The 141,888-nt window shown below is 44.4% G+C and overlaps 3 protein-coding genes and 4 long non-coding RNA genes across 13 annotated transcripts; 3 read left to right on the top strand and 4 right to left on the bottom strand.

Moving 5' to 3' along the window:
* Nucleotides 1-5,119: 5,119 nt before the first annotated feature.
* CRABP1 (cellular retinoic acid binding protein 1) lies at nucleotides 5,120-13,511 on the bottom strand. Of its 2 annotated transcripts, none has more exons than XM_031956778.1 (5): nucleotides 13,396-13,511; nucleotides 12,359-12,470; nucleotides 11,928-12,106; nucleotides 9,314-9,427; nucleotides 5,120-5,428 (listed from the first exon to the last, which is right to left on the bottom strand). In XM_031956778.1, exons 2-5 carry the CDS (start codon nucleotides 12,426-12,428, stop codon nucleotides 5,378-5,380), a joined length of 414 nt encoding a protein of 137 aa, XP_031812638.1. In that variant the 5' UTR covers nucleotides 12,429-12,470; nucleotides 13,396-13,511; the 3' UTR covers nucleotides 5,120-5,377. The 2 variants fall into 2 exon arrangements, with proteins under 2 accessions (XP_031812638.1, XP_031812639.1); XM_031956779.1 differs by lacking the exon at nucleotides 13,396-13,511 and adding an exon at nucleotides 12,717-12,781.
* A 38,927-nt stretch (nucleotides 13,512-52,438) lies between these two features.
* Nucleotides 52,439-57,889, bottom strand: LOC116421976. Its single transcript, XR_004232574.1, has 4 exons — nucleotides 57,704-57,889; nucleotides 55,854-56,353; nucleotides 54,085-54,172; nucleotides 52,439-53,137 (listed from the first exon to the last, which is right to left on the bottom strand). It is a non-coding gene; the product is annotated as an uncharacterized LOC116421976 (long non-coding RNA).
* Nucleotides 57,890-57,921: 32 nt separating this feature from the next.
* WDR61 (WD repeat domain 61) lies at nucleotides 57,922-82,902 on the top strand. Of its 3 annotated transcripts, none has more exons than XM_031956776.1 (13): nucleotides 57,922-58,010; nucleotides 58,455-58,620; nucleotides 58,826-58,874; nucleotides 59,696-59,718; nucleotides 60,254-60,359; nucleotides 62,593-62,765; nucleotides 66,981-67,129; nucleotides 68,554-68,647; nucleotides 69,016-69,109; nucleotides 75,619-75,711; nucleotides 76,327-76,405; nucleotides 80,596-80,701; nucleotides 81,834-82,902. In XM_031956776.1, exons 5-12 carry the CDS (start codon nucleotides 60,313-60,315, stop codon nucleotides 80,683-80,685), a joined length of 819 nt encoding a protein of 272 aa, XP_031812636.1. In that variant the 5' UTR covers nucleotides 57,922-58,010; nucleotides 58,455-58,620; nucleotides 58,826-58,874; nucleotides 59,696-59,718; nucleotides 60,254-60,312; the 3' UTR covers nucleotides 80,686-80,701; nucleotides 81,834-82,902. The 3 variants fall into 3 exon arrangements, with proteins under 3 accessions (XP_031812636.1, XP_031812634.1, XP_031812635.1); XM_031956774.1 differs by having other exon boundaries at nucleotides 59,691-59,718; XM_031956775.1 differs by lacking the exon at nucleotides 57,922-58,010 and adding an exon at nucleotides 58,033-58,051 and having other exon boundaries at nucleotides 59,691-59,718.
* Nucleotides 76,662-80,424, bottom strand: LOC116421975. Its single transcript, XR_004232573.1, has 3 exons — nucleotides 80,336-80,424; nucleotides 79,214-79,475; nucleotides 76,662-77,798 (listed from the first exon to the last, which is right to left on the bottom strand). It is a non-coding gene; the product is annotated as an uncharacterized LOC116421975 (long non-coding RNA).
* A 1,367-nt stretch (nucleotides 82,903-84,269) lies between the features above and the next one.
* DNAJA4 (DnaJ heat shock protein family (Hsp40) member A4) lies at nucleotides 84,270-98,150 on the bottom strand. Of its 3 annotated transcripts, XM_031956773.1 has the most exons (8): nucleotides 97,931-98,150; nucleotides 97,025-97,163; nucleotides 92,556-92,736; nucleotides 90,520-90,624; nucleotides 89,597-89,824; nucleotides 87,983-88,213; nucleotides 84,651-84,751; nucleotides 84,280-84,562 (listed from the first exon to the last, which is right to left on the bottom strand). In XM_031956773.1, exons 1-8 carry the CDS (start codon nucleotides 98,002-98,004, stop codon nucleotides 84,347-84,349), a joined length of 1,275 nt encoding a protein of 424 aa, XP_031812633.1. In that variant the 5' UTR covers nucleotides 98,005-98,150; the 3' UTR covers nucleotides 84,280-84,346. The 3 variants fall into 3 exon arrangements, with proteins under 3 accessions (XP_023350701.1, XP_031812633.1, XP_023350661.1); XM_023494893.2 differs by lacking the exons at nucleotides 97,025-97,163; nucleotides 97,931-98,150 and adding an exon at nucleotides 92,909-93,509; XM_023494933.2 differs by lacking the exons at nucleotides 92,556-92,736; nucleotides 97,931-98,150 and having other exon boundaries at nucleotides 84,270-84,562; nucleotides 97,025-97,144.
* Nucleotides 98,151-98,220: 70 nt separating this feature from the next.
* LOC116421974 lies at nucleotides 98,221-111,618 on the top strand. Of its 2 annotated transcripts, none has more exons than XR_004232570.1 (3): nucleotides 98,221-98,868; nucleotides 110,690-111,223; nucleotides 111,492-111,618. It is a non-coding gene; the product is annotated as an uncharacterized LOC116421974 (long non-coding RNA). The 2 variants fall into 2 exon arrangements; XR_004232571.1 differs by having other exon boundaries at nucleotides 110,690-111,298.
* Nucleotides 98,899-101,112, top strand: LOC100926075. Its single transcript, XR_004232572.1, has 3 exons — nucleotides 98,899-99,091; nucleotides 99,358-99,437; nucleotides 99,557-101,112. It is a non-coding gene; the product is annotated as an uncharacterized LOC100926075 (long non-coding RNA).
* Nucleotides 111,619-141,888: the final 30,270 nt, after the last annotated feature.

Genomic DNA, 141,888 nt, shown 5'->3' with positions numbered 1-141,888 from the left:
GACCCTGGGGAAGTCACTTAACCCCAAGTGCCTCAGCAAAAAAAAAAAAAACAAAAAAAACATTTGCGAAATCTTGCTCCTCACAACAACCCTGCCAGGTTCTTATAATTCCCATTTTACAGATGAAGAAGCTAAGACCCAGTGGGGTTCAGTGATTTGCCCAAGATCCCAGAGGGGGTAAATGGCATAAGCAGCCTTTGAAGCTAGTGCCTCTGACTCTCCATGTAGTCTTTTTTTTTTTGCTGAGGCAATTGAGGTTAAATAACTTGCCCAAGATCACACAACCAGGAACCATGTAGCAATTCTAACATTCCTCTGTGCCTCTTCCAGTCACCAAATAAAGAAGAGGACTTTGATATATTTTTCAGAAAACCATCAGTGGTCTGAATTCAAGCTACAGAGGGTTCCCAATCACCATGGTTGAGTGATTCATTTTATAACTCTGTGAGATCAACCAACATTTATTATGTACCTACTGTGTACCAGACACTAGCCTTAGATGGGGAAAGTGTCAGGTTCACTGTGGGGGCCATTCTCTGCGGCACCTGCCCTAACCCAATTCAGAAAGCTAAACTTGGGCTTCACTTAAGGTTACTCAGTCCAACTCCCTTAGGCCACCAGGAGAAGAATACACACACGTACACATGCACACACAAGCACATATGTATACGTGTGTGTGCATGTACACACACATATGAGCCGCTAGCGGAAGCACTTTAGTTTCCCCTGGGGACTTGAAGGCCTTGCCCCGGGTTCCAAGAATATGGTGGCCCAGCAACACACCTGAGCCTTGCGTGCAGCCTCAGGAAAGTGAGCGGTAAAAATAGCGGCAACAATCCCCACGAGTATATGGCGCATTAGTGTTTGCAAAGTGGTTTTCTTCCCCATGACCCTCAGAGGAAGTTATCGCTGAGCATTGTGAGCTTCATTTACAGAGAAAGCAATTAAATGACTGGCCCAAAATCATCCCAGAGAGTAACGGGAGAGCAGGATCCCAACGTGGTTGTGCCATCTTGCTTCAGGCTGGATCTGTCTCAGTTTATTGGGATGATGGTAGCCATGGGGATGGATCTAAAAATAGACATACCTCAGGGTAAATGGGGAGGCAGTTTCCTTAAGGAGCTGATTAATGTATAGAATTTAGCCAGAAACAGTGAGAGAGGTAAATATGGCAGCCTTTTCCTCTCTTGGCCTCCAGTGACAGAGGTTTGCCTTTTGAAGGCCCTCTCCAATTCTCCCAGGCCAGCTTCCAAGGTCCCTTCTAGCTTTGTCCCAGCTCTGACACGCCTCGTCCGCCAGTCCCTTCCACTTCTGCTCTCCTGGGTTCTAAAGGCCTTCCCAGCTTTAACGTCCTGTGACTTGATAGTCCAGGAGGAGACAAGGAAATTCTGCTTTCAGATGCTTTGCTTTAAGCCTGCAGGATCAGTGCAAAACATCACAAATTACAGTCACAAGGACTTTGTAAATCTTGAAAAATTATATAAAACCCGTGAAAATCTCCTCTGGGAATATTTCACAGGAGAGAAGAGGAGAGAGGGAACTCATCGGGCTGTCCAATTACTAAGCATTCATTAAGCACCTACTGTATGCTAGACAGTGCTGTAGGGAGGCAGAAAGTGCAGCCTCATAACTGAGAGACTTATTAAAGGGGAGTGTACAAGAGCCACACTCATCCCAAAGAAAGCAATCAATCAGAGGGGCCCCAGCACAGAAGTCTAAGTGAAACCATTTCAGAAGATATCTCTGGGCTTAAAAGATGTATTTGTCCTGTGTGAGGGAGGATTCAGATAGAGCTGCCAGCCTGGAAAAGCCTTCTGTGAACTGGGGCAAAGTGAAGTGAGCAGAACCAGAACATAGTCACAGCAACATTGTAATGCTGCAGACTGAACTTTAATAATTCTTGGTTTTTTGGGCTGTGGTTTCTTTTGAAAAATAGCTAATGTGGAAATGTTTCATATGATCACATATGTATAACCTATATCAATATGTTTGTCTTCTCGGGAAGGGGGGAAGAGGAAGGATGGAGAGAGTTTGGAACTCAACATTTTAAGAAGGAAATGTTTAAAAATTGTTTGCATATAATTGAGAAAAATAAAACAAAAATTAATTGTAAAAATGGCCCAGCAATAAGCCCTTCAGAACATGGCACCTTCCTAATTTTCTCGTAATTTTTACAATTTAAAACCTTCCATAAAAATCTATGATCTGGCTATATCTCCCTCCTTGCTATAAAGGGGAAAGCTTCAGACTCCCTACCTTTGTCCTGATCCCCACCATGGCTGAAATATTGTCTCTGTCTCTATCTTTTTCTCTGTCCCTGTTTCTTTTTGTCTATTTCTATGTTTCTGTGTGTGTCTGTCTGTGTTTTTGTCTCTGTCTCTGTTTATCTGTCTGTTTTTCTCTGTCTCTCTTTCTCCATGTGTTTCTGTTTTTGTCTCTTTTTCTATCTCTATTTCTCTGTCTGTCTTGTTTTTGTCTCTGTCTCTCTGTCTGTATCTGTTTTTGTCTGTCTCTTTTTCTATCTGTGTCTCTGTCTCTCTCCATTTCTCTGTCTGTTTTTGTCTCTGTCTCTGTTTATCTGTCTTTCTATATCTTTTTGTCTCTGTCTCTCTTTCTCTGTATCTGTTTTTGTCTTTTTCTATCTCTATTTCTCTATGTTTTTGTCTGTCTCTGTTTTTGTCTCTATCTCTGTCTCTCTGTGTCCGTTTTTGTCTCTATCTCTGTGTCTGTTTTTCTGTCTCTTTTTCTATCTGTCTCTGTGTCTCTTTTTCTGTCTCTCTGTGTCTGTTTCTGTTTCTGTCTGTCTTTCTGTTTTGTTGTGTCTGTCTTTGTCTCTATCTCTCCCTCTTACCTCTTAGCTCTCCCGCTTTCCCTCAGGCCCCAGCCCAGGCCCGCCTTTCACAGCTATCCTCTCCCGGTCCCTTCCCTGCCTTTTCCTCTATCTCCACTGTCTAAGTTCTGTCTGTATAGTTGCTTGCATGGGATCGTGGCTTCAGCAGCCACATGGAGATGTACCTGAGCAGATTCTCACCCAGGACTTCCCGGCTGCAGGCCCAGTGATTCAGGCTCTCCTGAGTGCCAGCCTTTCCCTGCTTCACAAGAGTGATGAGTGTAGAGCTTTGCAAGCCTTAACGTGCCATAAGAAATGTTTTTGTCATTATGACCTAATCTGCTAATTGGTTATTGACATTTTAATGGTCTCTGCAAAGCAGTCATGTAAGGGAAGGACTCATCGTCCCAATGCTTTTCTTCCTAGAAATTGTATTTGATCAGCAGCAGTTTCTGTGGAAGACAACGGTTCAGTTCCAGGGAGTATTCTGGGAAGAGTCATTTGATCTCAGCGATCTCTGGGGAACAGATATGGGTTGAGGAGGAAGGTGGACAGAGCTAATAGTAAAATAGTATCCAAGGTCTGCAAATATATTAGCTCATTAAATCTCATAATCATCACAAGAAGTAGATGCCATTATTCCCATTTTACAGGTGAGGAAAGTGAGGTTCATTGGGGACCACAGATACTAAAGGACAATTTCTAGCAATGGATTTGGGAAAAGGGGAGGCTCCTGTTTATACCTATTTTTTTTGCCCCAACTGGAACCCGATAGGAACCAGGAAGGAGACCCCCCCGCCAATAAAGTACATTCAGATGCCCAGTAAGGCATCTTATAGCACACACATTAGAGCTCCTCTCTGGTCTTTACTTTCCCAACAGACCCTTGGACTGGCCGGATACAGCAGGTGTCAGACACCAGGGGCTGCAAGCAGCCAGCAGTGCTCCAGAGTGAGGCTAAAACTAGATTAAAATACACTTTAGAAATATTTAGTAAACTCAGTAAAAATACAATAAAATACAGGTAACCTCACATCTTGGAACCAAGTCAGCATGTGCCTGCAGGGATCCTTATGCACAGATCGGGGGTCCCCGTTTCTATTTAGGATTCAGTATGATCCACAAAAAGTTAGTCACCTTCTGCAGGAAGTCCTCCCTGATTTCCCTGCCTGCTAATGCCCCATACCCTTCCTTTGGACTTAGTTATAGATCCAAGACCATTAAATTACTCCCATTTTACAGATAAAGAAACTGAGGTGCAGAGATTGAGGTTATTTCCTCCCACCCTGCAGCTTCGCATACACGCTGCTTACAGAGCTCCTGCGTCCCCGTACCTGGGTGCATGTTAATTAGGGCTGAGGGCACGGACCACATTTGTCACATCTGCCCTTCCAGCACCGTGCCTGGTACAGTGTTTGCTAAGTGCTGAGTGACTGACCAGTGCCCATCCCCTGGAACATCAGTCCCTTCCAAGCAGGAGCCCTTCTTGCATCCTCTGTGCCCCCTCGTTACCAGCAGGTACTTTGGGTGACGGATTTAGGGCCACCCCAAGGTGGGGGAGCTCCCCGAGGGGCACCGTGCCTGGTACATAAGTGCTGGGTGACTGACCAGCACCCATCCCTTCCGAGCAAGAGCTCTTCTTGCATCCTCTGCACCCCCTCATTACCAGCAGGTACTTTGGGTGACGGATTTAGGGCCACCCCAAGGCGGGGGAGCTCCCCGAGGGGCACCGTGCCTGGTACATAAGTGCTGGGTGACTGACCAGAGCCCGTCCCTTCCGAGCCCTTCTTGCATCCTCTGCACCCCCTCGTTACCAGCAGGTACTTTGGGTGACGGATTTAGGGCCACCCCAAGGCGGGGGAGCTCCCCGAGGGGCACCGTGCCTGGTACATAAGTGCTGGGTGACTGACCAGCACCCATCCCTTCTGAGCAAGAGCCCTTCTTGCATCCTCTGCACCCCCTCGTTACCAGCAGGTACTTTGGGTGACGGATTTAGGGCCACCCAGAGGCGGGGGAGCTCCCCGAGGGGCACCGTGCCTGGTACATAAGTGCTGGGTGACTGACCAGAGCCCGTCCCTTCCGAGCCCTTCTTGCATCCTCTGCACCCCCTCGTTACCAGCAGGTATTTTGGGAGACGGATTTAGGGCCACCCTGATGTGGGAAAGCTCCCTGAGGGGCACCGTGCCCCCCGCCCTCCTTGCCCATGTGTGGAACGAATGAGTAAATGAACAAAGAATCAGCGGCCGGAGACCGAGAGGCTCTGCCAGGAAATAAGAAGGAAACTTGAAATGCGCCCAACAAATTTAATGAGTTCAAACCATACAAGCTCCAAGATACAAAATGGCAGACACAAGGAGAGCACATCTCAGGAGGGAGGACGGGAAACACAACGGGGACACACCTAACGGGCTTCTCCCCACATCGGGGTCGCTCGAGGCTGCTTCGGGAAGCCGGGTCCTGGGCCCCCAAGGAGCCAGCCCCTCACAAACATGGGTTCACATGCCTTCTACCCCCCTCCCCACCCCCAGGACCGAGCGGCTCGGCCTCCTACTCCCGGACATAAATTCTCGTGCACACGACGTCGTCGGCCCCAAAAGTCTGCAGGGGGAAGAAGGAGAAGCGGGAGTCAGCGCAGAAGGGGGGATTCTGGTAAATGACGCCATCCCTGCCCCTGGGGAAGTCCGTCTGCCCGGCTTCTCACGCAAAGGGCAGAGACAGAGGCCTTGGGCAGCGGGGTGAGGGCGGGGGCAGAGACGGAGAAAGGGCTCCTCTGTTCCCTGGGAAGCCCCCCCGCTTTACCCCCCCGAGAGGGAGAATCTGGCCCCTGGCTCTTGTGACGGGGTCCCTTCTGTTCTACTTCTGCTCTCTGTGCTGGCTGATCCATCCCCCAGCCTGGGTCTCGTGGGCTCAGAACCATGGCTGGGAGAAGACAGAGGGGCCAAAGGAGGCGGCTCCCAGGGTCCAGCTAAGTCCCTGCTTCCTCAGTCATGGCTGTGAAAAAGCCCAATTTTCCTTCTCACTCTGAAAACCCCGAGGGCCCAAACCTAACCTTGCCTTTGCATTCAGGAGACAGCAGCAGCTGGGGGGTCACCGAGCCCTCACTCGCCATCCCTCTGACCTTGGGACAGCCCTTCCAGCTCCCTGATCCTGGGCCCGGCCTCCCCCTCTGGGTCTCAGCTTTCCCACACCCTACAGAGGACGGCAAGGGTCCAGGGCTGCCTCCTAGCATCTCTTCCACCTTAAAACATCTGTAAGGGGCAAAGCCCGGGACAACCCAGGGGATTATAAACTAGAAATCATGATTTATGCTCACGGGAAAATGCCTTTACAACAGGAGAGCGAGCAAGAGGTGAGTGGGCCCCGGACATAAAACTAACTGAAGGGGTCTAGACAGGGGAGCATGGAAACGTGCAGTGTCCGAGAATCACTCTGCAGACTCCTCCTCCTTTGCCACCTTGAGCCTCATTCCCCCAACTCCCCCCTACCTTCTCTCCTTAGGAAGTAAACTCCTTGAGGGCCTGTCGTGCTTATGTATCTACGAGGTCCCAATTAGTATAAATATGAATTGTTGATGGAATACATATTTCCATTGGGCTGAAAGCAATTTTCCTATTTCAGATAATTATAACTTTAGCAGCATGAATCTGAATACACGTGGGATTCATTATGTGCATCCATTTGGGTCTAGAATTCATTTCCCCAGGACAGAGCACAGAGCCTGACATATAGTGAGCAGAATAAATACCCTGGCTGTTTGTATCAATGTTCCAATTCATCCATCTCCTACCTGTCTCCTACCTACCACACCGGCCCTCAGCCCCAAGACTAGAATTTCAGGCCCCATCTCTCATTCCTAACCTGACAGACCGTTATTTAATTCTAGGCCTCAGTTTCCCCATCTATAGAAGGGGATGTGTGCTGGACTACTTGACTCTGAAGTCCCTTTCCAGTTTAAATCTATAATCTTAAAATATTTAATCTGTTCCCAAAGACAACTCTCATTTACAGTTGGTCTCCTTCACCCATCCTGCAGCTGACACATGGAAAAGAACACACAGGGGAAGGGGGAAATGCCCTTGGAGTCTTTAGAGTCATTTTTAAAAACAGAGCTCCAACCCACCAATTAATAACCACCCTCCCCTAAGGCCATTATCTGCCGACCATGGTTAAATGGGCTGGCCTACCCTCATTCTAACAAAAAACGCTTGTTCAAAACGTGAATGAGGGAAGGATGGGAAGATGACTCCCAGCCCAGCGGGCCATCCCAACCCGGCACTTCCAGTCTCAGGCCCAAGGGCCCGATGGCGTAGACAGCCAGCATGTCACAGAAGAGTCAGGGTGACTCTGCCTGGAGGGGGCATTCTGAGTCCCATTTTCCAGGAGGCCGAAAGCAAGAGGGTCAGCTGAGTGACATCGACGAGTGACCATCCAGCAGAAATGGGGAGCTTATTCACTCCCACTGGGAGCAGCTCCTTGGCAATTCAGAAGCGCCTCCGTAATAAGGCGCCAATGGGACAGTCTGTCCCTTACGGATCCTATTGTTGGGTCAGGCAGAACGCACCCTAATTCCTCCTCCTCTGGGGACCCCCCATCTCTAGCTCTGAGATGGTTCCGGGTCTGACACTTATGGCCCCTGCCTAGGTCAGGATCGATGAGGGAACCCACTGGAGAACAGGGAAATGAGTCATAAATGGTCTCGTTCCAGATTCCACTGTCCCCAAGCTATCAATACAGGAACCCCACCCAAACTTCCAAGGCATTACAAGCTTCGGATGATTCTGCACTTGCTGCCTCCACTGTGAACGAGCTGTTCTGTAGAACCGCTCGATGAACCAACATTTTATTCAGTGCCAGACATTGTGCTAACAGGGGACTTTTTTTTTTATGTCTGTATCCTTGGGAGATAGCACAGTGTGTGGTAAACAGCAGGCACTTAATAAATGCCTATCCTAGGGAAATGAATTCTATCGGGCTTGGAATTATGAGCACTGCATTCAATCCCAGTTCCCCAATTAGCAGGTGGTCCACGAGCAGGTCATCTCCTATTTATTCTCCTCTGCAAGATGGAAAGGGACTTACGGGGCCCTCACTGGCTCCTTACAGGGCTCAAGGAGATGTGTAATTGGTATTCATCTTGTACAGCAAAAATGGAAGCGAAGCCAGAAGCTGCTTCCCCGGGAGCATCATTTACCCTCCTACTGGCAAGGTGACCTCTAGCTGTTCCTGCCAAGAGACGGCTACAAACGTGACAAGTCACTGGTTAACCGAAGAACAAACGGAGCCGGGGAAAACCGGTTCCAATAAACTCCAAGTCCCATCACCAGCCCAGCCTCCCGGTCAGGCTCTTACGCTATGCTCTGAGAGGGCAGTCAGGGCTCTTTCACCCCAGGCTCAGCTCTTGGGGAGGTACCGACTGGCGGGGCTAATGCAATGAATGCTAGCCGTAGGGTACAGAGACCTGGATTTTCTGGGGACCCTGGGCGGATCACCTCCCTTCCAATCTCTGTTCCCTCTTCTGCCAAATGGAGATAGCACTGGAGTACCACCCCCCCCCCCCGGTGATGGGGTGAGCAAAGTGCTTTCTATAATTTTAATGAGCTACAGAATTAAAGGTGGCTGTTATTAACTGCAGAATGGACTGCAGTTCTCTCCCCATTTCCCATCTGCTGAACGTCCACTGCATTCTCTACAAGTGATGAGGTTTATCAGGATACAGTGAGTTCACTTCTCATGAGACAGCTTCTGACAACCCTATCTTATCCTTGGGAGGTGGGGGGAGATGTGTGGAAGCAGGGAATGAGAGAGAAAGCAGAAGGGATGAGATGAAGAAAGGGACAAAGAAAGGAGGAAGAGAGAGACTAAGAGAAAGAGGGCAGGAGGGGGAGAGAGGAAGATGGAAAGGGAAGGAGGAGAGCGAGGAAAGAGAGGGAGAAAGAAAGGAAGGAAGGGAGAGAGAGAAGGAAAAGGAAGGAGATAGAGAGGGCAGGAGAGGGAGAGAGGAAGATAGAAAGAGGAGGAGAGCGAGGAAAGAGAGCAGGAGAGAGAAAGAAGGAAAGAGGAGGGGAGAGAGAGAGAAGGAAAAGGAGGGAGTGAGAGACTAAGAGAAAGAAGGCAGAAGAGGGAGAGGAAGATGGAAAGGAAGGGAGGAGAGCAAGGAAAGAGAGGGAGAAAGAAGGAAAAAAGAAGGGAGAGGGGAGAGAGAGAAGGAAAAGGAGGGAGAGAAAGAGGGAAAGAGAAAAAAAAGGAGAAAGAGAAAGGAAAAAGAGGGAAGGAGAGGGAGAGATATAGAAACTGGGGGAGAGAAAAAGAGAAAGGGGGACAAATAGGTGATATGACAAGAGAAATAGGTCAGACAAAGACAGAAGTGAATAAGACAGGGGCAACCGGATGAGTGGAAGCAGCAGGAGCAGGGGGATGAAGTCAGTTTAGGTCCCACCACAATGAAAGTGGCCGGGAAACGTCCGCTTCTAAGAAGAGCCTTACCAAAATCAGCTCGTCATTGGCCAGCTCCCGGGTCCAGTATGTCTTCGGGCCATCGCCCTCCACCAGAGTTTGTGTGCAGTAGATTTTATTTTCATTCTCCCAAGTGGGCAAACTCTGCAGTCAGAAAACATTAGCACCATCAATTCTACTTAGCAGCGCAGGGCCAACAATGAGGGCTCCGGAGAGCGATGGCTGCTGGGGGGCACAAGCACACAATCAATAACAAGGGGGGCCAGAAAGGCACCTTGACAGAAGGGTACAAAACCAAAATGAAGGCTGGTTAAGTGGCTTGTGGCAGTACAAACACGCTTAGAGCAGAGGGAGATGGATGGTCCACAGTCCTCAGGCACAATTTACGTCTTGAAATACAAATTAAGAAAATGCAATTTTTCTTCTTAAAATACACGAAGACAGCCCTCTTTAAGGCATGTAGAGGCTTAATTAATGCCAGTGCACATAAGAATCAAAAACTGCTCAAGCCAGAAGAAACTCAAGAGTGTTTTATGAGCCAATGACCCAAGAGCCACCACCCTCCAAGCCGTAAGAACCATCCTTTAACTGTATGGGGGATCTCTTTTTTGACACCTAAAATATTTTACTTTGCTGAAAACTCATTTTTACTATTTACTCTTTTTTTTTTACTAGTAGTATTTACTCTGCACTCATTCTGGGCTAAGCAAAGCCTTCTCTGGGAAACCTGGGCATCCGAGAGTCTTGGAAAAGCCCAGGGATCCCTTCCTGGGTACCAGAGATGGCCCGAGGAGAAATATCGGGCTCCTTGCTGGGAGCGTAAGAAGGAAGAATGGTCCTGGCAAGGATGGCCGGGGGAGATGATTTCTCTTGTGCTGCAGGAGGACGATGAGGTGCAAAGGATGACCCCCTCTGTTTTGCTTCCCCAGCGTTGTATTATTATTCTACAAAGCAGGGGAACAGCTGGGCTTTGGGGATGGAGTGAAGGGGGGGATATGGGAGAGCAGTAATGAATGGACACATAATCTCTTTATAACTAACACATGGGAAACATTCATTAGGCAGCATCAGGGGTGGGAGGGGGGTTGGAATAAATAAAGGCCCGCTCTCCAGACTGTGTGCCCTGGGAAACTTTTATATCAAATCTGGCCTCCCCACCTACAGATTCCTCAACAATGTGTCCAAATTAAGTCTCTTTTTGCTCTTATTAGGCAGATTCTCCATCCAATTTGGGGGCTTTTGTTCTAACTTGACGAGACTACTCTCTATGTGAACAGTGATTTAACTAGGACTTCAGACTCCTAACCGATGGCACTTACAGCCTGTAACATGTTTTTAAAGGTGGAAAGCAAACATTTAAAACTGAGTAAGGTTGTTTAGCTGCATCCCATGGCTTTGGACGCCAAGGAACAACTCAGTCGGAGGGTAAATAAATAACTTCGCACTCCGGAGAAGTTTGTTTCTTATTTTCTTTTAAAACAGCACTATAAAGTCCTTTTCTTTTTTAAAGGGGAAGGGGGAGTCTGTTCTATCAACCTTCAAATAATGGGGAGTTGGCCCAATTGCTTTTCCATCTGCCCTAGGAGGCTTTCATTAAGCAGGAGCAGAGCTCCCTTCCCCTTACAGGAGGAGGCAGGGCCAAATTCAATTTCGCCTTTACAAAGACAGAAATGAAGGTGGCCGAGGATTTTTTATTTCCCGTATTTGTGGTTTAGTCTAAAGCTGCTTTAGAACCAGTGGGGAAGAAAGACGAGATATTTAAACACATCCCCCTCTTTGATTCTTTCTTTTTCAAGGATGAGCAGCCAGGCTTTTTCAGACTCCTAGTTTTTTGGCATTTAGAATGCATAATATCAGGCATTTTTTTTTTTTTTTTTTTTTTTTTTTTGCATCGAGGGAAATTTACCCCGTGGTCCACCCCTCGCTGACTGTAACTAGATCCAAAAGCATTCCTCCAACACATTCCTAGCCAAATAGGAGGTGGGGAGGGAAAGGGTGAACCATCATTTACACCTGCGAACAAGAACAACATAATAAAGCTGTTTAAGAATAGTCACTTGGGAGCCTGGGTGGAGAAAGACATTGAAAAGTTGAACTTCGGTGGGAAAAAAACTATTCCGCCACAAGACCCCAATATTTCACGGAAGAAGTTGGTTGGAAGTAAAAAGAGGCAGTTCTCCCTCTGGCTTCAGGGACACCTCCCCTCCCAGTCTGGGCTTGGGCGTAGAAAGCAGAGGACACGGGACCCTTTTATAGGTGACAAAAAAGGCCTTTAAAAAGCTCATCCGGCCAGCGAGGAAGGACCGAGACCGGCTGAAAGTCGGGTCCGAAGCGTTTGCCTCCCCCTCCCCAAACCCAAAGCCTGAAGATTACAGAGCGAGGGTTAGGTGGGCTGGCTCAAGCTGCGGGGGACGTCTTGGCTCGGGGAGCCTCGGCTGGCTAAAGGGGAGGGAAGGGAGTGACTCGCGGCTCCAGGCACCCAGGACCGAGGCTGGGGCAGAGCCGGGCGACGAGCGCGGATCCGGGGAGTGGGCTCCGCCACTTACGCTGTGTCTCATCCCCCAGCCCCTTTCCCGCACTGAAAGTGGATGACCTGGCTCCGGGGTCCGGCGCCCTTGGTCCCCACCCACCGGGGTCTCCTTACCCGGCACTTGCGCCCATCCACCGTCTCCTCATCGAAGCCCTCCCCGACCTTGAAGTTAATCTCGGTGGTGCGCACGGTGGTGGCGGTCTTGATGTAGAACTGGTCCCCGTCCTGGCGGATCTCCACGTGCGGCTTGGAGGCCGCGGCCACGGCCACCTTCCTCAGCATGGCGTTCACACCTGGCCCCGGGGAGGGAAAGGAGGGGGCTGAGCTCGGGTCGGTGCGGGCAGGGATAAGGGGGGTTAGGGAGAACGGGGCGGGGGTCTCGTACGGGGGCCCGGTCCGCCTCCCCAGAGCGCCCGGCCCCGGAGGGAAGGGACGGTCCGGGCTACAGACGGTGGCCGGGCGCTGCAGACGCGCCTCGCCCCAGCCCCCAGGCTCCGGCTCGCGGGGAAGGGGCTGCCACCCTCCAGCCCGGCCGGCCGTCTTACCCAGCGCCTTGAGGAGCTCGTCGAAATTCTCGCTGCTCCGCATCTTCCAGGTGCCAGCGAAGTTGGGCATGGCGTCGGGCTGGGCGAGAGGCCGGTGCACGGGGCGGGGGAACTGCGGGATCAGAGCCGAGCGCTCGCTGTGAGCCGACTGCGGGACTGCGCCCAGCACCCGCCGGCCCCGAAGTCACTAGCGGAGAGCCCCCACCCCACCCCCCGCCCCGCCCGCCCCTGCCCCCGCCCCCTGCTCCCTCGGGATCCGGCTGCGGGCCGCACGGCCGCCCCGCCCCCTGCACGCGGGGCGTGGAGAAAGATGGTCCGAGGTCTCTAGCTCTCTGGACGACCCTTAACCTCTTGGTACCTCAGTTTCCTGACGTGCAAGACAAGGGAGTTGAATTTGATGCCCTTTAAGATCTCTAAGTCTAGGATGCTCTGATGAGTCCCCCCTCCCGCTCGGCTCACAAACAAGGGGAGGGGACCCCTGCGGGTCGTTCCTCTCCCGAGCTGTAATTGGGCGCGGGGTGGGGAGCAGAAGCGGCCAGAACACCCCTTCCTCCCTCCCCAGCCATAGACGCTGGCTGGACTACTGCAATCGTCTCTGGTGCAGTAAAGTGCCCTCCACGGGGGGGAATCCTGCGTGTACGTGACCACTTTCTTCCACTCGGGGTTGCGAGAGTCCGCAGCAGGCGGGGGACTTTTGGAGATAATTGTAGATAATTGACCAGTGCCCGCAGCGCTGCCAAGTCCCCGTCCCCGAGTAACCAGAGCCCCGGTGACCCGGGAATGGCCCCCTCGTGGAAGACAGCAAGAGATGAAGGAAAGGGGTCCCCCCAAAAGAGGAGCGGGGGGTTATTGATAATGCAGGAAGAATGCCCCGACTCGCTCCCCCGGCCCACAAACCCGCCCCACCCATCGAAAGACAGCGGAGCCCGGAGCCCGACCCCTCCGGCGGGGAGCCGCCGGCCAGCGCTGGCGTCCAGCCCGCCTTCAGCCTCCCGGGGCAAAGGGCTCTTGGCTCGCGGACCCGCGTGGGTGCTCACCGGGGTCTCGGGTGAAACGGGGCCGCTTGCGCCCTGCGCTGCTGTGCGAGGCGCTCGGGCTGCTGCCGCGGCTGCTACTGTCCAGGGCGGGAGAGACGCGCCCCAGAGGCCGCGCACGCACTTCCGCAGCCCCAGATTCTTCCCCAGGGGCGGGCTCAGGGGGCGGCCTCTCTCCCTTGCACCCGGGCCTTGCCAGGGTGGCGCCGGCACCCACTCGGAGCCCAGCAGAGCCCGCCCTGTCTGGTCCTTCTGTCCCTGGAGCGCGGGCACGGAGGCAACGTCTCCTGCCAGTCTGCTTGCTCCGAGAGCTGCTCGGGAGGGTGAGATCTCCCCCATGGCTTCTCCCCCGGCCCCAGTGCACCGGGTTTCACCCGCTAAGCTCCGGCCACAATTTTCTCCTGCAATAACCCCGCCGCTGCAAACCTCACCAGTGCAAAGTTAGAGCATGAGCCAGGAACATTACTGGATTAGAACGCAAAAACGTTTGCATTTTCCTTTTTTTGCAAGTCGCTGTGCAAAGTCTTTGGGTGAATTTGGGCAGATGCAATTCGCTCCATTTCCCCTCCCTGCCGGCCTGCCCTAAATCTGCGTCCAAACCTTCCCTCACCCACACGAGTGGGAATGCAAACCAGTGTCTTCCTCCAAGGGAGTCTGCATTCATTGCTTAAAATCGTGCAAAGATGTCTCCTTGAGGTTAACATTTAAGGTTCAGAATTCGTTTCGGCAAATATCTAGCAAGCCCTTAGCAGGTGCAAGCCTCAGGGCTGGGCGCTAGGGATACAAAGAAAATAAAAGAAATAGATCCGGCTCTCGGGTCAACAGTTTACGGAGGTGCCGGAGAGGAGGCAATGAGCATTTATTAACACCTACTAAGTGCTAAGCTTATTTATCCTCCTATTATTTTACAATCCCGAGGGTTAAGTACTGCTTTATGCCCCGTTTTACAGATGAGAAAACTGAGGTAATTTGCCCAGGGTAACACAACTAGAGGCTCTCGGTTAGTGACTCCAAGGGCCGGCAAGTGCCGGGCTCACTCCCGGATCGGGCTCACTCCCGGATCGGGCTCACTCCCGGATCGGGCTCACTCCCGGATCGGGCTCACTCCCGGATCGGGCTCACTCCCGGATCGGGCTCACTCCCGGATCCGGCTCACAGCTTTGGTAGCGCTGAGCTCAGTTCTGGGCTCCAGCCCTGATGTTGCACCCACTGGTTGCCTCGGTACCTCTGGGGGCACGGCCGGGGAGGGAGGGAGGATGGGGGATGTACAATAAGTGTGTTACAGAGTAGATAATGAAGAGAGGGAGGGAGAAATCCAGATGCTGTAGGAAAATAGTGGGGAGAAAAGAAAAAAAAATAGTCCGGGCCCAGGGTGCTCCCTGAAGAAAGATTCTGACAGATGTAGGGAGGGCTGCTCTGCTCAGGGAAGGGAAGGAGGGCAGCAGGAAATGGAAACTCATTCCGAAGTGGCCGCTTCGATCCGGCTGCGATGTTCGCTTCTTGAAGGAGGGAGAAAAGGAAGGAAGGCTGGAGAGGAGGATGGAGTCAGTTTGTTGGGGACTCGGCCAGACTAAGGGTTTTTTATTCCGGCCTAAAAGCAATAGGGAGCCGCCTTTTCTGAGCAGACTTTTAAGATGGAGAGTAAACCTGCCAGTCTTGTGTACTCTGTCCTGTCGAAGGAGAGCTGGCTTTTTAAAGCTTTGTCCCAGAGTCCAGAATGAGGAGCAATGAGGGATAAAAGAGAAGGAGTTTTTGGTTCAATATTACATGACTTCCTGAGTGTCTGTTAGCCAGAAGCCGGATGGAAGCTCTCCGCTAATAGAAGTTTTCATATAAATGCTGGAAGAAGGGCCATGGGAGTACTGGTCCTCTGCCTAAAGAGCAGGATCAGGGAGAGGGAGGCAGGGAAGACGCTGCTACCCTAGTATAAGTGAGAGGTGTGAAGACTCTCCACTGATGAAGAATGTGTCTTTTGCCCCAAGTCTTAGTCTGGGAGAGAAGGTCTCTGTGAATTTGAATTTTTAAAAACAAGTATTTTAGGGACCGTCTTTCAATATGTAAGGGGCTTGACTAATCTTATTTTATTTTATGCATTTAAAAGGCATCCTGAGAAGGGCCGCCCCAGACTTCTGGAGAAATCCACAGCCCCAAAGGAGGTTAAGAACCCCTGAGCTAGAGAAGTTTCCCTGGTGAAATGAGGTCACCCAATAACGGCCAGTGGCAGGATGTGGTCCGGGATCTTCCACTGCCCCGCCTCCCCCTCCCCCTCCAGTCCCATGTACCTGGCTGGCTCCCACCTGTTTTCATTGCATGGCAAGGCTTTGTCCTGAGTTAGAAGGACTTGGGCCCTCTGTGTGACCAGGAAGCTTTGGGAGTGGAGTTACGGAGTAATCAGTGGGGGCATTTTTTTTTTATTGCTAGGACAGACACAAGACAGCCTGGAATCTCTTGCCTAATGGCTGCCACTCAAATGTGGCCTGGGAAGCCTTAAAGTGAAAATCTGCAAATCGCTGCTATCAGTTAAGTAAAGAAATACTGAAGTATTTTCCTTGGGTCTGTAAATGGGATGATCTTTTAAAATAAAATCTTCACACTCACACACACACACACAATCACACACAATCACACTCACACACACTCACAATCACACACTCACAATCACACACTCACAATCACACACACACAATCACACACTCACAATCACACACTCACAATCACACACTCACAATCACACACTCACAATCACACACACACACACACACACACCTTTTGCTGCTTTTATCACTGATGCCTTCTCATAGTATAGTTAGAACCCTGGGATCTTCTCATTTATACTAGCCGAGTGCGGCCGGCGACTGCCAAGCAGACAAAGCTTGGAGAATGCACCTAGCAAGAGGCTGATTTTATGTCTGGTTCTAGGAAACCCAAAGTGACTCTGATGAGTTTCTCTGATTATTAAAAAAAAAAAAAAAAAAAGCAGAAATTAGGACTTATCCTCAATATGAAGGGGGAGGAAGGGGGAGGAGGGTCAGTGCCTTGGGAGAGAACGGACTAGGGTATTTAACAGTATCAAGAAATCTGAATGCTTGAAAACAAAGAATCCCAGAATCAGAGCCAGAGACTCTGGGTTGGAAGAGAGCCTTTCGTGACCCATTTTACAAATGGTAAACTGAGGCTCAGACAGGCTGAGGGCATATATATATATCCAAGTCTTCTCACTCTAGAAACAAGTTTTTCTACAGTACAATGTGGCAGCTAGAGATCCTGAGGAAAGAATTTCAGCATGTTAGGACTTTCTAAAAGAATGAAGAAAAAAGAACACTTCAGCAAAATTAGGCAACATGTAATCTGAGCCTAATAGGTAATGTCTGATATGCATTATTCTTTTCTTTCCTCCCTCCCGGCCTTCCTTCCTTCCTTCCTCCCTCCCTTCCCTTCCTCCCTCCCTCCCTTCCTCTTTCCCTTCTTCCTTCCTACCTCACTCCCTCCCTTCCTCCCTCCCTTCCCTCCTTCCTTCCTCCTTTCCTCCCTCCCTCCCTCCCTCCCTTCCTTCCTTCCTTCCTTCCTCTTTCCCTTGGGAGGTGAAATCCCATGGCTTAAAGGCAGTGACTGCCAGGGCAGAACGTTGGCTGGATGGTTATTTAGAGGTCCCCCAGCACAGGTGAGGTGCTGTGGACTAGGGTCAGAGGGTCACCATGTATGTACCTCTTTGCCACATGGGGGTGGGAGGCATAGCTCCATAGAAGGGCACTAGATTTGAAGTCGGAGCTTTCAGTCCAGGCCCTGGTGACTGAGTCTCTGAGACTCAATTGCCTCATCTGAAAATTAAAGGCATCGGCCCTTTCCACTCCGAATACCTTTCTGGGTCTTTCTAAGAGGTTGTTGGGTTGGGTGAGCTCCAAGGTCTCATCCGGCTCAAAAACACCATGTACTTTAAGCCATTGTCCCCAGAGTGGCCAGCTGGGCCCAGCCCTAGGCCAGGAGGGATATAGCCAGCCATCAGGCCCAGTGCTCAGAGGCTCCTGCTGCTCCTGGCCCACAAAGAACCGTCAGGCCAGTGAGCCAGGGCTCCTGCCTAGGTCTCCGTCTCCCGGCCCCCTTTGTCTGCCAGCCGTCCAGAACTGCCTCCGTGGCGTTGTCAGGCACTGGCCATTGATTCTCGCCCAGAGTGCTGACCCTCATTGTGAGGGTTCCACTGGTTTTCTGCTTCGCTCTGCAGTTTTGCCCAGAGACGCCCATCAGCGCTCTCTTCTGACATCAGCATTCATGCAGAGAATAATGAGGGGGTCAGAGTTCAGACCCCCCAAGTCTTGGGAACTGCGAGGAACCACCCAGCTATGGACCCTCAGCTGCGCCGGACTTGGAGACCCTCCGTCTAAGAGTTTCTGCACCACACACTTTGTTTGGAGGATGATGCTCCTCTGTCACGTCAAAGAATGACAAGTCAAAATCTGTCTCAGAATTCGCTCATTGAGAAATTGTGAGATGACAAGAAAGCAGGTCTGCATTCAGGGATGATCTGAAGTAAATTTGCATTTTATTCTTCACAAGAGCATCTACATGAATTAGAAAATAAATATATATGCAATAATTTAGTATATATGTACATATACACACGTGTTTATGTAATACATATGAGCACCCCACACATACATGTAGGTATGCACAGGTGCACATAGGTACGTGTACATATACACACATGTACATGCACATATGCAGATGGACACATGTATGTACATAGGTAGATATTATGTATGGATACGTGTGTATATACATGCATGTAGGCCTATATTTGCACACATGTTATATCTACATATTTTATATATAGACACATATACATACACACATAAGTATTTCCTATATCTGTCAAATGGGGCTACTCTCCTAGGATTAGGAGTTAAAATGAGAAAATGTATGTAAAGCATTGGCCAACTTTAAATCCCTATATAAATGTCAACTCTTATTAATGTGGGTAAAGTGTTTTGTTAGACTTCAAAGCTCTGTGTAAATGCCAGTGATTATTATTATCTATACTCAAAGCTTACCTGGAGCTATTTGCCAGCCTGAACGCCACTTCCGAAGCCTGGGCCCCTGGGCCAGACCCAGGCCAAACTTTGCAGGGCTGCGGAGCTTCTCAGGGAGGAATCTGGGAAGTTTGAGCTCTGGCTTCCTTACGGTGCAGCAGCTCTCACAGAATCCCAGATCTCCAGCCACGAGACTAGATAAAGGATCCCCCCTTCTTCCCCTTTCACCTGGGAAAATGACACCTATAAGGTGTCCCAGAGTTACAGAGGTAAGTGATAAGGTCACGATACAAACCCATTGCCCAAACCTGGTGCCCCTTCATTCCTCTCAGAATACTTCTTAGGGGACAACTTAATCTCATGCATCCCTTGCAGACCGTTATGGATTATCCGACCCCATCTGCCTCTTTTTCCTCAGATTGCCATTTTTAAAAATAATAGCCTTCTATTTTCAAAACATCTGCACAGATGATTCTCAACATTCACCCTTGCAAAACCTTGTGTTCCAAATTTTCTCCCCCACCTTCCCTCCATCCCTTCCCCTCTAGATGGCAAGTGATCCAATATATATGAAAATGTGCAATTCTTCCATACATATTTCCACAATTATCATGAATAGATTTTTATTTTTCAAAATACATGCAAAGAAATTTTCAGCATTCACTCTTGCAAAACCTTGTGTTCTAAATTTTTTCCCTCCTTTCCCCCATCCCTTTTCCTAAATGGCAAGTAATGCAATATTCTTCTTTCTATATATTTCCATATTTATCAGGCTGCACAAGAAAAATCAGATCAAAAAGAAAAAAAATGAGAAAGAAAAAAGCAAGTAAACAACAAAAAATTAAAATACCATTGTGTGACCCACTTTCAGTATCAGCAGTCCACTTTCTGAATGCAGACGGTTCTTTCCGTCCCAAGTCTATTGGACAGATTTCCATTTTTGGACTTAGTGGGTCAGTCTTGGGCTCTGTTCCCTTCAGGCATGATACCATCCTGGATTTGTTGTTATTGATTTTAAAACACTTTGATGAATTTATTTAAGTGTAACTGGGTTCCTTTATAACCCCACATATTTTATTTTGTGCCTTAAAAGCCTTTTTCTGAGAAAGGGGCCATGGGACTCTGCCCCATGATTAGAAGTTCTTACTCAATGGACTTTCTGGTTCATCTCATCTGCTCTAATTAGTTCTTTTGAGGAGGTTCATTAATGTCTTTGCCAAGAAAACCCCAAATGGGGCCATGGAGAGTCAGACATGATTGAGATGACTGAATAGCCACTTCTGGGCTGTCAGCATCTGAACTCAGGGCCTTTGATTTGAGAAACCACATTATCCCTAATGGACCACGAGAGCCTGTGGGGCGCCGTGAGAACTTTTCTGTCAGCTCAGCCCAACTTTAGCCAGTGTACAATCCCCTTTTCCATCACCAAGATCAATTCATTACATCTTTACCTGACAGATCTGGCCCCTGCCCGAAAATAGTTAATGTTTTTTAGTAATCCTGGTCTGGTACGGAGTCTGTAAAGTCTGATGGATCCAACAGCGCCATTACTGGGTCTGTTCCAAGGAAATCACAAAGGAGGGAAAGGCCCCGAAAATATTTGTGGCGGCCCTTTTTGGGATGGCAAAGGATTGGAAAATGAGCAGATGCCCCTCCACTGGGGAAGTCAAGGTATATGAAGGTAATGGCATGATTTTAGAAAAGCTGGAAAGATTTACATGAGCAGATGCTAAGGGAAACAAGCAGAACCAGGAATACATTGCACACAGTAACAGCAAGATTGTGCCATGAGCAACCGGGGCAGCCTTGGCTCTTCTCAGCGGTTCAGTGATCCAAGGAAGTCCCAGCAAACTTTGGATGAAAAATGCCTTCTGCTTCCAGCAGAAAAAAAAAAAAAAAGACTGATGGAGATCATGTAAAGTCAAATTTTTTTTTCAATTTCTTTCCTGTAGGATTTTGTGCATAGATCTGTTCATGTCACATTTCTGCCCAAAACCTTTCTGTGGCTCCCCTCTCCCCTCTTAGCCTGGCATTCAGGGCCCTCTTAGCCTAGCATTCAAAGCTCATCATGCTCTGATATAATTGGATTTTCTAGCCTGGGGAGTGTTCTTTCCCCTTGCCTTGCCCTGTACTCCAGCCTGGATGGCTTTCTTTTTGTCCTCCAAACTCACACTGGACTTTTCTGTCTCCATGCCTTTGCCAGCCCTTGTGGTCTGGCGGGCAGGGCTGTATCTCTGAAGTCCAAGGACTTGGGTTTGAATCTTGGCACCAATAGTGACTTTAGGGAACTCACTCTTCCCTCCATCCCCAGCCTCAGTTTGCTTATCTGTGAAATGAAAGAACTGGTCTTGATGGATTCTGAAGTATTTCTGAGGTGGCTCAGCAAAGAGAGCAATGGGCCTGAAGTTCCCCAAGTTCAAATGCCATCCCTTTCACCCACTGACTGTGTGATCCTGGGCAAGTGATTTGACTTCTATCTACCTCAATATTTTCAATTGTAAATGGAAATAATAACAGCACCTCCCTCCCAGGGCTATGAGGATTAAACAAAATAGTAGCTATGAAGCGCTTTGGCACAAGACCATGTTAGCCACTGTTGCGCTTATTGCTCCTTCCTTCCAGTTTTGGATCTGTGAACTCTTTATCACTTGAATTCTTTCTAATCCTTTAAATCCTTTAAATATTAAAATTTCAAAGATGACTTCCTTCATGCAGTCTGGCCCTCCTCATGTCAGGAGCCCAAGCAGTTCACCAGGCTTCCTTTTGTACTTTTTCTCTTGGGTTATTGTGTATCCCGTGTGTGTGAGTGTGTGTGTCTACACACCTTCTCAGCTTTATTCCTCTTGCTCTTTATGTACATGGTCCAGTGCTATGGCCCCAGAGTTTGGGATTTATTTCCCTTTGCCAAAGGACAAACCAGGCTTTCACTCACACAGTGGCTAAAGGTCCAGGGAATCTCAGGGGTGAGGGATTGTGGCAGGAACTGGAATAGTCTCCCAACATTTAATTGTTTCTGACTGTTTTCAGGAAAAAGACAAAGAGAGAAAAACAGAAACAGATATACACACACAGAGACAGAGAGAGAGAGAGAGAGACACACACACACAGAGAGAGACAGAGACAGAGAGAGAGAGACACACAGAGAGAGACACAGAGAGAGAGAGAGATCCAACAGAGGAATAAATAGGCATAAATGTGTCTCTTTCGTTATTAAGCACCTACTGTGCTCCCGGCTCTGTGTTAAGCTTCTGGGACACAAACACAAAACAGTCCCCCCATAGATACACGGGGACATGGGTTTATAAGACGGCTGCACCAATCGAACATTCATTGATCATAAATCCTAATTTTGAGACCCCCCACTCAGTTATTTGACCCCCTTTGGGGTCGTGACCCCTGGTTTAAGAAGCCTGGCTATCGACCCTGGACCATCGGAGCAGGGAAGGAATTGGAGGGTCATTAAGACAGTCCCTCAGTGTGAGTGAGATCACTTACTTGTCTCTCTGATAAAAGGATGAAAGAAAACTGCAGTCTTGGCAGCCTCCTCGGCCCCTTCCCACTTCCTACCAGACCCGGCAGGCCATCCACCTGTCAGGCCCAGGCCGAGCACAAAGGCCTCAGCCTTTCTTCCTCATCGATCCCCCAGCGAGCCCCGGATGCCGCCCGGCGGCCCCTGAAGGTTCTCCAAATGAGAAGCCCTGGGAGCCTCCCACCGCCCCCATCAATCAGCCCTAATGCCTTCCCTGGCGGGCGCAGCACCTGACACGCAGGCCTCGCACATAAACAGCAACGATGCTTTAACATTGCTCTCATTATAAGCCTCATAACTGTCAACACAAACAACCAGCAAGACAAGGAACATGTCGGCGTCTGACGGTGAGTCCTGGCCCTTTGGGGCAGCAGAACGGCCGTAGGCCTCAAGGACCCTGGCACCTCGCTGCCTTTGGGGTCCTCCCCCCTGCGTCCGGGGGTTCTGCGCTCTTATCAGATCGGGCCCACAGGCTTTATTAATCGTGGTCATGGAGCTGACCTGGCTTGTTTCGGCTCCCCTCCCTCTGCTCTGCCTCACTCAGGAGAAGCTGTGCCGGATTTCTTGGTGTTCTCCAAAAGTAGCATTTAAAAAAGAAATACCCCCTCTCTTGCCCCCCAGTACAACAATATTCCATTGTACTGAGGAGACAACTCATCCATCAAATGGGGCACATCAGAAGTTTCCACATTGTCACCCCATATATATTTGAATTTGTTAAATGAATGAATTAATCTTCTGAAGTGAAATGTGAATATCTATCTTTCCTTTCTCGTTCTTCCTTTCCTTTCCCTTTTTTCTCCCTCTCTTCTTTCCTTCCTTCCTTCCTTCCTTCCCTTCCCTTCCTTCTCTTTCCTTTCTTTCTTTCCTTTCTTCCTTTCTCCCTAACTTTTTTCCTTCCTTCCTTCCCCCCTCTCCGTTCTTTCTCTCTTTCTTTCTTTTTCTCTTTCTTTCTTTTTTTCTTTATTTCTACCTTTCTTTTTTTTCCTTCCTTCCTTTCTTCCATTTTTCCACTCCAGCCTCTCTCCCTCCTCTTTCGGGTTAATGATCCAATGGACATGGAAGCACCAGCTCTCCAAATCCCTCCTTAATAAAGATTGACCGATAAGGAACGTGTGGTTACTATAGAAGCCAATCTATTCCTCCTGAAGGAGGAATGAATGAGTCTGTCTTCTCCTTGGGGGATTGGTGGGACAGCTGACACTTTCCCCCAAATTTCTGGGGAAATCCATTCATATACAAATGAGAGAGAAGGGCTCCTCCTCCACCTCCTCCTCCCACCACCCAGGATGTGCCCCCATCACTCCCCAATTTTTCTCTTTTCTGAGAGCTCCAAATTATCGATTAAATGAGTGAAAATGTGTCAGCCAAGCCCTGGGAACTCGGAGGCCCTGTGTTGCTGGGTGGCATCCATTTTTCATCCCGGTTGATTCTCTTGAGCTGAGTGACATCAGCTTGGAAGGGGCGGCAGAGGAAGGGAGGGGGCCTAGCCGGACCTTCGGGGCCAGGGATGGGGGGGACGGGTCTGTGCGTGTTTTTCCAGACAAGCTGCTCCCACTCACTCAGAAATGATGGCGCAGACCTCCGGCTCAGGCCTGAGCTCTTCAGGTTGATGGGGACAATTCTTGTAAGCTCGTTAAGAGTGATGGCGTCGTTATTCTCCTCCATAAAATAATATCGGCGCTGGGAGAATCCGGACGCCGGCCTCCTGGCATTCCCATGCCGCCTCCTTTACTGCTCGCTTCCCGATTATTTATTGGGCTTCATTGCTCCCCAAGGGGCGCGGGCCGTGAATCAGGACGGGCCCTCGCTCTCGCTATAAGCACATGTGCTTATAAAATAAAGATGATTCATGGCCTCTGTTGTTGTGGTGCCCTCATCCTCGGCCTCCCATCCCTGCCGGCCCCATAAAACACCCCCTTCCTCCTCCACTGAATCCTGGCAGCACGCTCCTGCCCAGCCTGGGCCCGGGGCTGATATACGGCGCCCGCGGCTCCAAGTTTGCTGAGGATTGTATGTTTCACAGCCACCCTGTCGGAGTAACCCTGGGAACATTCCCATTTTACAGGTGAGAACGTGGTTCCGAGAGCGAGGCCATGTCCCGGAGGTCAGAGGAGCACCAGTATGACCTGTGCCGCGAGCATCTCATCCATATAAACTTTCCCATCTTTCTCCATTTCCCCCTGGCCGGTAATTTGGATTAGGTGGCGGATGCGCTTGCCTGGGGCCCCGTCCTGGGAAGGGAGAGGACTCCGGGTCTGGGGCCTGCCAGGTCTGGGTCCAAGTTCCGACTCAGACGGTTACCAGCTGGGCGGTTCTGGCCATTTCCTCCCATTAAAAAGGAGGATGATGGAAGCACACACCCTGTGGGTTGTTGTGAGGACCAAGTGAGAGAGTGCGTTTGTTCTAAATAATTCTGAGTTTTATCAGGATTGAAGGTCGGAGCCGGGATTCACAATCGGGTCCCCAGAGCCCTGTCACCACCTCTTGCTTCGGCGCTGGGTCCCACACTGACGCCTGCACTGGCGATTGTCTGAATTTGGGGGGTGGTCGGGTTTTCCCCAGTCACTCCTCAGGACCCCCTGTGCTTTGTCTTCAGACCCGAGCCGGCCCCCTCCTGGGTGGGCAGCCTTTTGTCCTCCGCTGTAACGGGCTGGCCGCATTCCTACTGAACCTAGCAAGGGCACTCCACGTGGCGGTCCTCAAAGGGGTGGGGGTCCCGGCACACCTGGCGCTCCCCTCCATTGTTCAGTCACCGCCTTTGGAGGGCCTCTGAGGTCCGTTAAAGGGGGGCAGCTGGGCAGAAAGGCTGGGAAAGGGGTCGGCAGCTGCTGCTGCTCCCACCGGAGGGCACAGGCTCTGACTCCGACATTGCCTGTTGCCAGGCTATAAAAAGCGAGAGGAGACAGGCTTCTACGCCAGATTGTCTCACTGTCCTCGATGGAAACTTTGGGGGTTCGGGGAAGCACCTTCCCCGTCTCCTCCCGTAGGTATCTAGGGATTGCTTTGTGGCCGGTGGCCAGCCAGCGCCGGCCCAACCTTCCTGACTGTGACAAGCTGACACCTAAGATAAAATCACAACGACCCCCAGTTTTAGGGACTGTGGAGAGGCTGAAAGGGAGCTGGATTGGTTGCTTCAATTCCTGTGAGTGGAATTGTTGCCTAGTGGGTAGAGTTGTAAACACTGGCAGGCCAGCCACGGGCAAAGAAGGAAGCTCTTGGGGTCCCTCAGTGGCTCCCTAAAGGGTGCTCTGGCACCGAAGGTGATGGCTGATGAAGCTTCTTTAGCCAAGGGGTTCCCCCTAAAAAGGAAACCCATTATCTCTTCCCATCAGTTTCCTTATGTGGTAAAGAACACTACTTGTTTTCCATGTCATACAGGATATTACCAAGATAAAATAAAAGAATGGATATGAAAGAGCTTTGGAAGGCATCAAGAACTGCTTCCTTATGGAGCATTTCTTAGCTGGAAATGTGATTCAGTTTTTGGAATGATGTTTATTCAGTGAGAGACGGAGCACAGAGAACTGGCTTCTGAGCTGGGTTGATCTGGGTTCAAGTCCTATCTTGGACACATAACAGCTGCACAATTCTGGGAAAGTCATTTTATTTTGTGCCCCCCCCCCCGAATTATAAGTTGAAAAACTGCTGCTGATCTGCATTGGGAGATGGAGTTTTCTCATGAGTGTTCCCTTCAACAAGAAAATTATAGGTGCAGACCAAAAACAAACAAACAAAGCAATAACTTAAAAAACCTACCAAAAAAAGAAATGAGTGTACAATAAGAGCCCCCACCTGATATGTTTCTCTACTGCTGGGCACACCAGAGACATGTAAATCTGATCCCAAAGCATTTGATTAAAACATAAAACAACAAGGAAGGAAATCAAATAATAAACCATCTTTTGCACCCACACACAAAGGGGTATAAATCTCCCACACCTTCAGGAGAGGAACAATCCAATTTCCCTTCAGTCTAACAGCCACAGAGTCACTCTGCAGCCCGCCCTCCAAGTAGAGCGCATGAAGCCGTCCGTGTCTTGGTCTCTTTCCTGGTGGCCACTTGGGGAAGGCCGGAGAAAGGCTGGTGGCTCTCACTTCTGCTCCATGGTCATTGTCAGGGTTCAGATGGGATGTCAAAGGCTGAGCACGCCGTGCCTTCCGCTCCCCTTGGGGTTGTCTTTCCCTCTACTTCAGCCCCAGGTTTGCTCCCCTTCACAAATGCCACTGGCTCTCGCAGCCTTCCTCACTGACCTCCTTGTCCGCCATGTTGGTGGACAATCTCTTCACTAATCAGAGGCTTCTCCTGGTCACTCTGCTGTTGGCTTCCACGTGTTCTCTTGACTCCAAGCTTTGAGGGGAGTGGGTCACCCTTTCCATTACAACCCTTTCCATTACGACCCTTTCCTTCTCCTGTTTCCCCTGACTAGGGACATTGCCCTTTTCTCAGTCTTTCATGTTCCAAACTTGGGCATTGTCTTTGACTCTCCCATTTCCCTTATCTCTTATACACAATCAGCTGCTCTGTCTTGACCTTTGATGGCTCCAGAAGCGCTTTCCCTTCTCCCCATCCCAGCACAGGTGCCTGTTCCCACCTGCCGGGACTGTAACTACTTTTCATCACAGCTCTGACAGAGTAAACTTCCTTGTGCGTGTATCCAATCATGTCCTCTGCTTAAAACCCTGCCTTGGATTCCTCTATCCGATGAGAACATTTTAGACTTCCTAGTCTGATATTAGGGACCTTCTGGGATCCTTCTGGGCAGCCAGGTGTACAGTGGATAGAGCACTAGCCCTGAGTTCAAATCCAGCCTCAGACACTTACTAGCTGGGTGACTCTGGGCAAGTCACCTAATCCTGTCTGCCTCAGTTTCCTCATCTATAAAATGAGCTGGAGAAGGAAATGGCCAACTGCTCCAGGATCTCTGCCAAGAAAACCCCAAATGGGGTCATGAAGAGGCAGATGTTCCTGAAACGACTGAACAACCATGAAAGACCTTCACAATTTGATTCTATTTTCTCCTTTCAACTTTACCTCATGTTATTTTCCTTTTAGGCTCTAGAAAACTGGGTTTATTCTTTGTTCTTTCATCTCCATCCCTTCCCCACTGGAACCTGGGGACTGGTACCCAAGCCCAGGTTTGGATAGGTGAGTTTTTGCCTAATGGCCTCCATGTCTCTTCCTTGAGGAAATTGCTACTGAATGCCCAAGTGTATCTCCTCTTCCTGCCCCCAACCTCTTACATTAGAATGAGGGCAGAAGTTATAACCTTGCTTGTACCTGGATCCCCCAGCATAGTCCTACGTGCATTTATTGTTTAATGATTTTTCAGTTTTTTTCAACTCTTCTTGACCCCCTTTGGCATTTTCTTGGCAGATATCCTGGAGGGGTTTACCATTTCCTTCTCCATCTCATTTTCCAAATGAGGAAACTGAGGTACACAGAGTGACGTGACTTGCTCAGGGACACACAGCTAAAAAGTGTCCAAGGCCAGACTTGAACTCACAAAAGAGGAGCTTTCCTGATTCCAGATCTCCTGCTCTATCCACGAACAACCATGTTCGTGGACCACAAACCAATATGTTTAGCACATATTAAAATTAAACATTTAACAAAAACCCTCTTCTGTCTCTCTCTCTCCCTTTCCACTTTATTTAGCCCAGCCTCTGTAGCCATCACCCTTAGGAGAAATCATTGTGAAGAAGGGATCCACCTCCCTCATCACCACCAGCAATGGCAGCTGATCAGCTGCCACCCAGAGAAGCAAGTTCTTGCCGACAAAATCCTTGGTATTGTAGAATGCTTCAACATCAGAAACTGATGATCATAGATTTTGTCAGTGGAAATGACATTAATAAAAGGGGCTGGTTATTTGCTTTACAACAGACCATGAACCTCTCTGCCTGACTCAGAGATGAAATTTTCCACATGAAACGTGGGCTCCTTGAGAGCTGGGATGCCTATATCCACAGTGTTGTGTATGTAGTAATGAATGTATAATACAAACCCCCATCTATTCCTTATTCCTAGAATGCCCTTCCACTTCCCAACTTCCTGCCCTTATTAAATTCATACCCATTCTTTAAAATCCAACCCAAATGTTCCCTTCTGCACGAAGCCTTCCCTGCTTACCTTATTGGTCCCAGTTCTTTTCACCTGATGCTTTGGTTTGAACCTCTTACATCATCGTTCATTGGATACAGGTCGATCTCTAGGAGTTATAGCCCCCAACCAATCTGTAACCTGCATTTGTGCAGGAATTCTGGCATCTATGTTTCCTCCAGTAGATATTAACAAATATTTGTTCAATTAATCAAAACCTCAACATCAAGATTATATAATGATCAGTTCTGATGGATGTGGCTCTTTCCAACAATGAAATGATTGAGACCAATTCCAATAACCTTGTAATGAAGAAAGCCATCTGCACCCAGAGAGAACTGAGCAAACTGAGTGTGGATCACAACATGACATTCTCACTCTTTTTGTTGCTGTTTGCTTACATTTTATTTTCATTCTCATTTTTTCCTTTTTGATTTGATTTTTCTTGTGCAGCAAGATAATTATATAAATATGTTTGCATATATTGGATTTAACATATTTTAACATACATTGGATTACTTGCCATCTAGGGGAAAGGGTGGGGGGAAGGAGGGGAAATTTTAGAACACAGGATTTTGCAAGGATCAATGTTGAAAAATTATCCAGGCGTATGTCTTGTAAATAAAAAGCTTTAATAAAAAATAAATTAAAAAAAAAACCCAAAACCTCAAGAAGTTGGACCTTGAAGGGCATTGAACTTCTCATTTTACAAGTGAAAAAGCTTAGGTTCAGCGAGGGGATGAGACTAATGGTAAGCCCGGGATGGAGCTGGTAACAGAGTCTGTACCCCTACCTGCCCATATACTGGCAGCATCCGGGCCCACTGGGCCTGCTTTATGTAGGGAAGGACAGTAGGCTGATTTTTCTCAAGCTGCAGGGATTAGAGGTGACTGTGAAAGGCAAGGGATTGGGAAGGGGGAGGTGGAAAGGCCAGAGGGCCTAAGGGCCTCAGTGTATGTTGGGCAAGGGGGAGAGAAGGGGATGGTACATCTGGACTGTGGTCCCAATCAATTGGGCTTGAGGAAGAGTCTGCCTGTGGGAGTGGAGCAGGAGGAGGTTTGCCTTCAAAAGCAACTGAAGGGGCAGCTTGGACGGCAGCCTTTGTTTCCCCCACGAGTGAGCTAGCCTTTGTTAGAGGCAGGGAGCGGGGCCTTTGTCTGTATTCTGAGGAGCCTCCAGTTCAGTTGGATTTTGGAGGGGAGGGGGAGCAGCAATGGAAGGTGACCCTTGGAAGATGGGCCTTAGGACGGGGGAGGTATCTCTCCAAAAGTTAAGCATTTTGGCTCCCAGAAAAGCTGGAGGTGGCTGGAATTGGGCTCGGGGGCTGGAAAAGATAAGGGTCACGTAAAGTTGATGGTGATGGAGATGGTGGGAAATTGCCTGTGTTCTGTGATGGGAGGCCCCAGGAAGCCTTTCCTGCCCCTCGCTGCCCTAAGTACCCCCAAAAGCCGACTTTAGATCCCTACTTTCTGTATCTCCCCCAATTTTGTGAGCTTGGCTGATTCTCACCTTCTCCAAGTGTCAGAATGTGGTATAGATGGTCTAGTCTAGCTCCTTCATTTACCAGATCAAGAAACCAAGGTCTGGCCTGCCTCAGTGAATGGGTACAGAGCGGGGATTGAAGTCCACTGAGTGGAACAAAATCCAGGGCAGTTTCTGTTGTCCTAAGGACAGCAAAGAGCGTGACTTGGCCAACCTGGCACACTGAGGCAGTGGCGAAGCTGGGCTGTCAGTGGAATTGAGTCCCTCACTCCCCACTCCAGGACTCCATCCCCACTTCATGACGCTGCCATCTTTCCAAAAATACCTTGAACCCAGTCAACATTCCTCTTGAACTGGAACAGAACCATTTTCTGAGCAGTGATGAGGCTTTATTCCCAGAATTTCTGAGTTGAAAGGGCTCTCTGAGATTACTTATTTTCCTCCTATTTCCTTCCTGCCCTGACTGTCTATTAAGCTACTCTCTGAATCCCGAGGGTCCCCTAGTGCAGCCCCCCCGAAGCCCACTCACCTTCTCTGTTCCATTTGCCCTGGGTCTGTGTTTCTGAGATTTCCCCATCAAAACCTGTTCTTATCCCGCTGTCTCCTTTTGAAAAGAGCTGATAGATTCACCCTCCAGCACTAATGATTAACCATAATGTGCTACCCATCTCAGGGGTATAGGATTATAGATTTTCAGTGCTAAGAGGAACCTCAGAGGTCAGCGGGTCATGGATCCAGGGCTGGGAGAAACCTCAGAGGCCATCCCTCCATTTGGCAGATGAGAACCCTGCGGTCCAGAGTCTCACAGGTAATAAGTGTCAGAGGCAAGATTTGAATCCAATTCTCTAGACTCCAGAGCCAGGGTGAATTTTACTGTGCCATCCATCCAAGAGAGGAATCTCTTTTAGAATATCGGAATGATGGTCATCCACCCACTGCTTAGAGGAGCTTACTGTGTCCAGAGAGAACCCATTCCACAGATTTATAGAGCTATGGCTCTCATCCTGATCCTAAAGTTTTTCCACTGTCACTCCAAAGACCTCCATTTACTGCCTCTGGGCTCTCCCTTCCCAGACTGTTGGACCATAAGTTTAGAGCTTGAAGGACCTTTTGAGATTATTTGGTTCTATCCCTCATTTTATTTTCATTTTTTAAAAATTTAACACCAAATAAAATGAGCACTTTTTTATGCAATGTAGAACAACAACAATAAGAAAAAGAGGCTATACAAGAAACTTAAGGTCTCTATTGTGTACAGCTTGCCTTTCTTTCCAAATATATGATAAATTCAATAATTTGGCTTCCAGGTGGCCACTGGATAGAGCCCCAGCCCAAGTCAGGAAAACTTTTCCTGAGTTCAAGGCCAGCCTCAGACGGCTGTGTGCCCCTGGGTAAGTCACTCACATCATTTTCCCTTAGTTTCCTCATCTGTAAAATGAACAGAAAAGAAAATGTCAAAACCCCCCACTATCTTTTCCAAGAAAATCCCAAATGGAGTCCCTGAGGGTTGGATGTACTGTGACCATTCCACAACAATAGAAATTCAATGTGCAATTTTTGGAGCTGTTCTGACTATCTGTGATTCCTTCTGATCTTCCTTTTGGGCATTTAAATGAATGTTTCAGAGACTTTCTTTTCTTTTTTTTCTGTTTTTGTCACCCTCACTTTCTTTAAAAAGAAAATCAAGTGACTCTCTTCATTAATGAGATGATTCAGAACAGTTCCAATGATCTTGTGATGAAGAGAGACATCTGCACCCAGAGAGAGAATTGTGGGAACTGAGGATGGACTACAACATAGCATTCTCACTCTTTTTGGTGTTGTTTGCTTGCATTTTATTTTCTTATTTTTTCCAATTTGATTTGATTTTTCTTGTGCAGCAAAGTAATTGTATAACTATGCATACATATGTTGGATTTAACATATATTTCTATCATGTTTAACAGGGTTTAACAGGGTGGGGAGAAGGTGGGGAAAAATTAGAACACGAGGTTTTGCAAGGGTTAATGTCAAGGAATTATCCATGCATATGTTATGAAAATAAAAAGCTTTAATAAAAAAATTTTTAAAAAAAGAAAGAAAAGAAAATCAAAACCCTGGTAACAAATATGCATAGTCGAGCAAAACGAATTCCCACATTGGCCATGTCTAAAACCATCTGCCTCGGTCTGCAGCTTGAGTCCATCTGCTCTGCGTCAGAGGTTGGGTAATGGGCTTCCTTATTGGTCCTCTGGAATCATACCAATCCCTACCTCATTTTACTGAGAAGGAAACTGAGGACTCTGGAGGCTTGGGCCTCAGAAACAGGGAGTAGTGAGTTAGTCAATAAACATTTGGAAATGAGAAAAGGGAAGAAGGTTCTCATCAATCCGTCCTCCGGTCAAGGGGACAGAAGACATTGGTGACTCCAAGGCTGAGGAGATCTTGCAGATGGATGGTGTTCCTGACAAAGTAGGACATCAAAATCCCATGTTCTTAACCCTGAGATTTACCATCACTGCTCTTCCGCACCCTAATCGTCGGCTTCATGAGTTATGACCACAAGGAAGCATATTGAGGGGCTTTCATGGCCAACCTTTGGGTGGAAAGCCCTTACTTGGATTGGTGGCTATACGACGGACTCAGCCTTGGATCTGAACTCAGAGACCTCCCCTCAATGGCTCTTTCCCTGCCTTTCTATCTATCCCACCTCTGTCTTTTCTACTATTGGTGCTCTCTCTTCCCAAGTCCCCAATATGGACCATCCCTCTGGGTCTGTTTTGCCCAAGTCATGATTGGTGAGTGAATGAGCAAAACTCCCATAGCCATAGTATCTAGCCTGTCCCCGACCATATCCAATTGCCTCCCCCCATCTTGCCAGTTGTCTTTCTATCACAATTTTCTCCCTCTGTTCCACCTCTCCCTGCTCACTCCCGTTGCCCACCCTTGCTACTGGAAAGGGCAACAATAGATGAGTAACCAATATTCGAGATACTCTACATCCATACACCTGAAACTATAGCTGACAAGCCCCGTCTAGTGTATTTGCTTTTACACTATTTATGCAGAAGATACAATTAACTCAAAGCAAAGACATTTACTGAAAAGACAAAATAAATAAGAACAATAGCAGCCCAGGATCCCCCTCATAAATTGGGGAGTGGGGAGGAAACTCTGCCATAAATACATATGCATCAATGGGAAGAGTAGATAACCCATATACTTTACAAGCATGAAGGCACCCATGTGATAAAAATATATGGCCTAAAAACACGAGAATAGGGAAAATTTATGTCTCTTGGAGGGCCGTTGATATCCTTGCACTGATCAATCTGAGCTTGGTCTCAGTCTCTGCAGAATACTGTTTTATTACTTGGTTGTAGTCATTAATTCCCCTGACTTCAATCCTAGCAGACATCCTGGCCAAAAGTACTGCTTCTTTTTCAGGAAGAATGGGATCCCACACGCTAGGACCAGTGGGAATCTTGGTTCCAGGGTCTGCTGTCTCTTCGTCAGGCAAGAATTCATCTAGGAGTCTACCAACTGCACATATGATTAATAAGTATCTATTACACTGACTTGGATCTATAAAGAATACTTCTTTTTGTTCAATTGAAATAAAAAGTTTGAATCCTGCTTCAAATACTTATTGTATGACCCTGGACTCTGTGACTCTGGTCATTTCATTTCTGTATCCTTCAGTTTTCTTAACTGGGGTAGCACCTACCACACAGGATTGTGAAGATCAAATGTAAAGTGTTTTGCAAACTCTAAAGTGATACATAAATATTAATTATTATAGGTTATGTCATCTAGCCCCTTCATTTACAGAAAAAGAATAGACTTAAGTGATCTGTTCACTGTCCCAGGTAGTGTGTAACAATTGTAGGATTTGTACATTGGTGTTTTCATTCCAGTTTTCACATACACAAAATTGTTCCTTTTTTGGTAACCTACTCTACGTCTTAATTGCTTAAATAAATCAAATTGTTCCTTTTTCTGCGACCTACTCTATACCTTAATTGCTTAAGTAAAACATGGCTGGAGATGGGTAGAATCCACGTCTCTGCCCTTCAGATGATACTACTTGGTGTCTGAATATCAGGTTTACTTCTAAAGTTCCTTTGATTATCCAGAACCAGAACTAGAGATGAAGCAATCAGGACTTTTTCTCCATGGCACTGAAATTTCTGGGGGGTACTAACTACTTTCAGTCTTTCAGTAATAGAAATAGCTGAGCTCAACACAGAGGTTATTGTTTGTTTGGGTTTTTAAGGGAGGGTGTTTGTTTATACCTATGATTTTAATTTTAATTTAAAGTTCCCAGCTTCTTAAAACTGTGGTTTGAGATCCCATATGGAATCTTTTAACTGAATGTAGGGGGTCACAAAATTATGATTTAGTATCCATAAATGTCTGATTTGCATACCTCTTTTAAATGTTTATATATCCAAGATTATGTGAAAATTTGTTGGGTGAGAAGGGGTCAAGGGGTAGAAAAAGTTTAAAGAAGCTCTGGTCTAGTTAACTCCCTCTACCAATGTAGATTGGTTACTCATGGGTTGATTAGAGTCTTAGGAAGTCACCTAGGACTTTGACAGGTTGAGATATAAACTCCCAACCAGCATACGAAGGGGGGAGGGTGTGTGACGTGAATCCCAGCTGTCCCAGTTCTAAGCCCAGCCCTCCATCCATCATACACAGTACTTCTCAGCATCACTTAGCAAAAAATGATCGGTTAAAATAGAATGCAACCATACAGCAGCTTCCTCTGTCTCTCCCCCTCCAGGGAAATGAAGTGAAGTCCCATTTATGTTTCTTGCTTGGGGCTAAAAAAAATGGCTGATTATGATTTTGTTGCTAAAGAATGTATGAGAGTAAGGGGGAGAAAGTCCTAAAGTAAAGATGTTCCCCATTTAAAAAACAATTGTCTCATCTGCAAAACGATCATAATAGGGATGCTCTCTGCTTTGCAGAGCTGTTAGAGGGAAAATGTTTTTAAAACCTTGCAGCCTTCTAGAAATGTGAGATTGTTTCAAATCCTGGGCAAATAAATCCAAGTTCTTCATGCCTTAGGTTCCTCAAAAAGGAGTGACTGTTCTAGCAGGTCTCTGAAATTCCTTCAATTTCTGAAAAGAAGCCCCCGTGATCGTTGAGAAAAGTGATGTCAATGAGCCACACTTTCCAGTACATGATTGGTCTGAGTGCAGGCAGGGAGGACCTGCAGCCTCTGCCTCTTTTCTAAGGGGAAGGATTGGCAAAGAATGAACAAAGGACCCCCAGGTCTCTCTTTGTTAAATGTGCATTTGGGGAAATTCTGGTTATGGATCCTTTCCAGAGAGGAAAGTTTTGATAGTCCAAGGGAGGAGGACAGCCTCTTGTTTGATTCTTATGTCTTCCATAACCCAGCACCCGCCCTGTTATTAAAGTTTTTAGTTTCTCCTTTAGAGGCCGCCTTTGGCTTTATTCCCAGTTGTTACTCCTCAAATCATAGGATTTAGAGCTGGGAGGGGAATGGAGAGATCAGATGTTCCAATAAAGAAACTGATACTCCATAGGATTTAAGTGGCTTATCCAAGGTCACACAGTCAATTAGTAGTAAAATCAGAACTGTTCTTTCTGGTGCCTGTCTTCCATTCAGAGCCAGAACTAGGGTGAAGCCAGCAGGGCTGTGTACCAGGGAGCTGCCGTAGGATAGGGCAAGATGATCAGTATTACTGCTTTTTTTTTTTTTTTACTTTTACTTTTACTCTAAGAGGCTGCTCTTTCTTCCACCCCCTTTTCCAGAGTCCTCTCCCATGGCATCCTTCTTCTGAGGAGGCTCGGACTTAGGCAGGGCCTCTGGATGTGACTGAACTATCCGCCAGACTGTTCTTTGTCTACACCTGGGCTGACCCCACTACCACCACCATTTCCTCTGCCTTTGCATTGTCTTTTGTGTTGTCGTCTCTGACTGTTTTTGCTCCCAAATGAAAGGATTCCTATTTATGGTTCATATAATGAGAACCAGAAGCAAAGATCATGGATCTCATACTTAACAGACCTCAGAAATCTGAAGTATGGTGTCAGAAGACTGGACTTTGACAGAGGACCTAGGATCAAATTCCAGCTAAGCTCACGCTTGTGGCCCTGGGTCTCCTCTATAAGAGGAGGGGGTTAGGCTGCTGTTGTTTGGTCATTAAATCATCCCCAACTCTTCATGACTCTATATGGGTTTTTTTTTTTTTGCAAAGATGCTGAAGTGGTTTGCTATTTCCCTCTCCAGCTCATTTTACAGATGAGGTAACTGAAGCAAACAGGGTTAAGTGACTTGTCCAGGGACACACAGCTGGTAAGGGTCTCAGGCTGGATCTGAACTCAAAGCTTCCTGATTTCAGAACTAGGACTTTAGTCAATGAGTCACCAGAGTTTAGATTGTTTGTCCTCCAAAGTCTCTGAATCCATGATCAATCTAACCTTAACTCTTTGTTCCTTTGAGAAGGAGTACAGGGGAAAGAACCTGAGATTGGGTTCAAATCTTACCCTTGATGTCCCCTACCTGGGTGATGCTGGGCAAATCATTTAACTTTTCTGAGCTTTAGTTTCCTCCTCTGTCTAATGAAAAGGTTGGAATCAATGGCTTTTAGGGTTCCTTTCAGCTAGATTAAGACTTCAGGATCTTATCTTACATCTGGCAAAGACCTTAGCTTTGTCGTGCGGGAGGCTGTCCCCCTCGGAGCCCCTGGCTCAGCTTTCTGGAGGGTCTCAGTCAGGAAAGAAGGCTAAATAAACAGCGAGTGTAGACATAAACAAATTCTAGTGGGCCCTTCCTGAATTGATGTACATCAGCCACTTTATTAGGTTGTTGTTAAGATGGTTCAGATTAAGACCCACCTTTTATTTGGTGGTTCAGTCTTGGACCCCATTAACCTGGAGGCAAGTCAGCTCTGCTTCCCCAATGCCTTCCGACCTCCCCCATCATTGTCCCCTCCAGCGGTCCTAGCCTTCCTGGAGTTGTTTTATTTACCTGAATTCCCTAAGGCAGAGCTCTTCTTGCAGATGGACCTAATTAATCTTCCCAAAAGTGCCCCAAAGACAAAAGCGAATAATATATGTGCAGATGGGGCCAGGGTACTCCATCATCCATCCAAATAAGTGACCAGTAATGTGACTAGAACTATTCCCTTGTGCCTATTGATTGGCCACTGGGAAGTTGCAAAGGTCTCCCTGGAAACAATAAAATTGTATTTCCGAAGGTGGCACCGGAAACAAAAGAAAAAAGCCAAAGCAAAAGCATCACTAAGAGTGAGCACTCGGCAAAAGAATCCAATAAATTATTTCTGACGTGAATAAATTATACATCTGGAAGGCAAATTGCAGCAGTAAATTTAGCTGCCAAATTAATTTACAGTGGACCCACAGAGTGAGGATAAGTGAAATGTGAAACAAATGGATTTAGTGCAAATCCCAATGTGTCCTCTCTGAAACCCTTCAAAGGCTGTGGCTTTCTCCAATTCTGAGAGAACAGAATGGTTCCTTCCAAAATCAGAGGCTCCCATTTCTCTTGGGCTCAGAGATGACTTCACTGGTACCCAAGTAGAAGTATCATTAAAGAGTTTGGTCTTATGCCTCGAAAACAATGTTTTGTTCTTTTCCTTTTTTATAGGAAGGCTCTGGAGAACTATCAAATGTGTTTTTAAGGTTAAAACACATGAACTCAATCACTGACAGCCTTTATGTGTCAACTCTGTTCGAGATTTGACGGTGGTTGGTCAACTCCCTTACCAAGAGATTTGGAAGAGGGAGGGGCATTGTGCAAATCCAAAACACATATAAAAAAATCAGTCTGGGGAAATACTCAATGATTTGTCTTGGACTGAGATGGAGGAGAAGGAGAAGGAAGAAGAGGAGGAGGACCTTAAATGGAAGGAGGAAGAAGAGGAGCAGGAAAGGGAGGAGAAAAAGGAGGAGGGGTAGAGAAGGAGAAGGAAGGAGAAGAGGAGGAAGAAGAGAAGGAAAAAGAAGAGAAGAATGTGGGGTAAATGGGGTGGAGGGGAAGGAGGAAGAGAAAGAAGGGGAGGAAAAAGAGAAGGTTGTATTATGTAGAATTTACATTCTATTTATTAGCTTATTAGACCCTGGCTTAGATTCAACATTATGCTGGCTCTCTATATAAGGAAATAGAGGCTCATTTTGCTCAGAACCAGGTTTCTCTGTCACTTCCCAAACATCTTCAGCCCTTTTTTTGCTTTGTTTCCCCATTATTATGTCAGCTTCTTAAGGACAGGGACTGCTTGCTGGTATTTCATCCTAGAAGCCTAGGATATAATACAGTGCCTGCATACAGTAAGTATTTAATAAATTCTTTATCTATTTTTCTGTCTATGACTGTATTACTAGAGGCTGGTAGGTGACTCAATGGATAGAGCATTGAACCTGGAGTCAGGAAGATCTGAGTTTGACTCCAGCCTCAGACACTTACTAGCTGTGTGACCTTGAATGGGTCACTTTACCCTGTTTACCTTCGGCCCTCAGTATCTTGGATGTAGCTGAATAAGAATACAGAGCTAGTAGGCTTTTGCAAAAGACTTTAAAACTTGCTAAGCTCTTTGGCAGAATTACTTTATTTGATCCTCAGTATTGAACCCTGTATTTTCATCTCCATTTTACAGATAAGGAAACTGAGGCTTAGAGAGAGTCAGAGCTCCCCATGGTCCCTCAGTTGGTGAGCCTCAGAGGCAGGATCCACAGCTCGGTTACCTCCTACTTTAAGGAGTAGGCTTTCCTCCTTTTCTCCATTCTGCTCCAGCCTATGTCTTAGATGTCATTCCATGTCCAGCACCCAACTCTGGATCCCAGTCGCAGTTGGAATTTGGCACATCATGCAAAATGAGCAAGTGAGGGGTAAAGGCAGAGGGCTGGGATTTGGACTCGAATTCAAATCCTGCTTCTGCCACTTGCCAGCTGGGTGACCATGTTCAGAATTTTTGACTGGGTGACTCTCTCTTGCCTCTCAGCCCCCCATTGTCCTATAACCAATGATGAAGTTAGACTCGTTTCCCTTGAGAGACTTTCCAGTTCTAAAAACTATAATCCTGTTATGCTGCATGTATGAATTCAAGTTACTTAATAGAACTGAGTCTCTGTTTACTCATCTATAAACTGAGATTAATAAGATGGGAACTGTGAACAGAGGCAGGAGCTCACTGTACACAGCAACAAGATTATACCATGATCAATTCTGATGGATGGGGCTCTCATCAACAATGAGGTGATTCAGGCCAGTGCCATAGTCTTGTGGTAGAGAGAGCCATCTACACCCAGAGAGGACTGTGAGGACTGAGTGTGGACCACAACATAGTGTATTCATTGTTTTGTTGTTAGTTTGCATTTTGTTTTCTTTCTCATTTTTTCTTTCTCTGCCCCCCTTTTTTAATCTGGTTTTTCTTGTGCAGCATGATAATTGTGGAAATGTGTATAGAAGAATTGCCCATGTTTAACCTACATTGGATTCCTTGCTGATTAGGGGAAGGGAAAGAGAGAAAGGGAGGGAGAAGTGGAATACAAAGTTTTGCAAGGGTGAATGTTAAAAACATGTTTTGAAAAGTTTTGAAAAAAAATAAAAAAATAAAATGGGAACTATTGTTGTTGTTGTTGGTCCTTCTTCATTTCCTCCTCTTCTTCCTTCTCCTCCTTTTCCCCTTCATCTTTTTTCTTCTTGTTCTTGTTCTCTTTCTCCTCCTCTTCCTTCTCCTCCTCTAGAGTCATTAAAAAGGCAGCAAGATGGCCTGGAATCAGAAAGCCTCTTCTCTTCAGACACTAGCTGGGTGGCCCTGGACTAATCCCTTAACCCTGTGTGCCTCAGTTTCCTCATCTGTAAAATGAGCTGCAGAAGTTAATGGCAAACAACTTCACTCTCTGCCAAGAAAACCCCAAATGGACCCACGAAGAGTCAGACATGACTGGAAAAAACTGAACAACAAAAGACTCATCAATGATAAAAGAAATTTAAAGAAGTACAAATTAAGGTATTTAAAAACTTTAAAAATCAGCCAGATGGCCCAGTGGACAGAGCACTGGGCCTAGAGTCAGGAAGACTTCTTCCTGATCCTTACTGACTAGGTGATCCTAATCGGTTATCAGTTACCCTCTGCCTGCCTCAGTTATATCAATTGTAAACTGGGGATAATTGCACAGGTTCATGTGCAATCCCCTTTTTTATAATATCATGTTATGGAAATGCTTGTTTAATTTCATTAACTAAAAAAATAACAAGTATCCATCTCCCAAAGTTGTTATGAGGACTGTGTGAGATCATTTTTCCAAAGCACTTAACCAGTGTCTGGCACACAGTAGGTGCTCAGTAAATGCTTGTTTCCTTTCTTCCTCCCTCCTTTTTTTCTTCCTGCCTGAGCTATCTGACTGCCTGATGCTATCCGAGTCCTTAGCTCACGCTCTCATTTCCAATCCAGTTGGCACACTTGCTATTTCTATTACACGACGGTCCATTTCAGTCACATAAGCTTTTTTTGAGTGATTAGCTCCCTGATTTCATTTCCTGTCTTTGTGCAAGCTGTCTCCTCTGCCTGGAATGTTCTCTTTCCTTATTTCCATCTCCCCAAACCACTCACTCCTTTCAGAGCTTTGAAAGGGCTTCCTTGATTACGGTGTCAAAGATTGCCTTTGGTTAATTTTGTTTCCTCGTCTCTGCACATATTGCTTTCCTCCTGTAGAATGAAAACTCCTCAATAGTTAGAGTCTTTGCAGACTCAGGACCTAACATAGGGCCTGGCACACAATTCACTAATAAACTCTTTTGGATTAAATTATCTTTATTTGGATTGACTTTAACTGAATTAAGGAGGGAAGAGATCAGTAGGGGTGGACTAGAAAAGGAGGAGGAGAGACTTCTTTCTTCATGAAGGAGGAGACACTTGAGCTGAAGAGAAGGAATAAACGTCTCTTCAGGAAGGAATAAATCTGAAATAAGTCTGGCAGCAAGAGGAAGCCGGCTTTAGGAAGTGAAGGAACATAAGACAGGGAAGGATAATTGGGGTCAGATTAAAGATGGCCTTGGATAGCAGTTTGAGTAGTTTAGACTTTATGCTGTAAATAAAGGGAAGTCATCGGCCATAGAATAGTGATGGTGGAGGGGTCAGGATGCTTGGGTTCAGGCAGAGTTGGGAATAAAGATTGTGGGGTTCTTGCCAGCAGGGAGAGAATACATTTTTTAAAAAACTAAACATCAAAGAAAACTCTCCAGAAAGAGAATGGTTATCCTTAGGGAACTCCACTGAACTGAGGCTAAACCATATGGATCCTGGAAACCCCATAGGCTGCTGAGCAGCTTTAGTACCATGTTCCCTTGGATTTACCCCCAATCTTTCCACTCTCTCCCCTCCTCTAGTCCTATGCCCTGGCCAATGGTGCATTCATATGGCCTCTTGTTTCACTTACTGTATTAGAGAACAGGGTAAGGGAAGGAATCCATCTAAAGTCTTATCAGTTCTTGTAGAAACCCATAATCTTCCTCTTCTTCTAGGGGGTGGAGAATAATGGCAGAATGATAGAGAATAAAGATGGGCTTTGTGTATCACAAGACAGCAGAACCTCGTCTTCTTTCCCATAATATTTCATCCTTCTTTAAATCCGAGGTTCTGAGCTTGGATTCTGAGCTGATGTTCTGAGTGGCTTATTTATTTTTAAGAGTTGGATAACTTTCAGTATAATTGCCTTCCTTTGTAATCCCATCTATTATATTTCATATGTTTATAAACGTTGTCTGGGAACGAATCCACAGTTTTCACCAGCTTCCCCCAAGAGTCCAGGACACACAAAAGATGATGATTCTGAGACAGGTTCTGCTGGCTGATCTTGTGCCAATCAACTGTGACCTTCGAGGAGGATCACAGGCTGGGGGCAAACACTTGCATCGGATTCACTGAAGGTGCCTGATTTATCATTCCTAAAATTCTAATGAAAATATGTCCACCCATTTATTGTTGTTCAGTCATCTTGGTCGGGTTCACCCTTTGTGACCCCATTTGGGTTTTTCTTGGCAAAGAGAGTGGAGTGGTTTGCCATTTCCTTTTCCAGCTCATTTTACAGAAGAGGAATCTGAGGGAAATAGGACTAAGTGACTTGGCCAGAGTCACCCAGCTAGTAAGTGTCTGAGACTAGATTTGAACGCAGGTGTGTATTCATGTATACTTATCTTTTGATAACTACATTTCAATATAATTGGGTTTTTTATAATCCTATGTAGCTTAATTTATGCATTTAAAAATTAGGGGAAAGTGTATATAAGATTGCTAAGGAAATATGGATAAGAATCCTGGTAAAAACACAAAGTATTGCCCCCTCTGGTGTTAAGAACTATATATAACATTTGAGAGGGATGAGTTTTAATGGAGCATACATACCTGGGACTTTCTTCCTCTTTCTTTTCTTTTCCTCCCTCCTTCCTTTCTTCTGTTTCTCTTTCCTTCCTCTCTCCCTCCCTCCCTCCCTCCCTCCCTCTCTCCCCTCTCTCCCTCCTTCCTTCCCTCTTTTCTCCTCCTCCTTTCTCTCTCTCTCTCTCCCTTCCTTCCTTCCTTCCTTCCTTCCTTCCTTCCTTCCTTCCTTCCTTCCTTCCTTCCTTCCTTCCTTCCTTCCTTCCTTCCTTCCTTCCTTCCTTCCTTCCTTTAAAGTACCTGGAATATTTTTTTGAAACTGTCTCCCTATTTCAATCAGGCTGTATGTGCCACAGTCACTTATGGATCTCATCCATGGCTGGAACCAATTCTACCCAACCAGCAGGCTGATAGTTAACTTTTCAGTGTGGATGTCTACAATCACTGCACATCAGGGCTTGGTTTATTGTTTTGTTGATTGCCCAGATTTCAGAAACTGAAGTAATACAACAGATTAAACTTAAAAATGTGTATGTGTGCATTTCTTCACTGATCCAAGCATGTTTGAGTAAAGGCTAAGAATTCTTAAAGCAGGGAAAGATGGGAAATTAGGACATACTATCAGTCTATAGGATTGCTTCTGGAGAGCAATTTGGAACTATTCCCTAAGTGCTACAAAATTGTGCCTACCCTTTAATCCAGAAGCATCTCTGCTGAGTCTCTATCTCAGAGAGCATAAAAGAGGGAAATGGACCCACATGTGCAAAAATGTTTGTAGCAGCCCTTTTTGTAGTGGCAAGGGACTGGAAATTGAGTGGATGTCTATCTGTGGGAGAATGGCTGAGTAAGTTATGGCATATGAATGTTATAGAATATTATTGTTCTATAAAAATATGATAAGCAGATTGATTTCAGTAAAGTCAGGGAAAATTTACAAGAACTGATGCTGAGTAAAATGAGCAGAGCCAAAAGAACACTACACAGCAACAACATGAGTTGTTGGCACTGTAAAAGTGTTTTTCTTCATGCTGATTTTTTGGGTTTTGCTTCTTATGAGCATTATGAGACAAAGTGATCAAGTATTCCAGTAAATTTTGTGTATTATCTTTGAGATACTGACTTCACTGTGCCTTTATTTGTTCATCAAGGAGAACGTAGGTATTGCAATTTCCTTATACTTTCCAGTTTAATTTATAATCAGACAATTATTAACATGGCTAATTTTCCTAGCATCATATCAAACACTTTGGATACAGAGATTTCACATTGAGATCACCATCAATTAATGTTTGGAGATAATCTAGCAGTCATTACTTCATTTGAGCCTCACAATACTCCCAGTCCAGTGTCACAATTGATCCACCTGGAGCTTGAAGACTGCCTTGCTCTATTTCCTTTCACCCTTCCTTGAGCTCCCCTGAAGCTTACCATATTGGTGTTGATCTTGGTGTAATAACCCAATGGGCTTAGCCCAGTACAGCTTAGAACTCTCCATGGACCAATCTCAGCCATCTTGGAAACAGATTACAGGTGTTCCCCCATGCCAGGAGTCCCTAGCTCTTACTGATGACTAAGGTCAGGGTGATGTTCATGTGCCATCTGACTTGCACCAGATTGGGGGAACTGTGACGTGAGAGTACAAATCACAGTGGATGCACTATCATGAAGAAGAAAAGTTCATTTTCTAAAGCTCAGAAGGAAGTGAGACTGTCCAACAATGGTAATAAAGATACAACAAAAAGGGATTTTTTAAAATTTGAAAATAAGAGAATAATCCAAGAAAATATGAGGGCTACTCACTGTGGATTGGATAATGCAACTACTCAGTTCTTATTTTGTTTCTATTTTCTTATTTCTCATTTCTCAAATGAAGGAGAGAACATAGAACTAATGATTTTTTATCTTGATCCCACTTTCTCTGCCAATAGGAATGATCTTTACATTAGGGAGAATAGACCACAAATGATTACTAGTTAATTGAAAGCCTATAGAAATATTAAGCAAGCACCTAGTAGTCCTTCACTAACTCTGTAGGGACTGAAATTTGCTATTTCAGTTTGCAATGAATCAACAATGAAAGATGGGTAGAATGAGTGAGGAGCAGTTGGAATAGAGGTTGGAAAATGTTTTGATTTTTTAAATAGGACACAAAGTCTTAAAATTTTATGTTTATTATTATTTATTATAAAAATTTGTTTATGTACATTTTTGTTTACTAAAATTTGTTTAAATTATTATGTTTATTAATATCACAATAATTGGTAATATTCAATTCCTGGCAAATTTTTAGACCATATTATTAAAAGGATAATTACTGAACTTCTAGAAATGAATCCAGAGTCACAAAAGCCTACATAGCTTCATCAAGAACTGAAAATTCCAGATTTACCTTGTTTCTTTCTTTTTTTTTTTTCTTAGTCTGTCAATATACTATTAGATCAGGAGAATGCCATAGACATAGTCAGGCTGAATTTCAAGCAAGGCATTTGCCGAGTCTGTTAAGCCACTATTGAGTACTATAAGCCAGGATGTTCAGTGGTCAAGGGGTAAGTGGATTCAGAACTAGTTCAATGGTCATTAAGGGATCTTGTGGGAGGTCTCTAGTTAAGTGCCCCAGAGATCTATACTTGGTTTTGTGCTGTTTAAGATTTTCATCAATGGCTTAATAAAAGGTATATAAATCATGTCCATCAGATGGAGAAACTGTGTCTGTGACATAATTCAAAATCTAGACCTTCCTATCGATGAACATTCTTCCTATTGGATCACCATCTCTTCAGGAATTCTCAGTCGACCTCTGGATCCCTAAAGCCCATAAACAGATGTTAGCTTGGCCAGTCCAACTGAGGCTATGTGAGTGGAGAGTTCTTGCAATCCTTATCACTTGTTCTATTTCCCAAGGAATGCCCTGTATCCCATAACCCTCTGTGCTGCATTGGTATCGTGTGTGTGTGGTGTGTGTTGTTATATGAGTTTTAGTTGTGAGTGTGTTGTTATATACTGTTTTAGATTTCAGTTTAGTCTATTTTGGGGAGGAGTGATAAGCAAAATAAAATTCCATTCATTCATTCGTGTGTGCATGCATAAATCCAGTCTTTAATAACCACCTATTTTGTGTTCAATTCCATTTTAGAGATAGCGGAGGAAAAAAATAAATGATTCCTGGTTCCAGAGAAAGACCAGTTGACTTGAAGTGAGAAGGTCTGTGTTCAAATCTCTGCTCTGCCACATACTCCCTGTATGACAAAGGCCAAGTCACTTTGTTGCCTCGGTTTCCTGATTTGTAAAATGGAGGTATTGGACTAGCTGACCTCCATGGCCCCTTCCAACTAAAAATCTATGGTACTGTGATCTTAAGGAGGCTGGGAAGACAGGGCACACCCAAGAGTGGGATTTGATAACAAAATGTGGAGGGAAGATGAAAAACTAATGGATTATAATTGGATAAAGAGATTTCAGATCTCCTGAACATGAAGGTGATATATTAATGGGCTATGGGAAAATCTATGAACTTTTGTTGACTAACTGGAAAATCATCTTTGATCACCCTGTTAATGAATCCCTCAGGACACCATAAAGGTTACTCCTGTTTTAGATAGAAGAGTTTTAGAGACAGATATGACCTTGTGGACTTTGAAAGTCAGGGTGATGAGCCACTAGAAGCTCAGGAGCTAGATGCTGGTTGGGTTTTATGGAAAGCCTAGAGAGTGAGTAATCCAGTCTTCAGTGACCCATTTGATTAATCATAATCAAAGGGAGCCAAGAGTGAATTACAGATACTCATTTTTGAAAACAAACTTGCTGGTGTGAATGCTATACAGTAAGCCTACTCATCTCAGGATCGAGGTTTTAGAAGGCAGAGGGGAAATGCTATATTGCTGTTCTTAATTTATCTTTGACATAAAAACTAAGTGATATCAGTTAGTTAAATGGAATTGAGATGATCCTCACTAGCAGTTTTGAATGGCAAGAGCTAACAGCAGGAGAAAATCACCCCTGACTCCTCCGGGGTACTTCTAGAACTCTGAAGGGCACATGGAGCCTTGGACTGAGATCTGAGACTTATCTGTTGAACGGGTGGTTGGGATAAAGGTCTTTGGAGCCTATAAAAGCTCTAAGACAAACAAAAATGCAAAAGAATCCTCTGTCCTGGGTGGTCCCTTTCAGCTTTCTATGATCCAGGGTCCCTTGATGGTGGAGTGAGGGTTGAAGAAGCAGACAGTGCAAAGAATCACGTAATTTTGAGACAGTCTTTTCCACCATCTATCTGCGAAACTGGCATTGTGAACATTATCATCTCCATTTAACAGATGGAGAAAGTGAGGCTCAGAGAAGCGCTTTATCAAGATCATACTGCGAGTGAATGTCTGGGCTGTTTAAAATGTGAGATCTCTGCTTTACAGCCAATAAATCACATCCTGAGGGAAGGACTGAAATACAGCCACGGTGATGTTCCCAAACTAAATGAAACCAGAAGACAAAGGGAAAGGATGGTTTATAGGTTCTCCCTGCAGAAATAGATGAAGAGGCTGATGGAGTTAATTTCATCCTGTGCCCAAAGGATGGGAGAAGCATTATTTCATGGGATACGTGGTTATTTGCTCCTGCAGCGCTCAATGATGAGCATGAGCAAAACATCCCAATAAAGATAATTGCAGTTTATGTGCTAACATCTGTTGCAGAGAATGGAGCGAATTTAGGGAGAAGGAGAGGGGAGGAGAGGAGAAAAAAGGCCAGAAAAGGAGGAAGGAGGGGAGATGCATTCAGACAGATCAGCAGAACAAGGGAAATGGGACTTCTGCAATTCTTCCCTTGGTTTCCTAGGGTGTTGTCCAGGAAACTGTCCTCTGCTTATCCCACTACTTAGTTCCTGTTCCTTCCCCCTGCCATGCAGAACCACAGGTTCAAACCCGGTCCCTTGTAGCCATCACAGCCATAAGGGCAAGCCTATTCCTCTAAGCGCTCATTGGAATCATGTTAATAATAATAATAACAGAAATGACAATAGCTAGCATTAATAGAATGATCAAATATAGTGATAATATGTGATATAGTGATATTGCCAAGTGCACCACGTATATTATCTCCTCTTGATCTTCATAACAACCATATGGTTTGTTGTAGCGGTCATGGCAGTTGCTATTCTTGAGCTCTTTCAGTTGAGTCTTCGTGACCCCCTTTGGGATTTTCTTGGTAAAGATACTAGAGTGGTTTACCATTTCCTTCTTTAGCTCATTTTACAGATGAAAAAACTGAGGTAGCAGGGTTAAGTCCAATTCTTCCTGACCCCATTTGGGATTTTTTTTTTGCCATTTTCTTCTTCAGTTCATTTTACAGGTAATATAATGAGACTGAGAGGTTAAATGACTTTCTATAAGGCAACAGGGTTAAGTCCAACTCTTCATGACCCCATTTGGGATTTTCTTGGCAAAGATAATGAAGTGGTTTGCCATTTCCTTATTTAGCCATTTTACAGATGAGGAAATTGAGGCAACAGGATTAATATAAAGAGATTCTATACTTTTAAAAATATTCAACTCTTTTTTTAGACAAGGGGTTCTTCTTTGTATCATGGACCAATTTGTTGGTCTGGTGAAGCCCATGGACCCCTCCCAGAATAATATTTTATGTAGCTAAAATAAGTACATAGTTACCATAAAGCAAATTAATTTTAGTGAAAGAAAGATGTGAGGGGTTTTTGTCTTCCAACTTAAGAACCCTGCCATAGACTGCCTTTTGGCTTCAGAGGGAAAGATAACCAAGGCTCAAATGCAAACCTTTGCAAAAACAAAACAAAACAAAACCCTCTCCTTGTTAGAGGAAATAAATTGTCCTATGTTCTCTCCAATCCAGAAGCCAGAAGAACAATCTTTCCTCAGGTTCTTAACAATTCCATGAAGTCTCTGTGCCTACAAGAGAGGTGGAATTGATGAGAACTTGGGGGAAGGACAATAAATAGATAAAAATGGACCAGATTTGCCAACATTTCTACAACCATTTATTTTCCTCATGTGGACCCACCACAGTAGACCTCAACACCTCTGCCCTTAATGTGCTCTATATGTAAATAGAAATCAGATTTAGGAATAAGACATGCGAGAAAAGCAGTGGGACTGCTCTAAATACACTCTATAGGAATCTCTGCTGGATTTTATTTTGTTTCCCAATATATCACATGGAGAAAAAGATATAAGGAACCCAATAAAACCATCTTGGTGATTTTCAGTGTCCAAAAATAACAAATCACTCTGTAAGCAACTTGATGATGAGTCTCCCCACAACCTTAGCTAGGCTGATGCTTAGAAAACTTAAAGCTTTTCCAGTTTGGGAGGGGCTGCAAGAGTTTATGTTCTTTGGGCATACTCTTTGGGAAACCAGGGTCACCTCTAAGCCAAGATGGAGCATCCAAACAGGGCATAAATATAAAAGCAGCATAAAGGAACCCCAAAGATATTTCAGAAGGCAGTAAATGGGTGGAGCAGACCAATCAGAAGAGGGAAAGGTTAATCTCCTGAAGTCTTCATGGAAGAAATGGGACTTGAAGTCAGGTGAAGATGGATTCATTGGTATTCTAAACAGTCAAGCTTTATTGGGAGAGGATTGTGTCAGGTTAGTTAAGGGAGGTTGGAGAGTGGGATGGGATACTGCTGACAAGGAGGAGGGAAGTTTCAAACCTGTTTCCAAAACTGATCTTGGCTTTATTAACTTTGCACTTAAGAAAAAGTCAGGTTTCTTTCTCTGTTAATTGATTACCTAGCTAATAAATCAATATTGATAAAATGTATTTGTTGTTGTTGAGCTGTGTCCGACTCTTTTTGATCCCACTTGGCATTTTCCTGGCAATGATACTGCAGCTGTTTGCCATTTCCATCTCCAGCTCATTTTATAGATCAGAAAAGTGAGTCAAATGGAGTTTACTACCTTGCCCAGGGTCACACAGCTAGGAAAGGTTTGAGCTGGATTTGGCATCTGGTCTCCCTCATGCCAGGCCTGGCACTTTATCCACTGCACCACCTAGCTTTCCCAATAAAATATCTATTCTTAGCTTTAAAATGGGGGAACGGTTGGGCAAGAAAAAGATTTCCTTAGTGATATTAGATATATCCCTCTTTTCTCATTGGGCCTTGGTGTCTTCCTTTATAAAAATGAAAGGATTTAATAGTGTACTTAGAAAACCTAATAAATTAGGAAGAAACTGGAGAAAATTACTTCAGTAAAGAACAAAATAGAACCATAGAAATTATCATTATATAGTACTATAAAATCAATAAATGTTAGAAGGAAAAATTCCATTCAGTATAACTAAAAATAATAAAATAACTGGGAATTAACCTTAACAAGACACACTCAGGTGTTATATAGTTATAAGTATAAAACAAAAATAAAAGAAGCTTTAAGTCATTGGAGAGATTTGTTGTTCATGGCTAGGTGGCATCAATATAATATGTTAATATATTACCTAAAATAACTTGGGAGATATCAACTAAACTACTAAATAGTTATTATATAGAACTAAATAAGATTAGAGCTTGATAAGATTTGCTTGAAGGAACAAAGAACAAAGGCTCTAGAATCTCTAGGAAATTAATTTTAAAAAGCAGGATTAAGGGGCAGTTAAGTGGCGCAGTAGATAGAGCACCAACCCTGAAGAAAGGAGGACCTGAGTTCAAATCTGACCTCAGATACATAAACATTTCCTAGCTGTGTGACCCTGAGCAAGTCACTTAGCCCCAGTTGCCTCAGGAAAAAAAAAAAAGGGAGGTATGGCATTATTGGATTACAAACTATATTTTAACATGATACCACTTAAAAAATAAACAAGAAGGTTGATAAAAGAGACTAGGATGGCAAGTCCCCAAAGTAATTAAATAAAATAGGCCAATATTTGTTAAACTCAAGAGCCTAGACTTCTTGATAAGGACCCTCTATTTCTCAAGAACTGGAAAAGGCAAAGGCAATTTGACAGAAATCAGATTTAGCCCAAATGTGTATATCATATGGCACAAGATACTGAAGATGAATATGTAACCTACACATAAGAAAATCCCTTATCAGTAAAAAAAAAATAATTAAAGAATAGAAGGAATTGCCTTTAATGACTGACTGGGGGAAAGTACAACTATACAGTGTCAATAAAATCATTCAAAAGTCAAACAATAGATGGTAAAACTTGTGAAATACAAAAGTGGAAAACTTTGATGATATAAAATTAAAGTTTTTGCTCAAACAAAATCAATGTACCTAAAATAAGAATAGAAACTGTCAAACAGGAGCACCTATGAGGGGAGTTTGAAAATCAAGATATATAGGAAATAGGCACAAATATATGATGAAGATTTATTATGGAACAGATAAATGATCAAAAGATTTCAAAAGAAGAATTGGAAATTATCCACCACCATAATAAAGTTTACTCCAAATCATTAGTCATAAGGTACACATTATTGTGAATTTTATTTACATACCCATCAAATCAAAGGTAATAAAAGATAGAAAAAGTAGATATTAGAAAAGCCATGGGAAGGTACAAGTGTTAACACATTGGTGGAGATATGTATCTCTCTCTCTGTGTCTGTCTCTCTCTCTTTCTCTCTTTGTATCATACTATTAATTTCAATGTTTAATCCTGATCTTGGAGAACTGAGATGGGAGGTAAGGATTATGTCTTTTAGATGGGAGGTAAGAATTCTAAAGAATAGGGTATGTGCTATTAAACTCAGTAATTGGTTTGTTTAGATGCATGTGTGTGTGTGTGTGTGTGTGTGTGTGTGTGTGTGTGTGTGCGAGAGAGAGAGAGAGAGAGAGAGAGAGAGAGAGAGAGAGAGAGAGAGAGAGAGAGAGAGAGAGAGAGAGAGAATGAATAGTTTACTTGGGATTAATAAAAAATTATTTTGGCCTAAAAACTAAACTCAATAATAAAACTTTTAAAAATTCTATTAAAAATAAAACTAGAGGATTAATCTAAGTAAGCCCAAGGTCCCTTTCTACTGCTAATATTCTATGTTCTTTGTTCGAATACTCTAGGTCTCTTCCAGCTTTAACATCCTATGATTCCTTTTGTTCCCTTTTGAAAGGGACCTTATCCAATTCATGCCTTACCTTCACACCAAGTGTGATCTCAGCATTCTATATACAATTACACAGACATCTGTTCTTTGTGCTCACTGGGACCTCCAGGTCCTTAGAGATAGTAACAGTTGGGTATGAAGAAGAAAGCAAATGAGAGTTATCAACATGACTGGTATAAGGAATTAGTGGTGGTAACACCTGTTTGATTTTCTCTCCCAACCTCTCTCCCAAAACAAAACAAAACCCTAAAACAAATTCTTTGATGGGCAGTAATGAACTTCTCTATCCTTTATCTGGTCCTCAGGCTAGAGTCTTGTCTTCTCGCAGACGCTCACTCTCTTGCAGCTCCCTTTCCTTGCTAGATCTTCAGAAGATCTGGGGTTTAGTTCAAATTTGGTTATGAACTTGCTCTGTGATTCTTACTCTGTGACTCTGAAGTCAGGAGGATCTGAATTCAGATTCTGTCTCCATCACCTAGTAGCTGTGTGACCCTGGGCAAATCACTTAACCCTGTGTGCCTCAATTTCCTCATCTGTAAAATAAGCTGGAGAAGAAAGTGGCCAATCCCTCCAGTATCTTTGTTAAGAAAACCCCAATGGGGTCACGAAGAATTAGACACAACTGAAGAAGTTATGAGGTGCATATCACTATATCTACACAAACATTAAAAAGTCATTTGACTATATGAGGATCAACACTGGTTGATTGAAATCAGATGTTAAAACAGATCTTTGATATCACCTGGACCACCTGCCCCTTGTCAGGAGAAAAGGAAGGGATTATCCAACTTCACACCCAATCCCAAGAGCCCAATATGGACCTTTAGAAAGCCAGGCATTATGAAGAATGAGTATAAACAAAATTATCATGAATCAGCCTTCCCTTCCTGGAAGGTCAAGCCCAGGCATTTTAGTCTGGCATTCAAGGCCGTCCACAAAATTATTCATTCCTTGTTTTCCATCCTATTGCTTCTAGACCTGGGACTCAAAGAATGTTGGAGCTGGATGACTTTGGAAAGTGACTGGTCCAAATCTTTCTTATACCAGAGCCCAGAATTCTTTCCTTACACTATTGGGCCAGAGCTTTTCCTTACTATTAGGTCAAAGAGTCCTGACATTGTCCCCAGGAACCCCTCGCCCATACCCTCATGGGTCCTTCTTATCTCTGGGGTCCCTCTCTTGGATCCCTTTCTGAGTGTTCCAGGAACTCCAGCTACTTCCTGTGCTATGCTTGAACCACAGGGACCTAGGGGATTGGGAGGAGGAAGGACCATGCTGAATTTTAGGGGAAAACTGGGCAAACTTTCCTGTGGCCTTGAGCTAGGATTTGTTTTGTTCTGTTAATTTAGTCACATCTGTCTGACCCACTTTGGGGTTTTTCTTGATTAAGATACTAAAGTGGTCGCCATTTTCTTCTCCAGCTCATTTTACGGATGAGAAAACTGAGGCAAAGTGTGAAGTAACTTGCCTCTGGTCACATAGCTAGTAAAGTGTCTGAGATCAAATTTGAACTTACGCAGATGAGTCTTCCTGACTACAAGCTCAGCGCTCTAACCAGTGAGAAACCTAGTTGTCCTAAATCTTACTAGTTATGTGATTCAGGGCAAATCACTTAAAATATCTCTGAGTCTCAAGTAATTTCTTAAAAATCTGGGCAGAGAGGAGGGAGTTTCCATGCTGGGAGTTCTTTACAAGGATCAAATCACAGATTTTTGTATGTCGTGTTTCATCTCTCTGAGAATAGCATCTGAGAGGATTCCTTCCTAGATTTGGGGGGATTCGGCTTTGAGAGGAACTGTAGGCATCTCAGTTTGCTCTGTAAAGGGTCCCATTGCTACTCATTTCCCCACAAGGAGTTGAAGGGCTTCTTACCCGCTGCTTCCAGGAACTTGATAGACTTTTTGGGGTTGTTATTATTATTCTCCATGGTGTTGTGTAAACAGCAACAAAATCCCCTCATCTTCCAGACAGAGGTTGCAGCTGGAGTCCCCACCCCCGAATCCCATCAGCATCAGTCCAGATTTATGACCACTCCCTCCTCTCCCACAGCTGCATGGCTTGTCACATCCACTTGTATTACCAGACCAAGAGGCGGGTGTGACTCAGTTCCTCAGCATGAAGTGACCCCATTCCAAATCCTAAGCCCTCGATCTGCTCCACAGATGTTCTCCAGGATTCACAGAAGAGTTCTGAGGGGGGCCGAGAGCAAGGGAAAGCAATGAATCATCCCTTAGATTAGCTTAAATTATTTTTCAAAGAGCATATGCAACATAGAAATGGCTTGGACTCTAACTCTCCGGAGAGATGGCATGAGATTCTTATAATAAGAACCAACATTTACACAGAACTTGAAAGTTTGGAAGGCATTTTATATCTCTGATTTCATTTGAGCCCCAAAAGGGCTGTGTGAGATAGATAGTACAGCTGTAATTATTCCCATTCACAGAAGAGGAAACTGAGTTTCAGAGAGGTCAAGCAACTTGTCCAATCTCCAGATGGAGAAACTGAGGCAAGCAGAGATTTTTTTTTAAGTGATTTACCTAGGGTCACATGGCCAGAAAATATTTATGGTTGGATTTGAATTATTATCCATAAAATAGGAACGATGAGATTCAGACTGCCTTCCTCACAATATTGTTGTGAAGAGAGCATTTTCTGAATTGTAAAGTATTCTGAAGAGGAGGAAGAGTGAATGACTCAGTGCTTCCCATTTCCCACTTCTAGGGAAAACAATGGAAAGCACTCATCCGTCCAGCTAGGAGTTTGGGAGTCATCATTGCTGGACTCTGAGCCATTTCTGGGCAGAATCTTTGAAAAGCTACAGGAAAATCTCTCTAATGATGCAGCACAAGGAGACAAGCTGGCGAAGGGAGGGGTAATCCTCACAAAACTATTGCCATTTAAAAGATATTGAAAGGTGAGAGTGGAGAAGACCAGCTCCAGACCATACAGGGCAGAACCAAGACTAGAAGCCACGTGTCCTGACTCCTAGTTCAGAGGGTCTGTCTGTGGGTCTTACTCTCTGCCCAGACCTTCTCCCACCTCTGTAGATCAGCATATTATCTGTAAATAAGATGGCTCATCCACTGTAATACAGGTATGAGGGACGAGACTCAGAATTTGAACTCGGACCCACCTGCTTTCAGGTCTCATCCTCAATAGCACTTCCTTTCTCAGGATCCTTTCTGCTCTGCCCTCTCCCCCATTCGGTTCAGGAGCTATAGCTGCCAAAACAGACGTGAATGCACAGAAGAAAAAAGGAGGAAGTTGAGAAGGAAGCCCAGACAAGCGGGAAAGTTTTGAAAGTAATCACAGTTATAACATACTCAAATGTATATATTATATACTTGAGTGTCACATTTATTATATACTTAAAAATTTTTATAGATGTATTGATTTTACATTATCTAAATTTCTCCATGCTCTCCCTTACCCATCCCCCTGACAGAAAGACATTCTGTCCTAAAGATGTAAGAAACCAAATTGTGGTTCATCCTTCCTTCTCAAAGGAGACCAAGGATATCCCTAGGGTGATGACTTGAGTGTGAATTTAAGCGAGGCAGTCATCAGGCTTACCTTGCTCTCTCCTCCAGAATCATTCAAGTCCAGGGGCAAAATGAAGGCTGACAACTGGCAATGACCCCAAAAATCAGTGTATGAAAGGGAGATTCATCGTTTTATGCAATTTCTTACAAAAATCCTCTTTTTCTGGTGCTTAGTCAGACATTATAAATTATATAAATTTTATCAAATATTTATAAATGATATAAAACAATAACTCCCCCAAAGTCTGAAGCTAGGTTTGCTTTTTCTTTGCAAGTTTTTTTTTTGTTTTCATGAAATGCTTGAGCCTGTGAGGGTGATGTCTGGGTCAGAGTGAGGTGTGAGATGTGATAAGCAGAAGGAAGGATGGCAGAGGAGCAGATACATCCTTGGCTGCATTTCGGTGGGTTTTAAGGTGGTGAGCCATTGCCTGGAGCAGACTGCCTCACCTTGGGTTCCTCCTGAGCCTGCTGTCTTAGGAACAGATGCTCAGGCTACAGACTCCAGGAGCCTGGCTTGCTGGGATGGTTGCCTGGGAACGTTTTTTTTTTCATGAAGGCAAGGATGTCTGAACTTCATTCTAGGAAATATATTGGAGGAGACAAGAAAACAAGCGAGGAATGAGAATGTGAAGAAGCAAGGAGGGGACGGGAGCGTCGTATAAACTTTTTAGTGTTCTGGCTATCTGGAAAACTTGGTTAAGCTGAATGATTTATTCGTTCCCTGAAGGTTCAGGAGGGGAGAGGTTTTGTTTTACACCGTGACAAGCCTTTTCTGCCTTTCACAGGAGCTGCTACCCAGGACAGATAATAGAACCCTTCTATAACGTGGCTTATTATTATTATTTTACATAGATTTCTTAACTCTATGGTACCAAAGGAGAGTCCTGGACTCGGTCAGCCCAAGATTTGCATGTCAATTTTGCTGACCTACCACTTAACTCCTCAGATTCCCTTCTGTCAAAAGAGGAGGAGGGACAAAATTACTTCTAGGGTTTCTTCCCACTCTAAGGATCTGTGAATTTATATGGCAGCTATGTCAGAAACTGATAGTACCTTGTACATAGTAGGTGCTTAAGTAAAAATCTATTATTTGTCCTGTGCCATATCCTCCTCTCTAACCTCTGTTCTCAGCCAGTTTCCAAGAAGGGCCAATTCTACTTCTGCAATATCTCATATCCATCTGTCCAACTCCACTGACACGACTTTAATTCAGGGCCTCCTTCCCTATTTTAATAGTCTTCTAACTTGTTTCCTTTCCTTTTCCAAACTCATTCCTCATAAATCTTGGCTCAATATTTTCTCCAAGGCACAGTTTAAACAATGTCATTCTTGTGGGGGAAAAAAATCCCTCAATGCCTACCTCTCCTTGGCTTGGCATTCAATATTCTCCCCAATCGGCGTTCCAAAGGCGCTCCCCAACCTTATTTCCACATTATTTCTGTTGGCCAACATGATCATTTCAGAGATATTTTATCCACATATGGGAGTGATCTTCCCAGAACAGTACCTCCTGATACTGTAAGTGGCTGAAAATTGTCCAACTCCGGTAAGATTCCTTCCAGCTGGGAAACCCTGTGATTTGGGGTCATAAATCATAGATTCAGCGTTGGAAGGGGTCTTTGATGTTACCTAGTCCACTCACTTTATTTTACAGATAAGGAAACCGAGGCTTAGACATAGAAGATGATGTCTCAAGATCAGCGATATAGATAAGTAGCAGTCAGGATTAGAATCCAGAGCTTCTGTCTTCAAATCTATTATTCTTTCCACGGTAGAATGCAGTTCTTGGAACTGTTCCTAGACAGTTCCTAGGAGCTATCCAGGCGGGCTTCTTTATTATATAGAAGAGGAAAACAAGGTCTAAAGAGGAAAATAATAAACATTAATTTAGAGCTTTAAATTTTACAAGTCATTTACATATATGACATATATTAAACATGTTTTGTTCTTGAAATCCTATGAAATAGATGGTTATATTATCATCCCCACTTTATAGCTGGGGAAACTGAGGCTGATAGAGGTTAAGGGACTTCCCCAGAGTCGCAGAGCTGTTACATGTCCAAGACCAGATTATAAATTCTTCTTGACTCTGTCCAGACCTAGGCCTATTGTGCCACCTAGCTTCTCATTCAGGGAAGTAACTTGCCTACATCAGCATTAAAACCTGCCTAGCTCCTCACTACCATTTTTGGGTCTTCATATCAAGTTAAACCAAAAAAAAAAAAAAAAAAGGCATTTATTAAGCACCTATTGTGTGCCAGGCACCGTGCTAAGTATTGGGGATATAGAGGAAAGCAAAGACCGTCCTGCTGTCCAGGAGCTCACAGATTAATGGGGGAGAAAACAGCAACAATATGATAATAGTGCCTACTAGGTCCAACCCAATGCTTGGCACTCAGCATTAATATTTAATATTATTAATATTATCAATAGTAATTGATATTCTCTTATTTGAGCCTCAAAACAAGACTGGAAGGTCGGTGCTATCCTTTATTTTACAGTTGAGGAAACTGAGGCAGAATTAAGTGACTTGGTCCCGGTCGCCCTGCTAGTAACTCTCCGAGACTGGATCTGAGGAGCTCTGCCTCCAAGGGTCCCCCTCCAACCACCGAACCCCGTCGATGCTCCTCGCAGGTTGCCTGCCGGTGTGCAGACAAGATGGATGAAGGGCGGCTTGGAGATAATGGGGAGCGGGGAGGCGCTAGAATAAAGGGGGCCTTTATTGGTTGTCTCCTGCCGGATCCCTCTCTCCAGCCAGGAGAACACATCTCAGGGGAGGGGAGGCGCGCTGGGGCGGGGGAGGGGTGTGCAATGGACTTTTCCTTAACATCACAACTAAACACGGACCACAGGATTCCCTCTTCTCTGCCTTCGGGTCCCAAGAGAAACATTTCCTGTAGACATGGGACCTGTAGGAAGCCGGGCGGCACAGAGGACCGGGGAGAGCCTCTCATCAGGGAGGGAGAGCGCGAATGCCTGGGGCAGGGAGAAGGGCTCAGGGTGGCGGATCTCCTGGAACGGGACACGATGTGAGGAGGAAAGGGGGAGGGAGCAGGTCTGGAGGGCTTTGAATGTCAGACAGAATCTGTATTTGCTGCTGCAGGCAGTAGGGAGCCACGGGGGTTTATGGAGTAGGAGAGTGACAGAGTCAGACCTGCTCTTTCGGGGGTGGAGGGGAGAGACAGGCTGACCCATCCGAGACTAACGCACCGATGCGGGTGAAACTGATCTCAAGAAGGTGAAATTGACCGCAAGCGGGTGAAATCGAAGCAGCGGCGGTGAAATCGAAGCAGCGGCGGTGAAATGGACTATACTCTCTGCTTGGGTACCCTAGCCTTGCAGCCGAGAGCGCCGCCGCGCGGGAGCTGAAGCCCCTCCCACCGGCGGCAGCCCAGTGCCCATTGGTCGGCTCGGCGAGGAACTCTCGGCGTAGAAGCTTCCGGCACACATGCAGACACTCGGCTGCTTCAGTCGGACGTCACGGCCTAGGGCTCCCAGAAGCTGAGTCGACCGCCCGGTGCGTGGGGAGGAGTCAGGGCCTTGCCCACCCTTTTTCAGGTGGAGCCCGAGAGCAGACCCCGGGACTCTTACCCGGCGGCCCCGCGCTTCGCGGGGATTGTTGTTCACGCTCTCGCCCCTCCCATTGCCCCAGCTGGGTTTGTTTCCCCACTTCCATGTGGTCTGGAGAGAGGGGCGGGGCTCTAAAAGTGGGGGCGGAGTCAGGACGAATGGGCGCGGCCTGAAAGCCGTTTCAGCCTTTCCTCCCCTTTCGCTATCTCTTCGCCTCTTGAGTCCAAAGAAAGAGGCGGGGCCTGGCCGCAGGGGGGGGGGCCTGGGCCGCTCCCTCTTTGACTCTTTAGAGCCCCGGGGTGGGGGGGCGGGGAAGAGGGCGGGCACTTCTGCTCCTTAATCTAAGAGGCGTGGCCTGAGGGCCGTCTCATCTTTCTTTCCTTTCCTCCAGAGCCCATTCGGGAGCGAACGGACTCCACAGTGCCGCGTGGCGCGCATTCGGAGGCTTGTCGTCATCTCTGCGCGCGCCGCCGTCCTCAGCTCTACGTCATAAACCGGCGCCGCTGTCGCTAAGGAAGAGGTTGAACTGAGCACCGCTGCAAGGCATCCCGGAGCTGGTGGGTCAGGGCCGGGGAGCCTGGGGGCAACTGGCGGGGGGCATCTGCCAGGGCAGAGCGGGAAGTCGGCCTCAGACCGTGCTCCCCGCCCGCCGGAGGTGCTCCATGGCCAGGGGCGGGGGGGAAGAACCAGGGACAGGGGGGCAGCTTCTGGGCGCGGGCTCCCTTCCGCCGAGGCTGCCCCTAAGACGCCTCCTTTTCACAGAACATTCCGCCTGTGCCGATTCTCCTGGCCTGAAGAAATGAGCGTCCAGGTAAGGGGAGGTGTGACCCCGCCCCCGAAGCCCAGCCCCCTCCCAGCTTGCAGCGACCCTCCCCCCCGCCCCCGGGGGGCTCCGTGTGTGCGCAGTAACCCTGGCCGGGGGGGGGGCCCTGGGCAAGGACTCAGCTCGGTTTCCCCGCTCTGTGAAGCGGCTTGGAGCGGGAAATAGCCGCTCCTCCCGGTGCCCCCGCCAGGAGGCCCCAAACGGGTCCGGCGAGGGCCCCTGCCAGGAGCAGGTGACGTAAGCGCGGCCCGAGGAGTTACGTCATTGATGATCTCTTCCCTTGTGGCACCTCCTTCTATTGGGGGCGTCCTCCCCCGACCTCCCAGACCGCGCTTCGGGACCCCCGTGGGGAAGCACAGAGTTAGGCCTTGGTGTCAGCAAACGTTTGCTTCTGTCACGCATACCTGCCTACCCTGGGTTTCTTAAACGTTTCTCGGGCAGAAGGGGAGTGAGCGGGAAGATTGGAGAAGCCCTGTCCCGCCGGCCCGAGGTTCCTCTTGGTCCGGACCTTTGTTCCTTTGGCCCCAGAAAGCCCAAGATCGGGGTCCTCACAGTTTTTAACTAGGGGCCGGTTCCCTGTGCGTCAGACTGTGTGCGGGAGGGCCGGGCTACAGCAAAAACAAAACCCTTGTTCTGTGGCCTTTAAATAAAGGAACTTGGCAGCCCTGGGGGCTGTGAGGGGGACAGTGGGCCGCGGGGCCGCAGTTTGAGGGCCCCTGCTAAGGGGTTGTTAGGAGAGCGTTGGCTGGATAAGGAACAGGTGAGGAGTTTCTCTGAGTGATGGGATTCCTCTTCTTTTTTCAGTACAGCATTCTCTTCAAGCAAGAACAAGGTATGAAACACTGTTCCGGCCTTCATTTCTCACCAGAAAGCAGCGTAATGTAGATTTGCAGGGGTGAAAGAAGTTCTTCGCTAGATCCCCGCTATAGTAACGACATCACAGGGTTGGTCTGAAAAGGTAGCTCTGGGCAGATAGTGTTTTAATCCACCCGGGACCTGTAAGTGGACGCCTCTGTGCCAGTGGACTGGATTTCGTGGTTCTTAGGGAGCTTTCCAGCTACCGCCTCCTTTTTAAAAACCGTGTTCTCTTGTACGGTTTAAAGCTATTTTAATCTTTTGGGCTTTGATTGAATAGAAAGGTAATATAGCTGCTCCAAACCCCTCCATTAATGGAGGCATGGAACTAGATAGGTGAATTCTATAAATACATGATTGAAACAGACTTCAGTATCTCAAGGACCTCAGTGAATTTCATGACTGTGGAAATTCATTCTGCCTGCAAACTCCCTGCCATAGCATGTATCTTTTTGAGTTCTTGTGCTTGAAATATAACTCTTATGATGAATAATCATTTTTCCCTATCCTAGCTCATGATGATGCCATCTGGTCAGTTGCCTGGGGGTTGAATCAAAAAGATAACTCTGAAATGATTGTCTCAGGATCCCTGGATGATCTAGTCAAAGTGTGGAAATGGTGAGTTGCTTTTTCTGAGAATAATAGACTTAAATAAAGTCTCTGAATTTTCATCAGGTTACACCATCTTTTTCGTTTGGCTTCAACAGTGGTGAATTTAAATTGTAAAAAGAGACGTAACATTTTTTGACATGGCTAATGTGGGACATTGTTTTTACCAAACTACTTAAATAGAAAAGAAATCATCTATTTAAAAACCCTCAAATAAATATAAATAGTTATCTTGGAAATCAAAGAAGAAGCAAAATTGAAAACAAAAAATGACTAGAGTTGATTTTTTTAAAAAAAAACATCTATTTTTCTAAAATGATTAATAGTAAATAGGAGAACGATGAACCATTTTGATTTTTTTTTTTAAGTAGAAGAGTAAATTACCAAAATCAAGAATAAAAAAAGGAATTCACAATAAATGAAGAAGAAATGAAGGAAATTGCTAACAAAAAACCCAACTCCATATATTAATTTGAAAAGGAAAAAGCTGGGGGGAAGGAAGCCAAGATAGGCTGATAGGTGAATTCTATTAAATATTAGTTTCTTTATTACATATGCTGTTTGAAAAGATAACATCGTATCTTACTAAATTCCTTCTGTGAAACAAATGTGAGCCTGATACCCAAAGTGGAGAGAGATAAAATTATAAAATAATAGTTCTCAGTCTAATGAATATTGATACAAAAATATTAAGTAAATTGTTTTCTAAGGGTTGGATCTATTCCAGAAATGTAAGGAAGGTTCAACATTTGAAAGACTTTAGTCATAAAATACTATGTTAAAAACAAAAATCATCTCTAGATGAGGAAAAGACCTTTGATGAGATTATGTTAAAAACAACAACAAAAAAAATCATAGGAATAACTGAACCTTTTCTTAATATGAGAGATATTAAATGTTTAAAACCAAGAGCTAGCATTATTTGCAAGTGGAAGCTTTTCTAGTAAGATGACCAGTAAAGGATTTTTGTCACTTTTACTCTTTGACTTGATTTACTGATATAGCAAGCATTTCTAAAATTAAGGAAAACAAATTAAAGGAATAAGCAGAAGCAAAATTATCTCATGTCACCAAAGAGCACCAGATGTGAAATCAGGAAAGCATCAATTCAGATCTCACCTTGAGAAACTTATTGTGACCTTACGTGAGTCACTTAACCTCTTTCTGTCTCATCTTTCCCACCTGAAAAGGGATAATAGTAGCACCTATCTCCCAGGGTTATTTTCAGGACAAAAATCAGATGATATTGGTATAAAAAAAATTTTGCCAAACTTAAAAAGCTCCCAAAATGACACCGGTTATTGTTAGTGAGAGCATAGACTAGTTAGAGAGGCTTAGGATAGACTAGTTAGAGAGGCTTAGACATTGAAAGAAAAAATGGAAACATTTGTAATTTGAGTCAAGTAAGACATAAGCAAGATCCAAAGCAATCAAGTCTTATAGTCTCATTTTCAGTATATCCAAGGAGAGTAACTGCTAAGAACAGGACATTCTGTTCATGATAAACTGTTTAAAAAACTGGAAAGCAATTGGACAGAATTGAGGTTTCTGCTGCTTAGCTTATACCATTTACCCTGAAAACCTTTGAATAGATAACCTAAATATAAAGGATGACATTATTTAAAAAAAAAAAAAAAATAGGGAATAATAGAGAAAGGTGCCTGTAAAACTAGGTAGGGAGAGGATTCTTTAAACCAAAGAGAGTGGTACTAAATACTAAAGTATTATTTTAATGCCAGCTAGCTAATATTAAAGAAAATCAAACAATTTTGATTATATAAAATAGCAAAGCTTTTGCGTGAACAAAATAACCTAGCTAGACTTAGAAGCACTTTGTTTAAAAAAAAAAAAAAAAAGTCTTGAAATATATGTGCTTTAACATCTATATCACAGACTTCGTTTACGTTACCTATAAAGTGAAGAGGTTGCACTCTTTGGCTCTGAATCCCTTTTAGCCACAGTGAGGATGTGCTGGAGTGGCTCTTGTTCTTGTGAAAATCCAGTGCTTCAGTTATCTCGAGAATTTGATATAGGAAGAACAAGAGGCCTATGATGCTGCTGCTCTTTACATAATTTCATGTTATTGCTTGTCCAACTTAGCTTCTTCCTGTAATTGATTGTGTCTCATAGAAATGATTAATAATGCAAAACAGCATCCAAAATTTTTGTGTTCTGTCACTCAGTGTAATTCAGAAGAAGTAATAAATGATCATTTTACTTTGTTGCTTTCCCCCTGTTAAAGGAAAAGTGAGAAGCTAGAGTTGCAGTGGAGTTTGGAGGGCCATCAGTTGGGTGTGGTTTCTGTGGACATCAGTCAGTCTGGTGCCATTGCTGCATCTAGTTCACTTGATGCCCACATTCGTCTGTGGGATTTGGAGAATGGCAAACAGATGAAGTCTATCGATGCTGGCCCCGGTAAGAAGCTTCATTTTTTTGTTTTGCACAAGATAGAGTAAGGCTGTTGCCTTTACTTGCTGAAGAGACAGTTTCATAGAAACTCTGATAGGACAAATCTGTGGCCTCGTCTAGCAGATGTTTTATGTGATTTTTAAACTCTCTGTAATATTTTCTTTAGTTACATGTAAGTGTTTTATATACTAGATGACTCATTAGAGAGTACACCAAAAGTGCACCAAAGCAATCTATTTTTTAATGTATTTTAATTTTCCAAATCCATGTACAGATAGTCTCCAGCATTAACCTTTGTAAAACTCCAGGTTCCACATTTTTCCTCCTTCCTTCCTTGTTACCTCTCCTCTCCCCAAACTAGGTTAAACATGTATAGTTCTTCTACACATATTAAAATATTTGTCATGCTGTGCCAGAAAAATCATATCAAAGGGGGAAAAAAAACACAAGAAGAAAAAATAGCAAACAACAAAAAGGTGAAAATACTGTACTTTGATCCACATTCAGTCTTCATAGTTCTCTTTCTGGAGTCTATTGTAATTGTCTTGAATCAGTTCATTGTTGAACAGAGCCACATCCATTACAGTTGACATCACGTAATCTTGTTGCTATGTATGATGCTCTCTTGGTTTTACTCACTTCACTTAGCATCAGTTCATGTAAGTCTGTAGAGGTCTTTCTGCAATCAGCCTGCTGGTTGTTTCTTATGGAACAATAATATTCCATGACATTGATATACTGTATCTTATTCAGCTATTCCCCAAATAATGAGCATCCACTCAACTTCCAGTTTCTTGCCACTTCAAAAAGAGCTGCTACAAACATTTTTGCCTATGTGGTCCTTTTCCCTTTTTTATGATCTATTTGGTATACAGACCCAGTAGAGACATTTCTAGATGAAAGGGTGTGCACAGTTTGGTAGTCCTTTGGACAGAGTTCCAAACTGCTCTCCAGAAGTAATCTGTTTTGTGTATAGACTGACAGTGTGTCCTAATCTCCCATCTTTATCTACTTTAGGATTCTTAGTCCTTGCTCAGACACTTTAATCAGTGAAGTTTTGAGTGACCACCTGTGTTTCACACAAAAAAAGCAGACCTTGTTCAGTCACTAATACCACTGCTACTTGAGTGCCTTGTGTGCATAGAGTAGGCACATCGATGCTTGTTGAACCAAATAGGCTTTTTTTTTTTCCCTTTTTGTTTTTTATTTGATAAAACAGTAAGAAAAAAAAGGAAACCAAAAAAGGAAATACAAAACAAACGAGAATGTTGTGTGCCCAGCAGAATATTAGGGAGGATTCAAAATATATGATAATGAATTACCAGATCAAAAATGTATATATTAGTAGCAGAAATTATATTCATGAATGACCTTTTCTTTACTTCTTTGTAAATTGTCCTTTGGTTCTCTGCTGTTCACCTTATTTACTTAATTCTTTTTCCCCCCTTTTCACCCCCTCCCCCTCACCTCTCCCAAGCAAGCTACACACACACCTTTCCTATCCTTGCTGCCTCTTTAATTAAATTCTGCTCCCTAATTTGCTTTGCTATTACTTAACTTCCCCCCACCCAAGGATCCCTTCCTTGTCTTCTTCCCTCACCCTTTGCTTCTCCATCTGCCTACCTTTCTGCCCTTATTTCTTTGTAGATTTTGGAAGGTACTATACCCTTCATGCTATTATATGTAGTGCTACCTATTGAACCCATTCCCAATGTGAGTAGGTTTTCAGAACTATGAGCCTGCCACCTCCCCCATCTAATGCCTCTCTATTCTAACTCTGCATCTCATTTGTATAACATGATGATTATTTTTACCCTAACTCTGCCTTTTTTTTTTTTTTTTTTTTTTTTTTGAGCTACCCTATTGTTAAATTTTCTGATAGTTCAGGTTTGCTTAATAGAAAATCCTGAAAATCTGCAGGTTCATTCGATGTCTATTTTTTTTCTTATTCAGAATTATAATTTTGCTAAATATAATATTTTTGGCTGCAGACCTAGTTCTTTTGATTGTCAGTAGATATGATTCCAGGACCTGTGTTTTTGTGGCTGCTGATAAGTCTAGTACAATTCTAATTGTAGCTCCAGCATATTTGAAATTTAATAATTAAATTTAATATTTAATAATTCAAATATTTTTTCTTTTTCTTGCAAAATTTCCTCTGCTCTGGGGATTTCAAAATATGGCAATGATGTTCTTGTGTATTTTCCATGCAATATCCCTTTGTCGTGATGATTGTTAGATTTTGTTCTAATTCTACTTTCCCCCTCATGTTGTCACTCCAGGGCAATTTTCTTGGATTATTTCTTGCTTTATTGTGTCAAGATTTTCTTTTTGCCAAAACTAATTATGTCGGTCTAGTTATTCTTATAATTTCAGTTCTTGATCTGTTCTCAAGATCTGTCGTTTTTCTTATGTTTCACATTCTGTTCTATTTTCGCATTCTTTATCATCTCTTTTGTTATTTCATGATCTCTCATAGCTTCACTGGCTTCCCCTTGCCCAATTTTAATTTTCAAAGCATTATTTTTATCTTTGAGACTCTTTTTCTTGTTGGTTAATTTTTTTTTATATGTTTCTTGTTTTTCTTGGATGGTTTTCATTTTTTTTTTCTTTAGTTTTTCCTCAATGTCTCTCATTTGATTTTTAAATTTAAATTTCTCCTGGGCAGGAAGCCATTTCACATTACCCTTTGGAGTAGAAGCTTTTTTTTTTTTTTTTTTTTCTTTTTTTTTTATAAACTAAAGTGTCCTCTGAAGATGAACTCTAGTCTTCCCTGTTCCCATAGTATTTTTCAATGGTAAGGTTCTTTTTTTTTTTTTTAATTTATTAAAGAAGAGGTATTAGTGTAAACACCTCTAATCATGAGGTGGGGGGATGGTGCCTCTGGCTTCCCTTCAGCTCTCCCCTCTGACCAGGAACCCCAAACCAAGAGCTCTCCACTCCTGCAAATATCTGCAGCTGCCAATTTCCCTGCTCTGCTGCTCCTGCACTTCCAGTGTGCTGGCTCCTCTCACCCAGGGCTGCCTCTCAGCAGCACAGCCAGGCCTGGCATTCCCAATAAGTCAAGTTTCTCTTGGTCTTCCTGGACTCAAACCTTGAAACCTTGAACCTTGAAAGTGTCTATGGCTCCAACCCCACCCAGCCAGCCCCAGGGATCCCCACTTGGTGTTTCTGGGGAGCTGGCCTGGAGCTGTTTGCATTTCAGGCAAGTTTATCCCCAGTGCAGGATTGTTTTTTGATCTTCTTGCATCAGGTTGCATCAGGAGGACCCCTGTTCTGCCCCAAGTCTTCTGGATTTTACCCCAGTCTATGTTCTCCCTGAGGAACAAATTTGTTCTATTTGTGGGGGAAATCGGGAGAGCTTGAAATTTACTGACCTACTCCACCATCTTCCCAGAATCCTCCTCCCCTCAAATAGGCTTTTGGAAAGTTGACCAAGCAAACCTGCCCTGGGGAGTGGACAGTATAAGCATGACCATTGTGGAACAGTGAGGACAGAGTGTGAGATTCTCTGCTACTTAATAACTTTCATTTAGAGTTTTTACAAAAGCAGATGGGTTAGTTTTGCCTAGTACAGTTGAGGTGCTGCTAAGAGATGTACAGATTCTTAGCCTTTTTATTAGGAAATTTGCTGGTATCTTGGTCACAGCTGTCCTAGGACTGTTCCTGTGGCCTTGTCTTTTCAAAAGAGGCTCTTTGAGTATTCTGGTGACTTAGCTTCTTGAAGGCAGAGACGTTGTTGGAATTTCAGTGCTCAGCACGGGGTCTGCATAAGGTGGGCCTGTGATAAATGTTCTGAGTTCCATTAAGAGTTCCAGCAGACTGGTCTTATGGACCGTAGACTCTCTGCTGAATAATGTTATGAGGTATGAGTGCTTAAACTCAAAGCAATAATACCATTCCAGGTCCCAAGCCAAAAGCTAGAGAAGTCAGTGTTTTTATCCAGACTACACCAAGATTTAGGATTGTTAAATTGTACCCACAGTTAAATTTGTGAAGTGTATTTATGGAAAGAAAAGATGATGAGAATTGAAAGCTCAACTGTAGAATTTATAAAATGCATCCAACAGTGACTTCTATTAAACAACAAATGGGTGGAGAGTCTGTTAAATTTTGTAATGCAAAAATGTCTAATTTGGGGGTAGGGGGCAGGAACTAGAAAAAGAACAGGCTGGATGACCATGGAGCGATCCAAGTAATTGTTGTCTTTTCCCTTTGCAGTGGATGCCTGGTCCTTGGCTTTCTCACCCGATTCCCAGTTTTTGGCTACAGGAAGCCATGTAGGGAAAGTAAACATTTTTGGTGTTGAGACTGGCAAGAAGGAATACTCTTTGGATACAAGAGGAAAATTCATCCTTAGCATTGCCTATGTAAGTGATCCTTTTCAATGCTGGGCTCTCACCTCCTCTTGGCTGTTTTCATTCCAGCTTTCTCATCTTCCTTTTTTCTATTCCACAACAGCATATACAGTGGATGAGATTTGTTCTCTGCGTCTCTTTAGGTGCAGACCTAGCCGCACCACATTAGGCTTGGGCCAACAGTCAGCAAGAGGTCTGAAAAGACAGTGTGGTTGGTAATAGGTCTGTAGGGTGGCCCTCTTTGAATAACCAATATTTATTTTTTGCTTTTCTGCTACTTTCACTAACATTTTTTGTTCTTGTGGATTGCTTTATTTTCATTCTTCCCTTACTTTTTGAGGCAGAATCAGAACCTTCCCTTAATTCCACTGATATATATTCTGTCATTTTGGGTGCCTATTCAGCTTGTGTTTTTGTATTTGTTTTGTCTCTTGGTTCCTTTCTTATTGCAGAATTTTTTTTAAATCAAAGTTTTTTTTTGTTTTGTTTTGTTTTTTTTTTAACTTGTTATATCAGGTAAGTTTGTACCATTTACTGTTTTTTTTTTTTTATGGACTTTTTCCTTTTAATACAAAGTCAGATAGTTCTAAATTTAAAATGAGTCACTCCTTCACTCCACTCCCCCTCCCCATCCAAGTTCATCGATTTTTATTCTTCTGGTTTTGTTAGGGCATGGATTTGTAGTAGCGATTGTAATCAGATGCTCCTGGCTTCTTTACTAGGAGGGTGTGGTAGGAATAAAGCTTTAGTGATTTTTTTCTTGCTGTTTGGAGCTTTTATTTCAGAGTATCTACAGATTTCCTCCTTCCCCAATGTCCTCCAACTGTCCCTACCTCCTTGCTAACTCTCTTACAATTGAGGACAGATGGGGCAGTAACAATAAGCATCACTTCTTTCTTCCCTTTTGGTCCCAGGAGTGGGGATAAGGTGGCTATAACTCCTCAGCTCTGGTAATATCTGGAGCAGCTCAAACCTCCTTCCCTCCTCTCCCCTCCCCCCAGCTTGCATAGTGCTGGATAGGTGCTGGTTGCTTTTGGATCTGTCCCTGCCCTTTCTTCCCTTTCCCCCACTGACCTTCCCCTTTGCTTTCTGCTACCCTGCTTTTTCCCTTCACTGCTCCTTTACCAATTTATTCTAATTTTGTTTTGAAAATGTTTGAGAATTGTTATTATTTACTAGTTGAAGCTATTGAGTATTTAACTTTTTTCATTTTAGGTTCAGTAAAAGACCGTTCCAGCAATGTTCAGATGAAATTTTATATGTATATCCATATGCCTGTGTCTGGGCCTGTGTTTATGCCTCTGCATAGCTATCTCTATCTATAGTCTATATCCATGTATCTATATCTATATATATATCTGTATGTTGCATGCCTCTGCCTCTCTCATGCACAGTTCCCACAAGTCAGCTGTTACTGTGTCCATGTCCTCTTGCAGAGTCCTGATGGGAAATATCTGGCCAGTGGAGCCATAGATGGAATCATTAATATTTTTGATATTGCAACTGGAAAACTTCTCCACACGCTCGAAGGTACGTGTCTTCTTTGCACATTCACACAAGATGCACCGGGTGATCGAGACATCTTTTTAGCCACCGGTCTCATTAAATGATAAATGAGTTTTGCCTTTGGAGACCCGGGAGATCATGATCCCAGTGATCTCCAGATGAAGTCTGGTGGCGTGTCATGTCTGATCACTGATTGTCTTGGTTTAAACATGGCAGTGCTCATATAAAAGTGAGAATAAGCCATTGAGGCAGAAGAGGTTGGGGTGAGAAGGGCTTGTGAATCAAAGGTCCTGTGTGTCGCATGGCCCTTGGAGGATCCTCCCAAGCAGCAGTAGGGTCTAGGTCAGTGGACTCATTCCCCCCAGATTAATAGTATCTCTTCTGAATTTCAGGCCATGCAATGCCCATCCGCTCTTTGACCTTCTCCCCAGATTCCCAGCTACTTGTCACGGCTTCAGATGATGGCTACATTAAGATTTATGATGTGTAAGTTGCCGTTTCCAATGAAAGCGTTATGGTGAACACTTGTAGTGCCCGGGCCAGTCAGCCAGGTTTTGTACTGTTGGGATCACCTCACGCTGTCCGTCTGAGCAGGACGGCTTCTGAATTCCCGACCTGGCCTCAGGCTTTGGGGATAGGCTCTGTGGGCAGGGTTAATTCATAAGCAGCGTCCTTCTCCTTCTTATAAGGTGAATACCCAGACAGCTCTGGGAATTTCTTGACAGGGATATTCTCGTGTGTCTGCCCATGGTGTACCATTCTTGGCCTTCAGCACTCACATGAGAAATGAGACCTTCCCTTCTTTTTCAATATGGCAGAGATTCCATTGAAATAGAGGAAACTATATAGTTTCCTCTCGCTCTCAACATATGAGTAACTCATCTTCTTTTTCATTTGCACCCCTCTTTTTAAAAACTTTCACTCTGGTCCCTTCATCATTCCTTATTAGTAATTTGTTGCAGCCTTCTCACTCATCCACCACTGCATTCCTCTGGTGTAGGAGGCAGCATTAATAAAGGCTTACATTATAAGACTCTTCAGGATTTGCAGAGCTTTTAACAAATCTTGTCTCATTTTGCCCTCAAAACAACTCTGCAAGTTAAGTGTTATCATCCCTATTATCCCTTGCATAGGATCATACAGTTAGTAAGTATCTGGTTGAATTTAAACTCAGATACTCTGTATTCCCAGTCCAGCATTTCACCCACTATGCCTTTTAGCTGCTTTCAAATGTATTTGTTTATTGTTTTTATTTTTCTTCTTAGTTGTGATTAGCCAGGTAAATCAATAATGACTTCCATGATGGTGATAGTGAGTTGTATTAGACTTTGAAATGAATAGAATGTAGAATCAGAATGTGAACATTTGACTCAAAGAATCTTCAACCAGCCAGTAACAGATAATAGGATAATTCAGTGCTCTTACATTTGATATTGGAGCCATTTCCAAAAAGCCACCCTTTTTTCCTCCTTTGAGGAATAGTCGTTTTCTCGTCCTGTTCTCAAAATATCCCAGAGTCTCAGAAGTCCTGTCATCCACCTCGCCCGCGCAGAAATCTCCTTAACTAGCCCCTCATAGACATTTTGGACTGTGTGGATGGTAGGAAATTAAGTCCAGTTTACCAAGAAGTCATGGACTTCAGAGATCTCTGAACAGAGATCTTTTTATCGACAGTTAAGCAAATTGAGGTTAAGGTCCAGAGAGGAAATGTGATGTGCCCTGGAGCCAGGGCTGTAACCGAGATCTCTTTGCTCTTGTCCTAAGCTCTTTCTGTCACAACGCACTGCCTCTAGTTAAGTGAGAAGGTTGGAATAAAGGGCCAACCAGAGCCATTACCCCTTTGAGTCATGGGAGCTTCAGGTTTCCCCATGATGATTCAGCTGGCACCGAAAGGGCCGGAAGCCTGGCACTGAACTCGTGCTTCCCTCAAAACTTGTTTTTTTCTCTTGACTGTAGCACAGCCTTCCTAGACCTTGAGTCTTCCTTCAGAGCCCTCTTTTCTCATGGTCTGTGCCATGGATCATTCTTCCCCAACCAGTCAGCGATTAAGTCCTTGCCAGATGAAGCCCCCACACAAGGAGTGAAGCGTTCCTCCCTGACACTAGTGCATCGTCATGGCAGGGAGCCAGGGGAGGCCCACAGATGGATGGACGGAAGCAGTCCCAGAATTTCAGTGTCTTTGGGTCACTGTCCTGAACCTAAGCTCTCAGCTTTAGCCGAGTCGGGCCCAGACCATTGTACCATCCTAGTGTCCTCTGTCCTGTCCTCAGCTCTGGCCAAAGGGAGCTTTCTCTCTCCTCACATTTTTCCTGATCTTTTGTCTGGATCTGGCTTTGGCATCCTGCTTATCTTGTTTCAGTTTTACTTCTTCCAGCCCTCCTACCCCCATTTGATTAAAAGCTACTTGAAAGCAGGATGATACATGTCATGGTGTGACCTTGGTGCTTTGCATATAGTGGATGAGTGAATGTTCTGTCGCCAGTCTAAGGTGGATGTGGAAGTCAAATCAGAAAAATGAGTTGGTATTGACTGGTTCACGTTGTATATTTGGGCTCTTGCCTTTTTATAACTGATTCCTTTTCTTTGATGCTTAAAAAAGCAGTGATGGAAACTTTCATTTTACAGTTAAAGCAGTCATCTAACTAGTCTTGTTCAAAATTGAATAGAATATCCCTCCACATGATTGAAGAGAGTGCTTTTTTGGCACATTCTCATTCAGACATGAACCAGGCTAGGAGGAATAGAAAGGGCCCCAGACTTAGAATCCAGTCCTGGCTTAGTTACCACTTGCTGGCAGCAAGTCACACCCCTAGGCTCTAGTTTTCTTACTGGCACAATTCTACATCATTGGGATTAAATCATCTCTAAAGTCCCTTCCAGCTCTTATGTTTTGTAATTATAACAACCGACATTCACATAGTGCTTTACTAGCTACAAAACCTCCAAGCTACTATTGCCCTTTTATAGAGGTCAGACCAAGCTAGTGAGTGTTGCAGGTAGTATTTGAACTCAGTTCTTTCCGATGACAAGTTCAACACTATCTACTCTCCTGATGTAGTAAGAGCTCTCATTTTTTACCTATGGTTTTATGCACTATTTCACTAGCTTTATGGCTTGATTCATGTGGATATTCCCTCTCACAATGCAGAGTAGAGCCCATTCATTCCCCGTGTGCTTCTTGTTGGTGTCATTCCACAAACACTTATAGATGAACTGTGCACGTTGGAGACCTCTGAATGTTCTTGAGGTCTCAGGACGATCAGCTGTTTTCCCTCTCATTGCATGGTATCTCCTCTGTTTTCTAGCCATCCCCTTTCCTGACTGACATCTCTAGACTACATCTTAGCCACATGTCATCATTGCTCAAGTTACATCAACCTGCTCTCCTGTCTTTGCTCTTCAGATAATCTTCACTGGAAGAATATAGATCTTAAGACTTTTTACATCATAGCTCTTCCCTGCCTCCTCTTTCTTCTCAATTGAATTTTATTCCTCCCCTCTTCCCTTCCTTGAAAGGATAAGAATTGAAGGCATCCCTATTGTGTCCCAGTTCCAGGTCACTGAGTCTCATTTAGAATCAGCAGTGGTTTCATTACTCTTCTTTTCCTGTTTCCTTCTGTGTTTGTCAGAAATCTTCTCAATGCCTCACATTTGTCATTTTCTGCAGCGTAGTAAGATTCCATCATATTCATGTTCTAGGGTTCTTCATTCATTACCTAGCTCACCTTGATTTTATTTCTTGGGTTTCTTGGGTTTTTTTTTGTTTTTTTGTTTTAACTCCAAAAAGCATTGCCATGTCAATTTTGTCACATATTGAATCTTTGTGTTTTTTATTTCCTCAGGGTAAATACGTAGAAGTAAGAATTCTGGGTCAGAGAGTTCAGTCACTTTCTTCAATAATGACAACTTGACATATAGAATGGGTTACACCACATTGCAACTCATCTATGTTTCATGAACCCAGCTTCCAAAGTTCCTTGAGCACATGCTGTTTCCATCTTTAATTCATCTTCACCAGTTTGCATGCAGCAAACTGAAACTTCAGAGTAATTTTAACTTTAAATTATGCTTAATATTAGTGATTTTTGGAGTAGGCTTTCATGTGAACATGGATCAATTTGAAAATCTTTTAAGATCTTCATTCCTATCTTTTGACCACTTGGGAAATGTCTCTTGTGGTTTTATGTTTTGTTATTTCAGATGTCAGATTTATATTGGTGATAATCTGATGCAAATATTTTCTCACTTCTAATTCTATTTTAATCTTTTATGATCTTCTTTGCTCCTTATTTGATTGGGAATTATCCCTAACTTGTAGTACTTAGTTGTCTAAGGATCACTAGAATCATTGGAAACAGAGTGCAGTTTAATTTAGTGCCTTTTTGCACTGTTTGTTGAAGATCTATGTACTGATAGAAAAACTCCGTGGGCTATCCTCCAATTACACCTCCATGTCTGTGCAATAGACATTCTGCATCTCTTTTGTTTTCCCTGTGTAGATTGTTGGCCTTGTCTCTTTGGAATCTCTCTGGATCTTCCTGAAAAAGCCCTTATAGTATTCTGGTCCTTGATGCAATTATAGCATGATGTCATATACAAACAGGAGCAGCTGGATTATCTTACCTTGGAGAGAGGCCCTTCCTCTGTTATATGCCATAGACCCCCTTGGCAGACTGTGAAGCCTATGACTCCTTTTCAGAAAAACTTAAAAAGTCATAATTGAACGAAATGTTAAATTTTAGTTAGAGGTTAATGAAATTAAAGATGTGATTTCCCCCCCACACACACACACACACAAATCCAAATTCACTTGACACACCTGAAACCTATTCTAGATCTAAGGTTAAGAACTCTAGCTCTCTAGGAAATTCTTCTTCCACATCTTTCATGACAGTGAAGAACACCATGAGGGACCATATAGAGAACTGTAGTTTATTTTTCATTTGATGTTTATCTTCAAGATTATTGAACAGATTTTTTTGTTGTTCAGTATTAGGGAGTCAGATTATTTTAACATCTTGATAAATATCTTTTTGGAGAACTCAGTAAGCCTTTTTTCCCCCCTCCCATGTCAAATGCTTTCTATAATCTATAAACACAGTGAGATCATGTATTCTCTATAAATTTTAATCATTTGTGTGATATCTACTATCAAAATTCATATTGCTTTTATACAGCTTTTGCATATATGTAAAAATAAATATGTTTTGGTACTTCTTGTTCTTTCAGATACATTTTTTGAAATAAAGCCATTCATGTTTTTTTCTCTACTTTTAGGGTATGTTTTCCATTCCATCCAACATACCAGTAGGGTATGTTGGAAATCGATCCCTCCAGTGTTCCCACAATTTTGTTATCTCTAAAAGATTTTTTTTTTCCTGAATTTGTTTAGTCTGGCCAAGTTCTTCCCTTCATCTCCTTTGGTGTTACTCTTTTTCCTTTTCTAGAACATATTAGGAAGTGAGATGTTTGAGCCCAGATGTGGAGGTTCTAGTATCATCAATGACAAAAGGTTTGTTACAGCAAACAGTGTTAGATTTCTTTTTGTCTCTTTTTCATCCTTCCAATTTTATCTATAAGTGGTTTTCTGCTTGTTCTGGCTCAGTTGAGACCTTTTCTCCTCACTATCTTTGCTGTTTTGGGAACAGTACTATTTGTAATCTTCTCAGATCGTTATCCTTTCACTGTTGTGAAGGAAGTTGTTTCTAAGCCAGTGACTACCATTTTTTCCCAATCACTTACCAAGAAATCAAGTGTTTGTTGGTTAAAAAGGTTTCTAGACTCTTGGCTTCCTCGTTGTGAGAATTGCACTTTGATTTTTGTGTAAAATTTCTATACCTCTTGGTCTTTTGCAACATGATTGATGGCATTGTAAAAGTATTTGTCTTCATGCTGATCTTTTGCTTTTTGCTTATTATGAGCATTTTGAGACAAGATGATCAAGTATTCCAGTACATTTTGTGTATTGTCTTTGAAATACTGACTTCACTGTGCCTTTATTTATTTATTCATCAAGGAAAACCTACGTATTACAACTTCCTCATATTTTCTAGTTTAATTTATAATCAGACTGTCATTATTTATATGGTTAATTTCCCCTAGTATTACATCAAACACTTTGGACACAGATTTCACATTGAGATTGTCATCAGTTCATGTTTGTAGATAATCCAGCCACAGTGGTCACTTTACTTTCTATTATGTTGCCACTGCTATTCCAGAGGCAGGAGGGACCTGAATGAGACCTGATACCTCATGGCTTGTGATGGGACCCCAAATTACCCAAGTGGTCTCCCCAGTGTACTGATGAGGAATTTTCCCATAGGAAGGATGGTCCTTGGTTGGCAGGACTGTATTTGAAGCCCTTCCAGCTTGGCAGAACCTGCCTCTGGCTGCCTCAGAAACCAAGAGTTACCATACCACTAACCAGAGGCACCTGAGGAGGGTTTCCACAGCGCACCATGTGGGCGGTGTTTTATCTGATCCTTAACCAGCCCTGTAAAGCAGAGAGTGCTCGTGTTATCTGGTAAATGAGAGAAGAGACACCCAGAGAGGTGCAAGTACATTTCCTGAATAGCTGTCAGTGGTCTTTGATAGCTCTGGCAGAACCAGAAAGGGGCCACACGAGTGGCCCTCGTGAAAAGGAGAAAGCAGAGCCCCAGAGTGTCTCACAGGGAGCGGCTCTGGAATGCTTCTGGACTGTGTCAGGGTGTAATTGACCTTGCACTTCAACTTGGGGGCTTCTGGTTCAATTCCAAGATGTCCTTCCTTATACCACCTGGATTGGCTGTTTAATCTGGGAGAATCTTATGTGCTGTGGGGTCGCAAGTATTGATTTTTTTTTTTTCTGCTATAGTGTAATAGTTTTATAGAAAAGTTAATTTGGGTAGTTTCCAAAATCTTTCTAAGGTTGTCAGGTCAATCACTTATACTTACAGTCTTTACTTAAAACAAATATATTTTCATTTTCTTTCAATTTGTTTCTCTTCTAACAGGCAGCATGCAAATTTGGCGGGTACACTGAGCGGCCACGCATCCTGGGTGTTGAATGTTGCATTTTGTCCGGATGACATTCACTTTGTATCCAGGTATGCAAAGTTCTTTTTAGTTTTATCTTCAGGTGTGTTTGCCTCTTCATAAGCCCATTTGAAGTGATTGGTGGTTTTGTTGTTTTTTTGTTTTGTTTTGTTTTTTTACAAAGACACTGCAATGATCGCCACTCTCTTCTTCAACTCATTTTAGAGATGAGAAACTGAGGTAAACAGGTTAAATGACTTGTCCAGGGTAACATAGCTAGTGTCTCAAGCTGGATTTGAACTCAGGTCCTCCTGACTCCAGTGCTGTAATCACTGTGCAACTTAGATGCCTGACAGAATTCTTAATTCTTCATGGAAATGAAGATTAATTATCTCTACCTACTTTTCGTAAATGTGATTCTTACTCATGAGGTATGGTGTTTTATTGCAGAACACTGTGTTTATATTCTTGAAAACTTGTGGTTTAAACACATTTTTAATGCTGTTTATAAAGATCATTTCCTGGGTTCTTTGGAGTTATTGTTTTCTCATTTATCTTTAGGGTCGCTTAGTCTCAGAATTAGATAACCTTGTTTCATTGTCAGCCTTCTTGGCTCAGCATTTTAAACAGTGCTTTCTTATTGAAATGGAATGTAGTTCACTAAGTATCACTTTGTTGTTTTCTAGTTCATCAGATAAAAGTGTCAAAGTTTGGGATGCCGGAACAAGAACTTGTGTCCATACGTTTTTTGACCACCAAGATCAGGTATTGTGCATGTTCTTGGGTCTTGAGGTTCTGTTTTGCTTTTTCTTCTCATTGAATAGTATTTTATTTTTTCCAGTTATATGGAAAGAAATCTTCAACATTCACCCAAAATTTGGAGTTCCAAATTTTTTTCTGCTTTCCCCCTCCCCAAGACAGCAAGCCATCTGATAGAGGCTATGCATGTACAATCACAAACACACCTTCACATGAGTCATGTTGTAAAAGAAGAATCAGAACAAAAAGGAAAAAGCCCAGATAGAAAAGATAAAACAAAAAGTGAAAATAGTTTACTTCTGTCTGCATTTAGACTCGGTAGACTTTCTTTGTGGATCGCATCTTCCATCATTGAGTCTTTTGGAATTATTTTAGATCATTGCATTGCTGAGAAGAGCTAAGACTCCTAAAGTCTTACGTCAAAGCTGACCAGCTCACTGTGTGGTGTTCTGTGTGCCATGTTCTCCTGCTTCTGCTCATTTCACCCAGCACTGGATCTTGTTTCATATGTGCCTGTGGATTTTTGGAGCCCTAAGGGCCCCATAGTCCCTTGGCCTTCCCAGCTGGCCACGAATCAGCCTGACTCAGTCCTGTCTATACTTTTTGATCATGGAGCAGCAGATAAAACAGCCATGTCTTCTTGTAACATTCACATATATCTTTCCATCTCTCTTTTCTTAACTGGCATTTCTACTACCCTAATCTGGGCCTTTGCCCATGATTGCCCAGCCCTTTTCAAAAGCTTCTAGCCTGTCCTCTAAGCTGTCTTTAACACACCAGCCCAACAGCAGTCTTCTTCTGCTCACAATTCCTCACTAGCACTGTCTTATGTAAGTCCAATCTCAGCCTGGCATTCTCCAATGGCGGCCTCTGGCACCTGGAATCACAGCTCTCTCGGCTTCCTCCCATGTACATCACACTCCAGGCAAACTGGACCCAACATATTTTCCAGAACAGGCCCTGGATGCCTTTGTGAAGGTCTTTTCTTCCGCCAGAGTCCCTGTCCTGTACCATTCTACTTAGCCTTTTGTGATGGTGGAAATGTCCCCTTTTCTCTGAAATGTGGGCTCTGGCTTTTCTTCTCTCCCCTCCCCAAACCCCCGCCAGCTGCCCCTTCTCAGAGTCTTCTCCTTTGAATGCTGGGCAGCCCTGCTTTTGTTGCTGCCCCAGGGTTTTCCTTTCTGATTATTTCTGCAACGTGTTTTTCCCCTTGCTGTACCTTGCGCAGTGATGATATGCTTTAATAAATGAGAATAGAATTAGGTGAGTTTTGAGGCTCACTGCCAGCTTTGGCCCCTGTTCACCTGGAGGGCCCCATGAGTTCAAAGGCTGGGATCCATCTGCTGTTCATTCCACACGGGCTTACTGAGCGTGCATTATGTTCAGGCTCTTTTTCATTCTAAGGAAGATACAGAAATAAAGATACACAGTGTCTGCCTGCCCTTGGAGAACCTAGGGTCCAAGGGGAAGGACAAGGCTATTCCTAAAATGGTTAGTGGGGCTGATTATCTGGAGGCGATACAGAAATAAAGATACACAGTGTCTGCCTGCCCTTGGAGAACCTAGGGTCCAAGGGGAAGGACAAGGCTATTCCTAAAATGGTTAGTGGGGCTGATTATCTGGAGGCCATGTCTCGCCCTCACCAGTTCAATAGCTGGAGGCGGGTCCCGTCAATCCCTAGAGCTTCCATTTCTCATCTCTGCAGTGGGCTTGATGAGGCACCCAGGAAATCATTCCTGTAAACCCTACCAGTGGGTCAGAATGTGGTTAGGCCCTGAGAGAGGGAGCAGATGCTCAGGACTGCCATCATCACTAGGGGAGCCCTGTGAAGCAGGCCCAGATGGGAGCAAGCTTAAGGACCATGGGAGCACAGGTGAATTATGGAAAGAGGGTGGGAAATTATAGGGCAGTTTGCCTGAAGAATGTGTGAGAAGTACGGGCCAGAGCAAAGAAGTCCTTTGGGGCCGGCTAGACTTTGGCTGTAGCTTAGTGGGCAAGAACATGTGTGAAGCAGGAGTGAGGGGACTAGAGCTTGGCAGTAGGGAGCCAGAGGGACATTGGGTCAGTGTAGATGAGGAAACCTACCTACTCACAAAAATGTGAAATCCTTCATCAATTTCCTAGGACGTGTCTGATGGTCCACATCTGGCTAGTACAGGACTTGGAGATAGCCACATTTGACCATGGTCAGACTGTGAGAGCCCATTTATAGTTTCAACTCTCCTTAACATATGTGGCTAATAAGCAAACACCTAGGAGTTTTGCTACATTTTGGACACGAAGTGATAAAATTTGTCTTAGTGGTTCCTAGTTTTAGTGCTTTTAACCCAGTTAAAATGGAGCTAGGAATACTTTCACTGACAGTTTCTCGTACCTCTTTAAACTAGTGGAGGATCCATTATTATGGATCCTTATAAAGGATCCATTCATTTGCTGGCTGGTAAAATGCTTTCAATTCGAAGTATGGTATAAATATGAAGTTTTAAATGTTCTTAGTAAACATTAAATTAAAAAGAAGATATTCCATTATAGAAATCCACTCTTAATAAATCATCTCTTTATGTGAAAATGATTTTTTTTCTCATTTTGATAAAGATTGAAAATATTTCTCTCACCTTTTTCTCCTCCTCTCCCCCCCCCAATTTAGTGACAGCTGTAATTATATATACTTGGGTTTGAAGTTTAATCTTCAGTTAAGTTATTCCTAACAGTATGACCCAGCTCTTAGTTTTGACAAAAGTATGAAAACTACTGAACATGAATATTTTATTTGAGAGTCATAAATCATGTAGATAGCTGCTTATATCATATTACCTGTTAGAGGTCGCTGCTCTACGATCGGGTGCTGTGTTTCATTTCAAACAGCTTGGCTTGGAGTAGACCCTTGAATGGGCCATATTGCTTAATGGGACCGTAATCCAGCTTGCTTAAACTCATTCACAAAAGCATGAAAGTCATGGCTAGAACTTTTGGAGAACTTTCATCATTTTCTTCTCTGGTGACTGACTCCACCTTAGGTGGAATTCTTGTTCCTGGACAATTGGCTCTCTTCCATTCAGATAGAAAAAGTTATTCTCTGGAAGAAGAAAGAAATTCCTCATTTGGGGGCTGGGAAGAGGTGAAGAAAATGTATTTGATCCCTCTGTAGGGGAAGAACTTCCATTTATTGGCCTTTTTCCCAACTAATTTAATGAATTTGGAGTTCCAGTGATTGCCAGCTGATTGGAGTAACTGAGGGAAATTTGTTTTTAGAACAGTCTCAAAGTTCCCAGAGTCCTTTAAAGGATCATTCCCATCCTAGAATCAAGCTTGGGATTTGAGAGATCTGAGTGTAAATCTTGAGATCTCCCATCTCAGGGCCACAGCTGAGTCTTGTGCTGGCCACACAAGCAGCTGGAGACGGAGCTCCCTTGTTTTAGATCTGCAGGGAGGCTGCCTGCCAATGACCCTGGTCATAACAGGGATGAAGCTGGGAAGTGAGCTTGCTTTCTCTGACCGAAAATCTAGTCTTTTGTTTAATACCTTCAGTCTTGGTGTGTGAGTAATCTAGTCTATCACAGATCCTGGCTCCTCTGGGCTTCATCCATCAGAGATTTAAGAATTGGAAAGGCCCCTAGAGACACCCAGGTAGTAAGTAGCAGGGCCAGGATCTGAACCAAGATTTCCCCCTTGCCAAACCTGCCCTTTGACCTTTGCTGTAGGTGAGGGAGGGACTGAGACAAGACATCTCTCCTGAAGTGCTAGTAAATTATAGGAATGATCAGGAAGAGCATTCTTTGTATAGCCACCAGCTGTGTGCCAGACAGCACTAGAGGAAGACCCAAGTTCCAGTCTGGCCTCAGACCCTTACCTAGTGGGGTCATTCTAGGCAAGTCACTTAACCTGTGTCTACCTCAGTTTTCTCATCTACAAAATGGAGATGATAATGTTACCTACCTCCCAGAGTTGTGAGGAACCAGTGAGATGACATTTGTTCACATGCTTTGCTAATCTTAAAACCGTGAGCTGCTGCTTGCCTGGTTCATTATTGCTCTGGAATGAGAAATGAAGGTTGTCACATGCTGCTTCATGAATATTTTCTTCCATCTTCACAGTTCTGGTGACATTCTCTATCCAATGTAATGGAAAGTTTAGAAATGTCACCAAATGTAGTAAAGGCATTAATGAGTGTGACCTTTCTTTCCTTTTGTTTGCAGGTCTGGGGAGTGAAATACAATGCAACTGGATCCAAAATTGTGTCCGTTGGGGATGATCAAGAAATTCATATCTATGACTGTCCAACTTAATCACACTCCAAACCGGGTAGGCTATTACTGGGTTGGGGGGAAATGGAATAGAGAGAGGGATGGACCACACACCATTCCCCACCTTTGTAAATGTTAAGAGAAGGACCTGTGGAACACTGCATTGTGCAGAAATTTTGATATTTTTGAATACTCTTGATATATACACACAAATTTATATATAGCTGTCATTTTCATTCTTTTAATAAAGAATGCTGTATTCTCTCCACAGATAATTAGAAATGTATGAAATGTCTTTTAAATACTCTTAATCCCTTTCCTTTTTTACACAATCTTTATTTTTTCTAGTGGACAGGCCAAATAAGTCTGAACAAATTCACTTGGGCAAAGAACCTCATGCCACTTAATGTCTCTTGAAATGAGATGTTAACACTGTCAAGAGGAGACAAGTTTTGCTTCCAAGTAGCTATTTAGTTCTATAACCTTTTCTCCTTTTATTTTACTGCTTCAAACAAAGCTTATGTACCACTTAATTCTAGGCATTTAATTCTGTTTCCCAGTGATTTGATTACAGACAAGACTTAGCAACTTTTTCATTAAATAAGTTACACAAAAGTTATTTTGTGTAACTACTTGAAAGTTTCAGTTATTGAAACATTGCTGTAAAAAACAAACATTTAATGTAGCTAGAAGAAGGGGAAGAGAAATTGGACCTATAAGAAAAAAACTATATTGACAAAAAGACAGAGGAATTTATACTTGTTAGATTTTGTAGTTCTGAAATATCAAATGATGTCTTTGATTCTGGAGAATCAACAGCTTTCAGGGAGCTATTTCAGAACTAATAATTGCTTGGTCATTTAAACTCTAAACACCTCAGTTTTCTTCTTTGCAAAGTAGGGACAATATATTCAACTACCTCTTTGGAATGGTAGTGTGGAAAGCCCTCCATTTTATGTACTGTAGAAAGGATACGACACAGAAACTGACTTGATTGAAGTGGAGTGATATTCCATGTGAAGTAGAAAATTTGATGTCGTTAGGATGAATAAGGGGTTGTTAGAAAAATTTCATAGGAAACATGGGCTGGCCCAAGATGCATACAATCTCCCCTTTAAGTATGATCTTTGGTCCAGTTCCCTTTGAAATCTTCAGATGAAGTCACATTTTAATTCCCTTTTCCTTTTCAGTTCCCTTCTCTGTAGTAATTAGAGAATTACTCTTAGACTAGCATAGAATGGGTGAGAACTCAAGTGTCGACCTCATCCTGCCTCACGTCTAGCATGGTTTAATCAAGGATGAGTGATGCGAGTCAGAAGACACGGATTCAGGCCCAAGCTGGGACTCGATGAACCTCGGAGCCTTCTGATAATTTTTCTTAATAAAATGGGGATAAATATTATCCACATGTCTGTATAACAAGGTGATTGTATGGAAGTTGCTTTGTCAATTATCAGGTGCCTTTTAATGTGGTTGCATCATCTTTATAAAGTGGGTTTTTTAAGGGTGCTCAAGTTTTCCTGTTAACACAGACTTAGTTTCAATGTACGTCATCACGATATTAGCTGATGCAGGTTTTTAGCAGCTAGTATCGCTCTGAGAAGCCATAGCCTGATGCATTACTGCCTTTAACTGGGCCGGCATCTCCACCCCAGCCTAAGTGTTTTTCCTTCCAGTTTATCAGTTTCACAGCTAGGAATCTGTGCCATCTCTGGTGGCTCTGCCATCTTTTGCAGCAATTCCATGACTTAAAGTGGAGTGATATTCCATTTCCCTGTTCCCTGGGTGGGCAAGCCTCAAACTTTAAAATTGGCAATGCTTTCAAAAGGAATAAAAGTCACTTAATCTTTCAAATAACCAGCTCAATTTTATTTTCAGAATGACTTGAAAATACAGGTGAAAAAATTATTTAAAGTAAACTCCCCCCCCCCACTTACCCTCATGGTCCCCCATCTAGACAGTCTATTTAATCAACAGAAAAATGTAGAAAAATAAATTAAATTGATAGAACTAACAGTGCTAAGTACTAATCATTTTGTTAGGACAACACAAAATGGCAAGGGTGGGGTAGCAGAAGCCTTGATTCAGTTTAAATGTGAAACTCCATTTGTGCACAAGAGAAAGAAGTTCATTGCGTTGCTCTGTTCTATGCACATCATATCGACTAGGCATTTTCTTCCCCCAAGTACAAAATCCCACAAGTACTATGAGCACTTTTGGTCCTAACCTGTATGGTACCAGCGTCCCTGGGAAAGGAGCCATTGACACTACAAAAATGAGACGTATTTCTGGGTCTCAGGCCAGCAATCATTATATAATCACCTGGACCTGACTGTGTATCTACATTGCCTTAGAGATAGATCAGAAATGCCTTTAGCCACTGTAGCTAAGAATATTGTAGCTAAATCGGGTCTGGAGTTATCTTGTGTTAGGCATTTTTAAATTTACTATGAGATTGGAATGACTTGATGATAACTGTTTTAATGTCAGCTGACCACCTCACTTGTGCATGCTCATCCACTGAAACAAATGCTAGTCAGCCTGTCCCTTTTTCAAGCTGGCTGCATTTTATCCCTTTTAAAGGAAATTCAGTAGAATTTGGTGGGTAGTGCAAGGTTAGAGAGATGTGATGGATTGGTAGTAAAGCTGGGAGATGACCCCTTAATGGCCAGTGAAAACTTTGTCAGAGAATTGGATGAGAGGGGGAAGCCCGAGAGTGTAGGGTGGGCCCACTGCCCTGCTCTCTGCCACGCAGGAAAAGCAGAACAGAAAGAGATACCTTCGTGTGAGTACAGAAGCAAACTTACTCGCCTTTTTTAAAAAGTTAAAATTTTATAGCACAGGTTAAGTGAAAGAAGTGACAAACATCAACTTGCTGAACAGAAGTACTATTGATTTACAGAACTTGACAGATTGTCCTGAAGCCCCCTCAGGCAAGGAAATCTCTCCACTGGTTTTCTAGACACCCCAAGCCTCAAAGAGGGTCCCGTTTGTTGCTGGAAAAAGAGCAACCAGCTGGCCGTAGGGGATACAGAGAGGCATTCTCTCCAGGGAAGCGCTTTGGCCTGGCCAATGTTAGGCGGGTGTCAGTGCAGGACAGGCCCCAAGCAGCCGGGGGCTGCGGGCATATGCACTTGTCCCTATAGCCTCCAAACGGGCGGGCTTGGCTTTTTGCTTCTACCAACTAACATGTTGGAAGAGTTACTAGTGGTAGAAGAATCCAATCCAAAAGTGCCTGGTCCCCCATGAAGGTGGGCCTGGGGCTCCCATCCCAATGAGGCAAGGGGTTGTTCAGGGGGCGCACAGCGGTGGGGGAGACATGGCGGCAGCGCTAGCCACCCTGGATGGGGGTGGGGGCGTAATCGCCCTTGGGCTCCAGCTGTGCTCTGGGGACGGGACTGATATCTGAGAACCTCCACTTTCAATCAGGGGCTTCTTATGCTACAACCTGGAAGTGTAAATGAAAAGATTCCATATGCAGACTAGATGTGATTTACACTTAAAAACATTTAAATATAAATTAAGCTATAACTTAAGATACAACCAAAAAAGGGGACACTCAGCAGCAGTTCCTTGTGCTGAACACATACATACATACTATACATACACACACAGGACACCCCAAACACGAGGCCATTAAAGCGATGCCATTTTCATTGTGCCAACTTTACATTCATCAGTTTGCTAGTCCGCACACGCCACATCACGCTGTCTGGCACTGCACTCCCGCTCTGGGGCCCTCGTCGTCTTCTTCATACGCTTCCGCGCTGTGGCGCCAGTTTTGTTCGCTGGGGTTAAATTCCTTGAGTTCTACTTGATCCATGTCATCCGTGATTCTTATTTTTTGTCGCGGCGGAAGTAAAGCTTCTAACTGAGGCAATTTTTCTTGGGGGAGCCAGTGCTTTTCAGGAAAGATAACCTACATGTTGAGGGGGGAAAGTCCATATAAATGGAGGGGAAAAGGATGTCACTGGAACAAATTTCTTGTCATAAGAGGAAACACTTACCAAGAACTGTATGATGAGAGAGCCTTTCTCTAATGGTGCTTTATAGATGGGCATGCCTTCATTACGTACACATTTCAAGTCACCATGCTTTATCACTTCACCTGCCCATGAGAGGTTGGTTTTATTAGGAACGATTAATCTCTAACTCCACAATCCATCTGAATACAACCTCCATAATCAGATGTCAGTGATGGGAAAGGGGAGGAGGGCTTACAGCCTTGCGCACATATAATGTACCAGAAAATCTGCAAGACTGGGAAACTTTAGCCACACCAGCACCTTTCATGAATATTCAGAGACAAAGCTTTATGAACTTCTGCGCTGCCCGTTAGAATGGCGGCGAGGTTGAGAACAGGGTCAGCCGTCTGAGAAAGGCTGGATATAGAAGCTGCCGAGATAACCCTAAGTACCTCACAGTGAAGGGGGCCCTCCCAAGAAACCGTTTCTTTGCATAACACATCTCAAGGACACGTTTTTGTGAGTGTTTTCCCCTGTGCATCTGGCCTTCCAAAAGTCTAACCACATATTTCATCCACGTGCTCTAGGGAGGGGGTTAGAGGATACAATATTAAGCCTCTGAATTCGGCCTAGGGTAATAGTGATGGTCACTAAGAGTTCCCACAAGCATACAAGAGGAAAGAAACAACAGGGCTCCTAACAAAGTAATGCAAGAGGATCGGTCTCCTTGTTAGATGAGCAAAGGTGATTGTGCTGTAAATGCTAGTAGTATACACACCAGCAGTGAAGCCTCATGTGGATGGATAAAATTCAGTCTAAAAACACTTTGGAAAATAACTACTGTGGATATGATTTTTTAAAAAATCTCAATTTCTAGTAGTTTGATTATATGAATTGGAGGCACCTTTGGGATGTTTTCTACCTCTCATCCAGGTGGAAAAGCCTTTGACAAGATCCCCATCACCAAAGGGCCATCTGATGTAAGGCAAGAGGGACTATTAGCCCTTAAGTAAGCAAATTATTCTTTCTAGAGCCAAAAGCCACTACCCCATCTGTAACTATAGAGAAAGCAAGCAGGGGACCTCCAACTGTGGCCTGAGGACCAAATGTAGCCTCTGCTGTTTCTGTCCAGCCATTTTGCTAATAAGATGTTTGTTTTTTAAAAGCATCAAGGGTACAGTTAACTTAAAGTCTACTTAAACTTCTAGATATTTCTTCCACATAAATACATAAATACTGTTCAAGTCAGGTTTGCCCCAAATCATTTCCTTGTAAAAATATACTGCTCTGGGATTTACTTTTACTTACAAAACTAATGTGTCAAAAATTGTAATTTAAAAAAACCCAACTCCAAGAAACTAATGTCCATATGAATTGAGGAATAAAACCAAATATTAGCATGGAAACAATGTGGTTTCCTATAGAGTAGAAGCTGGATATCTTACAGAATCAGAATACATCACAGAAATCCTACCTTAACTATTGTTAGAATACCTGTGACATGTTCCCAGGAAATGATTCCTTACTTAAGAGACTTGTGCTGGGAATGGTAACATATAACATATAGAAAAAGCTACTCTAGAAATGGCACCAGGTATTCTTGCTGTCTGAGTAAAGAGTAAAAAATGTTGAGAATTAAAATTCTGTCCTACCTTCATTTTTCCAACCCCAAAATACCTCCAAAGTTGTCATTTTGTGTGTGACAAGCTTGGTCCTCTTTTAATTTTATGGCTTGTGTAGTTTTGGAGAAGAAGGGATAAGAAGGGTGGGGGCCTGTTACTGTAGGGTGGGCATCACTATAATAATGAACATGAATAATTTAACAAGGAGAAATATAGGAAAGAAAGGAGGAAAGATGAATTCGATCCCCAGGAAATACAAGATTTCCGTGCGGGGAGATTTCCAAACTTTTAAATAGCTTATTTCTTTAAATATTGAAACCTGATTTTTAGCATTTCTGATGAAAATTTTTTTTAAATGGTCATTCTTTTTTAAAATTACTTTCTTTAAGGAACACTGAACACAACCCTTTATAACTTGAGATCCCATTAAGAGACAAATACAGTAAGATTTTAGGCTTCATTTAGACACATTGAGCCAAGTGTAGACTAACCCCAAGATTATTGTAGTTTTTGAGTTCTTGTATCTGTTTAGCTTTTCCATCTGTATTCAGTAGGTCTGTTAACTTCTTACTGCTAATATTGTGATTACTTCTAGCAGTGTGCCCTTCTCCCTATTCCGATTTACTCTGAACTTAAGAACTAGATAGCTGGAACTTGCTAGAATTATGTCTTGGTTCTTTACTGTGTCAGTCTGGGAAGGTCACAAGACCCTAGACAAGACCCTAGATGGATACATCTGAGTGTAAATGAAATCTTACTGTAGAAGGAAAGGAGAGAGATGTGAGGATCTGGAGAAATACAAGAAAGAAATGGGAGAGAAAACAGAAAAGAAGAAAGAGAAGGATGAGAGAATTCTGGTAAGCAGTTGTCTGTCTTTGTGGGCTCAAGTCTAGACATTTTTTCTGCTCTTCTACCTGCTTCTATATCAGTCTCAGCAGCAGCAGCAGTTTCACTAAGTTGTCCTGGCACTGCTCCTGGGCCTGCTGGGGGAGGGACCTCTTGGACCCCAGCCTTCTCACTTGAGGTTTCAGTGCCCCTGAGCCAGGCCCCACGATAATAGGGACCACAGGGCATCTGGCTCCTGGAGGGAGTGGTTCAGACCCGCCAACTGCTTGGAAGCCTAGGATCACCCACACTGTGTTTGGGGGAGAACCGATGACAGAATGGGAGAAGAGATGAGAGAGGGTCCCTGGAGAGGGGCCCGTCGGTTCTGATCGTCCCATCCGTTGTCACTCTCAGTTCTGAGCTGCAAGACGGCATTACCCAGTTGGGGTTCTGACTGCCATTTCACTTGTCCTCTTTCTCTAACCCTTGATCCTTAACATGAAGACTGATCTAAATGGTATGGACCACCCCATTAACTAACCAAGGGGAAAATCATCCCGACCAAGGTAACACCAGACAGAAAACCTGTTTAAAAAAGACTCCAGAACCTCTCCTCTGAACCCTTCGCACTAAGCCTTGTGACCCATTTGCATAGGCTCAGCAGGATATGGAAGCCAGTTCAAAATAAACTAAAATGTACGCTCAGGGCCCGGGGAGGTGAGAGCGTGTGGAAGGATCAGTCTTACCACCCAGGGTTGTTTGGAAACAAAAACGTGGCCTGATGTCAGTAGTGAGTCTTCTGGTGAGGAAGACCAAAAACGGGTGGGGGAAGGGCAGCAAGGGAGCTGTCGGCTGAAGCTGAAGGGGACCCGGCAGGTGAACATAGGGAGCACAAAAGAGCAACATTTACCTACCCGCCAAGCTCACCTGACTTAGAAGTTATTACAAGAGTTCGATTATCCAGAGTTTTTATCGTCTTTTTGAAACCACATAAAGCTTCAGTGAGCTGAATTTTCATTTTCATTATCAAGTCATGGCCTCTTCTCTGAAAGACACCATGATCCTTCTGATCAAGCACAATGATGACATCACCAGGCTCCAGCTCAGGCTCCTGATCTCCTTCTCCATGAAACATAATCTTTTGTCCATCTTTCATACCTAGGAAACATCATCCCTCATTGATTAACCATTTTCTCAAATACCCTATTTTTTGTAAGACTTTTTTCAAGGAGGGGTGGAAGGGGATAAACATTTGTATCGCCCCTACTGTTACCTGCTGCTCACTGTGCTGAACACTTAAATACCATTTCATCTTCTTGGGAGGGAGTGCTATTATCCCCATTTTACAGTTGAGGAAACCAAAGCAGACAGAAGTGACTTGACAGCTAGTAAGTGTCTGATTTGACCTCGAGGCCTCCCTCTGTCTTTGGGCTCAGTTCTGTCCACTGGGCCTCCCTGATTCTAGGCCCAGGTCTGTCCACTGGGCCTCCCTGACTCCAAGGCCAGGGTCTATCCACTGAGCCTTCAGGGGCATCTCTTTAGCACACCCTCTATAGAAGGGCACGGGGATTCTCACTGCCTCTTTTCAGATGAAGTTTTGCCATAAAGCGCGGCCATGCAGCCCCATCAGCCCAGTCGTGGGTAGGACTAACGTGTACGTCTGCCGTTTGGGTTTGTTCTCAGGGCTCCCAATCCTCCTTTTGGGATATGTGTGGGTGTACCTGACACTAATGGGGGTAAGCGCCTTGCTCAGGGTCCCTCAGCTGTCTGTGTCCAGTGTCTGAGGCCAGATTTGGGGTTGGTCCTCCCACCTCCGGGGCTGTGCTTTAGCCCCTGAACCACCTAGCTGCTCTGACACTTACTCCCCAGCACAGTAGTGCTGTAGTGCTGACGTGCAGGCAGAGGTCATTTATCTTTAAGGGCAGCACTGGACTTTCTGTTCCTGAGTTTTCTACTTTCTTCAGTATTTGGCTTCGGTAGAATTTCTTTTTATAGAAGGTATTCTTACATCGAGTGGGCCTTTCTTTTGTGGTTTGAAGGAGTGGTGATGTTGCCCAATAGACATCAAGAAAGGCACTGGGACGAGCGGATGGAACAGGAAGGAGCTAGTGGAGAGAGGCAGCTTCCGGGAGCCAAGGGAAAGAAATCTAAGATCATTCCCCAAGCACTTGGAGGCAGAAGAGGGAGAAATGCTATAGGAAGTCAGCTCTGGAACGGGGGGTGGGGTTCTGGTCACCTGGACTTGTCTAAGCTCATGACTGGGTCAGAAAAGTGGGAGGACAGACCGACTACCGCTATTCACAAAAAAGTCCTGGTGTCTGTGAGAGCTACAAGAAGCATTCATGGCACTGCAAGGAAAACCTGACAAAATCTCCACCAGACTTTATTTCTCCATCTCGTGTTTAACTGGCTCAGGGCAGAACCTTCCGTGACGATGGGGTTTGAGTCCTCGGGTCCTCGGAGCCGACTTGGACGGCCGATCAGTGGGGAAAGAAAGTCGGGAGTGGGGTTGGGAGGCAGATGGCCTCTTGGGGGCCTCACCTTTTTCTATGTGAACTTCTATAATTTTTTTCTCTCTTACAACTTTACAGCCATTACAGTTCTCACACCGGTCCTTGGGGTTGATGCGTTCACCTTGGCCTTTACATTCTAGACACACTGTTTGAATCTGCTGGACCATTCCTGGCCCAATCTGCTGGATGTGAATTTGCATTCCTCTCCCTTTGCAGATGGGGCACTTTTCAACGGATCCCTTTTTCCCACCAATTCCTAGGGAAAGCAAAACAAAAATGAAATTTATGATCTCCTCAGAGTTAATCAGAGCAAAAAAATCTGAGTTATGGGGAGTGGTCACAATTATATTTTGACTGTTCCTTTGAAAATATTGCATACAGAATGAAATGGAAGACCCAAGTTAAAGAAACAAACTGCCTAAAATAGCTATATAAAGCTGAACAAAATACTTTCTTTTGGTCTGACATATTTTGAAAACCACCCTTGAAATTAGGTTTTTTTGTTGTTGTTCAGGCAGTTTTCCATCATGTCCATTTCTTCCTGACTCTATTTTTTATTTATTTTTTTTTTTGGGGGGGGGGGAGTTTCTTGAGAGAGATAGTGGTCTGTCATTTCCTTCTCAATTTACAAGGTTTACAGAGCCAGTAAGTGTCTGACTGCCAGATTTTGAACTCTGGAAGATGAGTAGTCTTGACTCTGGGGTGTAGCTCTCATTTGCTGCTCCCCACCCCTCAGTTTTTTTGGTTTAAAAAAAACTGAGGGACATTTTTTAAATTTGTATAAATAAACACAAACTTTAAATAGCATAAATTTCAGTTTGGCAGTAGTAAAGTAAATTTAAATGCAAGTGAGTGTGTATGTGGTGTTTCAACTTTATTACTTTACAACATATATACATTTGACTAAATACTGGGATGTATTCCTCTCCTCCCCCTCCCCCAATTCATTACCTTCACATTTTTCACAAATTACATTTTTCTGGAGTGCTAGTTTCCTTGTAACTCCATTATATATGTCTTCGAGCGTTACAGACAACTGATGCACGACATTTTTGCCTTTCAAGAAAAAGTACATAAATGTAAGGGCAAATTCATTAGGAAACCTCATCATTCAAACTTAATATGAATCACCCTAAAAAAGGCCAATGTTTTTATCTCATCTCATGTTTTTCTTCAGCCAACCATGGGAATAAACTCAGAATTTTTCCATCTCTATATTTCTGTGAATTAAGCTCTTCTAGTCACTTTTTTGAATCCCACATCTTAGTTTTAGCTAAAAATTAAAACTACGTTGTAAGTTAATTTCTTAGAGCAAATCTGAGTGAGGTCATCCTGTGACTTAATGTAAAATATTAAATCAACATAAACAGCATTTAAAGAAGGAATCCACAAAATCCTAATAAACACTTAGTTGCAAGTTTATTTCAGGAAAGTAAAAACCAGACTTCCTAAATCACCAAAGAAGATTTTTTTTTTTTAGCATGTGAAATATATGTTAAGTCTTAATGAATCTATCATTTATCATTTACTTCTCAGTCACATTTTTATAAATTTTTAAAAGCTTAATAATAGTTTTGTAGGAAGCAAAGAATTATCACAGGTTAAAGGAAATGTACCCTAACATTATTTGGGATGTAGTACATTACAATAGTTCTAATTTAAAAGATATATTTTAATTTTTAGCATTCTTTTCAACTGATAATCCAACTCTATTAGTAAATGAACAAGTGAAAATAAGTACACTTTTATAAATGTCTGACTTATTGAAGGTCAAATATTCAAGGCCACAATCAAAAAAAGTTAAAAAGGTTTCTGAGCAGTTTTTTTTTTAAAGAGTCATAATTGCTAAATAATTCTAATGAATTGGTAATTGTTTTTCCCAGCTGTAAATTAGATTATAAATGGATTAATTGAAGGCTAGAAGGGAAGTGGAATAAGAGGATATGGTACACTGAGAAATAGCAGAGACACCATCCAGAAACAAATTACTATGAAAAGCTTTAATCTGGGGCCCACTTAGTGTACCCCCAACAACGTATTTCCATAACTACTGAAGGCATACTGAATTATCCCACTCTATAATAATCCAAGCTCACAAACTGGTTTACTTCTTCCATCAGAAGTAAAGGGGGGGTGGGGTGGGAGAAGCTTCAGTTAGAATTTTCACCTTGCAGAATACCTCATTCCCCAGTAAAAGATCAATGAGACTTTATTTTCTACCCTGAAAACAAGATGGGCAGAGCTCAGCAACCAGGAAAGCTAACTGAAGTAAAGCAGCATTTATTTAAGCAACAGATAGGTACCAGGAATTATGCTAAGCAACTGATTGTGTTGGTATATGGGCAAGACTTTTTAAAACAGTCACCACCACAACAAACTCCTAGTGGAGAGGAAGGGAAGAAGGCTATCTGGTTTCTAAGCAATTCTTTGCTAACAGAGGTTTGTAACCTTCTTTGGGGGGAAGGGTGGTACTGACACTGGCAAGCTGATGACAACCTATGGACTGATTTTCCCAAAATAATATTTGTTGTTTATATTTGGAATTGACGAAAATGTAAAATCTCATTTGTTAGTGAAAATAAAAAATATACTTCTTGTCTCATCCAAGTTCACAGCTCCCCACCAAAATCTATTCTTGTACTCCCACAATGCTTGATCTAAAAGGAGTATTTTAATCTCCATGTTAGTAAACCAAAGAATACCTAATAATCTAAATATAAAACATCCTATTTCTTATACTTAATATTACCCATAATAAAGTGATTAGAAGATAATAGATACCATCTATTTTGTTATAATTCATTTAATATATGGATACTATATTATAATTTATATAATTTATTATTATATACTATTATATAAAAATACAAAGAAGTTCAGTTATTACCAACTCAAATTGAGTGGTATAGGAAAGGGCCCTTGTATGTTTAATTCTGGCCAATTTAAGACTTTTAACCTTGGGGGGGGAAAACCCAGAAACCATTTACCTCTTCTCTCTCTGGTCATCCGCCCTCCACCGCCAAAGAACATGTCAAAAATGTCCATGGGTGATGAGAAGTTGCCGCTTGTGGTGCCTCCTTCTTTAATAGCCTGCTCCCCACCCTGGTCATAAATTTCCCTTTTCTTTACATCTGAAAGTACTTCATAAGCCTGGGAGATGAGTTTAAACTTGGAAATAAAAACAATAAAAATAAGCAGAGACTGAGTTGAACAGCTGAGTAAAAGCAGTTTTGCTATTCCAAAAACAGTAAGCTTGTTTGTGACCAATTTTTCAAGCATCAGATTACATAAATTTGGTGTCACATTATACAATATTTAAATATACTTGTGAGTTTTGTACCTTCAAAAATGTTGTACATTATTTCTTTAAGGAAGTAGCTATTATCGGCCCCCTTTTGCATTTAGGTGATCCACGTAGCACCTTAAGGAACCTAAAGAGAATCAGGACTATGGAACTGAAACTCAGGTCAAGATGCCCTCAAAAACTGGTGAGTCTCATGTTCACAATGACAAAGTTCATCATAAAAATCATAATGAAAAACATTAAATGACTCCTGGTAAGAATGAGGCTGAGGCTTACAACTTGGATAGTTCTAGTATCTTAACTCACTTTTTTTTTCCACTGTACTTAACAGTTAAGTGCTTTGATAAGTTTGCCCTTCAAACCACTAGTAATTTGTTATTTAAAGGCAAAAGTATCAAGAAGTTCACACTTTTAAAACTTCTTGTTTAGTGTGAATTTTAAAACAAGCCCAAACATGTTAAAGTCTACAAAGACAGAAAAGAGGGCTGTGCAAGAAATGGAACTTTTTACACATTTTCAAAGTATTTTAAATTGAGCATTAAAGAGTAACAACTTTCCTGCTTATCTATCTTCTAGCACTAGACAGTCTAAATCTCATGGCCAAAGAGACAGACAGTAAAACTGGCCCCAGCAGCATCAGTGTTGAGCCCCACCCAGTAACAGGTCTGAAGCCTAGAAAAGCTGACTATTACATCACAGGTACTATATATTCTGATCCCCCAAGCTAGGCTGCCAGGTCTGGGTGCTTGTAAAGTCTGTACAAAGGGCTTGACCACCAAGCACAGCTTCTAAGCAATGTGGACGCTTAGCAACGGCCCACAACAAGACACAATGAGAAGACCCAAGGCTCCCCTGCCCTGGAAGAGGGAGGCACGGAGGGCTTATTCTTATTGAACTGTCACCAATAAAAACAAAAACCCAAAGAAACCGAATTGGGGACACCTGCGGGCTTCACAATTATTCCTCACCACGAGAACTTTGGGACACTGTAATCTCCCTTGTGGAAACCCCCACTCCTTCTTTTTGGGCTTTTCTATTCACTACAAGTGCTAGTCTGCTACTCACTTTTCCCTTCTTTCGTGACATGAGGGTCTGGACTAGGACTTCTCTAACACGTAATGTTCTTGCCTGTTTTCTCCACTAAGATATAGCAGCAGCACCATTTTGTGCTTTCCACTTAAGCTTTTAAAGCTTAGAAAAGTGACATTGGTTGTGGAATGTGAGGACTAGTGTTCCAATTCCAACTCTTATTTTATTACTACCTGCATTATTTATCTATCTTTAGGGCAAATTCCCTTTATTATCTGTAAAAAATAAGGTTTGGCAAGCCAGTCTCTTTCAACTCAATCTATGATTCTCTTCCCTACTCATAAGAGTAGGACAAACTGGAAAGGACATGCTGGTCCCTTCTTCCTTGCCGCCCCCTCCCCCCAAGTCAGAACCTTATTTAAACCTAACCCAGTAAGATAAACTTGGGTAAATTAGGCCATAGATCAGCCTGGAGGGGGTGGTGGTGGTGGTGGTACACAATGTCTTATAGTTAAATAAAATTGATTTTTAAGTCCTTAAGCCTACTGGTACATAGACTGCAACATTCAATTACGAAAATATTCTAGTATAGCCAAAGAATCATATAAACATCATAAAACAACCTGCACAAATGTTTCCTTAGCAACCCAAGTGTCCACCGTTAACCCATAAAGCAATGATCAGCACTGCCCTCAATACATTTGCTTTTCATTAAGCAGGGATAGGTATAACTCCAAAGAGGTGGGACCTCCATGATGTCCATTCACAGAATGGGAATTATGAGAGTTTTAGAGAATTAACATAGGGACTTGCTTTCCATTAGCAGGGATAAGTATAATTCAAAAGAGGTGAGATCTCTGAGATATCTATTCACAGTAATGAGAATTAATTTAGTGAATGGGCAAAGCTCAAGGGAAAGAACACATTCTCTTTGGTGGGGAGGAGAAGAAGGGACTAATATGGAGCTGTACACATAGGAAAGATTTCTTTAAGAGGAAGGGTTTTAAGCTGAAGATGAATTTATAAGGTATGAGAGACCTGGAAGGAGTAAATGGGCCCAGGAAATGGAAGAACTGAGGCCAGCAAGAAAGGCTTAATATATGTAAGGAGGCTGGAGTCAGCTTGCACAGATGACCTGAAATGCCAGGCAGGTTAAGGATTCTATTTTTTAATCTTGTAGGCAATGAGGTTTTTGATCTGAGGATTGATAAGGACTAAATTATGTGTTGTGGAAAAAGCAATCTAATTTAAGACGACCATTTTGGAAAATTACAACTCGGTTTGCTTATAAAGCCTTTAAGAATCTTGAATCACATTTTCCAAGAACAAGAAATAAGATCATTGGGGATGCTGACAGCATCTAGAGAGTTGACTAGCAAGCAGCAAATGAGACCTTAAAATGACCCACGTAAGACAAAGAGAAAATTAGATGTCCTCTAAATTTAGATGAGAATGAACATAAGTGGACAAGGACAAATGGCCTAACAGCAAGTATTTTAAACTTGTGACGATGGCTGCCTTTCACATAAAACACATGGAGCTAAATATAAATACTCGATGATCATTGCCCCGGCAAATGCTCTGAAGCAGCTCCCACTTTGAAATGAATAAGGTAACAGGTATTTTGATACCAGGGTTGTTTCCATAGGTACTAAACAGAAGCCCATGGTTAACCACGGCCAGTTAGCCTGCTTAAAAGTGTCCTCCTGAGCCATCCAGGGCACAGGGCTCCAGACCAAAGGAGAGTCTGACCATGGTGTGCCTTTCTCCAGAAATTCTGCGTTTGGTTGCTATCTATTTTCTTTCAAGGGACAGTAAGCATTAAAAGTGTGAAATCCGGCCCTGCTACAAAAAGGGTTCCTCCTTCAGCTCATTTGTTTGAGAAGAGAGGTCTCTGGATCGCCCAGGTGGAAAGCGAAGGGAAGCGGCCCCATCCTGAACTTAGCAGAAAACTTTTGCCCCGGGTCAGTTGCCTCTCAGACAAGATCACCGGCTCCACCCCCTCACCTCATCGGGGCTAGTGAGAGCACCCATTTCTAGCTTTAACCCGACTACAAACGGGTCACTAAGTCAGCTCCGGGACCCAAAAGGGTCACCAAGCCAGCCCCGGGTCCCAAACAGATCACTAATCCAGTCCTGGGACCTAAACAGGTCCCAAAGCCGACTCCGGGACCCAAAAGAATAATTAGCAAGCCCCGGGACTCAAACGGAACCCAAACACGTCACTAACCGAGCCCCGGGACCTAAACGGGTCCCAAAGCCAGCCCCGAGACCCAAACGTGTCACTAAGCCAGCCCCGGGCCGTAAACGGGTCACTAAACCAGTCTCAGCATCTCCCTCCCCCTTCCCCCCTCCGGGAGCAGGGATTCAATGTAACAGGCGTGCAACTCTGGGATTTCTGGTTCTCATTTTTACACCTGGCAAAATGGGGGGTGGGGGGTGGGTACTGGCAGGTGCCTCCTGGGTGAGCAGAGAGAACCTAGCTAAGTACATTTGCCCGGGCTTAATTACTCGCCGAGCCCTGTGCCGAACATTAACGTATCTTATACATGAGGTTACTGTTAAGACTTTGAAGGTTTTCTTGGCTACTCTATCCGTTTATAAACGTTTGTGAAAAGTTGCATTTCCGCTGCTTTGATGAGCCATCAACGAGGAGGCCGGCCCCTCTCCACTCATCCTCTCGGTTTTGCCAAGGTGACAGCTCTGACCCCGGCAGAGCCAGCGCGGCTACTCCCGTGGAGGAAAAAAAAGATCGTTGGCCCCAGCAGTTCTGCACCTTAAGAAATGCTTGCTAGGGCTGACAGTTACCGGTTGTCCGGGGCCGTCCCGGCGCCCACAGACCACGATTAAACGCTGCCTGCTTCTGAGAAAAGTTCCTTCCCTCTCCCCTTGGCGGGTCTGGGCCTCCGGCGCCCAGTGCCCACCGCTCCGGCGGGGCTCCCGTTTCGGGGGTCTCAATAACTAAATATTCTTCCCCGTCAACTTTCAACGCCCAGGGCCCGGGCGCGGGACGCCGGCGGAGGCCGGGTCCTCTCCAGCCCTCTCCTTGGTCCTCTCCTCCACCCGGCCGGGGGCAGGACCCCCGAGGGGGGGGGCATCGCACCTCCCCACCTCACCCCTCACCTTCTCGCCTTCGTCCGGGTTCTTATCCGGGTGGTACTTAAGTGCCAGCTTCCGATATGCTTTCTTGATCTCCTCCTGGGGGGCGCTGGGCTTCACCCCCAAGATGTCATAATACTCAGTCTCCTTGACCATCTTGGGGCTGCGGGAAGGGGCGGGGGGGTCAGGCGGACGAAGGAGCCCCGAGGGGCCGGGGAGGGACGGGCCGGACGGCTGAGGAGGAGGAGGCGGCGGCGGCGGCTGCCCTCGGGGCACGGACAGCGACCGCCCTCGGACCCCGAGTCGGTCTGTCCGCAGCCCCAGCTAGCTCGGGCCCCGGCCCCGCCCGCAGCCGCAGATCCCCGGGCTCCTGGCAGCGGCCGCGGCCCCCCGCCCGAGGACGGCCCCAGCTGTCGCGCTCGCCTCCCCACCCGCCCCTGTCCCGTGCCTGTACACACACGGCCCCGGGGCTCCTCCGCGGCGGCTTTTATGGGTCGCCGGCGGAAGGTTCCTCCGCGCTCCGGTGACGCCACAGTGCCCTAGAACGTTCGCGGAGGTTCCCGCGGGCGGAGGAGCTTCGGCCAGGGTTGGGGAGAGGTTCCCTCCCCTTCCCCCGCAAGGATTTCCCTCCTCCCCCCGGGGTCTCCCTCCTCCCCGGGACTCCCGCTCCCCTGGACACGCCTTCCTCCGGGGAATCTCCCTCCCCGGGACACTCCCCTTCCCTTGGGGGACCCCTGTTCCCGCTGAGGACCCCTCTCCCCCTTGGGACTCCCTGGGACCCTCGTTCCTTCCAGAGACCCCTTCCCCTCCTCGGAGTCCCCGAGTCCCCCTCCTTTCCCTCCCCCCCCCCCCCCCCGTTTCCCCCCCCCCCCAGACCTCCCTTTCCCTCCGGGCCGTACTTCCCCCTCCCCGGCTTCCCGCCCTCCTCACTCAGGTTCCTCGGGGGTTTCCGTTCGTCCTTCCGCCTCCCCCGAGGTCCAGTTCTGCCCGCCGCCCCGGGCCATATCTGCGGCCTCGGGCGGCTTGGCTGCGGTGTCGGCGATAGCGGAGAGCGGGCAGGGGCCCGGGGCCTCAGGTCGGCGGGGCCGGGAGCCACGAGGAGGTGGGGACGGAGCGGAAGGCGACGGCTGCTCGGGCGGCGGCTGGGGGCCGCGGGCCGGGCGGGCCGGGCGGGTGCGGGAGGCAGGGCGGCGGGTGGCAGGGCGGCGGGGCAGCGGGCGTGGAGCCGGCCCCGGCGGGCGGCCGGGCGCGCTCACTCTGGCGGCGGGGTGGGTGCGCGGAGCTCCCTCCGGGCAGGTCTTAGGCGGAGAGAGGGAATACCAGGTGGGGCGAGGTGGGCGGCCCGGGGGCGACTGACCCCCGGCCGGTCTGGTTAGTCGATCCAGCCTGGCCGCCCACCTGGGTGTGGTCCTGCGCGCACCTCTGTGCGGTAGATGGGGCAGGGGTGGGGCACTGATGATGTTGGGGCGGGGGCAGTGACCTAGCGGCCGGCGGGCCCTCGGGGTAGAAGGCAGGGCACGAATGCCCAAGGGTCACATTTGTTCGAAGGGACCCCGAGACCTCCGGGCAGCCCCCTTCCTTTCCTGGCCAGGAAACTGAGGCCCGGGGAGGGAGCCCAGAGGTCATAAAGTCAGTGGTCCGGGATCCCCGGACGCCACCCACGAGCGCTTTGCGCAAGACCCCTCACCCTGCCTCACCCCTCGCCCTGCCTCTGAAAATGGGGGAGGGGTCTCTGTGGGGTTTGGTAACGAGGCGGTGGGAGTGATGAGAGGGGAAGCGGCGGGAGGAGGAGGAGGTTGGCCCCCCGGAGGAGCAGGTGCTGAGGGGGCGAGAAGTGATGGTCGGAGAGAAGAGGCTACGGGAGACAGGTAATGGCTGGGAGGGAGGACGGGAAAGGGGGAATGTCGGGGAGGAGAAGGTGATGGGAAGGAAAGGGGATTTGGGTTGCGGAGGGCCGATGGTGGATAAGGAGGTGGTGATGGGGCCGGAGGGTGGCCGAAAAGGGACCCGTCAAGGATTTAGTGGTGATAAGGCAGGTTGCTGCCCCTGGAAGAGGCGATCTCTTGGAAGAAGCAGAGTGGGATTGGAATGGTGAGTAGAGAGCTTGACTTGGAGAAATAGTCAGTAGGGGTGATTGGTGAGGGGAAGAGGAGGGTCAGTAATAGAAAAGAGGAGGGGGAAGAAATAGGAGTTTGAGGATGGTGGGGAAGTGAGCATTATGGTAAGAAGCAAGGATGGTGTCAGAGGGTCATTATGGGAGCAGGTGGATTTCATGTCTGGTCTTCTAGATCATCGGGGCTCAGTGCTTAGATTCCAGCAGGAGATTGAAGCAGATTTTGTTTTCACTTCTGTATCAGAAAAATAATCCACACACCTGGGAGCCTGGGTGGATAAAGGAAAGATGCAAGAATTCTGGTTTCCAGGCCCAGGAGAAGAGGTATCATTTAGCAGCCGGTCATCCCTGAGCCAGTTCACAACTATTTGCTCCCAGAATAGAGACAAAGTAGTTATAATTTGTTTAGAGCAAAATGTGGATTTTTTTTTTTTTTAATATAGACAGTTCCATCATGGTCCAAACTTATCTAGAAGAATTTGAGAGATTGCAGCTCCGGAACATCTGGAGCCTTCTGAATTTTGTCTTTGTCCTGAAGAGTTCAGAATCACCCCATATTGAGAAAACTGACCACAGCAAGATTACCCCAGGTCTTGGGAAGTGAAATATGGGGTTAAAAGGGTGGATGGAAAGTGCCCCCTAAACTAAGTGTTATCAAATAGAAACAGAATAGCAGCAGTTTAACTCCCAGCTCAGCCCCAGGCTGATCTGAAACCTAAAACTGGTTTCCTTGGGCGAGTGGTGGTAGTTGTTGACACCCACTTAACATGCTAGGAGAAAGTCTGCTTTCTCCTTTTGTGCATTTCTGATTTAGAGCTATCTCCTTAGTTTTTCCTTTGAGTTTGTGTGTGTGTGTGTGTGTGTGTTGTGTGTGTGAGTTTGTGTGTCCATAATATTTAACTGGTTAGGATCCTCCCACACACACACACACCCCACCTTGGTTCCCATGATCTTTTAGTGGAATCTGGAGGGTGGCAGAGTGGAATGAGGGTTGATTTGCCTGCTGGCTGAAAGGGCCAAAAGAGAGAACACTGGGATTTAGAGGAAATTATCTACTTGTCTTGAGAGGCAGCATGGTGTAGTGGATAGAGCTAGCCTCCGAGCCGGGAGGATACAGCCTGCTAGGGAAACGATTGCTTAATCTCTCCATGAGCCAGCCAACTTTTAAGTCTCAACTGTAGAGAAAGTGCCAATATTGGTATTGGTAGAAAAGGGTCATCTCTGGGGAGCTCTACACACTGACAAATCTGGAAAGAAAAAAAAAATTGAAACAAAAAAACCCAAACATTTCCCCAGAGTTTTCCATTGGCCGGGGAAGTCAGAGAAGCCTTTAGGTTCTGGTTTCTGCCCTGTTTCTTTGGACTTGGGGACTGTGGGGCTCATTGCCCTGATTCCTGCCCCTTCTCCCACCAAAGATCCCAAAGATCTCGGCTGAGGTTGAGTAGCACATCCTCCTTTAACCCTCCTTTCCCCCCAGTGCACCAAAACTCGGAAAGGAGGTAGGATAGATTGATTGCCAGGCTTATTGGACGAAGGAATCTAAAAGGCCCAGCAATTTCCTCTAGCTACTTTACCTCAAGTGTGGGAGAACTGGGCCTAGAATTCTGGGAAAGAATTGTGAAAAGTAGCCTTTAAAGACTGATAATGTTGCTGAGCCACAGGCCTGTTATGGTGCTGGAGGTGTGGGGGTAGAGGAACAATCACCCAGTTAATCATTTATTAAGCACTTGCTGTGTGCCAGATTTTCACCCTGAGGGATGAGGGTACACAGGAAGCCAGTGTGGTATTTGTTAATGGGGAGACCACAGGGAAACAGCTGTGTACATAGAAGATTTACATATAGAGTCAATGTCAGAAAATCAAAAATCTTAGAGGAAACAGTTTAGTGTAGAGGGGTCAAACTCACAGCCAGCAAAAAATCCTGATTGCTTGGTGAACCAGAATAAAATGTAATTGGGAAATGCTTAGCAAAATTAAAATTTATTAAAACAAAAGAAAATGTTAATTTGTGATTTTTTGTCAACTTGTGGGATTGTTTCTTGAATTTGACTCCCTTGGCCCAGGTGATAATTAGGTTGGAGATCTAAAGTAGGCCTAAGCTTTGTTATTTAATAGCAAACAGCCCAGAATTCCTGGGCAAGTTTCTTAATTCTATTTGCCTCAGTTTTCTCATCTGTAAAATGAGTCAAGGAAAATGGCAATCCATTCCAGAATCTCTGCCAAAAAAACTCCAAATGGGACTGGGACTGATCAACAGAACCCCTACAAGGCCAGATTGGAGCTGTTAGGATTATATGCAGCGGCTATTCTCTCATATTCACCATTTCTTCTAATTTGGTAATAGATGATCTGACTGCACAAACTGGTCAGTTCTAAAATGAGTCCCAGAGTCGACTGAAAAATGAGTAAAAAAATTTTATTTTCTGAGGTGACTTTCAGTGCTTGCCACACACAGTTCCTTATCCAATTCTTTTTGTGATCTGGAGTCACTGAGCATCATTGGGAGAATATCAGTGTTAAACAGATGTGGACTTGAAGACAGTAGCTTGGAAGCATCCTACTGTACAAACGACTAAATATGTTCCTACCCACTGTCCCTCTGTTCGGTTTGTCTCGGTTCTTTGCCCATCTGTAGTGTCTGTCCACACTGATGGGGCTGCCCCCCCCCCAATTGCATAGAGTAACCTGGACAACATGGATTTTTCACCTGTTTGGTTTTTCTCCTGTGTGAGGTACTAGGCTGATCTCTTTTTAGTGACCATTTCTCAGTTGGAGGAGGTCCTGATGCTCGATGAAAACATTAAGAGGAGGATCAGAGAATCTCATTCTGTACAGGCAACCTTTTGTTCATGTGGACTCGGTATGTGACGTCTTCCACATCAGCAAGCAAGTTTGGGGAATTATCGCCTTGTTTTATACTTCGATACCTATCATAGACTCATAGAGCCAAGTTATCTCTGACTGCTTTTATCAAGAAATCTTTTAGTGCATTCATGGGAATCTAAGACGAAATCTTGGAAGATTACAATTCCACTGAAGCAGATGCTCATCCTACTGTACAAACGACTAAATATGTTCCTACCCACTGTCCCTCTGTTCGGTTTGTCTCGGTTCTTTGCCCATCTGTAGTGTCTGTCCACACTGATGGGGCTGCCCCCCCCCCAATTGCATAGAGTAACCTGGACAACATGGATTTTTCACCTGTTTGGTTTTTCTCCTGTGTGAGGTACTAGGCTGATCTCTTTTTAGTGACCATTTCTCAGTTGGAGGAGGTCCTGATGCTCGATGAAAACATTAAGAGGAGGATCAGAGAATCTCATTCTGTACAGGCAACCTTTTGTTCATGTGGACTCGGTATGTGACGTCTTCCACATCAGCAAGCAAGTTTGGGGAATTATCGCCTTGTTTTATACTTCGATACCTATCATAGACTCATAGAGCCAAGTTATCTCTGACTGCTTTTATCAAGAAATCTTTTAGTGCATTCATGGGAATCTAAGACGAAATCTTGGAAGATTACAATTCCACTGAAGCAGATGCTCATTTGAAATCATCAAACAATACAGCTAGATCTTAGATTATATTTAAGTTATGTGACTGTGAAGATATCAACAGAAAAGCTCTGAAAACCCTGGTTTTTTTTTTTTTTTAATTTTTTCCCCAAAGATATCTTGAATTTGAAACACCTTTTTCCTTTCAGTAGAGACTGAAGGGACTGAGGATGGGGGAACTGCAGATTGGAATTTGGGATACACATTGTCAGATGCCATTATATGTTATCTTTGCTTTAAATGTTTTGTTTCATGGAAAGATGTGAGAGCAAGGTCTGGGTGGGGAACTTTAAGGGGAAAAGTGGCATTAAAACAAATAGAGCATTTTCTTGAAAGAGGATGTCCTTAATACATGGATTGGCTTATTGGCCATTCTTACCAAGATTTCATTGTGATAAAATAGATAGATGGATTAGATGGATAGATAGATGGATTCTTGCTAATGTCTTAACTTTTTAAAAAAAAGATTCAACAAGCATGAAATATCAGCCATGTTTGAAGCCTTGTTCTAGGCCCTGAGAACATGAAGACAAGAGAAAATCTAATCCCCTGACCTCTAGGACTGCATGTTATATAAAGACAGGGCTGGGTTATGTGTGTGAGAGACCTTTCTAATTTTTCTAGAATAATCTCACCCTGGATTTTTAAAATTGATCTCCGAATGCCTTTAAAATCATGTTGCCTCCAGGAACTCCATTCCCAGGGGCTTCAGCCTGCATTTCAGGCCCAGCTGGACTCCCAGATTCCCATACTTAGAGGGATATTTGTTCAGCTTTTATTTCTGGTACAGCAGCTGTAGAAATGCTCAGGATAGTAGATTGAACACCAGACACAGAGTCAGGAAATTCATCTCCAGCCTCAGACACGTAAAACCTATGTGACCTTGTTTGCCTCGGTTTCCTTCTATGTAAAATGCCTCGGAGAAGGAAATGAACCAGTCCAGGATTTTTCCCCGAGAAGACCCCAAATGGGATCACTAAGGGGCGGATACAATTCAACCACAACAAAGAAATTCTAACAAAAAAAATTTTTTTTTTTGTCATCCCACCGTGATCTGCAGATTCTCTTAAAATTCTCTTGGGTCTCACATCAAGTGTTTTCATTTTCCTTCCTCCTACTAATCACCTCTTAGAAAAGCAGTCGATACTCTCTATAATCTTGAAAAGCTGTCCTTTTTCATGCTGTTGGATATGAATTGGATTTGAAACTAGTGTTGTTCTCTGCTTACCCGTCTCTGCTTGCAAGGAAGTCCCATTTGTTGGCCGAGAAGGTATTTGGAGCCTCCTTGCCTCCTCATTGTGATTACTTTATTTCAAATAAATTTAGCTCATGATAAATGGACTCTATTATATCTTTTTATTCTTTCCCCATCTTGTTTAAATAGATCAGGTGGAACTGTTGGGATTGGGGGTTGATGGGATGTCCTTTCATCTTGATCATTTAAATAGTGGAATCTGACTGTATACAGTTGGTTGGTTGTGAAACGATTCCCAGTGAGTGACCAGTTGTTTACCTTCCTCTGGAATAATTTTGGCAGATGTTTTTGTGCCAGACACATACGCTGCCTTCCAGTTCCTCCTTCCTATCATTCATATGTATTTTTGTAAGATCACTGAGTACTCTTCCACTCTGTGTGTTTATTTCTTAATCCTGCGCCATGATTTTTTTTGTAAACTTTTATCATTTTGTAAACGTTTATCATTTTTTTTCCAGCCTTTGTCATTCATTCACTGGCTTGGCCACAGAATTCATCACCCAGGAGCTAGTTTCTGATGTGGGGCTTTTGATTGTCAATCAATACACATTTATTAAGCACTTAGCATGTTCAAGGCTTTGCTGGGCCATGCTGGAAGCCTGTAGAATTGCTCAGATCTTGCCTCTTGCTGCCATGGCCCTCCAAGGCCTCATGTCAGGGATAGAAAGTCTTGAGGCCATAAGATGAGCCAAATTTTACATTGAGAGAGTATGGTTGTCAGAGAGCCTTTGTAGCTGGAAAGGACCTGACAGGACATCAAAGCCAATTCATTTTGCGGATGGGGAGCCAGAGGCTCGGGAGTAATTGGTGAATGTCTCAGTCTCACACAGGTAATGGTTAAAGTGAGACAGGAGCCTCGATGGCCTGGATCCAGATTCCAGCTCAGCCACATGCTTAAGCTGGGTGACCCTTCCCCACTCGGGGCTGCCATTTCCCTTCCAGAAAGAGGGGGTTGGATGAAACCTCCAAGGTCCCTTTCCAGATCTCTGACTCTACTCCTGTATTCAGATTCCCAATTCAGAACAGGGCAAGGATGTGATCAGAGCTGGGCTTTAAGAAGCTGAATCTTGGGGCTTGTCCTGGAATATTAAAGCAAGGGTTCCCTTAGGTCAGTGACTAGGTTTCAATTTACCCATTCAATTTGAATGGGTAAAAAATTCATTATTTCTAACTGAAATTTAACATTCCTTCAATTATCAAAAACAAAAATCTATTTTCAGGTGTTCATAGTCTTCCCCAGATTGGCAGAGTTTTGGTTCTATGACCCAAAGCTGAGAACCCCTGGAGCTGAGGGATTGAAAGACTGACTAGGAGTGTCCTGGTGCACAGGGTGATATCGTTGAGGCTGCCCTCTGGGGAGCCCTCATCCACACCTTGACTCATTCTGAGCTCGCCATTCGCTGGCAAGTTCCTTGACTTCCAACAGGGGAAAAGACATTGAGCTGCATCATGCAAGATGATTTGGGGCTTAGGAAATTACTCAGAGGCAAAGTCTTCAGCTGTGGTGGAAGACTCCAAAACTTTGGTCTGACAGTGATGGGAGAGGTCAGCTGCTTCCCAGTAATCCTTCCTTAGAACATCATGTCTTTATTAGCTGCTTCCTATGTGCTCAGCCCTGGGCAAAGAATCATGTCACCAGACATGACAAAAAAGTAGCCTCAGGAGGCGTCTTGGCTATTGCCGACTAGGGAGACCAAGAAAAGCTGAGGGGAGCAGGGAGCATTTTGAATGTAATTCAACATTTTATTGCCTTTGCAACATCCAGTCCTCCCTGTTCATCGTTTTCATTGAAACTCCACTTCCTTGACCCCTTCTTTATTGGGCCATCACTTCTGCCTTATCTACATTATCCATCACTTCTGCCTTATCTACATTATCCTTTCTTCCCCTATGAACCAGTTTAACTCTATACTGCCTTCATGTCCCATACACCTTTAGCCTATCACTAATTTTGTCCCACCTAGCCCCTGCTTTGGATGACTCCCACTATTTGCTACTGTTGCTCTTACTCGAGTGCTGCCCAAGGAAGCTGGAGAAAATCACAAACCATGTTGAGAGGATCCACTTTAAGTTCATGTTATGGAATCCCAATTGGACAATTTTTACACTTCTCTAATGAGTGTATTACTCTCCTCACCACAGCAGCTTTCCAAACCTTTTCATTCCTCTTTAAATCTCATAGCTTCTCCTCCACCATCCTCTTAAGTTAAAAATCTTGCCTGATTTTGATTTGAGGCTATTTGCTCAGAGGTTCCTTTCCTGCTCTCATCTCCCATCATCCATGTACCTTCTGCCACTATTTCATGTCTTAATAGGATGACGTGGCCCTTCTCAGACAGTAGAGATAAAAAAGAGACATGCACAAGGGCATCCCATTCCAGCTTGTTGCTTCCCATCTTGTTCCATCTCTCCGCCCTTTTTCTTCTCTTCCATTGGCTGCTCCCTACTGATTACAAACATGCTAATTTCTTCCCCATCCTCAAAAACTCCCTTCTCTTGATCTTCCCCTTCTGGCTTGCTGTTGTCCCACATTATCACTTTCGTGGCAAAATTCTTGAAAACGATATCTACAATTAAGTGTGGCCACTTCCTTTCTCTTTTCAAAGTCTCTACCGTCTGGCTTTTGACCTCGTTATTCAACCTAACCTGCTCTCTCCAAAATTATTAACGTGTTCTCTTTATTTTTAACATTTGCATTTTTTTGAGTTCCAAATATTCTCTCTCTGATCCCTTCTCTTAATTTGAGAAAGCAAGCAAAATATCAATTATACATATGAAGTCAAGTAAAAAAATTTCCATTAGCCATGTTGCAGAAAACAATGTCACCCAAACAAGAAGAAACACAAAGAGAAAAAAGTTTGCTTCAATCTGCACTCGAGTTCCTCCATTGTCCCTTTAGTGGTGGGTGGCATTTTTCATCATGGATTCTTTAGAACTGTATTGATATTGCATTGATTGGTTGCCAGGATGGGGCAGCGAGTTGGTAGATAGTGCCGGGTCTGGAATCAGGAGGAATACTCCTGAGTTCAAATCTGGCCTCAGACACTTCCTAGCAGTGTGACCCTGGGCAAGTCGTCCCTGCTTCTTTGCCTCAGTTTCCTCATCTGTAAGATGAGCTGGAGAAGAAATGGCAGTGTCTTTGCCAAGAAAACCCCAAATGGGATCACAGAGTTGGTCACAAATGAACAACAATTGCCAGTGATTGCTTGGCTGTCGGATCTGATGGCCTTTCCCCAATCCTCAGCCTTTGTGACCTCGCTGCAGCCTCCTCCTCTGCTCTGTCCTCCTCTTGGGCTCTGACTGCTCTCTCTCTGTTTCCTTTACGGATCTTCATCCACGTCACACCTGCTCTCCATGGGTGTCCCTTCAGCTTCTATCCTGAGTCCCCTTTCACCTCGATAGGATTTCATTTAGACTTGGATTTCATGACCATCTCTAGGCTGTTTCTCCTCCAGTCTACTTCTCCAACCCTAATCTCTCTGCTGACCTCGACTCGCTTCTCCCCTTGGACACCCCAAATTATGCCCTGGAGATGTCTTAGTATCAGCCATATTCAAAACCCCAAATGTCCCTTCTTTTTGGCTTCCCAGTGACCCAGGCTCTTAACTCTTATCTACTCATACTCCACCCCACCCTTATATGGGGTCATTTGCCAAACCCTCCCACAATGGTGCATTACCTTCAGCATTCCATGTGCACCCCCTTCTCTTCTCAGACCTGACCCCCCATCCAAGTCCATCCTCATCGGACCATACCCAGTCATGTGCAGTAATCTGCTGCTAGGTCTGCCTACCACTAGTCTCTCCCCAGTGAAGCCCTTCCTCCACTCCATTATCAAACTCGTCTTTTTAATGCAGATATCTGACCATGTCAAACCTGCATTCCCAAGCCTGCTGGCTCCTGAAACCTTGAGGATATAAAACATGATTGTTTGGAATTAAAAACTCTTCCATGATTCTCCCTCCTTCTCCCTCCCATGATTCTCCCTCCTCCCTCCCATGATTCTCCCTCCTTCTCCTTCACATGATTCTCCCTCCTTCTCCCTTACATAATTCTCCCTCCTTCTCCCTCCCATGATTCTCCCTCCTTCTCCTTCACATGATTCTCCCTCCTTCTCCCCACCATCTCTCTGGGGTCCTTAAACCTTGATAATTTTCTGGTACTCGGCACTCCAGAGACAGTAACCTTTGTACACTAAAGACACAGTGAGTATCCCCCATGTCTGGAATGCTTTCCTCCTGGCTTCCCTGGATTCCTCCCAAGGCCGGTTAAACCTCACCTTCTCCAGGAGCCTTTGTGGATTCCAGTTAATATTAATGCCTTCTCTCTGTTGATCATCTCCCATTTACCCTGCCTCCCGCTTGTCAGCCCATAGCCATTGGCATGTTGCCCCCACTAGTCTAGCAACTCCTTCGTGAGCAGGGATTGTCTTTTGCCTTTCTCTGTGTCCCATGTGCTTGGCACATAGTAGGCTCTTAAATGTTTTTGACTGATTGACCGATTCTGTAAAGGGCACTATTTGCTGTCCCCAGGAATACAAAGGTAAACATAAAACAGCCGCTTTTGGAGATCTTGTGATCTATTCTTTGCACCATTGTGAGCAATGTTCTCTTGTGAAAGCAAGATAAGTTGGTGATTTAGAGTTGGGAGAAGCCTTCTCTGATTGAGGGATGTCTCTCTCACACATGGCTAGTAGCCACTAACACAAATTAAAATATAATTATGAACAATTCAGTGAAATAAAAGCATAATAAAAAATAGCTAACATCATATTTTAAAACTAAGTCCTGTTGTAGCTCCTGGGGATCCTGTTTAAGTGGCCACCAGGTCTATTTGAGTTTGACACTGCTCTACCCACCCTCCTACTCCCATTCCTCCACCCCACTCTCTTGGGAGGAAACTGGGTTAGACTTTAAAGAAGGGGTAAGAAGGGTCCAGTGTATGAAGGTGAGGAGTGAAAGTGCATCTGTGCAGTGCATCTAGCAAACTAGTAATAGAATTAGTAGTAGTAGTAGTAGTAATGGTGGTGGTCATAATAGTAGTAGTAATAGTGACAGTAATAATAGTAGTAGAAATAGTAGTAGTAATAGTAGCTGTAGTGATAGTAATAATAGTAGTAGAAATAGTAGTAGTGGTAGTAGTATTAATGATGGTGTTAGTTTAATGGTTGTGATGGTAATGATGGTGGTAGTAGTAGTAGTAGTAGTAGTAGTAGTAGTAGTAGTAGTAGTGGTAGTGGAAGTGGTGGTAGTAGTAGTTGTAGTAAAAGTAGTAATTATAGTTGTACTGGTGATGATAGTGGTAGTAATAGTAGTAATAGTAATGGTACTAGTAGTAGTAGTAGTAGTAGTAGTAGTAATTACAGTTGTAGTGGTGATGATGTTGGTAGTAATAGTAGTAGTGGTAGTAGTAGTAAGGGTAGTGGTGATAATAGTAGTAGAGTAGTGATAGCAGCAGCAATAATATTAGTAGAAGTAGTGAAAGTAGTTGTGGTGGTACTAGTAGTAGTAGTAGTAGTAGTAGTAGTAGTAATTACGGTCATAGTGGTGATGATGTTGGTAGTGATAGTAGTAGTAGTAAGGGTAGGGGTGATAATAGTGGTAGAGTAGTGGTAGCAGCAGCAGTAGGATTAGTAGAAGTAATGAGCATAGTTGTGGTGGTAGTAGTAGTAGTAATGATAGCTGGCATTCTTATAGTACTTAAGGTTTGCCAAGTTCCCTGCTACATTAGGTCATTTGACCCTCACAATACCCTAAGGAGGAAGGGAGAGCCCCATTATCCCCAGATGAGGAAACTCAGACAGACAGACAGAGAGACTTGTCCAGACTGATAAAGTGTCTATGTTAGGACTTAAATTCGGCTCTTCCAGACGGCAGGTACAAAGGTCTGGTCCTTTCTCTGCCAGCCGCTTCCTGGTAACCAGGAGTCTTCAATGGCCATCACCCCCCCACACACACACACACACACAGAATGGAGTATGATAAATGCAGCTCTGCTTTGAGCGACAATGACAAACACTTATTGAGAATCAAAATTTTGGAATTATCCAAGCAGGATTCATGTTCACTCATTTCAGGGGTCTTTTTTAGATCTTCTAATTCTTTGGAAACTGGCGGTCTATGAATGGTATACAAGAAAGTGGCCAGAAGCCTTATTTCATGAGAGTTCAGCAGGCTAGTACTTATTAAATGCTTTTATGTGCCAAGTAGTATGAAAAGATGAAAACGAAATAGCTTCTGCTCTTGAAGAATTAGTAATCTATTGGGAGACCCTACAGACCTTCCCCCCCGCCCCCCGTAATTACAAATTAATTGTAGAGTTTGGGAATACCAGACTGCCCTCAGTGCCTAGCATAGAATTTTGCACGTGTTGGGTGCCTAAGAGATGGTTTTGAAATGGATGAATAAATTCAACAACCAGAATTTCAGATTAACTAGTACTCGGAAGAGTCTTGGATTTGGAGACAGAGAATTGGATATGAATCCTAAATCTTCTCATTACTGACTCCAGCCCTCGCTGTCCCTTTTCTGGTGTTCCCAGGAAAATCATTTTCCTACCTGTGTCCTTGTAATTACTCCTAACTCTGGGAGCTCCAGGACTTACAGACAGTTGGGTAAGAGGGGACGGAATAATCAATGAGGATGTCTGTGATTTGTTCCCCCGAGCTCATGTCCTTTGCTAGCTTGCTCGATGCTGTCTGTCCTTTTGCCCTCCATAAAACAATTTTAAAAGCAATAAGCATTTCTTTTCATCTCTCCTCCTCTCTCCAGGGCACTTCCCTTCCTTGCTTTGTGTCTAATTTGATTCATAAAATCACCATAATGATAAAATGTCCTAGAAAATCGATGGCTGGGCCAGGATCGGTGTCATACCTTCTGAGGTCAAGGATGGCTGCGCAGAACAGGGGCTTCCGAGTTGCTGTTGCCCAAGGCTCCTTTGGTTGCCAGGGTAACAAAGGTCAACACTGGCAAGTTCAAGAGTGAAGCCTGTTTGGGAGAGCTGGGGCTCCAGCAGTTGGCAACATACCCCCCTTTACATGGGCAGTGACTCTTGTCCAGGCTTGCCTTCGGGCTGCCACTGCATTGACTTCCCTTGTGTGAGGGTCCACAGAGGGAGGGGGAAGAGAGGACTTATCCCCTTGCCAAGGGAACTCCCGGGCTCTCTCAGGCAGGGGTGAGGGAGGCTGGGCCCCTCCTCCGATGTGGCTGCCCGCGGTGCCCTCCACTGCCTTCCCCACCTCGGATAATCAGCAGGGTCACATGTTCGGCTACAGCCAGATTGCTCCATGACAACAGAGGATGAAGGTAAACAGACTGACCCGTCTGGGAGGGCTCTCCTCCCACAAACCCAGGAGCCAGGATTCTTTCCTGCAGGAGGAGGTGAGAGAACATCCACTTAAAGTTCTTGGGCCTGGAAGCAATTCCTCACCTAGCAGTGGACAATTCCCTGATCCTCCAGAGGAAGAAACGGGCCTGGCGAGGGGACAGCGCTTGTTCGGGGTCAGGGGATGATCAAGAAGGGACTGGGACTCAGTCTAAGACTTAACATGTGCTTCCATTGTGGTGTTTCTAGGAACTGATTCACAGCGATGGGACGATAGCCAATAGATCAATGAAAAAAGATGTTGTCACCAGCCAAGAGATCACCATTTACATGGGATCTGCTATTGTGGGTATTTAATAAATCTGATTATTGTAAATTGTATTGTAAATTAATGCCTGATTATTATAATTAGTGCCTGATTATTGTAATTTAATGTCTGGTTGTTGCACCGGTCTCCCCTAGATGGTGATAAGCAATACACAGTAATACTCATTCAGGAAAAATGAATTGATCCAGGGGCTGTACAAAGATCTAGAAATGGATACTGCTCTCGAGGAGAGAATTTCTGCATAAGGAATACAATGACTGACCTTCATTCACTGACTTCAATTACAATGACAAAATGGCATCCTTTGGCCCTTTTCTCACAATGATCCTATGTGTAAAAGTAATATTAGACCCATTTTACAGATAAGAAAATAAGCAAAGTGATTTGCTCATGATTTTCACAGCCATTTGGCCCTAAAGCCAGATCTTCCACATCTAGGTCAGAATTGGGCTCTGGTCTAGAACTAGAAGGGACCCCCTTAGGGACCATCTGGTCCAAACTCTTCATAGAAAGGATGCTAAGACCCGGAGAAGAAATAAATCCCAGGGTACTCAGGGAGTGAGAGGCGGAAGCAGATTCCAGCTTCTTCTTCTTCCACTAATTGAGTTTTTTCCTGTAGCCAGAATGCCTCCTCATCACTCCCAGCCTGCGTGGCTTCCCTCAAGTGTCGGCTTACATCACTTCTCAGAAAGCCCATGCTGATGTCCCTTAATGCTGCTGCCTGCCATCTGTCATCTCCAATTTACCCTGACTGGTGGAGGGTCTGTTTGTGCACAGTTGTTTACCTGTCCCCGTCCCCTTCCCCAGGGACACTCTGAGCTCCTCCAGGGTCCACCTTTTCCCTTTTTTTATATCCCTGGTGCTTAGCATAGGTCCTGACACATAGTAGGAGCTTAATAAATGCTTTCCCATTGGTTCTTGACAATTGACTTTCTTCAAAAATCTTCTGAGATTCCCCATTTCTCCAGTTTCCAGCCTGGCCCACCTGGCTGCCTTCAGGCCACGTTTCCAGTCTCATTTCATGTGATTCCTACTTGTGAACTTCCCAATCTGCCCAGACCGAACCCATCCCTGGCCTCCGTCCATTTGTCCACTTAGGTGGCGAGTGGCTGAGTTGGGATTTGAACTCAGGCGTCAGGACCTTGTGTTCTTCTGATGGCCTCTCTGGGTGTCCTGGCAGAAGAAATTCTCCATTTTTGGACTATGCTCCCTCCTGAACTTTGTCTCTAATTCTAGTCTGTCTTCAAGGCCCTCCTCAGGGCCCTCTCATTATCAATCCCCCCAATCCTCCCCCACCCCATGTTATTGCTGTCTCCTCAAATGGCCTTGGGCTTACTGGTATAGGAGATGCTTCTCCTCCTCTCCCTGGCAGTAAGATGCAGGCTTACAGGGGGCTGCGGGATGATTTTGTGTCCATATTCCAGGCTCCTGACACAAGACCCAGAACAGTAAACTAGGCCTTAGTGGTCGCAGTTTAACTAAATTATAATTTTACAGTTTCATGCTGCCATGCGAGGTAGATGATTTCTATTTGTCTCCTCAGTGGTTTGCACATAGTAAGATCTAATAAATGTATTTGTTGGTTTATTCAATATAATCTTACAAGAGAAATTAAAGATTGCAAGTTGGTAGGGGAAAGAGGGAGAAATTAGGAGGGAAGAAAAGAGGAGAAGGGAAAACGAAAGCAGGGAAGGTAAGAAGAAAGGAGCAGGGGGGAAGAGAGAGAGAAAGGGAGGAAGAAAAGATAGCGAGACAGAAGTAAGATATAGAGGGAAAGGGAGAAAAAGACAGGGAAAGAAGAAAAGGGGAAACAAAGGGGAAAAGGAAAAAGTGAGAGAAAGAGAATATGAGAGTACTCTGAGCTGGCTGGATTAATATGTCAGTCCCAGATTACTATCTGAGGGCTGGATGTAGGCAGAGCTTAAAAAAGGCAGGAAGCAGGAATAATTTGAGCAAAAGATCAAGGAATAATCATGTGGCAGCAGCTGAGGAGGGCTCATTAAGCCCCTGAAAGGTAAGTTAAGGGCAAATCATGGTGGGCTTTGAATGCTGTGCTAAGAAGCTTTATTCATTGGGCAAAGGAAACGCCTCAAGTTTTCAAATAAGAGCATGGCATTTATGCCCTGTGCATCAGGAATTGACAGTAGGAGACTGGCAGTGAGGCCCCCAGTACAGGAGACATTTACAAGTAGATCATGTGTAGTACCCTAAACCAGAGAGGATGATAGAAGGGGGGGGCAGACATTTGAGATTTTAGGATTCCCAGCACCTGACCCACTACATTTAACAAGTTCTCAATTTGTTTATTGAATAGTTGATTGTACGATTGACAAGACTTGGTGATTGTTGGGTGGAGAGAAATAGAGTAATTCCAAAGACAATCTTAGTTTCTTCCCTGAGCACTTGGCAGAATGGCATTGCCATAAAGAGAAATTCAGATTAAAAAACAACAATCAAAAACACTTAATGGGGATAGCTGGAAGAATTTCAGAGTATGTGTGATGGGTTTGGCTTGGAGGGGTTTGAGGTTCTGGTGGAAATATCTGATAGTTGCACAAAAGCTTCTGGCTTAAGAGCAAGTCCAGAAAACAAGTAACAGAAAAAAAAGTGAACATAGCATGTTTTGATTTACATTCAGTCTCCATGGTTCTTTTTCTGGATGCCGAAGGCATTTTCTGTCCAAAGCCTATTGGGATTGTTTTGGGTCACCGAACCACTGATGAGAAGAACTAAGCCTTTCATAATTGATCATCTCACAATCTTGCTGTTATTGTATACAATGTATTCCTGGTTCTGCTTGTTTTGTTCAGCATCAGTTCACGTGAATCTTTCTAAAACCAGCTTGTTCATCAATTTTTATAGAACAATAATATTCCGTTATCTTCATATACCACAATTTATTCAGTCATTCCTGAATTGATGGACATTACTCATTTTCCAGTTTTTTCCTTCCACAAAAAGAGCCACTACAAACATTTTTGGACATGTGAATCCTTTTCCTCTTCTTTGATCTCTTTGGTGTACAGACCTAATAGGATTATTATTAGATCAGAGGGGGTGCACAGTTTAATGACTTTGGTGGCAAACTTCCATTTCCCCTCCCAGAATAAGGGTACCAACTCACAGATCCACCAACTGCCTCTCAATTTGCTTGTTTTAATTTAATAATGTTTTAATTCCCCTCCAATATTTGTCATTTATCTTGTATCATCTTTGCCAATATGATGGGCATGAGATAAAATCTCAATTTTTTAATTTGATCTCCTTTTTATTAGTGACTTGAAACATTTTATTGGCTGCTGATAGCTTGATTACTTCCTTTAAAACTCCTTCCTCATATTCTTTGACCATTTATGAATTGGGGAATGGTTTTTAGTTTTATAAATTTGAATTGAAACATTATATTGCTTGGAAATGAGATTTAAAAAAAAAAAAGAGAATCTTGCTGAAAATAGATTCTTTCCAGCTCTACAGTATTATAATCTCTCCTGATCCATGAGCCTGATCTCTTTAAAGCAAGAATCCTGGATTTTAGCGTTAGAGAATCTACAGTTGAATCCTAGCTCTGTGATTTGCTAACCATGTGACATTTTCCTTCTCTGGGCCTCAGTTTTCCTCCTCTGTAAAATGAGAATATTGGACCAGATGACTTTATCTCCTTTCCTCTGCTTCTTAGAATCTCCAAAGAAAACCACCTGTGCCCTTTTTATGTGAGACCTTGCCTGATACCTTTCCCCCCAACCAGGCCCTTAGTGCCCTCTCCTCAAAACTTGTTCTAGGTTTATTTTGTCACATCTTGTATATGTATATATTGTCTGCATGGGAGATGATAAGTTTTTGGGAAGGAAAGCTGCTGAATTTTTGTCTTTGTCTCCCCAGTGTCTATACTATGCACTATATACTACACTTACAATATATATATATATATATATATATATATATATATATATACATACATACATATATATATAGAGAGAGAGAGAGAAGGTACTTTTGGTTTGATCCACTTAATCAGGTTCTTTCTACCTCTCGGATCATCATCCTGGGATCTTTTATAAATTTCTGGTGATTCTGCTTTGTCCCTAATTCTTTTTAGACTTATGAGCTGTGAGTGCACATATGGTCACAAGTTCCCTCTCCACAAACATGGCAGGAAAAACAATCTTACTGAAAACTTTGAGGTCAAGTTTCAGTAACTAAACAGCACTTATCAGTGCTTTTACTTAATGTGTTTTTGTCTCCGGTAATTTTTAAGATATATCATTTTTTTTTCTGTGAAAGATCTCTGAGATCTTGGTATTACCATTTAGAAGCTGGCTCTTCTCCAGCTTTGAATTAGTGATTAATTTATCATAAATACTTAATCATGTTTATTCAGTCCCTTCTAGATGTGGACTATTAAATGACATCTGTGATGACAAAGCAGCAGGTGGTGTAGCTGGAAGGGCGGGGGGAGGGAAGAATGTCTTTGCCACTTAAATCTTTAAATTAAGAGCTGCTCCCCATTGGAAAATTCCCAGGATCACCTTTGTACTAGGGAAGGACAAGTTGGCCGTGAACTTGAGTTTGTGCTTTTAATAATTTTCCATCTATTGCCCTCTCTCATCATTCCTCCCTTTCACTTCTCCCCTCTCTCTGCCACGGTCCCAGTGCAGACCCTCATCACCTGCCTAGATCATTGCAAAAAAAAAATCTGGGAGCTCTCCTTGCCTCAAGTCTCCGACTTCTGTCTGTCCTCTGCGCAGAGCCAGTGTTCTTCCTTCAGCACAGGTCCGACTGTCACACTATCAGTGAGCCCAGAGCTCCCTTTAGGATCCAACATAAAATGATCTCTGGCTTCTAAAGCTTCTAAAATCCATACGGGCAAATGGTCCATATGATCATAAGATATAGCTAGATAGCTATAGTTCATAGACATCACATGGACTATTGGGCCCGACCTGCGGCAGAGCATCCCAAGTTCAGATTGCTCTGATGGGCCACAGTCAGACACACTTAATTCTGCTTTGCTTTGATAAGGCGTGCCTTGCTGGAGGTCCTGTGCCAGTGTTTCCCGTGTCATACAACCAATTCCAAAGTTAAGAGACCCTTGAGAGTGCCCTTGTAGCTCTTTCTGAGCGCCTCGTGAGCACTGGCTTCACCTGAGTTCTCCATAAAATAGTTTTTAGGCAGTGGAGCATGTGGCCAGCCCGTTGGAGCTGTGTCTCTGCAGTCATGGGAGGGCTTGGTGGTTTAGTTTGAGAAAGAACCTCCTTTTCTGGTTTCTTGTCCAGCCAGTTGAGCTTCAGAGCCTTCCTAAGACAATTCACATGGAGGTGACTCAGTTTGCTGGCGAGGTGCTGGTAGACTGTCGGGTTTCACACAACAATGAGGCAGACAATGACTCATTATGTGGAGAGCTCAGCTCTGCTCTTGGCAGTTCTCCTGGAGTTGTCGGGCAGCCCTTTTTGGAGCCATTCTGGCTCTCAGGTAGATGACCGTCTTCCAGAGGAAGGATCGCTCTAGCAAGGAGGACTCTGGGGAGAGTCTTGCCAGCAGTGACTAAGAGAGAGAGACCCCCAACTCCCATCCCTGTCATCCTATGATTGTCACAGGGCAATCTGTTTCCTTTATCCTTGGAGAGATGGACAAGGGAGGCATCCTTAAGCTCTGGGGGATGACCTTCTCTTGCATATAACTGGGAAATCTCAGATTTTATATGAACAATGGACCCCTCATTTTGTAAATCTCAGCTGAAATAGAATCAGCACTAGGTGCTTTGTCACAGGAAAGGAGTCTAATAGCATTAAAAATCTCCTTTTTAGTTGGAAATGTGTCTAGAGAGGGATTGACTTCAACCTGAGAAAGTCAATGGCTTCAACATGGATTGCTGATGATCCGTTGAAAACATTACGAAAATGTTCAGCCCATCTCTCTAAGATCATGTCTTTATCACTAATTAATGTGAACTGAGTAGTTCAAGATGCACCACATATCTGGCCCATAAATAGCCTTCAGAGCATCATAAAAGCACTTTAGATGGTTACTATCAGCATAAAACTGAATTCAGCTTCCTTCTAACTGAACCAAGAATCCTGCATCTCCCTGTTTCATTTGTACTTTATTTTTGATGGAGTTCAAGGCTACCTTCTTAAAGAGGGTAAAAACCACGTGGAGTCCTCATTTTTTATTTAACAACTTCTGAATTTCCCCATCGTCTTTGTCAAGACACCAGTCTTGATGTCTGCAAATGTTCTGACCCAGATGAACAAATACAGTGCTGTGTGTCAAAGCTCTGAAGACACTTGCTCTTTTTCTGCTCCGCTGTTGCCAATTATGTTTTGGCTCAACTTTGCCTCTGAGTTACAACAAACTGTTCTGGTTCAGAGAAATCTATTGATCTGGTGGTCTTTTTGCATCAGGGCTGCCACTTTTATTGAATGTGACTATTTAGATTGGAAAGGATACTTCTATGATCAGTCCAACACTCTGCACCAGACATTGCCTCCATCACTCTCACATCCTGTATGTCTCTGCTCCTTATATCCACACACCAACTAAATGCCATTTTTTCTGGGAGGGTGCCCCCATGAAGTTTTAGGGAAACCAGTGATGAGAAGGTCATGATCAGGAGTAAGTGACCGTTGCTATCGCTGTTTCCAGTTCCATTCCTCCCAGAGACTCCCTGTCACGTCTGGTAGTCCAAATTTCTCCAGCATTAAAGAGTCACCCAGAATTACAAGTTTATCCTCTTTGGGCACACTAATGATCAGGGTCTTCAGATCTTCATACATTTTTTGTTTGACCTCATCAGAGTTCATCATGGAGGGAGCTTAGACACTATTGATGGTGCCATGGTATTTCCCCCAAAGCGGTAGTCACATTGTGGCGAGTCTGTAATTCATTCCTTTTGGTAGCTTGGGGAACGGATTAATTTTAATTTCAAAACTGCCTCCAGTTTCATGCACTCCCCTTCACTGCGACTGCTTCAGAAAAACATGTATCCAGCCCTGACTTCTGTAAGCTAACCTTCATTTGCCAGCCTTGTTGCACTCAGGGTGCCATCTGGATGCGATGCCCATTGAACTCTTTTCAGTAAGAGCCATTTGTCTCTCATGTCTGCCGGATTTTGTTTTGTCTATAAGAGCGCACACGCTCTGTGTACCTGTGGGGAATGGAATCAACTTCGTAGAAATTTTTGTACTCTGCATATGTCTGTGTGTGTGTGTGTGTGTGTGTGTGTGTGTGTGTCTGTGTGTCTGTGTGTGAGAGTGAGTGTGTGTTTTAACCTCAGGGTAGGGTTCCCACCTGCAGTGGTAATCAGGCCAGAATTGGGCAAGCAGACAATATTTAGGGTCCCCCTTCCTAGGGGGTGAGCCGTAGTAAAAAGCCGCTCGGACACCCTGAGGGCTGTTGACTCCCACTGCTGCTTCCAGTGAGAAGACCTTATGGCCGGGTTGTGGCTATAGTTCCCAGAGTATCCATCACTTGCCCGCTGCCACAAGACCTCGAAGTAGGTAGAAATGGTGGAATGGTAAGGGTCTTTTGTTTCCTGTGTAAGTTGGATCTCAGTGAGGCAAAATTGCACGGAGCCATCAGCTCATGCTTGCAGAGCCATCACTGTCCGGTGGCGGGAGGAAATCAAGGGGACTGGTGATGACTCCAGATGCAGCGGATGACCTCTGGAATCTTTGATGTCTAATCAAGCTCCAAGGGCTCCACAAGCCACCCGCCTTCATGGCCACTGGGGCACATGGTTCTCATCTGCCCATTCCTCCAAGGGGAGTCTACATGCTTGGGCAGATGCCCCTTAAATCGCCCGAGGGTCTGAGACCCCTTGGTTAACTTCCACCTGGTTTAGCCCGTCTGCTGAAAAAGTTTCCCGGGGTGTGGCTTCTTGGAGCCATAGGGGAGAGCCAGGGGGATCGGGCAGACCCCAAAGGTGGAGCAGCCTTCACACCATAGGTACTAGCCCTCCCCAAACACGCCCTCCCCCATCATCATTTAGGATATATCCAACTGGCCAAGATCGGGCTCCAACTGTCCTGGGAGAGGGCAGCTAGGCAGCCTAGTGGGTAGAACACGGAGCCTCAAGCCAAGAAGCAGGGGTCCAAACCCACTTCCTAGTTACAGATAAATACTAGCTATGTGACCCTGCGCAAGGTACTTAATTTCTCTTGCCTCTATTTCCTTATCTCTAAAATGAGGACAGTAGTAGCAGGCACCTTCCAGGGGCGTCGGGAGGAGCAAATCAGAAAATTGTAAAATGACTGGGACATAGTAAGCATCCTATGGCTGTAGCTATATCATCATCATCGCAGCCTTCAAGAACCCAAACCATTTTCAGAGGCAAAGGGGGGCTTTTGTAGCACGATGCAGGATGCTAATTTAGGAATAAGAGTCGGGAGAAACCCGGGACACTGAGGAACCCGGAAGAAAGAGACTTGCCCAAGTTCACACATTGGAGACTCCAGTTCCTCTGGTTCTGAAGCTCAAGTGTTGTAACTTCTGAAGCTAGAAAACATGAGTCACTGATAACTTTGTGATGGTCACAATTCAATGGGGGTCATTGCCAATGACCCGTCCTCGTACATGCAGGCTGGTGGTATGACGCATGTGTATTTGAGACTTAAGCTGTTGACCCAAACCCCAGCGTATTAAGACGAGTTTACCTTAGAAAGCAGTTGGTGAGTTAGCAGAAGGAGGGACCCAATGCCCAAGGGGGAAGTTCTTGGTGTTTGTTGAGGAGGAAGTTACTTCTAATTGTCTGAAAAAACAAGTTTCGCTGGATCCTGCTTGCCCAGGTTCCCTCCCAGGCTTTGGCTCTGTGCTGCTCCTGGGATTTAAGCAGTAGGTAATGTCCACGTTTGATCGCTTGTCTCCCCAGCCCCGGCCCCAACATGCAGCTTCCAGGCCACGTTTCTGGAAGTTTCCAAGTGCTCTGGACCTTCTCCACCGGTCCAGAGCCAGCCAGAACTGGGGTAGCCAAAGCTCCGGGATGAGACACTGACACAAATCTGTGTCCCGAGGGAAGGTTTTCCTGCCTCATCTTCTCATCATGTGGCAAATGCACCACGTGGTGACATTGTTGGAATCAGGAAGGATGTCATCATCACAATCCCACAATCCCTCATGTTCTGCCAGTATTTCAGGCCTATAAAGCCTTTTCCTCCCAATATTAATTGTGAGCTGGGCAGAGACACTCTTCCTATTCAGGTTTTATGGAGAAGAAAGTTCAGGCACAGCGAGATTTTGACTTGTGCTGGGTCACACAGCTACTTCAGTGCTAGGGCGGGGACTCCAACTGCATCTTTGGCTCTTGCCACTCTACAGTGAGGTCCTGCCTGGTGGGAATGGTCCGTCCCCATGAATCCTCCCATCTTTTGGATTCCCACCATGTTTTACATGCAGTTATGTCCAAATGGTGGGAATTCAAATTATGCAGCCACTTTGGAAGATCCATTATTTATAATAATTCATTATTGGCACTAATTGGAACCTGCCTTTATCATGTGGCTTTTGACTTAATAAAGGACCTATTATGTGCAAGGCTCTCTGTTGAGTCCTGGATATAGAAAGAAACAACCTTTCCCTCAAGAAGCGCGATAACTCAGCCGACTATTTGGAGCCGGGAGAGACCTTAAAGACCATTCAGTCCACTATCTTCACTTTACAGAGGAGATGATGGAGGTTTAGGTAGGTGAAGGAACTAGTCTAGGATCCCAGAGCTTATGGGAGGATTTGAACCCAAGACTTCCTGCCTGCATGTCTGGAGAGTCTCTGTCCATCACAGCTCACCAGCTCTTTGTAGGGAATGGTCTTCCCAGGGAGTCGTTCACAAAGCCCGTTTCCAAGGAACCTCATTGGCTCCTTGTTAGTTTCCAAGTCACCATACTGGTATGTGAGGTGCCCCTTGCCTCAGAGCTGGGCATCCAGTAGGCGTGCAAACTGTTTGTTGATTGAATGAATGAATTTCACTTCAACAGGCATTTATTTATGCCATGTTTTATTATGTGTAAAGTGTGTTGTGTATGTGAGAGAGAGAGAGAGAGAGAGAGACAGAGACACAGAGAGAGACAGAGAAAGAGGGAAGGAGAAAGAGAAAAAAACAGGGAGAGATAGAACCAAAGAGAGACACATAGAGAAACACAGAGTGAGAAAGCGAGAAAGAGGACAAAGTGGAGAGAGAGACAGAAAGACAGAGACATAAAGAGAGACAGACAAAGAGACAGACAGACAGACAGAGACAGAAAGAAAGGGAGAGACAGAGACAGAGAGAGAGAGAGAGAGAGAGAGAGAGAGAGAGAGAGAGAGAGAGATAGAACCAAAGAGAGACACACAGAGAAGCACAGAGTGAGAAAGAGTAGAGAGGGGAGGGGGAGAGAGAGCGAGAAAGAGGACAAAGGGGAGAGAGACAGAGAGGCAGAGAGAGAGAGTGTGTTACAGTTAGGGAAACATACACACAAGAAATGAAATAATACTAGAATTCTGAATACAGAATCTGCATAGATCAGTAAATGCAAAGTAGATATAACTGCAGGAATCTTGAGAGATCACTAACCAACCGAGGGGACCCTAAAGGCATTATGGAGCTGAGGGTCTCTGGGCCTTTGAAGGAAGCCGGGGGATCCCATGAGACAGAGATAAGGCAGGAGAGCCTTCCAGGTTTAGAGAACCCAGAGGCAGAGGGACTAGCATGTGCAGGCCTGGGCAATAAGGTTGGCCAGGAGGCAGACTATCGGGGGAGCCGCAGGAAGCAGGATTGGGAAGGTGAGCAGCAGTCGGAGGGGAGGCATTGAGGCAGCAGTCGGAGGGGAGGCATTAAGGCAGCAGTCGAGGGGGGCGGCATTGAGGGCCTGGCCCCCGGGGCCGTACCTGTCAGGGTTGGGCCTTGCTCCCCCTGCTGACCTCCTCCCTCCCTCCCCAGGGCATCAGGGTCCCTGGCCAAAGGGCAGGTTGTGGCTCAGCCTCTACTTTGCACCGTGTCCCGGGCCGGAAGCGGCTTTCTTGGTCCCAGGTGTGGCACCTGGTAAAGGCCCAGAGAAACACCCCCCCCCCCCCCCGGCGGCCGGGCTGCAGAGCGGCCTCTCGGAGGCAGAGGAGTCCCAGGAAGGGGCGGGCGTTGTCACGCCCGGCTGTGCGCTCACTGTACCTGGCAGCGGCTCCGGGCTTTGGCTCGGGAGAGGGGGAAATACCCGGGGATTGTTGTTTAACTAAGTCCAGAGCTTCAAAGAGCAGGGGCTGGGAGAGGGTAGGGGGTGCCCCCTCAGGGCCCGTCCCCTCCGCTCGGGAGGCTCAGGGGCTGCTCACGCCTGGCAATCTCTGCCCCCAACTCGCCGGCCCCCAGCATCCCAGCACCCACGAAGAGCCCCCCCCCCCCGACGTGGCTGTGTCTGGGCCTTTTGTTTGAAGGGAGGACAGGTGCCTCACCTTTACTTACTTGGTTCCAGCCTTGCCTATTGTCTCTGACCCGAGGCTTGTCCCTTTCTGTGTGGCCTTTGTTTGCACTGTCACAGTCGCAGGCCCACATTGTGCACCTGTTCCCTCGGCCCCTGCCCCTCAGCGCCTCCTTCCAGCCTTCCCGCGGTCTCAGAATTTTCCGCGTTCGTTCTTTCTCATGTCCCCAGTTCTCACCCCCAATGTCCTCGGTACTGATGTTCAGCATCAGAAAGGGAGACGGTGTCTCCATGGGAACAAGCTGCCCCACTATCCCTGGGCACTCACCCTAGGGACAGACCGGGGGACCCTGCCCTGCACCCGCTGCTGAGCCATCCCACTGCCGCGTGGGAGATCCCTGAGAGCCGGAGCCGTCCGGCCTGTCTGACTGTGTCCTCCACGCTTAACACAATGCTTGGTACATCGTTAATAATAAATACTTAGTCACTCACTTTGATGCCATAATTTTTGGCCATGCCACGATCATTGCCTACATTTTCTTTCAGATCTTTGCCACCACAAATAATATTTTCTATATGATCTACAAAGTGTGGGCCTCTTTTCTTTCTCTTATTTGCTTCCTTAGGTGTATAAAACCCAAGAATGGGATGGTGGGATCAGAGGGAATGAGTGATCTTTACATAATTTAGATAATTACATATAAACTAATTAAAAATGATCAAACCAGTCCCCAGCTCCATGATAGCTCCCCCAACATTCAGCTTTATCATTTTTAAGCATCTTGGACAATTTGACTGAGGGGAGGAGATTGGGTTGGTCCTTGGATGGTGGGCACAGTCCATTTAGAGGGCCCTACGTCAAGTCTTTCCAGTCTGTTGGACGCATTACAGTGTGTAATGTAAAAAAAAAAAGTACTTTAAAAGTTAAAAAAAGTGTACTTTGGGCATAAATCTTAGGATTATCCCCAGGCCATGATAAGACATCCATTGGAAAAAGCTTTTAGAGAGTCATTGTCTAAACATTTGTAAAAATGATTTGTCTTTTAAGAAAAGAAAATGAGTTTAAAAAATTTTAAGTCATTACTGAATGTATATCGAAGTATAGGATTTTCACCTTTGCTTGTTGCTTTTTTCTTGTGTTTTTTTCCTTTTTGCTCTGATTTTTCCTCGCACAGCACGATGAATATGGAAATGTGTTTAGAAGAATTGCCCATGTTTAACCTATATTGGATTGCTTGCTGTCTATGAGAGGGGTAGGGGAAAGGGAGGGAAAAAACTTAAAACACAAGGTTAGCAAAGATGAATGTTGAAAATTATCCTTGTATATATTTGGAAAAATAAAAATCTATTAAAATTTAAGTCATAAAGCAATACTTCTGAAGCTCTTAGACGATCTTTGTGGAACGCTCCTTCCTGACTTCAGCCTCTTAGAATCTGGCCCCCCAGTTTGCCTCCTCCATGCTGTCTTCCCCTTTAGAATTTAAGCTCTTTGAAGTCAGTTTTTTAACATTTTCTTTGTCTAGGTAGCACCTAGAAGGCTCTTAATAAACATTTGTTGAATGTAGATTAAATCCTTTAAATGCCCATCCCCTCATCTTGTTCATGAAGTAACTAAGACCAAAGGGGAAATGCTACCCCCAAAGGCCCATGGTAACCTGGGGCAGCTTCACCTTCTGGAGCTGCAAAGCACAGCCTGATTCCGTGGGGTTTGGAAGGCTGACTCACTGGGTGGGCGATCACAGACAATTCCCTCTACTCTCTGAACCACCCATTTGTAAATACGGGGGTGCGATGCAGAAGTGTCTGGGGGGGGAGCAGAGCTCTGAACCACAAGAAACCTTGGAAGTCTCATTTAAAAAAAAAAAAAAGGAAATCAAAGCCTGCAGAAGTTGGGGCTTGCTCAGGATTGTAAGTAGCAGAGCTGTGGGGGACTGGAACCTAAGCTTTCTTTAATGTATTGTGTACATGAGAACTATAGCCATTGTTACCAGAATTATCATGAGAAGGGAACAATGAAAAGTCCTTTGATCTCTAGGTTTGCTCTTCACAAATGAGTGATGGAGTCAATGAGCCGCCCAGATGTTCTTCCATCCCAATGCCTTGGACTAAGTCTCTTTCTGGGCCTTCACAGGCCTCCTCCAAACCTGGCTGTATCATGCGCATCTTACCTGCCCTTGCTCAGCCAGCCGGGACCTCAAACTGAAGGGCTGGTTTTTCGGTAATAAAATAAATGCGAGGGCTCAGGAGGCACTTCCAGAAGCTGACACCAGGGGACGTCCCGACCTGCTGCTGGCCCAAACTTTCCCAAGGTCCCCTGTCCCTGAGGCAAAAACACCACAAAACCCACTCATTTTCCTTAAGAAAATCCCAGGGTGGAAAGGGACCTCAGGACTGTTCTCATTCACCTCGTTCCTGATCAGGGATCTCCTCTCTGTGTCTCTGGGAAGTGGTCTCCAGCGTGGGCTTGAAGACCTCCAGGAAAGCTCTCCTTCTCTCCAGGGGCAGCCCCCCACCTTTGTGTTAGGAAGTGGGTTTGGTGGGTGGTTATGGGTGAAAACCGGCCTTCGGGCAGCTCCTTGTGCCCCTATTTGGCCTTTTGGCCAGAATTCAGTTTCCCATGAGGCAACGCTTCTCCTGCCCTCCTACTTTTTCTTCAGCTTGGACACCATCTTTACTCCCCCTGGTCTCCTGGTGACCCATCTCCGGGCCAATAACGCCCGGCTGAAGGATGCTGAGCGTCTGTGAGCCAGCCCGGGAAGCAGAGAGGGAAATGCAGCGGGAAGAAGCTGCTGCCTGCTTTGGGATCCCAGCGTCCGGGTCTCCAAGCTCCCTGCGGGGAGACCTGCCTTGTCAAGGCTCCGTGCAAACGTCCGGGAGTCTTTAAGCCGGATCCTTTATCTCATAATTACTGTTCTTTGCTTTTTCTCATCCTTTTCATGGTTTGTGAGGCCGTCTCTGCTCGGGAGGGAGGGAGGGGTGGGTGGGTGGATGAGAGAAAGTGGGAAGACGGTGTCTCTGCTCAGGACCTCCCCACTTGGGCATTTTCTCCCCCTTTCCCTTCTCTGCAGACCCGCAAGGGTCCGAGTTTTCGGCCATTGACGTTATCCAGGTCACCCCCCCAGAACAACACTCACAATGACTTTTCCCCTGGATTCCCCCCTAAGAGCCGCACAAAAAGAGCAGGTGAGGGAGGAACCGGGGTTGGGACCTTGGCCTGCCCTTGGAGCACGCTTAAAGGAGGGACGCTTACCGATCATTTGGGAGGTAAACTGAGGCTCAGTAACCCGTCTAGGAGCACTCGGTTCTGGCCGGCACATCAGCCCCAGGATGTCACAATGTCCTCAGTTTCCCCCCTTCCTGAGAGTGTCCGTACTGAGAAGGCAGCGCCGGAGACATCCCTGCCTTCTTTTAGTGATCCCTTTGAGAGACTAGTGTGCTCCGGGCGGGAGCCATCCACAGAGAGGTTGTTTGGGTCCAGCATTTCAATCTGCCTGAAATCGAATTATAATAAACATTCAGGCTGATAGCGCTGTGCAAGGAGAACATCCTGCGCTACAGCTCTGTCCCAAAGTGGAATGAGCTACTTTGGTAGGTAGTAAGTTCCCCATCACTGGAAGTATTCAAGCAGAGACTGGATATTGTGAAAGGGATTCAAGTGTGAGTTAGACAAAATAAGCCCTGGAATTATTCCCCCTCGTTCCAAGGTTCTAGGCTTCTGTGAGAAAAGATGCCACCAAGCCGTGTAACTGGTCAGCAGCTAGGTGGTTCGGGGGGAGACCTGGGCCTGGACCTGAATCCAAATCCAATCTCAGATCCTTACCAGCTAAGTGCCCAACCCACCTAATATCTATTGGCCTCTATTTTTCCAACCATAAAATGGGGATATACTAGCACCTCTCTTCTAGAGTGGTCATGAGGATCAAAGGAAATAATCTTTGTGAAGTGCTACTAAATTCTGGGCAGCTCCAGCCCTTCCCCTCCCCCAGGTGATGGAGGCAGGACTATAATGTGGAGAGGAGGACAGCAAAGGGCCCTGAGTGCCTGGCCTGGAGTCAGGAAGAAGCATTGTTGCGAGTCCAAATTCAACCTCAAACACTCGTTCACTGTGTGACTCTGAGCAAGTCACCTAATAGCTGTTTGCCTCAGTTTCCTCATCTGCAAAATGAACTGGAGAAGGAAATGGCCAACGTTTCTGTGTCTTAGCCAAGAAAACTCCAAATGGCATCACAGAGACATGGAGAGCTGGATGTGACTGAACAACAACGATATGCAAAGGGACCCACAGGCCATGTGTGTGTGTGTGTGTGTGTGTGTGTGTGTGTGTGAGAGAGAGAGAGAGAGAGAGAGAGAGAGAGAGAGAGAGAGAGAGAGAAGCAGAGAGAGAGAGGCAGAGACAGAGAGACAGAAGTGAAGCACTCTAGGGAATCCCATTTCTTTTCAAAATCATGTTTTACAATAATGGAAGGAAATGCTACATTTCAGTTAGAAGCTGGTAATGATGTCTCCTTCCCCCCCAGCTCACAGACCCTCTGAAATCTTCAGATGGAGGCGTGGGGGCCCTGGTGCCTGGAGAAGACCCCCGACTCCCATCCATGGTTTTAAAAGTGCTTTGTATCGGATCATCTGATCCTCCCCCAAAAGGGCAGCAGAGCAGGAGTTTCTGCTCATCCCACAGAAAGGGGCCCCTGAGGCTCAGAGAGGGGCTGACTTGTCCAAGGCCTCACAGCCGGTCAGCATTAGTGCCCTGGCTCGGATCAGAGTCTCCCACGGGCCCCATGGGTGATCTCTTCTCTGGATGTCTCCTCTTGATCCCATCCCCACCTTCAGCCTGTCCTCCCTCCCCAGAACCCGGGCTCCGCCACGTCATGAACATGGGGTGGTCTTTAATTTGCCCCAAACGTGCTAGTCTACACTTGGGGGGTTTCTAGTCTTGGAAGCGTGGTAGGGGGAGAGCCCTCCCCCACCTCGCCTGTCGGGTGACGTGTCCCTGCCTTCCCAGGGTGACTCTCCCTGTGCTCAGCATCCCCCAGATCCAGAGCCGGGAACTTCCTCTGAGTCTTCCTCCAATCTGCCCAGAGTCTTCCCCTCACAGCAGAACTGCATTTAGCGAAGTCTGTCTTCAGCCTCCCCGGCCTCCCTCTCTCTCTCTCTCCTTCCCCATTCTGACATCCCCTTTCTTCCCCTTCAGCTGTACCTGCTGACATCTTTCCCGGACCTCCTCTGTGGAAACCAGTATAGAGAAAAAAAAATGGGACAGTCAATCACACCTTAGTATAAATGAGTTTGAAGTCCCTGGATCCACTAATTCCTAGGAGGAAGAGCAGGGAGATCTCATAGCTCCTTGGACAGCAATTCCAAATGAGCGAGAGGGAGTGAAGCAAAATGGGACAGAGCCTGAATTTATAGCTGGAGACAAGTCCCAGGCAGGAAACTATTGTAATCATCACCGTTATTATCACTCACAGCAGTGGCAGCTAGGATAACCTTTTAGGACTCAGTTTCCTCCTCTGTAGAACGGAGCTAATGCTTGTATCTCCCACCTCCCAGATTTGTACAGAAACCGAGGGACAAACCCATGTGAATGTGAGCGGATTATCGGAGAAAGGCAGGAAATAACTCCAGTGATCATCTACTCCAATCTCCCCGTTTTTTCCCTTTCTTTCATAGAGACAACCATGGCAGAGTGATTTACTCAGGGTCACACAGCAAGTGTCTGATGTTGGATTTGAACACAGGTCCTCCTTCCAGAGCCGGTACATTGTCCACTGCATCACCTCATTGCCCCATGCTAGTCCATTTCTGAAGCAGAATTAAAACCCAGGTTTTCTGATATTCTCCCTACTAAATCAAGCTGCAGGAGTGTGTGTGTGTGTGTCAGTGAGTGTGTGTGTGTCAGTGAGTGTGAGTGTGTCAGTGAGTGTGAGTGTGTCAGTGAGTTGAGTGAGTGTGAGTGTGTGTCAGTGAGTGTGAGTGAGTGTGTGTGTGTTTTGGAAGTGGTGAGAAAAACAGGACTGACATTCTAAATCTACAAATTGGTCTATGCTGTTTGTTCTGCTGGAGAGGCAACAGGTTGTAACAAAAAGAGCAAGGATCTGGATTCAAATCCTCCTTATTTATCTGAGCATTTCTCTCAGTTGCCTTTGCTGGGTCTTCATTCAGGTCATGCCCACAGGCTTCTGAGTGAGCCACGGGTTCAGAGCTCTATCCTGGGCCCTTTTCTCTCCTCCTTCTCTGTCACTTTATTGGGTGATCTCATCACCTTTGGATTTTCACGTCTCTATGCTGATCATTTTCTTTTTTAAAAAATCATACATAGTTTTAATTTATTTCTTAAGTAGTAGCTTCTTATTTTCCAAATCCGTGCAAAGCGAGTCTTCGACATTCATCCTTGCAAAACCTTTGGTTCCAATTTTTCTCTCTCCCTCCTCTTTCCCTCCTCCCCTAGACAGGAAGTAATCCAATAGGTTAAACATGAGCAGTTCTTCTGCCCACATTTCCCCACACATTGCGTTGCACAAGAAAAATCAGATCAAAAAGGAAAGAATGAGAATCCCCCCCAAAAATATGCTGCTAATTCTCAAGTCTATTAATGCCACCCTAACCTCTCTTCCGATTTCCAGTGTTGCCTTTCCATCCCGAACGTCTCTGGATGTCCTGCAGACATCTCAAATCCAATATATCTCCATTAAACTCATTATCTTCTCCCCAACCCCCAGTCTACCCCTTCCAGACTTCCATATTCCTGTTAAAGGCGCTGCCGTTCTCCCTTTTGGCCACATAACCTAAGTGTCTATCACCTCATTCCCTTGCCTTCTTTTACCTCTCCCCACATCTACTCGGTCGCCCAGATCCATTGATTTGAACTTCATAATATGTCTTGCACGTGCCCCTTTCTCTCCTGTGCCATCCCTCCTACTGGGGCAGCCAGTTTTCACTACCTCATGTCTGGACTATTTGAACAGCCTGCTGGTTGCCCTGCCTTCTACAGGGTACTCCCCATTCCAGTAAATTCTCCACGTAACTGTCAAAGGGGTTTTTCTAAAGCTCAGGTCTGACTATGTCACACCTCTTCTCAATAAACTCCCATGGCTCCCTATTGCCTCCAGTTTCAAATATAAAACCCTCTGTTTAGTATTCAAGGCCTTCGTAACCTATTCTTTCTATCTTTCTAGTCTTCTTTGCCCTTCTATATTGTCCTTTCTGGTGATGCTGGCCTCGTGACTGTCCCTCTTACAACACTCCCCATCTCCCAAGTTCATCCATTTTCTCTGGCTTTCCCTTATTCCCAGAATTCTCTCTGCCTCCCAGCTTCTCTTGATTCCTTCAGGTCCCGGATAAGATCCTACTGGACCCCAGTGCCTTCGTTATTAGTTATTTTCGATTTATCCTGAAAAGAGCTTGCTTTGTACGTGTTTATTTGCATATAGTCTCTCTATTAGATTGTGAGCTTTTCAGAGCAGGATTATCATATGTTTGGCACCTACTGCCTACCACATAATAAGTAATTAATAAATATTAATTGCCTGACTTTATCATTTTATTACTCATGTGCTCCTGGATCACCTCTCCAAGCTTCAGTTTCTCCCTCTATAAAATGAGTGAGTATGACTGGATGATGACCAAGGTCCCAGATCGCCTTAAATCCTAGGGACGATCCTAGGGAAATGACATTAAGCTTCAACTGGTTCCATTTCCCTCCCATTTTTCTTGATTATCATAAAGACCGACTCTCTGGGAAGGGAGAGGGAAGGAATAAAGGGATAGAATTTGGAATTGTTCATTAAAAAAACACCAATGTTAATGATTATATATGTATAATCTATATTGGATTGTTTATTGTCTCAGAGAAGGGAGCGGGGAAGAAGAAAGGGATAGAATTCAGAACTCAAAACTTAAAAAAAAAAAACCTCAGATGTTAAAAAATTGGTTTAATATGTAACTAGAAAAATAAAATATTATTTAAAAAAAAGACTGACTCTCTGGGAAAGGGCTGAGGGAAGGAAATATTGAAAAGGGTAAGTGTTGTAAAGACAAAAGATTGCAATAAAATTTTTAAAAAAAAGAATCAGTTTCTCTTTGAGGTGCTTTCAGGGATCTGTAATCTCATTGCCCGCCCATCCTGTGTGACTGCGGTTCCTGTGTTTGCCATAGGGAAGCCATCAAACATTAGGGCTGGGGCTCAGAGAGCAATTCTTTTTGTTTTATTAAAGCTTGTTATTTACAAGGCACATGCATGGGTAATTTTTCCAACATTAACCCTTGCCTAACAGCTTTTGTTGCACATTTTCCCCTTCTTCCCCCCACTCCCTCCCCTAGCTGGCAGGTAAAAGATCAAATTCTTTAGGATCGGTTATCAGTGGATATAAATGGATTTTTCTTCCTTTTTTCCATTTTTTTTCTTTCCATTTTCTTTTCCATTTCTTTTCTTTCCGTTACCATTGAAGTAAGAGGAAGCTTGAACTCATTTAAATGGAAACTTACTCATTTAGCATATTTCCTGGGAAGCCCAAGTGAGGGGGGGACGAGTAGGAAAGGAAAAGAAAAAGTTTGGGGAGAGTTGAGGGGACAGAATGGGGAAGCCACTCTGGCCGGCAGGGGGCAGCAGAAGCTGGAGCGCTATTGCCACTGTTAGCAAATCCCGAGATCCCACAGTTCCAGGGGGAGGACGGCTGCATTACTTCTTTAGTCTATGGCCTGAGTGATAGCAAACAGGATAATGAAACACCACCTGATCTTCTTGAGAGAGAGCTGGAAAAGCTTCTGGGCATGGAAGAAATGGGACTGTAAGAAATAGAAGTTTTCAGAGACATGGAAAACATGTTGCTGCCTTTTACTTTGTATGGGACGTACCAGACCCTGGGTCATTGTGCCCTGTGGTCTTGTCAATCGATGGGGAGAAGAGACAGAGAATAACAGAGATTAAGAGTCTTACCCAAGTCCATGCAGTTAGCTACTATCAGTAGGAAACTTTTCTATTTCCAAGGACGTTGGAAACATCTTTCTTCAATGCTGCTGAGATAATTGCTGGTTTTGTTTCAGTTTGGCTGCAAAATCACCAGGAATATACACTATGTCTTACCCAACTGTAAAGTGTGAAATCTGAGAATGTCATCTCTTTTTCTTTCTGTTTGGTCTCTCGTAAATGCCATGATATCCATTTCATTTGATTAGAAAAGTGTGCTTCTCCATACATTCAATTTCCTCCTCATTCTCTATAGATACTCAACTCATTTGATGAAAAGTATTCTCTATACATTTAATTTCTTCATCATTCTTTATATGATATCCACTTCATTTGATTGGAAAAGTGTTCTTCTCCATACATGGAATTTCTTTATCTCTTTCATTAATGGTTGCAGCCAAGGTATCTCTGCCCTGCTGCTCCCTCTAATGCTCTAAGATAATAGCCTGGGATGAGAGTTCAGAGGAAGTTCTTTGGTTTTGGAATAGAAATGGAGAGAAGGCCAATTTGTCAACTCAGTTCCTTGTCTGGCATGGTGGTCGAGGCAGGGGCCCTCAGGTGTGCCTTCTAATCCTCACTAGAAATAAACTTCCAACTGGTAGTTTTTCTTCAAATTTTGTGGAAATTGGCTTCCCTACAATTTTCCCCACTATTATTCCCATTGTTCTTTTGGAAGAACAGGTTCCTAGTAGATCATTATTATGCTCATTTCTAAGTCTTCCCCATGCTAACAGTCCCCATTTCCTCATACTGATCCTCAGAAATGACATACTTTTTGGTCCCTTCAACCTCTTGGTTGCTTTTCTCTGGACATGCTCCAGTTTATCAGTGTCCTTCCCTTAAAAAAAAAATAGCTCCTAGAACTAACTGAATACAATAAGCACAATTTGCCTCTACTCCCACTCCAAGATTAAAAATATATTTTTTGACTAGTACTGAGAGCCTTGAGATTATCTCTTCTGTCAGCACAGTAACTATGCTTGTATTATTGGAATCTAAATCTGAATTAGCTTTTTGGGGGAAGGGAGCAGGGGAGAGGTGCTACCTCTTGAGTTTGCAGTGTGCTAAAAGCCCCAGAATTGTTGCCTAGCCAGGCCACTGCTGTATTGTACTTATTCAGTTAATTTTTATGAAAGTCAGGTAGGAGCATTTCTGTATACCACTGTTAAATTGTACCTTATTTGGGGCACATGGGGCCATTCTTTTAGCCTGCGGACATCCCTTTGGGTTTTAATGAAGCCATCCAACATACTGCCCTTAGCACAGAGCCCAGTGCATAGTAGATACGTCTTAAATACTAATTGACTGACTGACTAATGCTCTCTCCCAGTTTCCAGTTATCTGCAAATTTAATGTCTTTGTCCTCTGGGTCTTTATCAACTCGACGATAAAAAATGTGGCAAAGTGTTGGATGATTATTTCATCCATGGTGGGAGGTAGGGAAGGACAGTGATGACAATTGGGGCATTCAATGCAATTCATCTTTATCTCTGGCTTTCCCCTCTGTACACATCTCTCCCCAACCCCATCCACTTTCTACCCATTTCTACTCCTATGAGTACTTGTTTTTCTTCAAGGCCAAATTCAGGTGCCACTTTTTTAGGGAAGCAAGAAGCTGCTTACATCTGTTTTTACTCCTGTCCATCCTTCATTAAGTGACCTAAAGCACAACTTCAACTATATCAAGCTCCCTCAAATCCAGGATCAATTATAACTATTCCTATTTATTCCAGGATCAATTATAAAATGCCTTGCTGGGTATCCAAAGTCCTTCATAACCTCATCCTCTCCTCTCTCTCCAATCTTGTTCAGCCTCATTCCTGGCCCCATACTCTGTGATCTGGCAGCACGGGCTTCCTGGCTCCTCCTTACATATTCCACTCACCCCAACTTAGGGCCTTTTTCCTGGTTTTCCCTCATTCTTGGAATGCTCTCTCATTTCAGTCCTTCCTCTTGTCCTCCTTGGCTTCCTTTAAGTCCCAATTAAAGGCCCACCTTCTCCAGGAAGCCTTTCCCAAACCCTCTATATTCCTGTGTTTTCCCTCTGTTAATTACTTTCTAATGATCATGAATATACCTCGCTTTATATATATTTATTTACATGAGGTTTTGAGTTTCTTGAAAGAAAAGACTGTCTTTTGCCTCTTTTTGTATCCCTAGCCCTTAACACAGTATCTGGCACATAGTAGACACTTAATAAATGCTTATTTATCCCTGAGTTCTCCAAGTTTACTTTTCCTGTGTATTTATTGGTATTGTATACCTTGTAAGCTCCTTGAAGACAGAGACCTATTCATTTTTGTCTTTATCCTCCCTGAGAGAATATAAGCTCCTTGAGGGCTGGATCTGTTTCATTTTGGTCTGTATCCCCAGCATCTTGCACAGGGCCTGCCCCATCATGGAAATGTAATAAATACTTGCTTCATTAGCACTACAGTGTCTTGTATATAATCAGCATTTAATAAATGGTTACCAGTTTGAATTGCTCCCCTTCCCCTTTCCCTAAGATTGGCCCTGCTTTATTCCCTTCTATCCCACCCTAACCTAGGTAAGTACATGTTTATAAGGCTCAACACTTCTCTGGTGACCTTAGCTATCAGTGTAAGAGCATGGAAAATGGAGACATCCTTGGACGAACCATCTAACCCAGCTTACCATCTCTCATGGGGGCATGAGAGCCTTAAAGAAAGGAAGGTCTCCGCTTTTGTTGAGTTTTCCAGGATTCAGAGAAGACCCAGCCAAGTTCCCTTCTCACTCAGTCACTGACACCTGATCCTAGGCTCCTAATGTGAAAGGAGAGAAAATGAAGGGATCTCTAATGGATTCTGGGAGCTGTGAGAGGAGGAGAATATTAAGAAGGGGCACAGCCCACAGATGGATAGAATGGGGGAAGAGGACAGAGGAATGGGGAGGTGGGAAAATGAACTGGGGCTGCTTTTCAACTTTTTCCCAGGGCTCTTGGGAATGATTCCAGAGTTAGAAGGGAATTTTTGCATCCATTGAGTCCATCATGTGCTAGAAGAAAGCATCCAAATGGGGGTCATCCAACCTTTGCATGGAGATCTCCAAGGAGAACCCATTTCTCTTAAGGCAGTACGTTTCCACTTTGGACAATGTTAATTGTTTGGGTGTTTTTCATCTCCTTGTTTTGTAGATGAGGGAATTAAGGTCTGGAAGGGTCAAGTGACCTTGTCCAAGATGACCTGACAAGATTCAGGATTTGAATCCATCTTCTATGACTCTTATGCCTACACCAGGGCAACTGCCCCAGCCTAGAAGAACTCTGGGCAAACTTGGCTCTGATATTGATTACCATGTCATCTTGGGCAAGAACATTTAGAATTAGAAACACCCTTAGGGGTCATCTGGTCAACCCTTATCTTACAGATGAGGAAACTGAGTCCCCAAAACCGCTTTGCCCAAGCTCACACCAAGATAGTGCATAGCAGAGGTGAAATTGGAACCTCCGACTTTTTCATTCTTTCTTCTCCATCATACCAAATTCTCATTTAATCTCGATGAACCTCAGTTTCCTTAGTTGTAAAAGAGATTATGCTACTGCTTTATAAGGGACTTTGTGAGAAAAACTCTATGTGAATTGGAATGATTGTTATCAAGGGAATTGTCCAGGTAACCCCAGAGTCAGGTGCCGGTTCCAGGTCACAATGAATCCAGCAGGATGAGCTAAGTCCTGGATAACTCTGGGTTCCTCTTCAGGACTGAGCCATTATTAGCAATGGGACTTATCCAGGAAAATGAAAACTTTGGCGTTTTTAGCAGTGGCCATTGGAGCATGCTACTTTTCAGAGGTGAATATAGAGGATAGAGACTAAATGTACCAGCCAGCACATTTGGGAGGTTTGCAGAGTTCCACAGAGGTGGTCGCATTTGGGCTCTACAGCTTCCCCTGGGACTTGGGAAAGATGGTTCCATCGCTCCCCTTTCTTGTGCTTTGAACTCCAGCCCAGCTCACCTGCTTTCCACTTCTCTTCAAGCCCCTCACTGCCTGTTCCTAAGTGAATGGAATGGCCACTCACCCTGTCTCGAGATCTTGAACTTCATTGAGGCTCAACTCCAGCTTCAAGGCCTACAAGAGACCTTTCTGGATTCCCGAGACTCTTGGCATTTCCTCTCCTCTCTTTTTATTGAGATCTTTCCTTGACCACAGGAAGACTTCCATTCAAAACCTGCTGCTGACTTGTACTATGTGACCCTGGGCAACAGCCCCAGCCACCTTTCTAAGACTAGCAGTGGCAGAGAAGTTGCTGAGCTACAGTGGTTGAAGGAATGTCCTCACCTCAATGAAATCACATCCTCTACTTTCCTTCCTTCCTTCCTCTTTCTTTCTCTCTCTCTCTCTCTCTCTCTCTCTCTCTCTCTCTCTCTCTCTCTCCTTTCTTTCTCCCTCCCTCCCTCCTTCCTTTTCTTCTTTTCTTCCCTCCTTCCTCCTTCCTTCCCTCATTTCTCCTCCTCCTTTCTCTCTCACTCTCTCTCTTTCTCCCTTTCTTCCTCCCTCCTTCCCTTCTTCCTTTTCTTCCTTCCTTCTTTCCTTCCCTCCTTCTTCCTTCCTTCCCTCATTTCTCCTCTTCCTCCTCTTCCTCTTCTTCTTCTTCCTCCTCCTCCTCCTCCTCCTCCTCCTCCTCCTCCTCCTCCTCCTCTTCTTCTTCTTCTTCTTCTTCTTCTTCTTCTTCTTCTTCTTCTTCTTCTTCCTCTCTCTCTCTCTCTCTCTCTCTCTCTCTCTCTCTCTCTTTCTTTCTCCTTTTTCTTTCATCTCTCTCCCCCATGTTCTTTTCTTCAAGTGTAATGAATCATGTAAGCTCCTTGAGGGTAGGGTTTGCTTCATTTTATTGTCTTTGTACATTCAGTGCCTGGCACAATGACTGGCATATAGTAAGTGCTCAATAAATGTCTGTTAAATTAAACTAAACTGATGAGAAGTTTGTACAAAAGACTGCACCACAGATACACATGCCTGGAAGAGAGGTTGGAGTGATTTATGGTCTATGCTCTAGCATTTTCTGGGCAGTTAGGTGGCACAGTGAATGAAGACCTAGCTCTGGAGCCAGGAAAATTTGAATTCAAATCCAGGCTCAGAGTACTTAATAATTGTATGAACCCTGTCTCAGTTTCTTCATCTGTAAAAATAAGAATAATAATTATAGCACCTACTTCTCAGGGTTTTGTGAGGATAAAATGAAGCACTATTTGTAAAGTACTTAAACATCATTTAAATTGTGGTTATTATTTTATAGGATCATCAATTTAGAGCCAGGAAGATACCTTAGAGGCCACCGAGTCCTTTTCACAGATTTCACCGGTGAGGAAGAAGTCTGTGGGAGCAAATCCAAAATCACACAGGGAGTGAGTTTCTGAGGCAGATTTTGAACCCAGATATTCCTGAACTCCACGTCCAGCACTCTATCCACCCCTCCTTGCTGTCTCCTTGGAGTCTTATTTTCAAGAAATCTGGAAAGAATGATGCTCCTCAGGGGGCACTTTATAGAAGGAAATGGCCAAGAGGCACTGAGGGACTAGAAGGCCTGGATGGAGAGCACTAAACACCGATGGAAGAAGTGTCCCTACCAGTGAGATCCCGAGTTTGTGATAGTATCAGAGCAGCACTCCTCTTGGGAGGATTAGTGCAACAATTACTTCCATTTTTATCATCTTTCTCTCAAAAAGTTTTGGTAATTCATTTTGTTTTTACATCATAATCACTCCTGGATATATCTCTTCCACTATTGTCTTCCCTTGTAACAAAAACAAAACAACAAACAAACAAGCACAAAATTAAGCAGAAGCCAGTGACAATATTACCACGACTGATAGCACTGGCAACATTCTTCATCCCTATCTGCTAAGAGGAAGGAAGGGTGTTTCATTGTCTATTGGCTGGGATCTCGCTTTGCCATGGCAATCATCTTAGTTCAGTAGCATTTTCATGATTAATCCCATTTTATAGATTAGACCAGCAGCAGACCCATAATCACACTAGTGAGTATCAGCTGTCCTATTTCCTCTATTGCCATTGCCAGGAGAATAGCAGGAGACGAAGGCTGCTGACAGCATCGCACCAGAAGCGGCTCTTTCAAAATTTCCTCATCAATTCATTGGATTTATCCAACAAACAATTATTAAATGGCTACTGTGTGCCAGGTACTGGGGATGCTGAGAGAAAAATAAAAGTCTCTGTCACTGAGAAGCTTTTATCTCATTGGGAGGAAACTGCTTGAATACAAGTAAGTAACTACAAATTAGATATAAAGAAAAGAAATACAAAATAATTGTTTGGGGACATGTAGTAGTAAAAAAGGGAATCAAAAAGGCCTTGTGGGAAGTAGTTCTTGAGCTGGGCCTTGAAGGAAGCTGAGAATTCTTCAAGGTAGAGGGGAAGAGGGAGTAAGTACATATTATACATGGGGGAACAGTCTGTGCAAAGGGGGCTGATAGCAGGTACTAGATACAGCAAATAGACCAGTCTGATGATCACTGACTGGCCAGTGATGTGCTGTTAGTCTGGAAGGGAATGCCCAAGTAAAGCCAAACTGAGGTGTTTGTACTTGTTCCTCGAGGCAATTAGAAGCCATCGAGCTTCTTGAGCAGGGAATGACAAAGTGAAATGACAGAGAATTGGGCAACTTTGTGGAGGGTAGAGTTAGAATTAGGATTAGGAGAAGGGCTTTGATGAATGACTAGGAAGGCTATTGCACTGAACCAGGTTGGTGGCCAGCTGAAAGGAGGAAATTGGGCATGTGTAAGAAATACTGAGGAGGCAACACTGGCTAGTCATGGCAAATGATTGACAATAATAAGGGAAGGGGGTCATGTTTGCAGACATGGAGAAATTTTAGTAGATTATTCGTTTTTTTCAGGGCATCAAAGGCCCTCTCTCTTTAAGAGAGGCTACTTTGTGATATAACAAGTAGCCCATTCATACATCCCAAACTTGGTCTCTTTCCTCCCGGTCTTCCTGTATGTCCTCCACTTGGATTTATACAATAGGATGGTGGAATTCTCTCGGACATTGCCAGGGCACCAACACAACGTAACAGCTACCTGGCAGGCCCCTCTTGCTCTTACTCTGTGACTTCTCCATTTTTTTCTAATTGATTGCCTCTGTGATGATATTTCACCTTTGTTTTTGCATTCATGTTGGCATTTGTAATTCACCATCTCTTTACTCCCAATATGCCATTGTCTTTTGGGTGACCACAATTTTGATACTTCATAGAGTATCATGTTCCAAGATTCACAGCCAACTTAGCATCTCTAATACTCAACCGATAACCATTTATTAGATATCTATCATGTACTAGGCAATGAGGAGATAATTGCAAAGATAATAGAATTTTTGCCCTCAATAAGCATCTATTTTAGTAAAAGGATACAATATAAATCAGGGAGCAGTGACCAGGGAAGGGAATTTTGGTCTAAATAGTCATAGGGTTGTTTGTAGGGCCCATAGACTAGTAGATTGTTTTATCTTTCTGGCTGCAATGGCAATATAAATTTGATTAGAGCTCTCTGGGCAAGATGTAAAAACAGAGTGGGGGTGTGGGAAAGGTGGATTGACCCTCTCATTTTCCACATTGGGTAACTTTTCCCTGAGGCAGAGTCCCTACGCTGAGTAAATTAACTCCCTGAGCTTGAGGGATGGCAGGGTCTCTGGTACAAAGATGTGTTATACCTGAATGCTTCACTGGTGTCTATATGATGTTAAGAGAATGAAAGAAAATCCACCTGTGGTGGATTTTCAAAAAGACAGGCACAAGAATCACACAGGTTGGGGATGCATGGATGGGGTATGACATGTATCACTTTTACATCACAGATTTATGCACAGATGAAAATAAAGTTTTTTTCTTCCTTTTCAACTCTGGTTCCAGATCCTTGTTCAAGTACATGGAATATGAGTGCTTTAAGAGTAGAAATAATTTCATAACCTACCTTTATATCCTTAGCACCTAGCTCGGTGGAGTATACAGCAGTTGCTTTATAAAATATTGATTAATAACATATGTTCTGATGGACCAGCTCCAAGGGTTTTTCACCCAATTGCAGCCCATAGACTGGATAATAAACATCTTCATCCATTTGCTTTTTCCTGTGTGGAAAAAGAAACTCCAGTGATTATGACTTTTGTTTCTTCTAGCCTCTGCATTGTTCTGGAACTTAATGCAAACAGCATAATGTCATCTCCAAATAGAAATGTCCGGAGGATCTCCTTACCTATAGAGAATTCACCTTTCATGTGACATCAGTACAGAACATACTCCGTGATGCTCGGGGACCACATGTTTTCCCATTTAGTGGTTCGGTCAATAATAATGATCTGAAGATGACTGAAAAAACTTCTCTCTGCTTTTGTCCCTTTTAAGGAATCTTCAATGACCCTAACACATCCATGAGAGACATTCCAGTGGAGATATGGTCTCTTTACCCTGTTTAGGTTAGACCTATAAGGGTGCAATATATCTTTTCTAGGCTGTGTGGGAGAAGGAAGAAGAGAATGTAGGATACTGAGTCTCAAAGAGTTCATATTCTAGTTATTCTAAGTTAATAAGATGTGGGTAATGGAAAGAACATTGGATTTGCTGTTCGACACCATGGGACTGCATCCCAGCATCCCCTCTTTTTTCCCCGTATAGCCCCGGACAACTCAAATCCTCGCCCTGGGCTTCACTTTTCTGACCATGTCTCAATTCACAATCAATTCTAGTGGCTTCTTATTGCTTCAAAGAGCAAATGAAGTTCCAGCCCATCTTTCCAGGCTTATTATACACAGATCTGCCTCTCATATTCTTTAGTCCTTCCAAATTGGCCTTTTTGTCACTCCTCCTCCATGACACTCCATCTCCTACCTCTGGATTTTTGTATCTACCCCCATGCCAAGTGTGCCTTCTTTCTCATCTCTGCTTCCTATGACTTTCCGTCAAAAGACAGCTCAAGCAGCCATTCCTACATGCAGCCTTTCCTGCTGTTCCCCAGCTCTCTCAGACTCTTATCCAAAATTACCTTGTATTTATTTTCGAAAAGCATATCTGTCTTGTAGAGCCTCACTTCTGTCCATTTTGTACATCTCTTCTATATACTTATTTAAGCAATATCATCTTCCCTAATAGACTATAAGCTCCTTGAGGGCAGGAGCTGGCTCCTTTTTTGTCTTTCTATCCCCAGCGCTGAACACAGTGCCTGGAACAGAGTAGGCACTCAATAAATGCCTTTTGATTGATTGATTCTTTGTCTATGTGGTCTTCCCTGATAGAACATAAGCTACAGAGACTTTCCTTTTTGTTTTTGTATTCCTGGTGCCAAACAGGGTGTCTGGCAAATAATATCCCAAAATTCATAGCTAATTAAGCAGATCATAGAACACAGAGCCCAGAATATCAGAGCTGGGACCCTCAAGCTCATTGAGCCCATTTCCCCTCATGTAGAAGAAAATTCATTTCGTTGATGTCTTTTGTTTTTACATGATTCTCGAATATTCCCTTCATTCTTGAAATTGAACCTTCTCTTGAAACAAAGAAAAACAATTAAGCAAAAATAACATATGCTGTGACTGTATCTGATCATTCTACTCCATGGCCCCCTACCTCTCTACCCAGAGGAAGGAGGCAGATTTCATTTTGTTCTTCTGGGTCAATAGTGGTTTTCAGTTCCTCAGTGTTGATATCTTTTCCCTTCGTGTCACTGTAATCATTGTGTGTCTGGCTCAACTTTGGTTTATTTTCTGATGTAGCACCAAATACCACTTTTGCAGAGGAAGATGTTCAAGGGGAAGACGGATGAATGAGCCATTATCAAGGAGGCTGCATTGGAAACTCCTACACTGGGTAGGAACTTGGGCTAAGCCTTAGGATCATAAGCTTTAAAATTGGCAGTGACCTTGGAGGTCGTCCAGCCCCCAACACACATCTTACAGAAAAAGAAATTCAGTCCCAGTGAGGTCATCCCATCATGGGATCACAGATTTAAAGA

The sequence above is a fragment of the Sarcophilus harrisii genome, chromosome 2, assembly GCF_902635505.1.
Source record: "Sarcophilus harrisii chromosome 2, mSarHar1.11, whole genome shotgun sequence".
In the NCBI taxonomy this organism is placed as follows: Eukaryota; Metazoa; Chordata; class Mammalia; order Dasyuromorphia; family Dasyuridae; genus Sarcophilus; species Sarcophilus harrisii.
This window is presented reverse-complemented; position numbering and strand designations above follow the sequence as displayed.

Excerpts from the sequence above, each read along its gene's own strand:
- CRABP1 (XM_031956778.1), bottom strand. The coding sequence starts at position 12,428 with ATGCCCAACTTCGCTGGCACCTGGAAGATGCGGAGCAGCGAGAATTTC. Across the intron at positions 9,428-11,927 it reads TGGATGGGCGCAAGTGCCGG|AGTTTGCCCACTTGGGAGAA; the intron begins GTAAGGAGACCC and ends TTCTGACTGCAG. Across the intron at positions 5,429-9,313 it reads CCAATGACGAGCTGATTTTG|ACTTTTGGGGCCGACGACGT; the intron begins GTAAGGCTCTTC and ends TTCCCCCTGCAG.
- WDR61 (XM_031956774.1), top strand. Across the intron at positions 59,719-60,253 it reads TCTCTTCAAGCAAGAACAAG|CTCATGATGATGCCATCTGG; the intron begins GTATGAAACACT and ends TCCCTATCCTAG. Across the intron at positions 62,766-66,980 it reads GTCTATCGATGCTGGCCCCG|TGGATGCCTGGTCCTTGGCT; the intron begins GTAAGAAGCTTC and ends TTCCCTTTGCAG.
- DNAJA4 (XM_031956773.1), bottom strand. The coding sequence starts at position 98,004 with ATGGCCCGGGGCGGCGGGCAGAACTGGACCTCGGGGGAGGCGGAAGGA. Across the intron at positions 97,164-97,930 it reads GAAACCCCCGAGGAACCTGA|CCCCAAGATGGTCAAGGAGA; the intron begins GTGAGGAGGGCG and ends CCCTTCCCGCAG. Across the intron at positions 89,825-90,519 it reads AATTTGTGAAAAATGTGAAG|GAATTGGTGGGAAAAAGGGA; the intron begins GTAATGAATTGG and ends TGCTTTCCCTAG.